This window comes from Zeus faber, assembly GCF_960531495.2.
Source record: "Zeus faber genome assembly, chromosome: 12".
Taxonomy (NCBI): Eukaryota; Metazoa; Chordata; class Actinopteri; order Zeiformes; family Zeidae; genus Zeus; species Zeus faber.
The window spans coordinates 6394956-6539134 of NC_137196.1; the positions used below are offsets into that span (position 1 = coordinate 6394956).

The following is a 144179-nucleotide window of genomic DNA, read 5'->3' on the forward strand; positions in this document are numbered from 1 at the left end:
GTCACTTGAGGTGGTGGGGATATTATTTTAATCTGAGTGTGCTGTTTATTTTTATTTTTTGACGTGCATCTAGCACGTCCAAAAATAAAAATAAACAGCATGCAATTTTTGATGTGCATCTATATGAACAGTTTCCTGACCATAACTAGCCATGCTCGTCACTATGGCTTCCTTTCCCTTCGGACCCCGCCACCAACAATGGATATAGAATATAGAGAAGCACCTGCATAATGGAAATGCATTGGATTGCTGTTTCTTAAAAGTTGACAGATAAAAAAAATATATTTTAAACATACTCGACTATCAAAAATAATCTGACGGGATTACTGCTTTAAGTATTGATGTTATTCAATTGTGATTTTCCCGAAAGTGGGTTTTTTGAAAAAACACGACACCGTACTGATATGTTACTGACTCTTTGTGGATATGCATTTTGACATATTCAAGTGCATTGGCTTCGGAAGTGTAACACATGAACAGTTCACAATGCTTCCCCCAGAAACTATTGTGCAGCACTTAGAGGGTTAATCCGCTCTGTCGAGCCTGGGCCAGAAATAAACATTTTGTCAACAAATCCCCACATTTCAAGTGTTCCCTAATGATGAGGTGCTGACCTGTGGAGCGCCTTGTTAGTATTTCTGTCGGATTAATCGGAGTGGTTTTATTTTATTTTCGCAAGCGGGCGCCCAGGCCTGGGGCAGCTGGCGGGAGGAGGGAGGGAGGGAGGGAGGGGGGGAGGGAGGGAGGGAGGGAGGGAGGGAGGGAGGGGGGCGGGGCCGACACAGGCCACGTGCGGCCAGTAGGCGGGGCCACGCGCGGAGGTGTTTGAGAAGGTGATGTCGTAAAGCGGGCCGCATGTGTCGTAAAGCAGGTGCAGCCGCGGGAGGGAGGGTGAGAGGAGTAGAGTGGAAAGTGAAGGGAGGGGTACGGATGGGGGGGGGGGGCAGGGAGGAGGTGACTCTCCGCAGTTCCGACCCAGCGAGAGGATCATGGCGGATGGCCCCAGGTGTAAGCGCAGAAAGCAGGCCAACCCGCGGAGGAACAGCGGTAAGTGAAAGTAGCCGGGCGTGGAACCGACCCCCGGGTTTGGACGGAACTTGCCAGGTTGTTTATTTAATCAACTCCCGCCCGCCCCGCCCCGACTTTCGGGGGGGATCCGCCAGCTTGTTTTGGGGAGTTTGAGCGCCGGGAAGTAGCGGTCTCAGTCCCAGTGCGGTGTACCGTTATACCTGGTGCGGCTCCTCGCCCTCCGCCTAGCGGTGCGACGCGGACCGTTATCCGCCCCGTCCGCTCCCCTCGCACGGTGGGAGCGCCTTGTTTCTTTTTTGTTTACACACTTCTCCATTTATTTTCTTCTTCTTCTTCTTCTTCTTCTTCTTCTTTTTCTTCTTCTTTTTCGTACACGTTGGGGCTGCAACGCTCCGAGGATGAGGACATCCACGTTTACGTATTTCTTTTTTATTTACGCTGGGCGGACTGGGCGGTGGTTGGGACAGGACTTCTAACTTCACTTTCGCACTTGCGCGTTTGACGGTAAAACACAATATAAACTTCAGCTTCCTTTCTTTCTTTTAGTAGTTGTTGGGGTTGGTTGGCCGTTTTGCTGCCCTGGTGATGTGCAGCGTGACTGAGGTTTTATTTCAGTGTCCGCTTCCATTCAGACCCCGCTGCACAGCACTGCCACATGTTGTTTACTTGGTGAGTTAAGACCGGCTATGGTGTATATTGTGTTTATTTTTTGGGGAAAGTCAGTGAAATGACGGACTTTGGTCGACTTGATTAACTTGTTATCGTGGTTTATTGTCGTAGTCTTTACTATTATTATTTTTTTGTATAGTGGTTTACGGGGGATAAATTACACCTGTGTGAGGTCTAACATCGTGGGCAGTGCAAGTATTACATTGCAAAGAAATGGGCTGTTGCTGCCGCGTCCTAGACTATATAAGGAAAGGGGTGTAAAGTAAGTAGTGGGCAGAGATTAGAACACAGTCAAAATATGATTGGAATTCAAGTCTTTCAGATGCCGAGCGTGGCTTTGTTTTTGTTTTGAAGTAGATTTGATTTGACTTTTAATTTGGGGGCTGGGGGTGATAAACGGATGCCTAAGTCTTAAATGAGACACAATTTTTTTCAGAGCTGCACCCGTTCAGCTTGTTCTGGGTGGTGTGTTATTTAGTTCATCCCGAAAAAAAGAGTTAATTCGACTGCTCGGTCTACTCAAATTGCGTTTATTGTGACCCACGGGGGGGGGGGGGGGGTTATTCCAGCGATCAGAGAATTTAGCTGCGAATATAATTAATATATAATAACAGGAACTTGTTGTCTAACTTTAAATGACCAACGCGACGAAGCGACCCCCATCAAACGTCATTTTTTTTTTTTTTACCTGTACTATGACCACGTTGCGAGCAGTAGCCAATCAAAACGATCGGTGCACACCGTGACGCGCGCACATTGTGAGACGAGAGGGGCTCGAGAGCACCTTTTTTTTTCTCTTCTTTTCCTCCTCCCGCTGACGTCACAACGGTGACACGGTGAGGCTCGAGCCACCATGATGTTTACCTGAACGCGGATAACGGGACGAGACGAATGGCCTAGAAATAACACCTGTCGACCGTTACGGAACCAAAGACATCTGCTCCGCTTCGATACATATATATATATATATATAAATATATATATATATAGATATATAGATATATTTATATATATAAAAGCAGGCGAAGAGAGGAACCTCGTTGGGAGTCGAGGAAAACGACTCCAAAAGAAAAAAGCGACGCCGCAGCAAATGTCAACTTGTGCAGGTAAAAGGGGGCGAAGGGGGGAGAGCAAACGAATCAGCATTTTCTACTTGTCTCGCTCGTTTTCTGGGGGTTTTTTTTCATATTCTCGCGGGATTTTAATTGATCAACTCGTAATTTGAGCCACTCGCGTGTTAATCCAGTTTTGACCGGAGTGCTGCTGTAGTGGAAAGTGCACAGCCGAGCGCGATGTGCTGTATTAAGTGGGAATAAGCGGTGCTTAAGGTGGTTGGTGGCCGTGAGTTCGATTAGTTTTATTATTTCTGGACTATCGTTGCGCGGGTTTTAAGCCTCCCCCCCCCCTTATTTTCTTATCCCTTTAGCGGGGCTTTCTGCGCTGTGTGATAACCGGAATGGCGGCGAGTACCGTTACTGCAGTGAAGGCGGGGTTGCTGCGTGTGTGTGTGAGTGTGTTTTATATGGAGTAGAGACGCCCAGGTACGCAAGGTGGTGCAACACCTATAAAGGTGTATTAAACGACGTTGTTATGGTACCGTTTTTTTTTTTTTGTTATTTGGGTAGAAACGCGTCTCATTCAATCTTGTTTCAAATATATATATATATATACACACACTTTCGTGGCGGTTGAAGGTGGTTAGGTGCTATGAAAGATGGCCATGCAAGGTGCGGTGTAGGATCCGCGTCCGTCGCGGTGTGTTGTGCACACACCCATCACCATCATTTCACCTACAGCTCCTCAGCGTTCCCTTTTCTTTTCTAATTCGTTCTCTTCGTTCTTTCGTTTGTGAAAACTTTGGTCTGAAACGTGTTATGCAAATTAAGCGTTTTACATTACATAACCGCCATAATAACAATAATCATACTACTACCAATAATGATGATGAAAAATAATACAATCTTTGTGATGTGGAAAAAAAACATTAATTAATATGTCTGTTGTGTCAATTATATGTATATCTTTTGTGTAGTTTTAGAAGGATGCATTAATAAGATTTGGGTTTGATCATATTTTGGTCCCATTTCGCGGTGGGTTAATTAATTAATGTCTTAATTTATTGATTGATGGATGTATTGATAAATTCATTAGCCTGTTATGAAATGATATTGGCATCATTGTTATAATCAAATGAGAATATGAGGATACATACGCCTACACAAATAAAACTCATCAGAAACATGATATGACATGTCAACATTATGACATCATAGAAGATAGAATACTTACACATCCTTTGGAACCCAACTACACACACAGGACCTCGAGTGGAATGTTAATAACGATGGAATTGGTACATAAACTCCTTGATCAAGATATGGTGCGATAGTTATTTTGTCTTTTCACCGGCCCCCAATCTTTCACAGCGGTACTTTGACCGTGGTCCACTTGTGATGTGAGGCCCGGCGCTTAATACCTTGGTACAGAATGTTTCTGCTTTATCGTGAAGAACCAGCATAACTGCTGACAGTGACGGAGCTGATTTCCCCCTTCGGGCTGCAGCTTGTGAACACGCCAGCCAGCGCTGAGGAACTGGGATGTAGCATCCCACTGCACGCTTACACAATGGCACCCAGACAAGGCAAACATGCTAATGCTAGTTCGAGTGCTAATCCTTGTCTCCCTTGACTGTAACCTAAACTCCCCTCCAGCTGTAGCTCTGGGGCAGCATACAGTGAGCGCATCAGCACGATATCATCGGTGAGGCAAATGTTGCCTGCGCTCTGTTAGCAACGTTATGGACAGGTGTCAGTGCGACCGCCGCCCAACCCAGCTGTAATCTGCAAGGTGTTATTCCTCAGTACTTACGCCACTTGGGAGACGCCTTTGTCACCCAATGCGCTTTCCTTTCACTTTAAAGTGCCTGTGTGTGTGTGTGTGTGTGTGTGTGTGTGTGTGTGTGTGTGCGTGCGTGTGTGTGTGTGTGCGTGTGCGTGTGCGTGGGTGTGCGTGAGTCCGTGTCTGCACTCACAGCCGAGGCTGTAATCTAACACTGCAATTTAGGGACTAGAGGAATGCGGCCTGGTCTTAACATACCTTGACAGGATAAACACAGCAGCCTTCCCAGCCGCCAGGCCAGGGTCAGCCCTGCAGTCTGGATTTTTATATAGAAGTGCTTCTCGGTGGGGCAGATTTCCCATTTCGGCGTTTAAGTTCTGGGTCCCAGTCGTGATACTAGCTCAGGTTACAGTGCTAAACAGGCTGTGGGCCTTTGTTCAATTGTCATACGAAAAACACAATGTCACACGAGACTGTAGTTACGCTCTTTCATGTTGCTGGTTTACTGTGTGTGTTACAATGTTATGTTGCATATTGACACAATATTTTGTCTTGAAGTGTTTTATAGAGCAGTGAAACCCCAGGCCTGCTTAACTCGGGAGTCACCTCTATGTAGACACGACAGGTGTTCAAGAAAAGCTGCTGCTAGATGACACTGCAGCAGAGCCTGGTGGTATAGTTAAGCTTGTTCCTGTGGTATATGTCAGTGGTCTATGTTTAACAACTGGTACAAGAAAACTTGTAGACTGTTGCCTTAGTGGTGGCCTATCTTTTCAACAACCAAGAAACTCTTATTGTTGATAGTTGGGCAATGTGAGCTTGCTGTGCAGGCTCCTATATAGCGAGCACATTTACATTCATGCGAATAATCCAGTCAGGAATGGTTTCAGGCAATGCTCTGATTATACAAATGATCATGTAAAGAGCACAGGGCGATATATGTAATCAGAGTAAGGTCATAATGGCTTTATGAGAAACCCGGTTAGATTGGGCTTGAATTTCTGCCTAGTATTTTGATTTATTTAGCCACGTTAGCACTTTGTTGGATTAGTTATGTATTTTGTTTTCTAGAAGGGCTTGCTCACGTTGGTGAATCGAAAGCAACACAGCACAAGGTTAAAGCAGAATGGTAATGCCAAAATCTTCCCTCAAAAAGATCATGTTGGCGTCTCTTGCTTTAGGACAAAGCAAGTCCAGGAAGGCCCTTGTGTCCTGCAATCGCAAAATATGTATCAACGCTGAAATAGTGGAGAGAGCTCTCAGTGAGTCAACAGTTTCATCAAATATTGCCAGTAGTTGTGGCATCACCTGAACTCGCTCGCCATGCACGCACGCACGCACGCACACACACACACACACACACACACATTGTATTAAATCCCAGTGTGATTAGTGTGACTTTAAAAAGCAATGGGAAAATTGAGAGATACACGCTTTGGAGAAATGTTAAGTTGGTTAATGATGAGATCACCATTGCTGACTGATGTTGAGAATTGACAGTTGAATTGGAGGGGTCCGTGGAAGTCATTTTACATGCTGATGTGTTCACGCAGCGTTTTATGTGACCAGCTTGAGGATAGTGAACCCTCAGCACCCCGAGTGACAGCTGTACAGCGGCAGCAGTGTTGGAAAACAAAAGATTCACCGGTGCTCACACAATGCTGTGTGTGATAATTAACCCACAACCGGTAGCCATGCAGGTTACCTTTTTTTTGTCTTAAAGAGCCTGGGGCAGTATCTATATCTGCGTGCGTGCGTGTGTGTGTGCTGCTCCCTTTTGCACAAATGAGCCTGAGCAATGACAAAGCACTACTACAGGATGTCTTTAGCGAGTTAGCATAATAAGCTCCTCCCTTCACCCAGCGCAGAAAGGAGGGGGAGGTGCATTGGGATTTTGGGATGCCCGGTCTGTGACTAATTGGGTAGTTAGTGTGTGTGTGTGTGTGTGTGTGTGTGTGTGTGTGTGTGTGTGTGTGTGTGTGTGTGTGTGTGTGTGTGTGTGTGTGTGTGAGAGAGAGAGAGAGAGAGGGAGGGAGGGAGGGAGGGAGGGCGTGTGTATTGGAGGCATGTAGGTAGGAAACTGCTTCTCTCCTCTGGGCTTTGCATAACAGCACAGGCCTGCTTCCTTTGGATTTACATGTATGAATTGGCCTGAGAGGCAGAGTGTCGATTTAGGTTACATTTTGAAGACAGCCAGAGAGCAGAAGCTTGACAGATCGGACACTGAACATTAGGACAGATGACTTAACACAACCAATTTGGAAAATACCCATCCTTAACATCCCAGCACAGACAACAAACTGCTTTCAGTCATGAAAACACGGAGTAACGAATTGAGCAAAACATTCTGAAATCTGATTTGACATTCATTCCATACTCAGATGCACCGCTTGAATTGTTAACAACGCAGGGTGTTAAATGATGCTATGTCTTCCACTTAAATGTACACTTAAGTGTACATTGTTTCTTCTGTCCTCTAATAGTCTGTCACAATTATTACATAACCACCTGATGGCAATTATTTGAGCTGATCACAATCTTTATGTAAAATCCTTACATTCCATGTTCATTTAAAATTAAGGGGAACTTGAAACCAATGTTAGAAATGGGGCCATCAGTTGAATTGAGGAGAATTAACCGTCTACCTGAACTTTTAGCTTCCAATCTTCAATGCCAATAAATGGCTCTTCTGCAATAGGCAGGGATGTATTATTCCACTATTATATTATTTTTTGTTAATCGCAAAAACCAACCGAGAAAAAAAACTCCACGAGCCTCGAAACAGATATGTTAACATGTGACTGTAGAACCTTCCGTAGAACTATCGGGCTTGAGAGAATGAGAGCTGGTTTCTAAAATTGGAAATGTGGTAATGCCATCCCCTAGCAGCGGTAATAAAGAATATACATGAAGACAAACTGCAACTGGAATTTGAGTTACACCACCGATCATGGAAAGAGATTAACTTGTACCCCAAGAACGACGGCACTATGCTACTGTCGACTCAGCGGTTATAAGCGCTGAACTCCAGCTATCCCAGCTCTCTTCTCCCGCCTCGCAGGGTCTCCCCATTCAGCCCCCTCTGCACTCAGGTGTCGGAGAGGCTGCCCCCCGAACAAGGACATTTCGTCACGCTGTGCCTTAAGACAGCCCACAGAGAAATATCCCAGCTACACTAAACCACTTACTGGGTCGCCATCCCACTTGACAGTATGTGCTCGTGGGACTGCGAGTGTGTGCAGGCCTGTGTGTAGTGAAAATAAATGGTCCTGTTCAAAGACCTGTGTGTGTGTGTGTGTGTGTGTGTGTGTGTGTTCAAGTTCAAGTTCAAGTTCCAAGTTCAAGAGATTATTTGTCACATACATACACATACGTACATATATGCAGTGAAATGTCATGACACCCGGTGATTACGCACAAGCTCTATAAGCTTGAAAAATACTCTGTGTGTGTGTGTGTGTGTGTGTGTGTGTGTGTGTGTGTGTGTGTGTGTGTGTGTGTGTGTGTGTGTGTGTGTGTGTGTGTGTGTGTGTGTGTGTGTGTGTGTGTGTGTGTGTGTGTGTGTGTGTGTGTGTGTGTGTGTGTGTGTGTGTGCGTGCGCTGGAGAGATGTCACCTTTTGGTTCTTTCACACCCGATGGGTGGGAAACTCCTCTCTCTCCCTCTTTCAGAGGAGGCTGAATTTGCATAGGAAGCAAGCCTCCATTCTTTTTTTTTTTTATGATTCTATTATTCTAGTCCTGCAGGCTTAGCAGAACACATAGGCGCTCCTCATCAGGTCGGCAATTAAAGATTCAGTGGGTTTTGCCATGTCGACATGGCTGGTTGGAATTTGTTTTGGTGGGCAAAACAAGACAGAGAGACATGGGTAAAACCGAAGATTGACGACAGGACAAGAACGCAAAAGACAGGAGACGAACCAGAAAGATTGGTTGTTTGGAAGCCTGGAGCCAAAACTCCAAACAATATTGTAATATTTTATATTGTTTTTAAATAATCAGCATTTCGGCAGCATTTAAATCAAAACATTTTCAGCCCATTTTAAAAGAAAAGATTCAGTAACCCTGAATCAAAACCTTTTTGTTGTGGCACGAGGGCAATTTTTCTGACCAGCAGGTTTAACTAAAAGAAAAATTAACCCGGTCAAACAAAGGTTAAATGTCATTTAAATTTTCAAACCTGGCTCAACAAAAGGAGAAGAGAAGGAAGAGGGGGATAAAGAAAGCGAGCGAGAGGACCTCCCGTGAGCCTCGTTCCTGTAGGTATAAATCATTTTGCGCGGGACAGGCAGGTGAGGAGGGGCTTTGGCGCGGCTAAAGACGCCCCAGGGACCTCAGCGGATATACCCGAAACGCAACAGAATGGGGAGTCAGCTTAGGACCAGAGAAGGGCGGCCTGCGGTTCACCTCACTATCCTAACTGCAAAAATAGGAAATCCAGAGATTGTTATTTATTTTATTTTTTAAGAAGATAAGATCTTAACCCAGTGGCAGACAATTTTGCTTGCCTCGAGCATTTTTTTTTTTTAAACAAGTCGTCGTCGTCGTCGTCGTCGTCGTCGTCGTCGTCGTCGTCGCGATACAGTGGAATTGGAGTGGTGGATTTTATAAGACGCCTAACTAGGGTGTCAAATCAGGGGTCCCTCTCTCTCGCTCTCTCTATCTGTGTCTCTCCCCCTCTCTTATTCGGTTATACAAGGTCACACTAGCAAGGGAAATAGTCAGTAATAGACATCTTAGTTTCCATATTGCCTCAATAGAGTACTCATTAAAGTATTTTAGATGCAAGCAGCAATATTCTGGCAACATGGTGAATAAAGTAAGAGATAGAGGGTGTTATTAAATTACAGGTGATGGCTGCAAATTGGGTCCTCTAGGGGTTGTGTGTGTGTGTGTGTGTGTGTGTGTTGGTGTGTGTGTGTGTGTGTGCGTGTGTGTGTGTGTGTGTGTTTGTGTGTGTTTGTGTGTGTGTGGTGTGTGTGTTTGTGTTTGTGTGTGTGTGTGTCCCCTTTTACCTGCGTACTAATGACTGCTTGTGCTCCCTTGATGAAACTGTTAGGTTAAAAGCGTAGGGCCGATGTGCCCTCCCCCGAGAACTGTGCTTTAGGTCCTGGTTAGCAGGGATGGCAGGGATGCCGTAATGGGAGGTTGGGAGGTTGGGAGGTTGGGAGGGTGAGCATAGCTGTGGTCCTAAGAGTTGTATTAACTCATATGTCTAATGTAATACAGAAAAAAAATATTTTTTGAACTTGGCCAACATACTGTTGGAGTATCCCATAGCTACGGTTGTTAGTGCTGTCAAGGCTTTAAACAGTGTAGATTGAATACAGAAATTAATTTGTGTACCTTTCAAAATTCTCTGATAGGCGGGTGGAATCCATCTCAAGTTCTATAGAAGAGAGAAGGATTGCAACGTTGCCGTTGTTGCGCATGTCAACAAAGCTGATTGGCTAAGGAATGGCTAACAGGAAGCTACAGTAATTTGAAGCTAAATAGAGAGCGATTGGCTTAAAACGCTGCAAAATCGGATTCATTGCAAGCTCCTTCCTGTGAACAGATACAGTGGCAGAAAATGTATCCCAGAATGCAATTATCTAGCAGTAACCTGTTACAGTTGGACAGTTGGGTCCAACAGTGTCTGTCACACTGCTAAGGAGACATTATTCAAATGTGTTTTCAGGATATTGATTTTGTTTTTAATGGGTTATTCATGTCAATTAAGTCCACATTTGTTGCTTATGGGTTTTCAAGTCTGAATGAAATCAACGCTTAAGTCCCACACGCTGCTGCTCTTTTCATTGTGTGAGGGTGTTAACGTCTTAATAAGTGATATACTGTCATATACAGATATTCTTGTCTTAGTAACTGTAGCAACAGAGAATACATACACACACAAGAAAAATGCGTTATTATAGTCAAATACGATATATAGAATTTGTTGTGGTCAGATTGTCAGGGAGACACTTTGACGCAGTCCATATATAGGCTATATTAATTATACATGTACGCAAGTACACACAGTAGCACACAAACATCCAGACACACAAACCATGAAAAAAACGTATTCCAGGCTTGAGTATGGAAACACACTGCTAGAATGCTGCCTCTTCTCTTGAGGTGTAGACACACGGACATGGAGGCCTTCATAACCCATCCTGCTGTGGAAACACTTGACCTCCTTTCTGAGGAGGGGTGCACGTTGAGAGATTAGCCGACTGTTAGTCACAAATATGCTACCTTCTCTGTCTCAGTTGGAGCGAGAAAGACAGCAAGGCTCTAACCTGCTATTAGCCAAGGAGAAGCTACCTTATCTGTCCGGGGAGGATGATAACACATTGGGTAGCCTGCTATTAGTGCCAAATACGCTAGCTTTGCAGTTTGAGCTCATAGAAAAGACATCTATACCGTTTTTTCTCGACATTCGAGCTGATTTGGTGGTCTTTCTGAAGGATATAAATGTAAAAATGTGTTGAATGTGTTTATTTTATTTTACTTTCTGTCAAGCACACATGGACACAGAATCTCCAGCCTGAGAAGCGCGTTCCCGCTTATCCACTTCGGAGTTGTGGCGATCAGAGCACTTTGAAACAGCGACTGTAATGTCTGTTAGGAAATGTGGCGCACAATGTGACCAGCCCGCTGCTCTCTGGTCTATCTATATCAAACTGTTTGATGTTTGCAAAGTCATCCAACAATACCCCTTTTCCACTGCACCACAAACCCGATAACACTCGCAAACATCCAGCATTTTTCACCAGTGGGAAAGAAAAAAACTTGGGTCTCAGTCCCGGGTCAAATGACCCGGCAATAGACCCGGGTTTTAATCGGCTCTATCTCCTATCAGCCCTGGTGTGAACAGGACACCCGGGTCGACCCGTTAATTTTGGCCCGTAAATAGACTAAATACGCATAAATAGAGAGGAATATCCATGTATCATTCCATGATTTCATATCCCATTTAGAATCCAAAATGGGAAGTTATTGACATTTTCCTGCATGGGGGACCGTGAAATGTTGTGAGTGTGGGGATCACACAGAGAAATATCCCAGCTACACTAAACCACTTAATGGGCCTCCATCCCACTTGACAGTGTGTGCGCTCGTGCGATTGCGAGTGTGTGCAGGCCTGTGTGTAGTGAAAATAAATGGCCCCGTTCAAAGACCTGCGTGTGTGTCCGTGTGTAACCCGCTGCTGAAGGACTGGTGCACGCCCGCGCACGGATGGATGCGCATGCTGCCGGTGCTCCATGCTGCTTCTACTGCAGTGTTGGGTCGTTCATGAACGATCCGATTCTTTTGAACAGCTCAAAATACTTTTTTTCGAGTTTCACAGTTTTATGTCGTTGTCGATGTTTAAGTTGCCGTCTCCTCTACTGTTTTGTTCCGAATCACACTGGAACCATGACACGCTGTGTGTTTCGTGACGTTGAACGTGACGCACCAGAAAAAAACTGCATTTCTCCTGGCAATGGGAAAGGTGGGAAAAAAAAAGAACTTGGGTCAACCCGCTAATTTAGGTGTGAAAACAGTCTGCGTGTAAGGGTGTGAAAGGGTGCATTAGAAGGTGCTGGTCTCTGATTTGGTGTGAGTTTGGAATGCAAAAGTGCTTGAAGCACATTTTCCTCTTTGGAACCATAAGCAATTAAAGGACTCCCCTACATTGACCACTGTGTAGTCGATTAGATAGAGGTGCATCTCGACTCACTGGTCTAATATGGAAAAGCTCTCAGGTCTTCACAGCTGTAAAGGGGCCTTGCAACTCAGCCATCAACTGTTATGCTTTCTTATTTCAATATTGCATAGCTAGTTTTCTAAGATTGTTTCTTATTGCCTGTTATATTTATATATACTGTATAGCGATCCCTTGATTGCCTTACATCTCTTCGATAGAAGTATAAAACTTTGATCAGGGGCCTTTGATTCACAAGGTAGAACACTTAATGACATTAGGAGGAAACCTAATAGTGCGAGCAGCCACCAGACCAGGGTGTGTTTTGTCTAGAATGACAGTTGCTTTACTTGCACTAGCTGGTCGAACACAGACTGAACCTTCTCGGCTGTTTCTGCAGTAGGTGTATCCAGGTGAATGTCAGAGAAGGGTCAGGCCTACATGTGACACATCAGCGCTAGCCTTTATACAAAAACAGCCTACTGTATATATTATACAATGAAGTCTAGATTAACCTGTTTATTAAACCGAACTCCCGGTTTTTCCAATCAAGGCCTTGTGTTCTACTTTGGTCTCATGCTCCTTATTGTTGGCCTGGGTGGGGCATTGGAGCCTTATCACCTTTAGCGAGCAAGCTGAAAGAGAGAGAGAGAGAAAGACATAGAGAAAGTTGGTTATCACTGGCTCTGGCCTGGTCTGTGGATAGGGAAACACTGGCATCCCTTTATAGCATGTTCCTCTTTGCCTGCAACCAAAACCTGGTTTTCAGTATTTGTGTCGCTCCTTACCTAGAGTTCCACATTGCTGTGTAAACACAGGATACATTCACAGTGTACCTCACAAAGGCATATACGTCTTTGTGAGGTCATTCAGTGCACTTGTACGTCATAAATAAATCAACGCCAGTCAAAGTTGGAAGAAGCTCGCGCACGTTTACCTCAAGTCGTTATGTCGACTTGAGGTAAACCTTTGTAGATATTTTTACGGGAACTTTTTCCCGGTTTAATTTAAAACCCCGTGTGGGTTAACTGGGAAATGCATTCGCTGTTGTCTTTTTGGTCCGATTTTCATCAATAGCCTAAATGGAGCGATATAAATAGATATTTTTCTGGCCCCACCCGCTTTTGGGTTTGAAAAAAATCGCCATATTTCTGACATCTCAAGGTTGGCAAGTGTGCCTACACCCAACTTTCTCTCCCTCCTTTCCTACTATTGACAATTTTAAAGAAAACTACATTTGTCACCTTTTTTTGCGCTTTGCAGAGCAACAGTACACAAATCCATGAAATAACACCACCACCCTGCATGCATGTGAGCGTGTGTGTGTGTGTGTGTGTGTGTGTGCGTGCACATCTGTGCGTCCGTGTGTGTGTGTGTGTGTGTGTGTGTGTGTGTGAGCAGGTTTGTTGGGTCTCCAAACACTTAGAGAACGTCACATAACTACCGGTTGGCTCAGAAAGAGCAGGCCTGACTGTAGAAAGGTTACACTTCCCTGTTTTTTGTCTGGGTAAAAGAGCACTTGATGAATTGATGCGTTTTACTTGCCTGGACAGTATCTGCATCTATTTTCTTGATTTCTAAAGCGGAACAAGGTCCTTCCTTTCACTGTGATGCTTGTCACTAAGCAGGCACATACCTGTGATTTGGAACACTCACACAAACACAAATGAGGGATGTGCAGATACCATTTTGTTAAAACGGAGTAAGATAACTGAGTTCCCCTGTTATCTGGTGTAACGATTTTCTGCTACAATAATGTTGAGGTTACTGCTTTCGAAGACCCTGCATGTTTTATCCAGCGCTTCGTTTAAAAGAAAATCAGATAACACAAATATTGAAGGATAGTCAACTTTGTTGGTGTTCACAAAAATCACAGCATTGCAGCAACTTGAAACACATTAAACGCATCTTACCAGACACAGGTGCTTTCTCTGGTCCAGCTAAAGAGCTTAATGAAGCCAGTCATTCTCACTGTGGAAAATTTGTCGCCATCAGGTTCACAGTTTCAAAAATGGGCTGGACCTGTTAAGAAAGCTTTTCCTTGTCCGCATCTTTTTTCGTACGTATTCAGATCTCTCCAAACGGATCAGAATGTTGGCACAGTTGCGCTTTTCTCTCATGCCCACATTTACCGTAGGTCTGTCTGGTCAGTGTCCAAAAAGTACTTGAAAGGCTTGAAATGCTTGTGTCTCTTTTTGGTACAGTTCAACGACCTGTCCGTCAGCTGTCTTGATATTTCATCCAGACCCACTGACATTTTCATTTGAACGGTGTTACAAAGGCCCTCAGTCGGTCCGACACACATACACTGCAGTAGATACAGAAAGACATGCCGCACCACAACATACACACCGCAACACACTGCCAGAGCACCCATACATCTTGGGAGTGAGCTTTGCACGCTAGGCAGGCTTAGGATTATGTTTATTGTCTGCACTGCCTGCATAGAATCATAATTTAAAAAAAAATTATGACTTGAATTGCTTTTTGATGTTTTCCCTAATCGCACCTGTACAGGAAAACTAGGCTAGCATCTCATTATTCTCTCAACAGCGCATTGTTTTACAGGGGTGGTGGGGGGGGTTTGACACAATTTTCTGTCATTTATTCATCGCTTATTTTAGTTTTTCTCACAAGCTAGTGCTCTTCAAACAAAGCCTCGAACCAAGCAATGTTGAGTCCGGCGTTTAATCTAACGGTCGCTAGCATATGGAGAGCAAACCCCCCGCCCCCACTCACCCAAGTGGTTCAGCTCCAAGCCAAAATGTGCCCAACCAGCTTGCTGGTGCCTAGGCGAGGTGGGTCTCCCCGGCGTGGCTCCCGTCCCCACCGATAGTCATTTTCAGAGCCGGGACAAGCCAGCCGCCTCTGCTTCCAGCAGGCACCAGACCGCTTTCGGCCCCAGCCAGGGACAAAACTCCACTGGAATGGATGGCATGCCAAAAAATAAATGCACACGGCATGGCCCCCTGCGCCACAGCTAGGCCCAGCTCTCTGACATACTGTATAGACTGAAGCGCGTTACCATTATTAAGGCAAGGGTTCAGTTTGATTTTTAATGTGGGTGCTGTCAGATTAGGCTGGCCAGTGGCAACTGTAGCTTAATCAGAGGAATGTCATATTGTTAACTGGGGTAATAGTACATTTCCCAGGGGATAATGTTGGACATTTCATTCATTGACTATTTTATTTACAACTTGGCTCTCTCGGCAGCTTAACTTACATGTTACATCCACAATGCATAGGTGTATTGTCTGTAGGTTACATTTCCTATGTCTGTTATGGCATGTTGCTTGTTGCTGCTAACCTGTTGCCGACACGGAGGCAAAATCTACCGTTTGGGATCTTGTTTGAATTGTGGTGCTTGCTCACGCCCTCGCCCTCAGGCCCCCACGTTTAGTGTCAGTTGTGGCCCTCCGGTGTATGGCATTCGGCCCTAACGCTCTCGGCAAGTACACCTAGCCTGGCATAATGTAATATTACCTAGCAGTGGCGATACACACTCGCCACTTGAGTCTAGTTCGCACTCCTGAAGCACTCTACACTGCCCAGATTCTTTGTGATCCTCACTCACAAAGATGCAATATACATGTTGTATTTTGCAGCCCCCGGATTGCACAATGCTCAGCGCTTCAAATGTTTACCGGCTCTTTCCTCAACTGCTGAGAGTCTACGATCTGCTGGCCTGTTTCCTGTGGAGTTTTTTGACTAGGGTGTGAGTGTGATGTGAATACTGAGCATGTAGGAAGAGGACATTAGTGTTAAGGAACCGTTTGTGTGTGAGTGTGTGTGTGTGCGTGTGTTTGACGGTGACATGGCCAGCGCTGGAACACCTGGCGAGGCGTATTTCAGGGGCATCAGATTATTCCTGATATACCGGAAGCGTTTGTTCCTGTTGAAACATCAAGAAGAGCAGATTTCTGCAGGCAGGGAATGGAAAGACTTGCGAAATAAGTGAGCCTGTGCTTCCATTTGAGCCGTGACTTCAGGCCTTTTGTTTTTTGGATTTGTTTTGCTATTTTGAGTTAAAAAAAGGCATTATCTTCGCAAGGCCCTCGGAGGGCACGGCAGGCCGCATGTCGGCGTAGAGGTGGAAAGGAAAGGGAGCGATTTCGGGAGAATCGCTCTTTCCATTTCCATTTTGGGCTATTTAAGACAAGATAAGATAAGATAAGATAAATATATTTTATTAATCCCCAAAGGGAAATTCCAGTGTTGCAGCAGCAATCACATACATGACAAAAACATGTTGTTTTTGAATCAATTACTATATATATACACACACACACACACACACACACACACACACATATATATATATACATACACTGTATATATATACACACACCCACACACACACACATACACACATATACATTTATACAGATACACATATGCATATGTGTATATACATATAAAAGAACTTCTGTACTGTATAAAAATAAATAAAATTGAATTTAACTTAATAAAAGGTAAAGCTTAAAAGTGGAAGTAAAATGTGAAGTAAAAATGTGCCTTGTGCATTGCCATTCTGAGTTTCCTCTCCTGGCACAGAGGGGAGTCATTGTAGGTGTCTATTGCGGTGGGCAGGAAGGACCTCCTGTAACGGTCCTTGTTGCAGCGGAGCTGAAGGAGCCTCTGGCTGAAGACGCTCTGTGGTCTGACCAGTAGGTTGTGTAGGGGGTGTGCAGTGTTGTCCATTATGCTGAGCAGCTTATGCAACATCCTTCTCTCCACGACCAGCTCTAGGGGCTCCGGAGCAGCCCCCATCACAAAGCCAGCCTTCTTTATCAGTTTGTTTAGTTTCTTGGAGGCGCTGGTTCTGATGCTGACTGCAAATAAAATTGCATTAGACACAACAGACTGGTAGAAGATACGTAACATCTTGCTGCACACATTGAAGGACCTGAGCTTCCTCAAGGAGTAGAGTCTGCTCTGTCCCTTCCTGTGGACAGCCTCAGTGTTGCATTTACAGTCCAGTCTGCTGTCCAGGTAAACGCCCAGGTACCTGTAAGCCTCCACTACGTCCACCTCTTCTCCCAGGATGGAAATAGTGTTCGGCTTAGTCCTGGTCCTCCTGAAATCCACAACCGTCTCCTTCATCCTGGTCGCATTCGAGAGGAGGTGGTTGTTTTCACACCATGCCTCAAAGCGGTCCACCAATTTCCCTCAGGCCTTCAAACAGCTCTTGTAACCCTTGATGCGTCACATCTCCCTTTTTAATAATTGATATTGTTATTTATGTTTAATGCCTTTATTTAAGATTTATTTTTATCTCGGGCATTTTCCACAACGTAGTCATGTTGCAAATACTTAAAACTTCTTTAAACGGGTCTCGTAAATACCGATGGACTCGGAAAAAGCTGGGCCGACTGTAGAATGTTTGTACCTTTTTGTGGTAAAAGCATTTGTGAAATACATTTCACTTGCCTGGAGTTTACTTGAGTTTTTTTTTATTCTTTGTCTTTATTTTTATCCCAAGGTCCCTTTTTCATGGTTACGTCTACCACCTTGCACACACACACAGACGACAACAGGGCCGCAGGTACAGCTCAAGGGCACAAGGAGAGCCCCACAATAGCATGGCGTCCATACACCCAACAAATGCCAAATTCCCTTCATTTCATTTTTATCAGTATTTTTCTTTTCTTCAACAAGCAGCGTTCTGGAGTTGAATGTTCTAAGTGAGTTTAAAGGGAATTGTGCTGCTATTCGACTAGTAGTGAACCAGGTTGAAGAAAATAAGGTGGGTTGAAAGATATTTGGATTCTCAAATAGACAATTAGACTCCAACATGGCATCTTTGCGAAAATATTTCCCCAATTTCCATTGTATTGTGTATAAGCAACGCCAGCGTATTTTAAACACGATTGCCAAGCCCTACATTTCCCCACGAACTACGCATTTTCCCTTCCATTCTCCTTCACCACTTAGTCATTTCAGTTGAACATCGGGAAACACGAAGACCCTAAACTGCAGTAGCTCAGCCACTTAGTTAGGATGGCACTGCGCTGCATGTCTGCCTGTTGTTTGTTTGTTTGTTTGTTTATTTTCTGTCAGAGAGGGTTCTGTGGGTGTTCGCAGTGTGTAAAGTCACGTCGGCAGTTCTCACTAGAGTCTGGGAGTGTGGATAATGAGACCATTAGGGGGGATAGTGTGCGCCAGATGTGCACTATGACACACACACACACACACACACACACACACGTCCACAACAGCTATATGTGTGTGTGTGTGTACATTTTTAGGCCTCAACATTCACATTGACATTCAGTCCCGTGAATCGTTCAATGTCGCTCAATGTAGCTCAATTAGCGGTATGAAAGACGCTTTGCGTGAAATCTCCAAGATAGAAACAAGCAATTTTAGAAGATTGCAGAATCACTTAATGAGCGGCACAAAGTGAATTTACACCAATCAGTCTTGATGTGGACGGCTAATTTTGTAGCAGACACGTGACGCAGCAGGACAGGACCTCACAATGCAGTGAGGAAAGTGAGGACATTCCACGTGAATGGACTGTTCGTGGACCACATATAATCAGGGCTCGGTATAAAAGTGTATCCACAGGTGTACCATTTTTCATACAACACCGTCAGTAAAAGGTCAAATAATGATTTGATACAAACTTATTCTGTCTAGCTTCCAACAAAAAGAAAGACATCTGACATGACCTATTCACTCTTAAGTATGGTATGGAAATTTGAAATCACCACCAACACCAGATACTCGATAGTACCAATACCATAAAAGTATCAGTTTGATACCCAGCCATAGAAACAGCATCATAAACATAATATGTGACGTATGCATTAGCTGCGAACCATTGGTTTAAAGTCAGAAGGCTCTCAGCCTCCTCTTCCTCTTCTTCATCTTCTTCTTCCTTGCACATAGTTAATATTTGACAGAAGTCATGACCCAGTGCAGACATAACAGCCTAGGTAGCTGAGATGATTCCAGCACCGAGGGATAATGGGCGGCGGATCGGTCATGAAATGAGGTCAGGTGTGGCAGGTGCAGCGAAACAAGCAGCTTCAGTCACTCTCGGAAGCTGACCTGGGGTTGTCACGGCAACCCCCATTCCCGGCGTTTACATGACATGGAAGCCATGCGGTAGGTGCACCATCCCCGACCAGTGTATGTACAAAGTGACACTTAGTTAGCATATGTGGTGTGGGGATGGTGTGGTTTGAGCAGCCACACCTGACCTGGGTCTAGGTAATTAGGGCCCCGGATCAGAGTGGCTGCGCACCTGTTGGTTGGTCTAACGAGCAACAGGTAGATCCCATCCCCACACATACTCAGGAGAGGAGCCCCTGTCACCACACATCTCCATCTGCTCCTGGGCTTATTCCAACTGGTCCACTTTCTCCAATAAACTGGTGTTTCTACACCCTGTCGTCTGTGTCTCTGTGCCGGAGGTCCCTGACAACGCCACTTGGGTGGTGTGTGGTTGGCAAAACTGCCACAGCATGATATAATACCTTTGTGTGGGCTGCCTAGCTTTCCTTTAACACAGCCAAAGCTTAAACTTGAACAGAGCAGCTAACCTAAAACAATGTTGCATAATGGCCTTAGCTAAGCTAGCTGCTCCAACCTCTCCTGCTCTTGTTCCTTGTTTCCACAGCTCATGTGTCAACTTTCTCTGTGGCCCCTCCGTGCTTTGCTGCTCCTGGTTCCTGGTCAGTGGTCACTGCTGGGCCGCCGCTAACCTTTACGACCTCTTTAGCACTGATTAGCACGCCGTGTCTCCTCGCTAGGCTGCACTCTCTGCGACTGGTACCACACCAAACGGCTGCCATCTGCAGACGTGGTTACTACTGTTAACAATAACTGAAACTAAAATGAAAAAAACAAAAAGTTTGTTAATTATAACAACAACTAAACTCAAATCTTTTTCTCTGAACTTTCTCTGATCTCTAAACTGGAACTCAAATGAGGTAATCCAAAACGAACTTAAATGTGAATAAATCATGCAAAAAGTTGTTGTTTTAATAATTCTCCGCTGTCAGTGTTCATAGAGTAGATGCATTGCTACGAGCATCAGAAGTCTCAATTAAACCGTCCCTTTTTGTTCCATAGAGTCCACTGGCTGTTTTAACCTTATGTAAGAGAGGTATGTCGTTTGTTTCCTTGTTTGTTTGTTTTTGTTAGTTTGTTTGTTTGTTTATTTTTAAAATGAGGACTAAAAAGTAGGGCTGAATGATTTGGGAAGATAATCAAATTGCGATTTTTTTAGACCAATATTGCGATTGCGATTTTTTTTCAAGTTCTTTATCTTTTGTATTATTGACTAAACACAGACAGTAAATCATTCTATAGTATGACCAACACAACGTTAGATACAGTCAACATATAAACTGCTCTTTCCTGGAGGCCAGGCCTACGTGTTATGATGAAGTGAGATGAATATTGATGCATTCGTTGAATTTGATTTAATTGAATAACATGTCTTTATTTAACTATTGAATTGTAAAAAGAAAAACCTTCAAGCACAGTAGAATATTGACTCATTGATATAACTCCAAGCCTTGTAATTGTTCGAATCTGATATGCAGTGTTTCAGCAGAAATGTATTATTTTTTATAAAAATATTGCGTGCAAGGGACTCATCTTTATGCTCATTAAATAAAAAAAACAGATGCAAAAGCTAACCGAAAAATAAGCAGGATAAATAAAACGAAAAGGAAATTGAACTGAAACAAACCAAAAGTATAATGAATTCTTGAAATATTATAGAAAGTAAAGCCAAGCCCACTCATCGAACATCGGCAAATGACTGGAAGCACACAATCATTGGGGTTCTTAACTGAGAGTAGGTCTTATTGAGTGTGGCCCATCATTGGCGCTCTAATAACAGTCTAATGGCACGTTCCATTTGAACCAGGAAGTTGGAAATTTCAACTGGAACGTCCCCTCGGATTTCCGACTCGGAAAGTCTGAAGAACCTCGTCAACCCCGACCTCGAAATCCAAGACGGCTGCTCCGTGCATAAACAAGATTCAAGATTCAAGATTCTAAATTAGTGAAAGCTGTAGTAACGGCTGTGATATTAACGGTATTTTTTTTTTTTTTTATTAAATCTATTCGGACGTGAAAATGAACAGTACATGTTCGTGGACCCCCAGAGGAGCACTCCATTCCCCGGTCCCGTATTTGTTCTGTAGTTGTCTGTATTCCAAGAGAGCAAGCAAAGCAGAGACGGCGTCCGTCTTGGTTTTCTGACTTGTTGTACTGGAACTCGGTCAACTCAGGTGTTATTCGCAGCTCCGACTTCCGAAGTAAATGGAACGCACCACGAGAGCTTAAACTCCAATAGTGAATGTACCCATTGAATACTAGATGTAATCTACATTAGAGTAGAAGAGTAATTAAGAAAAAAAGTTTTGTTTTATTCTGGTTTTATTCTGAGTCTGGCTAAGCCTGGTGAGCATCAAGTGAAGACCACTTTATGCTCAAGTAATTATATTGTAAATTAGCTTTGTATCATTACATCACATCATTTAAAAGATGCTTTGAAGTATCAAACCACTGCTGTATACAACAGTCACAGCTAAACGTTCGCGAGCATTAGTAGAGTTGTTGTTAGGGGTACAACGGATCACAAAACTAAACGGTTGGGATCGTGTCATGGTTTTGAGTCAAGGATCGGATCATGTTTAAATAAAATCATAAAATATTCAATAATCATTTGTTAAATTACAATGTAATATGAGGCACGCATGATATGTTGTTCCTTTAAACATGGTAGTGAATGAAAAAATATGATTAGCTCAACCCCCAGTAACTCTTTTAAGTCTTTAATTCTTAAGCATTTAAGTTGAGAATTTAATTCCAATACGTAACCAGTATCACGTTTAATTTCTCACATTTATAACAAACTAAATTTCACGAAAATCAGTTCAGAATGAAGTGAGTTAGAGTCGATTTTGTAGAAAAAGTCTGCATCTCTCAATACACATTGTATGTGTTTACTAGCAGCTCTTGACCGCTCCAATATGGCGGCCAAACTGACACATAGCGGCTACATTTGCTTCACGATTTGTCGTATAGTAGCCACAACATAGCACGACGTACCGTAAATCAATACTAGCGCTTCAGAGTAAAACACAGAACGCATCTGTCTTGTCTGTCTTCTTTTCACCGCAACTCTGCATCGAGATGACGGGAATTATTTCTTTAAAAAGTAAGCGGCAGTAAAACTGTATTTCACTATGACGGTTACATTTTGCAATTGATCCGTGGTTCACATGCGAGCCGAACCGCGAGGGGCCACCCATACGGATCACGGATCAACTACGTTACGTTACACCAATAGTAGTCGTTGTTTTTCTCCTCTCTTCTCTTCTCTATTTTGTTTTCTATTTGTCTTTGTGCCACCTCTCCCTACTTTGTGTTCTTGACTCAAATTGTCGATCACAATGATATAAAGTCATTGAAAATACCTGTAAATTATGGATGTTATGCCCGTCGATGCATGGATATCTACAAAATCGTCACTTTTCAAGGACATTTAGGCCTATCGACATCTTTTCAAGGCGATGACTAAGCCTTCTTACCTAAACCTGACTTAGGGCTTCATCTCAATCGAGCTATGTGCTTCTGTATATTCCTGTTACAGTGTCCCGGCCACTCTTGTGTTTCCTGTCTTTCTCCTGTCAAGAAAAAGCTGTGACCTGCCACATTTGTTGGCCACAAACCAGGTTTTGCCTGCCCTCCAGCCTTATTAGCCAAAAGCCTGGAACTTTGGTTCGAGGACGCCGGCTGAGAGAAGCTTTTATTTTAAAAGAGAGAAGGTTCACCTCAGCCTCGACAATATGCTGACGCTGTTTAGTCTAAACATTGCCGTCTATAGTTGGACTATTAGGACGTACCTGTGTTGGTTTGTTATAGCTGTGTGTATGTGTGTGTTGTAGCCAGTGAAAGTCCAGGAATATCCAGAGACTCAGCCCTGTGACAGTGTAGTGAGTCAGCAAGCCACAACGTCTAGTCTCCATCCAAACAAACAGTCTCAGAGACCTGTGACTGCACAGTGTTTTATACCATAGCTTCTCCACCATGGCTGCCTTGGGGCCTTGCTCTGCCCAGTTGTGCTACTCACAGGCTTGAAACTTGTTTTGTCACATCATTGAGAAGACTTTTGTCTGAAGGGACTTACAAAAAGTGAACTTGTCATAAATAGCCTTTAATCAGAATAGGGGACATTAGTAGAGTCTCTGTGTTAGAAGGGTTGAAGTGGAGAGCTCAGTGCATGTAGGGTTGCGACTTCTGAGTCCTGGTGGCGATGGTGGCATGAGAAATGTGCTTGAAATTTGAATGAATATCTGTAAAAGTACGGTGTGAATTGAAAGTTGATGGAAAGTTCTGGAAAAGGCACTTCAATCATGTCTCATCAAGGCTGGTACCTTTGCGTTTAAAGGAAGTACTACTCAATTGACTCAAACCAAACGTGACCAGCACAAAGACCCGAACAAGGTCTTATCTCTTTCCTTGGTAAAATTGAGTAGCTTTGGATGATGTATCTTCTGAGGTAGTCATTTTCTCACATCAATGCAAATTCACTAACACTTTGGAAACCTTGGCGGTGATGAGAAATTTGCCAAAAGTTATTTTTGACACGTCCCACCTATATCAGTGTGTTAGTGTGTTGTACTCGCGTGATGCGGAGTAAAGTATTAAACTAAGAGGCAAAGTGGGCAAAAAACAGAAGCGAGTGTAAAAAAACATGGGGGAACGTGACAATAACTCATTGGATGGATTATTAACAACATTTGCCCGTCTGCTACCGCAACGCGGAAAAATAAGGGGAGGTGTTGCCGATCGTATTATTATCGTAATCCCTGCTGGGTACATGTGTGCGTATTGAACCGTAGGGCGCTTACCGTACGGAATGTTACTGGGTACACGTGTGCGTATTGAACCGTAGGGCGCTTACCGTACGGTTTGACAACATTCCATCTTAATGTTGGGGGGTTGGTGATGACATCATGGCTAGTCGACTAATCGACTGGAAGTAAAGTAATTCAATACTAGTAACGACTCGTACTGATTTGGAATTATCACAAAGTTGACCGTACCAAAGCATACATAAATTCGGCAGATTGATCAGAAGATCACATTCATGCGCATGCAACTATTATATGTCGTATTTTCCTGACACTGACACTGAAGACATAATGAATAGATACTTTGCTATCAGACTTTGCTATCGAATGCCAAAGGCACCAGGATGCAGTGAGTGAGTTTTATCAGCTGCTTGTAAGATTCCTCCACTTTGGGATCCTGCCAGGACTGCGCTTGCAGCAATCAATTTGTGCTCCTAATGAAATCATGCAGTCACATGCAAATGATGTGCAGGTTATACAGACCACAGCCTCAGTCATGGCACGACTGCACACACATTCAATCACTCTTCAGTCACACACTCAGTCAATGTGTGACTGTCGAAATGGAGCGGCTGTATCAAGAAATGGGAAAAAAAGACAACATTGTAAAAAAAGGAAAATGCTACAATGGCAGGTTTTCCTGGCACACCCGTAAGGCGCTCAAACACACGCACACGCACACACACACACACACACACACACACACACACACACACACACACACACACACACACACTACACTTGCATACATTTATTTTTCTCACAGGCCTGGATTAACAGCCAGGCTTCTTAGTTAAATTGAGTAAGTCCCCCCTCCATGAAAGGTCAGGGTCCTGTATAGAAATCTGAGCTCTGGCATCGATTCTCTGCCATGGCCCTCCCCTACCTTCTTCCTTTGCCTGCACCGGAACTTTCCTGGCCCCGCTGGGGCCGACTAGCTTAGGTTAGCTTATCTGTGTATGTGTGTTAGTTTTATCTGGCCGGGGCCGCGTGGCTCACTGCAGGGACTCTGTAGTGAAGGGGGGTTGGCTCTGGGGGCCATTCTTTTGGTCTATACAACATGTGTGTTGAAGTGTGTATGAGTGTTTGTTGACTAGTGGAACAATAGTTTGCAGTAATGTAATTTTGGAAGTGTTGACGATTTGTTTTACGTCAAAATGTGTACTTGGGTGTAAATTTTGGTTGAATGCAGAGTAGGAATTCAGTGTGTGCATGAATGTACCTTAGTTGAGAATGCTTTGTCACTGATGAAGCAGGTATTATCTATTGATCCACCATGGCTTCACCAGCTCTCTTCCTGTTTGGACCAGTCTGCCCATGCTACTGTATACAGGAAGTGCTATATGATTAAGTCTGATGCGTCCAGATGGGCTGCTTATGCTTGTTTTTCATTGATATTTACCCATTTGTTAATATTTGTATTTGTTATGCATATTTATTTCACTGGTAAAATATGCTTAATTTTATTATTAATCATATTTCAGGATGGACCAGGTTTTAACAAATTTTGTTTTGTTGTTTCTTGTTTTTGAAAGTTAAAAATTTCGATTATATATCTACTATCATCTACTGGTATATGGTGAAATAGATATCATAGTATGATATGTTGGTTGTATCACTGAGTCCTAGTATGTGTGTATGTGTTTGTCTTTGTTTGAGTGAGAGTGAAAGTCGTCCATATCTATCTAAGTTTTAAAATTGACCCAATTATAACTAGGCCTTATCTATAAATCCCAAGCACAGCATTTTTTTTGCGTCAATGAAGACATGAACTATTTATAACCAGTGGACATAAGAACACAAAAGAAGTGTGATATGAAAATGGTTTGCCGTGGATAGAAATGTAATTTTAAAAGACTATGGAAGAAATTTTGCAATTTGATTTGGCAACCCTGTCTGTTGCGACCCAGAACACTGTTTTATTGAGGAACATCTTTCTACACTTAAAATACTACAAGCACAACAAATTAAGGACATTCAAGTGCCCCCATGTACCTGAAAGCGTCATTGGTTGTTTTATTTACAATTACAATACAAACACAAAGGTGTGGTGATTGGCCAATAAAACTGATATAACTCTATAACAACACCTGCTCTGGTCACACACACTCTGTGGTCATTTCTACTTTGATTACACCCAATTTTTTGGCCACTTCGCCCCGGCGCATGCAGAGCTAGTGTGATAAGTTGTTATTGTGGAAAAAGTCAAATCGGGGTGTATTGACTGTGGTCGGGTGTTGTGGTCAGGCAGGGAGATGTGTCCATTTTGGGATATGAAGCAAGATATTCTGATATACAGTATCTTAAATGTTGTCTTGTCATGTTGTTAAAGGTTGGACTGTATGACCAAGGGCAAAGGTTCAGTATGCATGTGTGTTGTATAGCTGTAGTTTGTGTATATATTAGTTTGTGTGTGTGTGTGTGTGTGTGTGTGTGTGTGTGTGTGTGTGTGTGTGTGTGTGTGTGTGTGTGTGTGTGTGTGTGTGTGTGTGTGTGTGTGTGTGTGTGTGTGTTTGTGAATACTAGCCAACGTAGTGTGGCGTTACTGTCAGTGTGTGTGATGGTGCAGGTAGTGAATTCTACTGCCTGTAGGGCTTATCGCTAACATCATACCAACACACATACTCACTCATATACACTGTGACTGTGGTTTTGAAGTGAGTGCTCCTGTACTTTCCAGAGTGCCGGGCCTTTCCGCTGTGGGGGCTGGTACTGTTATTGATAGCCCTCTCTTTCCCATTTAGCCAGAAGCACCCTGCAGGTAAGAAGGGCTAATGGAACCGCTCCATTAGGGCTCCAAACTGAACGGTCCAGTGGTAGTCACACTTCCTCCATCAGAGCTCTTTGGTCGAAGCTGCAGCAGCAGAACCAGTGTCCACTGCCATAACTCTATTCCTGATCGGTGTCATAAGCAAACCCTGTCATTTCCTGTTTGATGGTATTATTTCCCCCCAGTACGTAGACACTTGAAAATCCAATGAGTCTCACCATGTTGTGCCATGTAATGGTTTTATTTAGGCTTGGAAAGGCCAAATTCTAATACTTTGGGTCACATTTGTCTTTCTCTCGCTCTCTCTCTCTCTCTCTCTCTGTCTGTCTTTGTGTTTCTTTCTCGGTGGGATGGGTGGATTCTGAGTTAAACAGGAAGTGACTGGCCACCACCTCATTACCCAGATTTCCCCCGTATGTCACTTCCTGTAAGTGTTAGTCCGCCTGGGATTACACTCTTCAGGTGACTCTCATGTTATTTCCACCAGGCATTTGTTAATGTGTGTGTGTGTGTGTGTGTGTGTGTGTGTGTGTGTGTGTGTGTGTGTGTGTGTGTGTGTGTGTGTGTGTGTGTGTGTGTGTGTGTGTGTGTGTGTGTGTGTGTGTTTTTGTGTGTGTGCGTGTGCACGTGTGCACGTGTGAGTGCGCGTGTGTCTGTGTAAGAATTGTCAGACAGGATTAAACCCTGCCAAAGCTGCACTCTGAAGGTCTGCATGGCACACACACAAACGCATACCTCAGAAATAGTGTGTGAGACCACTATGATGCGCCATCTTGTCAGGCAAGACAGCGGTAAGTCACTCTGGCAGGTAGATGTCACCTAGTGGAACACTGGTCTGGTCGGACTGTTGTTTCTAAAACACACACACACACACACACACACACACACACACACACTGATTGAACTCCAACAAACCCAATTCAGATAAGAGATACGGTTGTTAAAAAATGAAGTCGTTTACCAGTTGAATTTGGGGCCGTTTTGTGCCCATTTTAACTGGAACACAAGCAGTCGTCAATAGAATCAAAACCTTTGGTAACATGAAAATGACCACACTCCAGAGACAAATTTCCCTGAGCTTTGAATTACCGTGTAGTTAAAACAGACGACGGTTTAACAGGATTTGAAATTCTAAAGCAGACATTGACACATGTATTCATATACTTAAAAATTCCCTGTGATTATCGTTGCAATAATCCCTCTCTCTGCCCTACGAGAGGGCGCCGGGCTCAAGGCAGCATTTCATGAGAAATAGTTTCCCTTCTCTCTGCCCAGGGACCATGCTGTCTGTTGGGGGAAATATTGGCGTGTTACAGGCCCAAGCCCATTTTCGGAACAGAAACCGAGAGTTTTGCTCGCAACGGAAACAAATAGTTGTAGAGGTGTTGATGAATTGCTTATCTTACAAGCCACAGCTCGTGGTAGGGCAGTATGACACATATGCACAAACTCACATACACACACACACACACTAGATGCATATAGACACATTCATTTTATGCTGCTATTGACGTATCAGCTCATAATAGTAGAAGAACATACGGCCGGGTTGTCAAAAAGAGCCAACAGAACATAAAATTGGGGCAGACATTTCAATAAGCCTCAAACCAACGGATGGAAATGTAGTTAATTCTACACATACTACACACTAGAGCCACCTCCATACGCTGTCATTATGATCTTTTTAGATTTTTATTTGGAGAGTTAACGGTAACAATGTGTGATTCAACACAAGGGTCGAGCCCAGCGAAGCACCAGCAGATTTCCAGACATCTAGCTGAGATCAGAGCCGAGAGCGTCTCCAAGTTACGTAATGCCCCGGTTGTCCTACACGGGGCAGCGTGACTCACTGCTGAGCAACCACACACACACACACACACACACACACACACACACACACACACACACACACACACACACACACACACACACACACGCAAACTGGCAGACTAAGAACAGACCAACTTCTGTATTAGAGATGGTTGAATAGTTGTGCATGACATCCATTGATAAAATGTACGTTCTCATTTTTATATTAAATACATATTACTAGAACACACACTCATAGACACACACTTGGTCAGTGGTCTTCCTCGGTCGTCCCTGTTGTCCCTGGCCTCTCGCTTACAGCACTGGCTACAATGGGAGGGGCAATCCCCCATGCTCTCTCTCGCTCTCTCTCTCTCTCTCGATCTCCTCTCTTCCTGGGTGACATCATCTTGCTCTCCCCCAAAGTGACAGCCACATGGCACTCACGTTTTCATTATTCACCCTGTGGATTTTTTCATAAAGGCACGTTGTGTTCCTGAGTGGACCTGCAGTAAATCTGCATTTTCTGTTTCTGTCTGGCCCGAACCCTAACAGTCTAATGTTTCATATCTATCGTATCTATTGCTAGAAACTCCGCCCCAAAGTGACAATGAACTCATGCAACAGATGGTAGATGTACCTGGTTGAAGGCAGCGTCACACTTCTTCTGTCTAAATCGAGTCGCCGAAAGTGTCACACCTCCTCGGTCATGGTGCATATTGGGCACAACGTACATGTTCACCTTTAAATAGCCCCCCCTCTCTCTTTCTCTCTCCCTCTCTCTCTCTCTCTCTCTCTCCCTCTCTCTTTCTCTCCCTCTCTCCCTCTCTCAGACCGATCTACAGGTCAAGTGTGATCACATCTTATGGCAGGAGAGAGACAGAAGCAGAAAGAGGGACAGACTGTCAGACATATTGGGAGAGAGTTAGTTCAGATAGACAGACAGACAGACAGACAGACAGTTCCGGTGATGTACTCGTTTACTCTCTCCAACGCACAGTAGGGGTAATTGTCTGTTAGGGGCTTGGCACTGTGCCCACACAGCACAGCTGCACTCAGTCAACACACACACACACACACACACACACACACACACACACACACACACAAAGCTGGCTTATAGATAGAAAAGAGGGGAAGCATTCAAGTTTAGTGTCAGACTTCCTTTCTTTCTTTTATTCTTACTTGCTTTCTACCGTCCTCCCAAAGCCGTTATGTCTGTATAAAAGTGAAATAAGCCAATGGAAGCTAAACTCCCTACCACAGCAGAATTAATCGATTAACTGATTTAAACTGTCATCTGGGCTTAGTGCAGTACCATATACTCATACTATATGGTTCCAATATAATGCATTTTGTGATATGATATGATATGATATGATATCCTATTTTAGTACCACATATTTATACTATATGTTTTGTAAACTGTATTCTTGTTTAGTACCACATACAGATAATACATGTTTCCTATCTGCTCGCTTAGCACCACATATAGTATTTATACCATGGTTTGAATTATGAGGGAAATGGGGTGGTCTGAGGCCCCCTAATTAAGACTTGGACCCCCTCCAAAAAAGGTAAAAATAACAGGTCCCCCCCTCACCTGTTATTTTTATCTTTTGGGAGGGGGAGGGGGTCTAAGTCTTCATTTCCAATCATATATATATATCCTTCTGACCTGTAATCGTAAATATTACAATATGTTTCCCATAATCATGCTTGGAAGAATCTTGTAATACGATTTCAGACACCCCTAAAGCAGACCATACCATTACACTGAGCATGGCCCTCCGCAGTGGAGGGCCCGATCCACAGCTTAGATCAGACCGAACGTTTTTCCAAACAAAGGAAATAAAAACGGTGTGCTTTTATTTTAGATTTATTTATTTTCCTCTGTTTTCTAAATGAATGAAACAAAATCAAAAAACACTTTTCTCAGTCACTATCTTAATACAAAAAATACAAAACAGAAATAATCACATATTTAAGATATACAAATATACCAATGCAATACTATGCACAGGATCAATTATTGTTATGGTATATTTAAGTTGTTGTATTGACAATGCACTAATGTTGACTAGCTTATAAGTTGTTATTTTGATGCAATGCACAAACATGAATACCTATTATATTGCACTAACATACAAAAAAAATACTAATGACAAAATGTTATTCTGATTCCTTACATCATCTTGCACTTGTATCTGGTTGAATTTAGAAACAGGAGCACCATGCACTTAAATTTGAGGTTGCTCCAATGGGCGATGTATGCTTTCATGTTAGTCACTTTGAACCACAGCGTCTGCTAAATGAATGAATGTAATGTAAATTTAGCTATAGGTAAAAATGTATGATATATAATAATAATTATTACTAACAGGCTTATAACTTATTAGTAGGCTTATTATTAGTATGTATTGTGCAATAACACCAGGGTTATTGCACAGACATTATTGCACATATGTGGGGTACTTAACTTAATATAAAACATATGGTAGCACGTTTTATGAAAGGGGCCATAGTCATGTGAGAAAACAGGCACCAACGTTGTATGGTCATATATCAATCACATATACTAGGTATATGAATCGTACAGTGTATTTTTGATATGGGGGCCTTAAAGGTCCAGGTAGTGCAGTGGATTGTCACAACCATGTATGCACTTAAGCATGGGCAGCTGTGAGCAGATTAGCAGCCTTTTTTTTGTCCATCTCTCTTTCCCATGTCCTTCCGACACTATGACGCTCCCGCTTCCTTCACCCCCCCCATCTTAGTGCAGAATTTGACCTTTGACCCAGATACCAGGCCAGGCTTGGTCAGCTAGTGAGCACGGATGTGACAGCCCAGGCTAAATTGATTGTGCTCCAGCGCAGGGTTCCCCATTGTTGTTCCTGCCGCTCTCCACTTTGTCAAATTGAGTCGTATTGTGCCTGCCGCGCTGCAGTTGCATTATGCTGGCCTTTCATGTCTTTAAGCTCTCTGACTCAAGAAGCGGCTTCAGGTTGTTTTTTTTTGTTGTTGTTTGTTTTTTCTGATATCAACAAAACCCAAGATTTTCCCAGTCTGTTCAATGCGGGGTTCTCAAAAGAAACCAGCGTGCTGGACGGCAGGTAATGAATTTTGTCCGCGGGGCTATGTCGTTCTGCTTCACTCTGAAGGTTTGTGATAAATAACATTGCAATTCCATAGTAACCACGGATAGTACCCCTGTTCCCTGGCAGATATGAAGTACTTAGCTATAGCCGGGCCATGACGAGATCCTTGTGAACTGTGAAAAGCAAAGCTCTGGCTGCATTTCATATTGATTTGCACAGATTGAAACAGAACCTTCTAATGGCCTTTAGGGAGGTTACATGGTCTGAAGCAGTCGATTTTTACTTAAAGGATAAAAAAGAAAACACATATCTACCAATGCATGTTCACTATGCATTTGTTTGCATAGTGAACATGCATATTACACGCATCATACTCATGAAAATAGTTTGTTTTCGTACCAGGAACTGTAATGTCCTGCCTGGATTTATTTAAACAAATCAAATAAATCCACTACTGAACATAATGGGGGCACGGCGACTTCAAAATCGGTGATCTAACTCAAATTTTATAATTTGTTCTTGCTGAACGTGTCGGTATTCTTGTCCATACTGTTATGTTATAAGCAAGTGGCGGCTCCGAACAAAATGGCATCTGTGCGTGTTATGCGTCCGTGAGTTTGAGAAAAGCTGCCATGCTTTTTCTCCCATCGCCTCCTATCTCGTCACCTTTACCCTCTGTGAGAAGAAAAGCTTCACTTCTCTTCTCTTCTCTTCTCTTCTCTTCTCTTCTCTTCTCTTCTCTTCTCTTCTCTTCTCTTCTCTTCTCTTCTCTTCTCTTCTCTTCTCTTCTCTTCTCTTCTCCTCTTCTCTTCTCTCTCCCTCCCACTCACCCCTTCTCTGGCTTCCCCTCGTTCGCCTACCACCTTCTTCGGTCACCCTCCTGTCTCTCTCTCTCTCTCTCACTCCCTACTCCCCTATCCATGCTGCTCTCCCCTCCCATCTCTCTCTCTCTCTCTCTCTCGCTCCCTACTCCCCCTATCCATGCTGCTCTCCCCTCCCATCTCTCTCTCTCTCTCTCTCTCGCTCCCTACTCCCCCTATCCATGCTGCTCTCCCCTCCCATCTCTCTCTCTCTCTCTCTCGCTCCCTACTCCCCCTATCCATGCTGCTCTCCCCTCCCATCTCTCTCTCTCTCTCTCTCTCGCTCCCTACTCCCCCTATCCATGCTGCTCTCCCCTCCCATCTCTCTCTCTCTCTCTCTCTCTCTCTCTCTCTCTCTCTCTCTCTCGCTCCCTCTCCTTCTCTCTCTCAGTCTCTGTGTCTTTGTGTTTGGGACAAAGACGCCAGGCCTGAATGGGGCGGGGTGGGGGTCTTCAGTTTGACCCCAGAGTGTTTGGTGGGCTGTGGAGCTGAAAGGCCCCCACTGCAGCTTCGTAGAAAAAAACTAACTTGGCACTGACGCTTTAAGGCTGTTAATTTGGCTGCAAATAACTGCAACTATAATTTAGTTCTAAATCTATGATCCACAGCAGACCGTGGGGCGATTGGTTGAATGGGGAAGTTAAAAGGATCGCATTTAAATTGTCATTTAAAGGCCACTTATACAGCAAGTTTCTACTTCCTGCTTTCAACACAAATCTTTTATCCAAGCAAAAAATGGGGGCGTGGTTAGTAATTGAAAATCAGAATTTTGCAACACCATGGCAACCAGTGACACATGAAGCCGATTTTCATCAACATTACTATCTACTGTAGCTGGTGGCATTTTAAATAATGGAGAGCAAAAGTCAACCTAGAGACCACTCAAACAAAAGTTTTGATGTGGTGGATTTTTTTAAAGCTCTGACTTGTTCAGTGGAAGTTAAAAGGCTGGAGTAGACGCTTTGTCGCAAATAGGCAGAAGGAGTGTGAAGTTTTATTTTATGCTAAGTGGGCAGGCTAGCATAGGTGATCATAAAAGAGCATGTAAGAGCTTGGAATGTTTAATGGCTGTAACTTAAATCATTTGTTTGTGGAATGGATGTATTGAGGCGGTGGAAAGTGCGGTGAAACAACATGTGAAGTAAAAAATACTGGCGTTGAATGCCTTTAAGCTTGGGACCTCAAGGGGACCACTTGAGGTCACCGGACCTCTGCTTGGGTACCATTCCATCATGAGTTCTGGTGTGAGGGAAAACAACACCTTCTTGGCCAATTCTTTTCAATCGCAACACTGATGATACGGATAAACAGATCCCCATGCTTTACAAGATTGCTCAGACACTGGGCTAAAAGTGTGCCAATACTTAGAAAAGAAAAGCAACTTAATTTCCAGTCTTTTAGACACAATGAAGCATCTAAACGTGTGCTAATGGAGCAAATTTTGATAATTGATTGGATCCGTGCACACTATGAGCTGATAAAGTTTAAGACTCAAACATGTTATGGGTGGACAATGGTATTGGTGTGTGTTGGTGTGGGTTAATCTAGGGGGACGGCGGCAGCTCCCCAACACATGCCTTGGGTAAAGGGCCGTCATTTTCTTGGCATTTCTCCTGCGGCCTCCAGCCGCTCAGTGCTGCTCCCTGTCTGTCACAACAGTAACTTCTCACCAGACAGCTGCTACAGCGTCAAGTGAATGAGCCCCAAACCCCGAAACCCTGACTTGGATTTGATGACAGTAGACACACACACACACACACACACACACACACACACACACACACACACACACACACAAGCGTTTCTGTTGTCCAGTAATTTCCGGCTTTTGACCGGGAAAAAGTCCGACATATTTAAATCTCTCCGGTCATAATGTCCAGTGAAAATGAAGTACAATTTGAATTAGTGATGGGTAGATCATTTCATTAAAAAAAAAGCCCACAGATCTGTTCATTTCCGACCTCGGCAAGTTTCAACAGGAAGCCAATCAGTTTGGACGATCTAAAGCTGCTCTGAAAGCTTCACCTCTGACCAATCACGTTTGTCGGTATAAAACGAAGCCCCGCCCCCTCCCTCATGGAGAGGTTGCTTGTAAACACAGTAGATAAACATGGAGCGGAGACAGAGCTGCAGCATCTAGAACCCTGAGGAGAAACAGAAAGATGATGCGTCGTTGGGACACATACATCCATAGTTTGGCATTTTTTTGGGATATTTAAGTTCCGACCCAAAGCAGACGGTAAATATTCATTATGAAAAATATGTCGACGGGACGTCCCGACGAAGACGGACAACACCACAAATTGTATTATTTATTTAGAACTACTTGCCATATCCATTTTGTTTTTGATTTGATCAAAATTGTATTTTAGTGAAATGTTAATTAAAGAGGCTGCACTTGTTACTTATTGTTCACAAAAGGAAATTATTTGTATCAAGAAGTAAAATTCGTAATATTTATTTATTTTTAAAATGGTTTGACAGGACTTGTTTTATTTTGAATATTCAATAAAAAATATTATCCATCTCCATGCTTTGATGATGTCATTCTCTATATTGACAGCTTATCAATTGTTTTTAAGCTCAATAAACACAGATAATATTCGACTGGAATTTCTCCCATTTGTCCGCAAAATTGAAAACCTCCAGGACAGGTTGACGGCACCATTTTTTTCTAAAAACTCTGACACACACACACACACACACACACACACACACACACACACACACACACACACACACACACACACACACACACACACACACACACACACACACACACACACACACACACACACATTATACTATGACCTGAGAAAGAACATGAGCAGCAGATGAAAAATGCTATAATGTACAATGCTATACAATAATGCCTAATAATAGTACATAACAATAGTATATCAGTATTACAATTATATCAGTATTAAAATTACTTATTACTTAAAGCCATCTCCAGTATTTTTGTTTTGCATATATTTCCACTGTACCTCTGGACCAAGTTTTCCATTAGTTGATAAGTGTACCAAATATAACTTTTTCCCCATCATTTTTTTTTTACCCCATTTAATGTTAATTTGACAATATCACAATATTTACAAATCATAGCATTTTGCTGGTAAAGTTGTGTTATTATCGTACAGTATTCTCGCCCAATCTTAGGAGCAATTCTAGTATGTACATTTTTTGAAATATTGCAAAACGTTTGTTGTGATGTTTGTGTGTGTTAGTGTTTGAGCACTTCCTCTGTGGTTTAGTACCTGCGCTTGTTTGTGTGTGTGTGTGAGTGTGTGTGTGTGTGGTTGTGTGTGTGTGTGTGTGTGTGTGTGCACACGTACATGCACCTGTCACCTGTGAACAAACAGCCAGTACTTACATCCTCATTAGATGTCTTCAGGGTCTCTATCCGGAGACACAACCCCCCCCTGGGGAGCAGCACTGCTTCTCCTTTATCACTGTACCATGTGCGCTGAAACACAACACATGCCAAAACAGTGTACAAACTCGGGTACTCTAAGAGCGGGACAGATCGGATAAAAAGGTTTTTCGAATATGGGATTACGTTCGTATTTGATCAGAGATCCACCCCCATAAAATTCAACCTTATCCATCACCGGGAGGTAAACTCCTACAGCATGGCGCTGTTGGGCTGGTAGAGGGTTGTCCTCTTAAAGATAATGGAGACGAGAAGTTTGTCAGGGCGACCACCGTGCACCATTTTGTTTTTCATCTTGTTTTCTATCTTTCCTGCGTGGAAATCGACGGCCTCAAAATTAAAGTGCTTGTCTCAGCAGAAAGCTTGCCATTTCTTGTCGAGTGAAATTCACTGGTACGGCCCTTTTATGGCTTTTGGAAGAGAGAGAACCGCTTCACAAGCGCACACTCAAGTGATTTGAGTGGTTAGTTTTTAGTGTTCCCCTGTTTTTTGAATTTGCTACCCGTCTACATGTTTTTCCGACGCCGCTCTCCCCCCGCCAAAGTCTTGTTTGGTAACTCTGGCCTCCCCCTTCCCCTTCGCAGTGACAAACTTCAACAATGGCTTGGAGGCCAGCTCAGACTCGGACGATGAGGACAAACTACACATCGTGGAGGAGGACAGCTTGCAGGAGCCTGACGTTGCCGTTGGCGACAGGACCTCACCCGCCGATGGCCATGACACCACCAGCGCAGTATTAGCCCACAACGGCACCTGGAACGGAGGTAGGACCCACCTGAAGGGATATCTGTGTGCATGCAGGTATGACTGTGTGTGTGTGTGTGTGTGAGTGATGTGTGTAAGGTCGGTTTTCAAGAATTTCACCAACAGTTTGGCTGTCAGTTATGGCACTGATAGGAGGGTTTAACGCTGTCCTTTTCACATTGAAGTACAATTGTGATGCATATAATAATACAATTTCGTTTTCACGTGAGTGAGTCTGTTTTGTGAAATGTGTCCATTGACCGCAATTTATTTCGCACTCGCTGCACTCTGAGTGCCCCCTTGTGGCCATTTTCCAATTTATGCATTTTCCCATTGGAAACCCATGTGAACCCCTGTTGTATCTCGCCCAGAACCCAACCCAGTGTAACATTATGGCACTTTTCTACCACCGTGCCGTGCCGGAACCTGGCAACCTGTTTTTTTTCGCGTTTTCCACTGCCAATTAATCCGTGCCGTGCCAAAGTACCTGTGCTGATTTTAGTTCCTGGTCTGGCCTGGTACCAAGCCTACCAAGCATGTAGTGAGAGCGAGGGATAGAGAAAAAAATGTAGGCAGAAAGGGTGTGCATAGAATCGGACACAGTAACTGATGCAGAGGAAGTAACTACAGACACACAGAGGAGTCACAGGACAAATAAGATAGACTTATACCTCACAGTCGATAGATAGACTCACACAAATACTACCACACACACATACACAAACAAACAAACAATGTAATGATAATAACAATTCTAATACTACCCTGAAATTATTAATTTTATTTGAATAATCACAGTTTTACAATCAAGATTCAAGACGTTTAGTCGTCACATACATATACATACTTTCATGCAAATATGCAGTGAAATGTCAATGCAACGCAATCACTCGTTGTAAAAATTGACAAAAGCTTTTAACCCCAAATTATAAATTCATCCCACGCAGTCACTCCGCGTTTACTTTGGCAGGAGCCAGTTAGACAGGAGGCAGGAAGTTGCTCTGTAACTGGAGACATGGAGCGTGTGACTCTCACCTCTGGAAAAGACCTTACATGGTGTGGCGCTCTCTCTCTCTCTCTCCCTCTCCAATGCCTCCACCGTATATTCCCTCACTCACTCCTTCCCAGAATTTCCACAGGCACGTAACACAGGTGTTGCCACTCGGGGGCCAAAGACAGCAGCCCAAAGCACAGTAAGGCCCCAGTCAAAGTAGCGTTTATGACTGCGATATTTCTCGCCAAATAGCATTTCAAAGCAACCTTGCTGATCAGCTTCTGATCAGCAAAGTCAAGTCGCTTCTGTTGGTCAACTTTGGGGTGCAACGGATCACAAAACTCCAGGTTCGGTTTGGATCATTTTTGGTAAACGAAGAAAAAAGGGGGGACAAACATAGCTTTGCTTTCCATTTACTCTGTAAAACACTTAATGCAAGGAACCTTTGCCCATGGTCTTGAAAACCACAATTCAAGATGTCGAATGTTTAAATCAAATAAAATATATAAAATATTTAATACTCAATTGTCAAATTAAAGTGCAATATGGGGCAGGCATGATACCTTCTTCCTTTAAACATGTCAGTGAATGAAAACATAGGATCAGATCCGCGCCCAGTAACTGAATTAAATTCCAATGAGTAACCAGTATCATGTTTCATTTCTCACATTTATAACAATTAAATTCATGAAAATCGATTCAGAATTAAGCGAGTGTTTGAATTCTGCATCTCTCAATACGTATTGTATTGTACATGTATGTTTATTAGCGGATCGTGACCGCTCCAATATGGCGGACGTGCAGACGCACAGTGGTGACATACACCAGCGGCCAGATTATTAGCACATCTGTCTTGTCTGTCTTCTTTTCACTGCAACTCTGCATTGAGATTTAGGAGTTATTACTTTAAAAAGTAACAGCGGCAGTAAAACTGTATTTCTCTATGATGGTTAAATTTTGCAATTGATCCGCAGTTCACATGCGAGCCGAACGTGGGGGCCAATCTGTACGGATCAACTATGTTCCGTTACACCACCAGTCAACTTTGACATTTCAGAGTGGATTACACGGCAACTTTTTTTTTTATCCTCGTCAGGTTTACCCTCGTTTGTCGAAAGTGAGCCTTCCTATGACCGATTGATTTGTTTTGTTTGCTTGGTCACTTGAGCTTGGTCACTTTTTTAGTGTTATCCACGGTTAATTGACCACAACTAGCTATGCCGATTTTATCAAATTCACCGCGGCTGCCTTTCACTTCTTGTCCATGCCTGATCTTTGTGTTTTTGGTGGGTCCCACCACCAAGTATCAAACATGGAATCTTTTTTTTACAAAATGATCTAACAGATTTTCCATCTTTTCCAGAACTGTGATATTTGGTGGTATGATGATATTTGATGCAGGTAGAGCAACAGTGAGGTGCTGTGATGAGAAGGCAGGCCAAAGTAATACTTATATACTTATGTAATACTCTGATATATACAGATAGAATTTCTTGTAGTGTAGCCTCACTATACCCTTTTCTAGAAACTCCTCCTTGATGGCTCCAGGTTCTTAAATCTCATATGGGGAAGGTTTCGGGAGGCTAGCAGAGCAGTAGAATTGTTCCTGTATCAGCACCCGGACACCGAGCGTACAGTTGTGGCTCTGCTGCACAGATTCAGTGCCGCAGCTCTGATCTGCCCCAAGTCATAAATTCACCCCAGACTCCTTGGAACAGCTCTTGGCAAGCTCTGTGTGTGTGTGCGTGTGCGTGTGCGTGTGTGTGTGTGTGTGTGTGTGTGTGTGTGTGTGTGTGTGTGTGTGTGTGTGTGTGTGTGTGTGTGTGTGTGTGTGTGTGTGTGTGTGTGTGCGTGTGTGTGAGAGAGAGTCTGTATGACATCATGGGAAATCTCATATGTTTAACATGGAGCTCAGCAGGGCTCAACTTCGGGTCCTCTTTGATGACCAAACACACACGCACACACACACTTACGCAGCAGCCTTTTGAGCTGCACCTGTCTCTCTCTTTCGCTCCACAGTCTACAGGAAGAGGCGTGGTTGCTTCTTGGCAGAGATTCCAACTCTGAAAAAAAAACTGAGCACTTCATGGCTGTACACAGTTGTATTTCTCTCTCCTCCTCTTAAGACAATGATATTAGGTACACTATATTAATCCCAGAAATACAAAAAAAAACAACATACAAAATACAAATGTAATAAAATACACATACACATAAAAGTTAACAGGGAGTAGCAATTGTACTGGTGACAATACTAACTCGTAGGGCTGCCCACGACTAAATGTTTTTCTAGTTGACTATTAGTCGTCAGTTCAAGCCATAAGTCGACTAATCGTTGCATGTTTATGATTTTAATTTAATTATTTAAATATATGTATTTTGGGGCATCAGGAAATGTTTTTAGTTCCAGGGCTGAGAGAGAATGTTAAAACTAAAATTTTTAACACTGTTGCTACATTACAGATCAATACGAAACCTAATAACCAGCCTTGAAAATATAAATTTAATTTACAAGCGATGCACGTATGAGGCGAGCCGCCTGTTAATAACACCGGTTAAACATTACACTGATTCAGCTTATTAGGTCCTATTATTATTTTATGAATGTCCACATTTAAATTAAATATTGACATCATTTGCACTGAAATGTGCGAACAGACGGGCGCATTTCCTGGACTTGCGGACTGTCACTCACTGAGCCTTCCCCGTCCCCGGGCCCTCCGTTGGGGCATTTTAAATACGGTTTGGTTATTGAAGAATGTGCTTAACAGTTTCAAAAGGCTCTTACAGTATGATACACTCAATATTTTTTTATGATACAGATACTCCTCACTTAACGACCTACCTGTTTAATGACCGTTCGGACTTAGGACCAGCTCTCTGACCAGTCTGTATTGTACGCTGCGTAAAATTCCACGGCGAGCGCGCTGCGTTTGTGGCGTTTCAGCATCAAGCATCTCATCGCACCTCATTAGTCAGTGTGGTTCCTGCAGTCTGTCAGTATTCACTACACTGGCATTCGCAATAGCCACGCCCCCTCAACGTGAAATAACACGGTCCTTGCTTATCGACCTGGTCCTAGGAACGGAATTCGGTCGTTAAGTGAGGAGTACCTGTATACCCAGTTGTTTTTTCTGACTTTTAGACTAGTCTAAGTTTAAACTTCCATTTAAGCGTCAGGGAAATTAGTCGTTAGGAACATCCCTATTCTGAATTTGTCAGAACAACCAGCAAGGAGACTGAACATTTATTTTTGTTAAAATTTGTTTTGAATTAAAAGCCCTCTAGCGTTTCATACATGGGTCCAGCCATATAGGTTTTAAGGTTAATTTTGAGGCACAGCTTTTTTTATTTCCTGCGACCAACGGACCAATGAAATACTTGGTCGACTAAGATTCTTCTCGTCAACTAACTTTTGGTCGACTATTTGGGGGACAGCCCTACTAACTAGTGAAGCCCAAGGTGGTGGGCAGCCGTTGGGTACACTGATGTAAAGTATGTAACATAGTATCTAACATAGTATATAATATGATATATTATGTTGGAATGATATAATCTATATCTATGTATGGTACTGTGAGATAGTAGTGTAGTTATAATAAAAATGTCATTCTCATAATAATACTAACTAGGGATGGAAATTTTAAGGAATTTCCTTAATCGATAGTTGTTAACCTAAACAAACAATCGTCGATTAATTATTAATTAATTCATTAATAAAAGCTAATGACGTCACTAGGGGATGGCGTCATGGCGCGTGGGGACCTACGTGACAGCGTAGTCTCAGAGATTTTGGAATATTTACATATTTACAATATATACAGGAATATTTACGACTCGTCTTTGCACGAGTTGAATTGAAACACACAGTTTCCTCCTCGCCATCAAGATGCTCCCGTCTCTACGCGCAGCCATGTTTGTTGTTTGTCGTTGTTCCGGAAGCCTCTGTCTACTTTTACTACTACTCTACTAATCCTGCTCCACTGTTTATCTTTTTCTCCCCGTCGTTCTGGTGAGGGACTGCAATGGAGAAAGTGCCAGACTTTTAAAAGCATTGCGCTCTGTGCGCCGGCCAACAAATCAAGTTGATACAATAACAACAAGACCCCAGATTGTTCAGTTAATTGTTTAATTTGAAAACTAATCGATTCACTTCTTATTAGCAATTGATTGATAGTCGATTGCTATAAAGACTGTCAATGCTAAACTCACCAGGGGTCCTCACTGAGGCACTCACATAGGCCCCTCTGCCTTACTGTACTGTATTTAGGATACTGTACTACAAGTTACTGTATCACTGTTCTGGGTAACTGCATCCGTAGTGCTGTTCTGTTCGGTGTTGTTTGCTGTGTCCTACTGTTGTATAATGTTCTGTAAATCTCCATACACACTTGATTCACCTACACTTTAGTTTATTTATCTGTATATACAAATAGCCTATCCCATATACATAACTCTATTCCCTTTACCTATTTTTTGGACCCCTACTCTGTATTACCTTTTTGAGTCTTATTTAATTTTAATTTTATTTTATTTATATTATTTTATTCACTTACTGCATTACTTTTTAGGAATCAGTTTGTTTCAGTTAGTTAGCTAGGCAGGAGGTGACCATCTATGATGTTTGGTTTAGTAACTATTGTGCATAATCTCTGGGTGCGTTGCCAAGGCATTTCACTGCATATATGTATGAAAGTATGTTTATGTATGTGACGAATAAACCTCTTAAATCTTCAATCTTTATTAACTGATAACATCCCTAATACTAACAGTAATACTACTACCCATAACAAGAAAACTTGGTGGTTTCACAAAATCTGCATATTTTGTACAATACAGATACAATCAGAATCAGAATCAGAATCAGAAATACTTTAATAATCCCAGGGGGAAATTACTTAACTTATCATTCCAATGATGTACAATTCACAGAGTGACTTGTTTGTGTGTGTGTGTGTGTGTGTGTGTGTGTGTGTGTGTGTGTGCGTGCGTCTGTGTGTTAGTGTGTGTGTGTGTTAGTGTGTGTAACCTGAGGCTGTTGTGTGCGCTGAAGTGTGTTGCGTTAATTACATGAGGTGTGAAACAGAACAACGGCCGAGTTTTGTGTGTGTGTGTGTGTGTGTGTGTGTGTGTGTGTGTGTGTGTGTGTGTGTGTGTGTGTGTGTGTGTGTGTGTGTGTGTGTGTGTGTGTGTGTGTGTGTGTGTGTGTGTGTGTGTGTGTGTGTGTGTGCGAGACTACGTGCGCATGTGTGTATTACATCCCTGGGGTCGCATTCCTCCAAAGTGTCGTATCAGAATCCAGCACAACACCCTGATTATTCCCTCATAAGGCTCATTAGCGGCACGTTGAACCGTGGCTCTCCCTCTCGCAGCCAAGCAGCTGTCGCAGGTCGACTCCGGAACGCCGCCGGGAAGTTACGTTTTAGCATTTCGGGTTTTATCTCCCAAAAATGCTCCAAGGCCAACTTCTAAAGTGACTTGAATTCATGTTGAGTTTACTGCGGAACTGGGAACGGTAATTAGCATCACAAACGGCGAGCGTTTGTTTTAGCCGGCGTAGCGAGCTGTGGTTAAAAACAACCCATGCAGCGCCACTCTGCAATATTTATGTTTTTAATTATATTCTAATCTAGTCGTTCTCCGTGTGAGATTTAATGGCCTCCCATATTTTTCCACGACAAGAACAGGTAAACACAACCTGTAGCCCGCTGCCTGTTGCACGTATCTCAATCAAGAAGTATACAGTTGATTCATGTGAACTTTATTAGCTTGTATTTAGCTTTAGCTTTAGCCTTAGCCTGCCTGTGTTACTATTCAATTTCATTATTATTACTTATTATTCATTATTATTATATAAATTTTTATTTCATTATTATACTATTATTCTTATTCTTCTTCTTATTATTATTATCATCGTTATTTTGATTCCAACCATCACTTCCCTTTTGTAAGTTTTGTAACATTTTTTTGTGTATGTGTATCGACCAATTTCCTCAAAAGCGGTTTGTAATGCCCCCTTTTCCCACCATCCAACACCAAGTTTACTCCAATCCACTTTCTGGTTCATTTTCCCTGTCTTTCAAACAACAGGTGAGCGGCTTCTTGCCCCATCGTATTCTGAAGTGATTGATGTGGGTTTTTTGTTTTTTTTTGTGTTTTTGTGTTTTTGTTTTTGTGGTTGAAGTTGGCGTAAAACTAGGGAAGGAAACAGCAAAAAGTGACGTCAGTCAGACAGCCGTTGGGTGGCTTTTTTGGATTGCAAGTTATGGCACGTTACAATGTAATAACAATGTAATAGCAATGTAATATCAGTCATAGGTCCCTCTTGTACCTGGATAAAATACTTTTGTCACCCATTACATCTCTATTACTTCGATCTACCACAGTTTGGAACGTGATTGTCACAGGAAACACATGCGCCCTCTGGTGGCGAGATCCTGATGCAGCTTCCACCTTTCCGAAACACAGAACATTTTTATTACCAGTAGGCCATCATGTCGACTCGATGAAGAAATAGGTTTTTTGGCTTTTAAGAATGATAATGAAAACAAGAAAGTGTGTGTGTGTGTGTGTGTGTGTGTGTGTGTGTGTGTGTGTGGGGGGGGGTTTGGACCTGCCAACGAACTGCCAAAAAATGTGTCGGTTTCAATATTTTGCCTGTGTGTACTTGTATGTGTTTCAGTGAAGGGGGAGGGCACGTCGGGAAAGGAGGCAGAGGAAGAGGAGGAGAAGGAGGAGAAGGAGGAGGAGGAGAAGGATGCTCTGGTGGAGGAAATCCTCAAGCAGGGCGACACGGCCATCATCTACCCAGAAGCCCCCGAGGAGGCGCGCGGCACGCCCGAGGGGGGAGGCGCGGACGAAAATGGTAACCCTTTACACTCATCTGTCTGTCTGTCTATCCGTCTGTCTGTCTGTCTGTCTGTCTGTCTGTCTGTCTCTATCTATCTATCTGATATGATATGATATGACTCTGGTCGGACAGGGGGCTGTTCAAACATCTCATCTTTTGCAATACTGTATATACTGCATTTCTGTATAATATGTCATATAATATCAATCGTGTTAATATCATATCATTATAACCATTTTGTCTCCCACCCTGGCACACACAGTATATGAACAGATTTTATTATTCTGTGTATATATATATATATATATATATATATATGAATATAAAATGTTATGTGCAAACATTCACAATTTCCTGTTTTGACAGAGTGAATTGTTGATGCAGAGGTTTATTGTTTATTGTTAATTTTTAGGCTAATTGTATACTGCCAAATCTTTCTATTGTTTTGATACATTTTAAGGTTTGTTGCATATTGCCAATTTTTCTATTTAGATTTTCTTTTTGTTTATCTTTCCATCCATCCATCCATCCATCCATCCATCCACAGACCTGCAAACCTGCATGCATTTTGTGTAGCAACTATGCAATTCTTAGTCATGATACGCAGGTACGAAATGCCAGCTGAAACTTTATTGTGATTTAATGATAATGGTGAGCAATCAATCAATCAATACAAAACAATACCATACATTTATTGGGTATTTAAACGACATCCCTTGAGTTGGACCAGATGCTACAACCTGTGGTCGTGCAAGCCCTCCCTCTCCTCTCTCTCAACATCTGCTGATAGGCAGCGCACCGAGCGGTACTTTATTATCCACTGAGGCGTAACGCTGCATTGTGAGGTAAAATGGGAAGTGGGGGAGTTGTAATAAAGGCCAAAAATGTGACCGTAATGTTAACATATAAAACGTGAGATGCACCGGTCGGCCATTGACCGGAATTGGTCCGTTCACCGGCCGATCAGTGTCAGATAAATCCGATTCTGTGCCGGTAAAATTTACACGCCTTATACTATGCTTATGTGCTGTACTAGTAAAAATGCTCCAATACTCAAACTCGATACCAACGTAATGTAACGTAGATGCGTGGTTGATGCTCATAAAAGAGAGCGAAAGAAGGATAATGTCGGCTGTTTGGAAGTTCTTCAAGGTAAACAAAGAAGATTAGATAAATTATTATTATTATTATTGCCTAATAATATTCTAACATCATACGTAACATAACGTTAATCTGAAATAGGAATCGGCCAAGAAAATTGCAATGGGTGCATCTCTAGATGGTGAACATGATTGGTAACTTCATGAGATTAAGCATTTCAAGGGGTATATCCTGTCTGTCTGTCTGTCTGTCATCTGCACACAGGTTCCTTTCATGATTCCAATGCTCCACAAATTGAAATTCGGGACATTTAGCTGAAAATGTTATTATTATTATTATTATTATTATTATTATTTTATTCGAGTCATGACTCCAACTGTCCGTCACCAGCTGAGACAGAAGGAGCAATAACCTCTCCCGGTTTGCAGGCACGCCAGACACGTTCTCCCAGCTGCACACCTGCCCGTACTGCTCGCGCGGCTACAAGCGCAACGCCTCGCTGAAGGAGCACATCAAGTACAGGCACGAGACCAGCGAGGACAACTTCAGCTGCTCCCAGTGCAGCTACACCTTCACCTACCGCTCGCAGCTGGAGAGACACATGAGCCATCACAAGGGCACGCCGGTCAAGGTACCTTCACAGACACGACACCATGTGATTGGATAATTCAATATGGTTTACAATATGGAATTACATTGTCATGCCGCTGAATTGGATGAATTAAGGGCAGATATTGTTGTATTGTTATATTGTTATCTGTTATATGTTATGGATAATGACCCACTGGTCGCACGTTATCCCGATTATAACATTGATTCATTAAATGCAATTATATATTGAGACAGATTTTCTTTTTATAGGCTGTATAACTAGTATGCCTGGTTTAATATTGGCTCAGCAGCTGCAAAGCTAACCCGCTTCTCTGCTTTTGCTAAAGAGAATAGTCCTCAACAACGTAGCAAACTATTCGCCCCACACAAAAAAACTCCGCCCTACATACTGTACAGTATATGACTAACCTATTTACTGTTATTAATGTGAAATTGGACATGTCTGCATTCACTTCTTCAAGTCTTTCGCTGTAGATTCTGTGTAGCATTGCCGCTAGCTTGTGTTAGCATTGGCATGAAACGAGGGGAAGATTCAAAGATTCTATTTTTTTTAGATTAGGTTAGATAAATAACCCTACCTTCAATCATGTTCTATTAGATTAGATTGAATTGAAAGTCTTTAGGATACACATCCTAATTTGATTGTATTCAATTTGATTATTTATGAAAACACTGGATTCAATTAGATGAGCTAAAATTGAATAATATTACCTATTGCCTCATATCACATTGCATTGAATAAGGATTTGCATTGAATGTGGTGAGTTTAGTTTTAATAATATAGTTAGATTTGATGAGATGATTTATGAAAATACCTGATTGGATCATATTAAATTAGATTAGATTAAATCAATCCACAGTTTTCTTAAAAGTACATATATGGCTGTTTTTTTTCCTGTTTTTTGTGCCTTTAGTTTTGTATGCGTATATATGTTTACAAAATGAGTAAAATACCATTAAAAAAGTTTTACCCAAGAACAAAAACGTTCTTGATATCAACAAAGTACTGAAAGTACTTGCATTGTATTCAGGTTAGAATGGGTTAAATTTCATTTTAAAAAGGTTAAAATTCTTCATTAATATTGACTTGATCATTACAGCGCCATGTGACCCCAGCGGCAGAAGAAACCCGCAAGTTTAAATGTGAGGAGTGTTACAAAGCCTTCAAATACAAACATCATCTGAAGGAGCACCTGCGAATCCACAGCGGTGAGCTACACACAAAAAAACACTCCCACATACACAAACTTGAATGTAACTTTTCGAAAATGTAAGTGCTGCCACTTTTAGAAAAATGACCACTGCAACCTAATTAGCCATGGGTCTTATCTGTAAATAGTGAGCAGAGCAAATTGGTGCATAATTGAGTATTTCTTTCTATAAATATCTTTTCACAGCCATTACAAAATTAAACACTGGTATTGTAGCATGAATATGTAAATATTTGGGTTGTGCTACAACCATGGTTTTATGAATGAAGAACAAGAGTTTTTACTATGCCTTAAGCTGTCTCCAGACAGCTCCACTGAATAAAGCTGAAAGCCCCTTTGAACCAACAAAGTCTCAATTTGGCCCTGACAGGCTGTGATTGGGCCACTAGGGCACCCATCATAAGGCCTGATACCCAGTATATATACTGGGTCACCGCCTGTCATACTTCCTCTGACAAGTTATTCAGCTCTTGAGCGAGCTGGTCATTGAGGCCACTGGTAAGAACTCTCGTTCTTCATTCGTAAAACCAGGGTTGTAGCACAATCCAAACGTTTTACTTCATTTTGAACTCAAGTTCTTACTATAGCATATTAGAACCGATGAGTCCTATGCAAGCCCCCAAAGGCAGAGACATAGACCCCCGGTCAACTGGCAGCTGTGACCTCATACCCCAATTTCAGCATATAAGAACCAATTTATAGGGAGTGGTAGTAAATCACATTACCACCTCCCCCCAGACCCACTGCCAAGCTCGTGGGTGGGAATTTCGTATACAGCTGAGCTTGTATCACCTGACCATAACCACTCTCAACCACATAGCGTAGCACCGTACACAGGCCAACACCTGGCCGCTGTCAAAACAGCCAGTGTCGACCTGGATGCTGTCAAGTCGAGACTGTAGAATCTGGTGAACGTAACAACGTGTAGGAGCCACACCCCTAGTCAAATGCGCTTTAAGACCTTCTGCCGGTTCCTGCCCCACAGAGGTGTCGGTTAATGAGATGACTTCCACTATCAGGTAAGAGAGACGATCTTTGGACAGGGGTTTCCAATTGTCTGAGATCCATAACAGACAAAAAGCTGGCCTGACTGGCATACAGAGCCTGTGCACTCCACATAGACCACATCGTTTCATCGTAACCCTCCGATTATCTGTGGAGAATACCAAGCAGGACTGGTGAACAGGCCAGGTTTTCCACACGTTTTGCCGAGACCAGTGCCAGAAGCAGTGCTGACTTCAACAGCAAAAACTTTAATCCCACCTCCAACAGGGGTTTGAATGGGGATTTTGTTAAAGCATTTAACACCAAACCCAAATCCAATTTCCGAGTCAGCAACCGCACCCACGGGCGTTGCCGGCGCGTTCCCTGCATGAAGCTGGATGCCAAAGTGTGACAGCCCTGGATGCCAAAGTGTGACAGCCCGGTGGCTTGCCATCCACTCCGTTATGACAGGGCGATATTGAGGCCAAGTATACCTTGAGGGTGGACGGTGCCAATTCTTGTACATGAAGGTCTCTAAGGAAACTGAGTCTGACCCCAAGATTACGCAACACACCAGGGCTCCAAGGCTAGCCATTTGGATGTGTATAGTGCCCTCGTTGATGGGGCTCTAGCACTCTGAATTATTTCCACCACCTCCATGGCTAAACCTTCATTGAATAGCCGGTCCTGCTCAGCGGCCAGGCGACCAGCGAGATGGAAGATTTGGGGGGCGAGATGGAAGTGGGGGGCGAGATGGAAGATTTCCCCCCCTGCCTGCCAAGTCTATGTCGACCACCAAGGTGCCACCAGAACCAGTTCCAACCTGTTGTCCCTCGCCCTTTTACAGCACCTGCGGGACAATGACCTGTCTCGTGAAGCGAACAGATCCAACTCAGCTCGGCGAAATCTACGCCAGATCATGTCCATGACCAGCGGATGAATGCGCCAATCCAACACTTGGGCCGTCCCCTTGATAATAAGTCCGCTCCCAGTTTCTGCCTGCCCTGAATGTGATATGCTGACATGGAACAGAAGTGGGAATGGGCCCACAGCAAAATTCTTGTTGCTACCTGATGCATGGCTAGTGAGCGGATGCCCCCCTGACGTAAAGCAATTGTTGCAGTTATGTCGGAACATATCAGGACATGGGTATCCCCCCACCCATGGTGCTAAGAGTAACAGGGCCAACCGGACTGCCTCCAACTCCAACACATTGATGTGCCAGGTTTCTTGGGCCCCCAGCGCCCGCTGACCATCAGGGCCTTGCAAACAGCACCCCAGCTGTACAGCTATACAGCTGTACAGCTGTAATCGTTTTTTATCACCACCCACAGTGTCACCGGACCTAGCCAGACCCCTTTCATGAGGTGACCAGAGGTCATCCAAAACCTCAGGCCATCTCGACACTCCTGCGTCATGGTTAGTAACCGGGAGAGGTTCTTATAATACACACCCGCTGTTTTACAAACCAGTGTTGCAGGGTCTCATCCTGAAGAGACCCAGTGGGACAGCAGCTGAGTCAGCTGCCATCAAGTCCAGCAGGACTATAACCCGACGTGCCCTGGTGACCTTGCACAGGGACAGCCTGCAAGCTGTAGTGGCAACAGCCAACCTCCTTGTCGGAGTCAGTCGTACGCACATCGACTGTGAGTCCAGATCAAGACCGAAATACACAGTGCGCTGGGCTGGAACCAGAGCGCTCAATTTCCAATTCACAAGAAAACCCAGGCTGTGGAGATGGTCGAGCAGCTCCCCCATGTGGGAGTGTGCCGTCTACTTGGACCCCGCTATTATTATGAGATCATCCAGAAATTACAGAACCTTTATTCCCTGCGAGCGCAGAGAGGCAATAGCGGCCTCCAAACGAATAGTGAATATTTTGGGGGCCAAAGAGAGACCAAACGGAAGAATGCAATACTTGTACGCTCTGTCCTGAAAGGCGAACCTCAGATATTTCCTGGCTTTCCACAGTTGGTGTGTGAAAATATCATCTTTCAAATTCACGTAACCAGTCTCCTGTTGGATCCATTTGAACAGGTGACAGACAATGTGTTAAACATTCAAAGAGGGAGCTTTCTCAATGTTTTGTTTAATATTCTCAGATTTAGAATTGGTCTTAGAGAAGAGCTGTCTCCATACACTCACAAGCGGAGAGCCATGCTGTGGTTACTGGTAGCAATAACACCAGGGTGGATTCGTCCACAAAATGAGTCTCCGGCCACATTATCTGGGCAGGGAGGCTCACACCAATGTTTATGTGATTGGTGACATGTCCAGGCTTCGGGGAGGCTTCGGGCTCATATTTTTGTTTTGAGCCATAACGCTCATGTTTCTGAGTGGACAGGGGGCCTGATAAACACACTGGGAAAACACACTGGAGGGAGGGAGGGGAAATAAAGACTGTGTGTGTATTTTGTGTACATTAATCGCATGGCTTTCGCTAGCACGGGAATTGATACAGCGGAATGTCTTTTTCTGGAGGTCGAGCCGACGGTCAGACAGTACGAGTCCCCTCTCCGTAGCGGCTCAGGTCCTCCACACCTTCCTGCCCCCCACCACCTGCGGCTGCCGGGAATGGCGGAAAGGATTCCTATTCCAGTGGGGTGAGGCTGGGACGTCTCCTGGGCTGGAGCCGCTCCGCTTTGGGCCCACGGCATCCTTGGGGGCCGTCTGGATCCCGACTGCTCCCATGATGAGCCGGGTTTCTGCCGGGGCACGCGGTGCGGGGACCGGGTCCTTTGGGCATGAAGCTCTTCAATGCCACCAACTGCTTTTGCTGCCGTTCAAACTTGAGTCCACAATTGGCCCGAAAAGGCCCGACACCTTGACCGGAGCCTGGACTTCTCCTTCTCAGATATCTGAGACAGGTTCAGCCACAGGCGGTGGTGCGTCACCACCAAAAACCCCATCACACGACCTGCATCCTGCACTGCACCCTTGGCCATCGTGAGGTAGAAGTCGGTGACTTTGCACAGTTCCACATAGGTCTCGGGGTGGCATTCCCCTCCAGGTCCCATAGGAGCCTGGCCTGGTAGGCCTGCAACAGGCAGATGTTATTGAGCAGTGCTGCAGGCTGCCCTGTGGCCTTGTAGGACTTCTTCGCCAGATTAGCGGTCAGCCTACATGCCTTGGAGGGCAACTGAGGCTATTCCGCGGTGAGAGAGGGGCACAGGTGGGCAGCTACCGACTCCTCCAGGGGAGGCATCGCCAGGTATCCCAACTCCGACTCAGTGTCCAGGGACGACCACTGGCTGAACGCCTGGATGGGGGAGGTCTTCTGGGGAGGGCCCCACAATGACCTTACCTCCTTCGTGAAATCCAGCACTAAGAGGGCACGCGGGCGTGGGGTTCGATTCCCAGCCTCTGTAAAATACGCCCCGGACAGCATGGAGGGAGTTGCGGGTTCAGGGTCTTCCCATGGGATCCCCAGGTTCGCTACAGCTCACTCCAGGAGGCACAGCAGCTCCTGGTGGAAGGCCCCCTAGGACGGTCTGTGAGTCGCTCCTTGTGCCTCCTCACCTGGCTCTTTTCCTTCTCCTTCCCCCTCAACCTCCACCTCAGACATCACTGGGCTGCGTGGAAGTCCCCCAACTCCCGGTGCACGGCCATCTGCTCCTGATCCCCTTGGCACGGATCCTAAAGGAGATCAAGAGAGGCGGGGGAGTGCAGCCTTGAAACAAGGCCCGAGGATGGGAGAGCCAATTCCTCCTCTTCGCCCTCCACCAAGATGCTCATAGGCCTTTCAGCAGTACTGGGGCGACTGGCGAGGGGACTGAAGATGTCGGCCCGATGGCGGATGATCTCCAGCGGTAGACTTGAGCAGTTGAGGCAGAAAACGACAGCACCGCCTCCACATGTGTGTGGCCGAGACAGCGGACGCACAGTGGGTGAGAATCCCTGCGGGTCATGTGCGCACTGCAGCCCGCACATGTCTTCAAGTCCGCAGCTGACATAATAATTCCTTAATTTTCTTAATGTTTCAAAAAGATTGCTTCCAACAGTGGAGAGCTGATTTAGCAAAGAGGACGTATGACAGGCGGTGACCGAGTATATATACTGGGGGGCGGGCCATATGATGGGTGTCAGAGTGGCCCAATCACAGCCTGTCAGGGCCAAGTTGAGACTTGGTTGGTTTAAAGGGGCTTTCAGCTTTATTCAGTGGAGCTGTCTGGAGCCAGCTTAAGGCATAGTAAGAACTCAAGTTTGAAATGAAGTAAAACCAACAGTGGCCTGAAGCTTAACTGTGGGTGGAAATTATAATTCTATCCACAGTTAACCTTCCACAGACCTCAAAAAGGGACGGTTCCTCCAAGGCTTCTTAGAACTTTCTGCGAGGCGAAAATGCCTTCTGTGACCAATTATAGTGTTCTGGGTTTTGTGAAACGCAGAACAAGTTACAGTTTTCCAAGTTTCCTTTAAATGCAGTATTGGCTTTAATTTGTCTTATCTGCGTGTAGCAAACGCTATGCAGTCCAGAAGGGCTACAAGTGACTGGATGCAAATGACTTCCAAGAGACAAAGCTTGGACTTATAGTATAACTTGGAATGATGATGTCACAAAGCACCCGCTCCTGAAACGAATCAAATCGTGTCCACGTTCTTCTACTTCCGGTAAAAAAAAAAAAAAAAGGTTTTTCACAAATTTCTGCTCCAAATGTACATCGATATTGATCAAACTCAAACTCAAAACACTTCTGAAACATCCGGTTCTAACAAGACCTCAACCATTCCTGTGCTTACTGCGGTAGCTGTGTCCCAGACACTTTTAGCCGGAAAGTATTATATTATATTTATGATAAAATAATAATTATAATAAACATAAACACATCACAACATAAACACATCCACAACATAAAAAACACAATCTGCGTTGCCAGGCGAAATTCCTATCTCTGAGTCTTGTGTGATTAACTGTATAAGTGCCTATGCGCTGTATTCACGCAATTGCTTTTATCTATTTCACACCATCTTTAACAACTTGTGTTATGTTTGTAAGCAGTGGTTTAAGGTTTGTAATTTCGATGTTTTGCTGCCAGGGTGGCTGGTTGGAGTTTCACTGATTCATCATTGTGCCCGTTTGTGTAGGTGAGAGGCCTTACCAGTGCTCCAACTGTAAGAAGCGGTTCTCCCACTCAGGCTCCTACAGCTCACACATCAGCAGCAAGAAGTGCGTGGGCGTGCGGACCCCCGACAGCACCCCCCGGCCAGCGATCAAGCCCGCCCCATCGGCTTCCCAGCCTGCCCACGTGACCATCGTCCCCACCCGGGTCATCCTCAAGGAGAAAAGTGAGAGCAAGCCTCTCCAAGAGCAGCTCCCTGTCACCCAGATCAAGTCGGAACCTGTGGAATACGAATGCAAGCCCGTCACTGCTTCTGCGCCAGCTCCCCCGCCGACTGCTGGCACCAACAGCACTGTGAACACAGCAGGACTGCCGCAGGTGACCGTGGCCCCAGCGACCACCCTTCCTCAAGGGGTAGCCATGGTGGTGCCCACTGTTGGCCTGATGTCGCCCATCAGCATCAACCTGGGCGACCTGCAGAGCGTCCTGAAGGTGGCCATGGATGGCAACGTCCTCAGGCAAGTGCTGGGCACAGCCAACGGGGTTGTGATGCAGGGGAAGCAAGGGATTGTGGTCCAGCAGCCCCAACAGCAGATAATCAGCCTGCCGGCCTTTGTAGACCACGATGGGACCACAAAGATCATCATCAACTACAGCATCAACCCTGCCAACAGCAACAACATTAACAATATTACCACTACTACTGCTGCAGTCCAGCCAGTCTCGCTGCTCCTCAAAAGAGATGTTGTTCCTCCCGCTGTCCCGTCCACTGAGAACACCGCACCCACCAAAACAGTCCAACCTCCAGTGACAGATGTGGAGAATATCCCTGCCGACCTCTCCATCGTCAAGACGGAGCCAAATTGCGAGCACATTTCATTAATGGAGGCGGAGCCAGCTGTGCCGTCCAACTCAGACCAGATGGCCCGAACTGCCGGCGCTGACACTGACAAGGCGCAGAAAGCCATGAGCACGAGTACATGTTTACTCTGCGATGACTGCCCCGAAGACATGGAAGCGCTTCATCTCCTGCAGCACCGCAAGGCAGCCAACGGTGAAGCAGTGGACTCCGCTGCCCTAGACCCCTCGTTTGCCACGCTGCTAAAGGATGCTGGGATCACCCTGGAGGAGTCGCCAGTGGACGACCTTGTCTCCCTCCTCAATACATATTTTGCCTCCAATGCCCACCCCGGCGAGGAGGAGCTTGCAAAGATCTCTGAATCCGTCAGCATTCCCCCCTCCGTGGTCAGAAAGTGGTTTGACAAGATGAACTGTGCGAATGTCCCTGTCAAACGGGAGACAGAAAACGCTAGCTCAGAGGTGGCCTCAGTCGAGGAAGGTTCCTCACCGGCCCTGCAATCTTGGGAAATTTCTTCTGAATCGGAATCACTTGGCACTTCCCATGGCCTTTTGGCACCGAAACACCTGACCGCTACTGGCGACCCTGTTGTGGTGAAAACTGAGCCGGAAGATCCAGAGGAACAGGAGGCGCAGGCGGAGCCATTGGACCTCTCCCTTCCCAAGCAGAGCCTTGATGGGTCTGAGACCTCGAGGACAGGCACTTCTCCTTCCCCGCCGGCCAAACAGCAAGAGCAGCCTCTCAACCTGAGCTGCCTGCGGAAGGAGCAGCTCCAGGTCGGCACCACCTTCGTGGCCTCGCCGCAGACCACAGGCCCCATCAGTATCGTCACAGCAGCTCAGCTGCCCACCCTGGTGGCCATTGCCAGCCAGGGAGCAGTGGGCTGCCTCAGTGCCATAAACACCACCACCAAGCGCACCATCCTCATCCCCCAGCTCACCTACACCTACACCACTACTGCTGGCAGCACCACCGGAGCCAAGACCGTGGTGCTCAACGGGCACAAGGTTGGTAGGAATGTTTATGTCATTTATTTATTTCAATCATTCAACATCTGATGATTGAACAACATCTAAGGCCAGTCCACTAATGCAATGATTAATGGATCCACTTTCGGAAGTTTAGATGTTGCAAAGTCTTTGCATGGAGTTAAACCTTGGTGAACTTGGTGAACAAAACAATGACACTTACCAATATAAAGCAGCTTTGGCCATGTTGACCTTTGTGGGGGTAGTCCAATGGAGCGTAGAAAATATGCTACAAGTACGCATTTCATTCTTGCTCAAGTCACCCCATTTTATACAATTCTGTATAATTCATTCTCTACAATTCTGCAAAGGCTAGCCTTATAGTCTAAAGCAGCAAACTGTGGTTCATGGTTGTCCATGTGGGTATTGCAGGTGGTCGTGGGGAAAAAAAAGAGAAAATAAAATTAGACAATAATGGAAAATAATATAATAAAATTGTCGTGTGTCGTCACTGCCCAGGGCCAGGGAATGAGAGGGGGAAGGCAGTCGGTGGCAGAACCAGCGCCGTTCTGGCGTGTATTTTATGAAATAAACAAAACAGCGGCACATGGGCCAAAAGGAGGGAACTAAAAAGCTTGTGGGCAAACTAGGGAGAAGTCCAGTGCTTCCATCATATGGGCCAGGTTGCCGTGCGTCTCCGCCACACAGGCAGCAAAACCCTTAGTGCAGGGAAAAACAGCGGTTATATTACTTCCTGGTTTGGCATCGCACAAATCAGGGAAGCTCCTCCCTTGATTCGCCTGATCCCCAGCAGCTGTGCGGCCCAGGGATGGGATCCTGCACTGCCTGTCTGCGGCTTGACCATGCACCCTTGGTTCCGCTACAAAAATATAATTGAAATAAGAATAAAATAGTAATATCGCTGTGTAATGTAGTGTTATGGCTTGTTATTCTTTAAAATTACACTGATCATTACGGCTAAATAGTAATTTTGTGTGTGTCACCTCCGTGGCTACACAAAATTAGGTAAATAGTGGAGCTTGTGGATGACGTCAGTTATAACCGGTGCTCTGACGTTCTCTGCAGGTGAAACAAAAATGGATAATGGCTTGCGTGGGGTCATATTAAGTGAAAAGTGACACATATTCCAAACAAGAGTGAGTCTGAGTCATCTACAAGCCAGGCCGTGCACAAACCAAGCAAGAAAACAAAGGTAAAGAGGAAGTACAGTGAGAAACACTTAGAAGTGGGATTTACATACACAGGCAGGTCTCCCCATCGACCCGATTTGTATTAATTTATTTCTACGTTTTGCATATGAGGTAGTCCGGGAAAGCTCCTGATAACAAACTATTGGTCCGCGCTAGGAATAAGTTTGTGGTCTGATTGAATAGACAAAAACAAAGGAACACTCCTCAAAACCCTGGTTAAATGCTTGGGCTTCCATCCAGATCTACTACGGAATGGGGGATGGCCCATGTGAGGTTTACTGGTATCGACGTCCGAGGGTTTGGAGTGTCTCTCAGAGCCCTGGGGGAGCTAATCCTGCTGAGGAGATCATGTTGTGTTGTCTGACAGCCCAACTGAATGCTCCTCACAAACCGGCTTTCACCCCTTCACATACTGACCTCACACATGTGACTCCACATAACTAGATATTCCTGGCCTCTCCATGCCGCCATCGTCGTCCCCCCTCTCACACACACACGCACACAGACACACACACATTTCCCCCCTTTGTCTGTCATTTTATCTGCTTACCAAATTCAGGAAGGGTCTTTATTGTTGTTGAGCATTTGCACACAGGTTTGTAGAGTGCATGTGGTGTTTTGATTCCTCATGGCCACAGACAGTCCCATCTGGAAGCTGCTCGGTAAAATCCTACCTCTGTAGTGTCTTACTGTAGGCCACTAAAGCTCTGGTGTTGGACTTCCGGTAAAGTCCAACTAAATCCAACACGTCCAAAATGGTGTACTATTTTAGATACCACTGTCTACTGTATTTATATGAGTGAAAAGAACGAAGGATTCTCAGACTACATCCTCATGTACTGTAGCTGCAATACTTAATTACGACGTTGGATTGAAATTTGTACCGGCGCTTTGCCCTCACAATGCATTATGGGATATGCTTGCCAATTATATTTCACTGGATATAGTATGTGATCCTGGTACTTCTTGCATACTATTTGATGCATTTTGACACACTAAACCCTAATTTGGTGTAAATAAATAATATACTGTAGTCTAAATAATATTTATGCTATTTCGGGAAATTAATCACTGTTCAGCTTCTGCATGGCCTATTTCTCGCCTCAATTTCTGTCAGAAACAGATTTTGTTGGATTGTTTAGGAGAAATAATAGGTTGTATATTCAAACAATCTGCCATTGCTATGCGCGGTCCCACCGGAACCTGCTCAATCGGAGTTGGATATGTAAATAAGGGGGTACGCTCACGAGCAGCAGGTTGTGGGAGATAAGAGATAGCTACAGCCTAGCGTCAGCCAAAGCAAGCGTTTTTGTCGCTGCATGTTCGAATGTTCAGTTTCCTGTCCCGTCGTCGACCTGGAGCTCCGCAGGACCCTCATACTGTAGATCACCTCCATCGCCTCCTGTGTGACTTCACTTCACTTAAAGAGTCGGATAGCAGAATACATTTTATTTATTTTTCTCAAAGCTAGCTGCATAATCTAGGCCTGTCCGTTGATCTCCAACAAAGACGAATATATTTTTTGGTTGATTTGTCGTCTGTCTTATTATTCATCCCCAGCAGGAGAAGAAGCAGGACGGCGGCTCAGACGGCACGTCAGCGGCGGAGGAGCAGAACGACTCTGACTCGGCCTCGCCGCCCAAGAAGTTCAGGCTGGAGAACGGCGTGTACCCATGCGACCTGTGCTCCAAGGTCTTCCAGAAGGGCAGCTCCCTGCTCAGGCATAAATATGAACACACAGGTATGCCACACGGCGGGAGACCGAATTCAAAGAATGGTTCCAAATAGTATTTGAGCATTCGAACGACATCGTTCTACTGGAGTGCGTGCCAAAACCCTGCGCTTGTGCTTAATCATTTTTGGAATGAAAGATAAAAAGGTTTTTATACCTGAAGACAATAATCTTAATGATTATTTCAGTCGAAACTTTAGGTTCAAAGCGTTTTATCCTAAACCTTATTCTTCGATGGTTGGCAGTCAACCCGAGTATCTTTTATATTGACCTGAAGATTCTGATGCCAATCACTGGGGTTTACACTCGGCTTGGGCAATGGTGCAAAATTCCAATCGGCAAGATTGCTGGGGGGCAGCAATCGGTGATATAAGATTTTATCAGGGGCGTGCGGTGGGGTTCGAGCACGTATAGAACGTAATGTAATGTGGCAAATGCGCTCTCCCTGTATCAGAAGTGCAGGATTAATTATTTACAAGTAAAGTATTTACGCGAAAAAACATCAGTTTTTTACTAAATTAAGTCCCACAGCAACGGAAAGCAACGGGGATACGTGAGTCCCGACAATGGGGACGCACAGGTTTTTTGGAACAGTACAGAGTAAGGACTTGGACAGTCCCTTAACTCAGTTTTGTTTAAACATTTCTTTCATACATGTAGTGAACAAACAAAAATAAATAGATCTAAAATTAAAAGACAGGCATGGGAGCTGGTGCGTAACTCTGTTTGATGGAGAGAAAAAAAAATTCTTTGAATTAGGTTTATGGTTTTCATTTTCCATACAAGTAAACTAGAAACTAGAAACTAAGGAAACAAACTAAGGAAACAAAATAACTCAAAATCTTCCTCTATAAGATTATAATATATATTGCTACATTATAATCACAAGATTTGCATATTGAGCAGCAGGGGGTGGGGGGTGTCAAGCACCTGCCCCGTGGACCCCACGGTGCCCTTTTTATCAGACATGCATTTTTTTATTTTTTTATTTTTTATTATTGAGTATCGAGGTAGCGTATTGTCTGGGCAAGATATATTCATGAGGAATTCCATTTGCCCAGAGCGGCAAAATGCCTAGAACCGGAGCTGGGGGTCAATGTGCCTTTTCTTTTTTTTTGAGCACCTGCCCCTCCGAATCAGAATCAGAATCACAATCACAATCAGAATCAGAATTGTCTTTATTGCCAAGTAAGTTTACACGAACAAGGAATTTGTCTTGGTGTTCGGTGCATACATGAAACATAAACGTAAAACAATAAGTAAAATATTGGTGAAATATATAAGCATATGAAAGCTAAGGATGTTTTTTTTTGTTTTTTGTTTTTTATAAAGCTGTACAGTTTGTGCAAGAATGTGCAAATGTTCAGTTTAAAGTGTGACAGTATGTGCAATGTTCACGGGTAAAGTCCAGAGAATGAGGAATGTGCGTTAATGTAACGCCTTGACATACTCAAACGCATTGACATACTCAATGTTAATGTCTTACAGAGACTCAAAGTCTCTGTAGGACTGTAGAGGGGAGGTGAGACCCGATCCCTCCTTCCCCCTCCCTTCCTTTCTCTCCTCCAGTTTCAGAACACGCTAAACTGCACTTACACTGTTTCAATGCTCGGATTTGTCTGGTGGATAAAAATAAAAAATAAATAACGTCTGTCAATGTCAATCACGATCGATGGAGTCAATCGCCGATGACGGAGCTGATCACCGATAGACGATTTAATTGTAAATCGGCCCAAGGTTTACTCCCAATAATAAAAAATGTATAGTTTTGGTAAGAAATCCCTGACTCTAAATCAGAAAAGCTATTGGACATTCATGTAGTCTGGTGTGGTGATGTGACGCTGTGTGCTACATTGCTTCTGCCATGTATCTTGCGAACACAGTACAGTGGTACCTTGAGTTACGAGCTCACTAACATACGAGTTTTCTGAGCATACGAGCCGTCCATCTGTAGATTTTTTGTATTGATTCGCGAGCAAAAATTTGAGTTACGAGGAGCGAGCTTCAGGTGCCGCCGCTAGTTGGCATGGCAAGCGAATGCGGCCAGCATCCCACGTCTCACTCCTTCACTTCATGTGGTAACATGAGCGTGGAAGCATCGCTTTTGTGTTTTGTGCTTGCGATTTGTGCTTTTTGTGCAGTTATTTTGCCAATTTTTTTTTTTTTCTTCGAACAATGGGTCCAAAAAAAGTAAGTGCTGAGAAGAAGAAGCAGATGATGTCCATTGACTTAAAGCTCAAAATAACAGAAAAACATGAGCGAGGTGTGCGTGTGATGGAATTGGCGAGGCAGTACGAGCGTAGTACTTCTACCATATGTACCATACTGAAGCAGAAGGAGACGATAAAGGGTATTACGCCAGCCAAGGGCGTTGAAATGATGTCTAAGCTGCGGACCGCTGTCCATGAAAAGATGTAGAATCTGCTGTTGGTGTGGTTGACGGAGAAGCAGCTCGCAGGAGATAGCGTGACGGGAGGTTATCATCTGCGAGAAGGTGATCTACACATTCTCTTTTATTGTGTTTTATTATGTTTTTATACAGTATTTGTTATTTATAAATACATTTTTCTTATTTAAAAACATGTAACAAAAAAAAATTGGGTTGTTTTTTTGGGGGCTGGAATGTATTAATGGCATTTAAATTCATTTCAATGGGGAAAATTGATTTGCTATACAAGCAGATTGACTTACGAGCTCTGTCACGGAACGAATTAAACTCATAAGTCAAAGTACCACTGTATATAATTTTTGTGTTAACTTCAGGCATTACATGTTAAATTTGACACACACCCATACATATACAGTATATCTGTGTATGTGTGTATGATGACTATAGCAAGAATTCTTCCCTAAGCTCTGTGATTTGGACGTGATGTAAGGCAGCTCTGTAAGCTATTAGCTGTGCACTTAACCAGTGTACACAGGTGGCTGTTGGTCCAGGCATTACATCACCCACCGTTCATACACACACATAAACACACACGCACACACACCTATGGCCCTCTACAGTCTTTGTGGTAAGGTCTTGGGTCTTTCTGCTTGTACACACACATTTCATTCAATCCCCCTCCTCCGTGTTCTCCGTGCTACGGCCACACCTCAGATGCCTAATAGCTTGGCACTGGACTCCCATAGTCCAAATGGCTTTTTAAAAAATACCCTGCTGGGTGGGGGCTGAAGTGGTTGCCGTGGGACTAGCACACTTGAGATTGGCATTTTACCCCAACTACCGCAGCTTTTCTCTCCTGTCGGGGGGGGAGGGGTTGATTTAATTCACTTGGCATCCCAGGTCTCGATGAAAACCAGGGGCTTGACAATGAGCAACATTTTCCACTGGCTCTCCAGGCCGGTACCTCTGAATGGACTGGCCATGAGCCTTGAGATCATTTGTTATTGCTATATTATTTGAACATCAACTTATTTGTATCCCCGTATGCATTCAATTATAGTTAGAAATATTGTAAACAAAGTACTTAGAAGCAAAGTAAAATATAGCCCAAAATAATTCTGGATGTCAAGCCGGTGCTTATGTCGAGCCCTGAAAACCAGCATTACTTTAGATTCGTGAGGATGTGATTGAGTGCTCAACTCAAACTGCAACACTAGACAGTGCAGTTGCATCAACTGTTTTAAAATGTTTAGGAGACAAAGTAATACATATGCAAATGATCACTCTTCAGTGACTTGACTAGTTCATGCCTGTATGATGTACAGTGTATACGAAAAATAGTCCGCAGCAAGGTAGCTTCACTGATATAGCAAATGATTTGCCCGACATAAGGCTAACCTATTTAATGAGGCGTAGCTTGCGGAGTTAGTTCCATCAGACAACTCAAGAGCATCACACGCTCGCATGCCCTTATGGGCCGGCCTATAGGGTTCAAGCAACCTATCCCCCTATCTGCGTTGCTGTGTTCCCTCCACCTCCCCTGCATCCACCTGTTGGGTTCTTATGTCCAATGGGGGGATTTGATCTCATCACTCCCATATTTCTAGCTCACTAAGTACTGCATGCCTATGTTTGCTGTTCAGGTCACCGGGAGTGATGAGCAAATGGAGCCCAGACTACCAAACTCAAAACAATGCAAAATAAATGAAAATCGTCTAAAATGAAATCTAAGAGTTGTCTGTGAGAGCTGTTAACGTTAAATTGGACATTTACATTAATACATTCATTGCATTCATCTCTTCCGTTTCTATATAGCGTCACAAGAGGGCGTCAGTAGCTAGTGTTAGAATTAGCATGAAACAAATCCATTTGACAGATCAGCGGTCGTTATTGAGAAATAACTGACCGCCCCTATTGACCAATCAGAATAGAGTTTCCAGTCTTGAGATCGGGGCATTATATTAGTTAGAATTGGTTTGAGTGAATATTCCGTGCAGTAACCCCCCTCCCCTGGTGTGCTGTTCCTTGCAGGGAAGCGTCCCCACGAGTGCAGCATCTGCAGCAAGGCCTTCAAGCATAAGCACCACCTGATCGAACACTCCCGGCTGCACTCAGGTGAGAAGCCATACCAGTGCGACAAGTGCGGCAAGCGCTTCTCGCACTCGGGCTCGTACTCGCAGCACATGAACCACCGCTACTCCTACTGCAAGAAGGACGGGGCGGAGCGGGGGCCACGGGGGGCCCCACCGGGGTCCGGGCAGGCCGGGGCGGGCGTGGTGGCAACGGAGGGCGACCCCACCACCTCCTCGCCCTCCCAGCCTGACTCGGAGGAGGAGGAGGAGGAGGAGGAGGAGGAGGAGGAGGAGGAGGAGGAAGATGAGGGGGAGGACGAAGATGACGAGGCCATGTGCGTGGAGGACGTGCGGGTGGTGCAGGTGGACGACGACGGGGGGTGCGAGCTCTACGATGAAGGAGAAGAAGAAAGAGAGGCGGAGGAGCAGGATGACAGAGAGATGGTGGTGACGATGGACGGCACGGGGGAGGAACACGAAGCCAGGGGGGAGGAGGAGGAGGAGGAGGAGGTGAAGGAGGAGGTGAAGGAGGCTGAAGTGGCGCTGGGACAGAGGGGAGCAGGGGAAGAGAAAGAGGCGGAGGAAGAGGCGATGGGGGAGGAAGCCGATTTGGACGCGAGCGTCAGGGAGAAGCCTGGCGGTGCAACGGCTGAAGCGGCCGTTTGAAGGACGACCAAACAAAAGGAAAAAAGACTGGAAAGGGGCGGAGCTTAGCGGAGGTCACTCAGAGGTGTCAAAGGATCGAGAGGAAATCCCGTCTCGCCATTGGTTGGAGAGAAAACAACAACAAACCACACCGCCGTTGCCATACGACTCGGTCCACTTACTGTGTTATAAAACAAAACAAACCCAGGTGTGCCTGAACTTGAAGAAAAAAACAAAACAAAACAAAACAAAAAAAAACAGACTTTTTTTATTTCTTTCTTTCGAACGACCAGTGTTAAAACAAAAGAGATGTTTATGGAGGTAAATGATTTTTACCAACAGAAACTCACCATGGATTTGTGAGGAGTTGAAGTGTTTGTTTTTTTCTTTTGTTTTGTTTTTGATTTGTTTTTGTTTGTTTTTAGCCGTTTCATTCTAAGTTACTGACATCCCGGGTTGTGTGCTCCTTTTAAGTTTGCGTACGTTTTGTGTTTTAGGTTTAGTTTTAGGTTTAGTTGTTTTTTTCAGTGTTACTAATCGTCAGAGAGGAAGGAAAATAAACACAAACCTTTTAACGTGTGAAAGATAGGAAACGATTTCTATACCTTTTTATTGCCAATGAAGTTTGCTATATCAGTATTTTGAGTTCTACGAACAAAACAAAATAAGAAAAATCTGCACTACAGTATTCCTGGTTTACCTACGGATACAACATGCCTCATGCATCGTCTGCCCTTCAGTGTTATGAACATACACTAGCTAGCAAGACCTCATTGTGTTTGCCTGCGTTGATGGATTATGCGACCTAGCATAACGTGTTTTTTTACGTTCAACTGTTAGCCTTAAGAGAAAAACAGTATTATTTTTGTTTTTATTTTTTTGGGAGGCGCCATAACCAAATTTCTCCAATCAGGTAAGGTAGAGTCACACCCTTAAAAGCCAGCATTGGGCGCATCACTCGTGCGCCCCGCCCAGAGTCAAACCCCAATGGGCGGAGTCTTGAGACGTAGGCTCCACCCCACGTGGCTTTGCCGAGGTTACAAAAAACAATTTTCCCGATTTTATTTCGTTTTTGTTGAGGGGGGGGTTTAGGTTTGGGTTTTTGGTTCGAGTGGTCCGGTGTTGCCCGCTGATGTATGAACTCAGACGCGAAGGAAGGAGCCCCACCCGCCCCAACGCCTCCAGCCTTATGCAAAGACCTGCGTGCTGTTTAAAGTGCCATTGAACAGTGTTAGGATTCAAAGATGTAGCCAGTGGCACGTCCCTCCGTGACACAACAGCCATATTGACTAAGGTTTGTCGACTTGCCGAGACGTGTATTTGCCAGGAGTAGCAGGGTCCATGTTAAAGGATATTTGAACATATATATACATATATATAACTAAAAATATACTGTATATAAATTCAAAAGCTATATATGTATCAATTCAAACGATATATAGTTGGAATTGATATACAGTATTTATGGTTTGAATCGATACAATTATATATATATGACCATATTTACCTAACTATATATATATATATATATATATATATATATATATATGTATATATATATATATATATATATATACATACATATCAATTCAAACTATATATAGGGCCGTTTGAATATATATATACATATATATATATATATATATATAAATTCCAACTAGTATACAGTAGTATGAATTTATATGTATTTGAATCCTAAATGAAATACCAAACAAGTAAATCAAGTCTAATAAGCTGCATTTGTAGACCCATTTCGTTCTCCAATATAAAAAAACATTGCCGAATATCTGAATGCGGATATGGATCGGTCCGGTAGTTTGAAGACAAATCCAGATGAACGTGCATCTTGACGTGAGGTTGGAAGTATTGAACCCGTTACTGGTTGACTTTTCTTCTTGGGTTTCGCACCCAAAAAGAAGGCAAAGTCGACGATAATGGCAAGTTTTTGTGCACTTCAGGTTACAAACTTTAGTGAATGTGGTCCCTTTTTATTGACGTGTCGTGTTTTACCAAACAGTGTTCTTAATATCGCTTTTGAAATGTTTATTTTTATGCGTCCTGTATTGTTTTAGTTTTTGTATTGTTTTTTATTTTGTTTGTGTCCATGGCAGTATTAGAGCCCTTCTCACTGATACAAGTACTTGTTTAGTTTTTAGAGGACTTTTTTATATTTATGTGTCTATTTTTTCTTTTTTGTTCTTTTACGGTTATTTATTACACATTGTAGTGTACAATACTGTAGTTTGAATTGATACAATAATATATTTTAGTATGAAAAATAATCTGAAGGCAAACAAAAAAAAGACAAAAAAATAATCCCAAAGTGTGGGTTTGCGGGGAGGGGGGGGGGGGGGGGTTGAAGTTTGATTTTAACATTTAAACGGAAAATCCGACAAACACGTATTATACATGACTTCTGTTTTAAGCTAAAAAGAAAAACAACAAATCAAAAGGATGGTTGTGGGATGAAAGTGTTACATGTGCATCCGCTCCTCGCGTCGTCTACGAAGCTACTGAACTCTGGAAGCTCTATGATTCCCCCCAAGCATGAGTCCTCGTCGTGATATGAAAAAAGGCCGTTGTTGTGAAGACGCTACCTGTGGTTCCTCTTGTTTCTGACATTTTTTTTTTACACTTTTGTTGTTTTTATTATTTTGTTTTTCCAGGTGTTTTGCCAAGATGTTTCACTCTGTCCCGTAAAAAAAAGAACAAAAAAAAAAAACAACCCAGCCATCTCGCGTTTTTTTCTTACTTACCGGTTCCCGTGCCAACTTTGTTTCCATTGTTCGCTGGGGTTTTTCGGTCAATGGCTACAGTTGTTTTCCCCTTGGAAAAACAACAACAAAGCCCGTTGTACGCTCACCGTTATATTGTATTGTTTTTTATTTTAGGTTTGTGCCATTTTTATTTTTTTTAATCACTCCCCATCACAATAAAATATAAGAAAACAAGCGAGCATTTTTCAATCCATGACTACGCAATGACCTTTATCGCCCTCACATTTATTTATATTTATCCTTGTACATGTATTGTTGTATTTGTGTGTCTTCAGTGGAAAAGATGCTCATTAGATCGGTTCATGAACGTAGTATTAGTTTGTACTGGAAATTCATAGTTGCTAATTTTCTTTTGAAAGTGCTTTGAAAAAGCCTATTTCTATTGTCATATATCATGCAAAAATCTTTAAGAAGATATGACTATAGATTATAGTTGTTTAAATTCTTTATAATTTTTTTTATCCCTTTTGCTGGTAAATAATCCAGTAATAAATATATGTATTATTGGATTATGAGCTAAATTAATACAAAATAATATATTTATCATATATATCTCAATAAAATTCCTGAGTGGAAAAATGTTATATATAGTGGAAAATTATCAGCAAAATTACTTTCAAAAAAAAGGAATGAAAGAAAAAATTACATATATTTGTGTCTGCATTATTTATCAGCAAATTAAAAGAAATAAAATGTATATATTATTTCGTATTTAAATCATGTCTGACGTCACTACTCTGATCAGACATTCATTTGTCTGTGTGACGCGGCGGGATGCGCCCCCTGCTGGACGTGTAAATCTCGTCCCCCATAAATGACAATACACCAACGTTGTCCATTAACGGGAGGACACGGTGAGTTCTACTGAACAATAAGTAAATACAGCTCCAAGTGAGTTATGAACGTCAAATGAAAAATAAACACAAATGGGAACATGATAGGAATGAATGAAGTAATATATATACTGTTAAGTCCTAATTGCAGGACAGCAGACATAGAATGGGACACTTGTGTTTTTCGATTGGGACTTCGTCATGATTTATTCCTTATTTTCACCGTCTTATATCACAAAGGTCTTTCTTTCGAAATCAGAGATTAGAATTTTTTCGTATATAAACTGTACACAAAAGCAAGGCACTATACATGAAAATCCATTTTGTTCTTCCTCTGCTCCCCTGCAGACGCTCCAGATGAGCATTTACATCGCCTTCATCTTCAACACATAAAATTTGCTCGTTTGTTGTTTTTTTTTTTTTTTTAAACATGGATTTACAAAGGTACGACGAACACACGAGCAAACCTACGGATCGAAAATACACAAACTACACACACGCACACATTTCCGTTTGGGCCTCTACTCACAATCGCACATTAACTTACACGGATGACTATTAACTGGAGTCTTAACCGCACGCATACGTAAAAACATACACAAGGAATCAACAAAGCAGAAGTCTATTTTTGGTTTTTGACCCTTGATTTAAAAACCTCTCGTCGTTTCCGTTTCCTGTTTCATTCATGATTTGGGGGTCTGGTCCCCAAAATCCAAATCTCTCCACTTTTATTTTGAAATGGCACATTTCCAAAGTAAAAGTGCGGAAAATTACTCCTTTTCACCGCTGCTTCAAAAAATAATAATACCAAGATCCTTAGACGAAGAATCTCCAGACGTAAAGTAGGACAAGAATCTTTCTTTTCTTTCTTCTTCTCCTCAACTCCGTCTCGACCTCTCCATTCTCCATCCCTTCCGTCCACTTCGCGTACAGTCTGTATGAGCAGCTTCTTCAAAACAGTCCTTTGGCCTTTTTCAGGTTCACTTGCTTCCACCCTGGCAAACTTTCGTATTCCTCTCTCGTCATGTCCAGTGCTTTCTATAAAGAGGGCGAAGACAATCAGAATATATCATCAAGAGATCTTTTTATTCCAAAATACTGGGTATTTGAACAACTTCAGCCTAGGAAAAGGACCCCAGAGGGACAAAGAGACGTCAGACCTCGTTGCACAATTTAATTCCACCGAACCTTAGACATTGAAACTGGAGCACATCCACAGTATTTAACTACCTGTTTTTGGAACAGATACTCGTTTTTTAATTTTTTTTTTATTTTTTATGTTTTGTTTTTTTAAACTACAGCAATTAACGTTCTGATTCGCAGAACAAAAAAGGGGGGCTTTCTCTTTGTTCCGTGGGGTCACCCCCTTACTCTTCCCAACTGTCTGTCGGTTGCCAGTTGTGCTCCATTTCCAGGAAAACCGAAGTGAGTTATCAGCGAGAGTGGACCGCCAGAGAAAACGTGACTAGAAAGGAAGGGTTGGGAAGGTGTGTGTGCATGTGTAAAGACAAGTAGTGCAGCCCAAAAGTGTCCAGTATAAATTTGAAAGGGGTAAAATGGGTGTTCCCACCTCAAGACAACTGACCAGTTAAGGGAAATACAGGACGGAGCTTAAAAAGAGGGGAATTCATCATCGAGGGGCTGCAAAAGTGGCTGAGTGTAATCATGATCATCTGAATATTTATGGATATTGCATTGGGAATACGTTGGATAAAAAAATGACCCCTCCATGATCACGACTTGAAGTGGCCGTAACCTTGCAACCCTGCGAGATGAATTTACCTCCGCTTGTATTACTCTGCCAATGTGGAAAAGAAAGTGAGAAGTTGAAGAATAGTCTCCACGGTGAAAGGATAGTGACGTGCTGTGTTTTTTTCTTTTTTAGGCATCACATCACGCCACTGACCGTCCTTACCTGAATCCACCAACCCCACCCTCTCACACGCACACAAACTACACCTTGGTCTGCGGGGTGAGAAGTTAGATGGAGTTAGGGTACCAATGTCCATCAAACGCTTTAATAGGCAAGATGATCGGGCTGTTCGGATGAATTTAGATTATTTGTTAGTCCCGTTTTGTTAAAGGATGGGTTCGCTATATTTTTCAACCCCCATTTTTAAAAAGGACCTTACCCTAAGATTTTTCCTAAAGGCTTCAACGTTTGCTCCATTGAACTACACTGAAGCACAGTGAGAAGTTGCAACAGAGTGGTAAGTTTCTCAGTAGTAAATTGAAAATAAAATCACGGGTTGAAAAATGGAACGAAAATATCCTTTAACATTTAACACAGTAGATACCCAGTGTCCTTTAAAATGTTCTCCTTAAGTCCTACAAAAAAAAAAAAAAAAAAGTTCACATTTCCTTTCTGTTTCACGAAAGACAAACGTGATTGATTTCAAGTCAAGGTTGCATCAGTAAGAGTTCGCTGCTTCAAACCAGCGTGGGAGTCGGGACGGTATTGAATATAATGGAGTAGCAGAAACTCCTAGTAGCAGAATCTTACTGTAATAACTGGATTGTTTATATCAGGATTTCAAATACAGGTTGGAAAGTCAGCACATTGTTGTTGTTGTACTTCCCGTTTTGTCCAATAGGTGGCCATATTTCACCAAGAATGGCAACTTTTACTACTACAACCTTTGATGCATGTATCAGTTCAGAATGACATCTTGTTTTTACAGACAGACAGACAGACAGACAGACAGACAGACAGATCTCCTGTACTTTAGCCATTTACAATACAGCAGATCCATTTTCTCCCCTCTAATGAGGGTGATAGTGATAAACCCTGGAACTTCCCGTACTGTAGGGTCACATCTGAAAGTTTCATCTTGAATTGATGAATCTAATATCTAAGTTCAACCGCGGCTACAAGCGTCTGTGTGTGAAAATGTCAAGTAGATTTTCTAGGACGATTGCTGCGCCCGCCCACCTCAAAGTCCTGGTCGGAGAGGTAGAGCTCCAGGCGCAGGGGGTCCACGCCCTCGGGAAGGGGCCGGGCCAGCAGCCGGGTCAGGGGGTGGGTGTTCTGGCAGAGCCGGGCCAACACGTCCTCCACCAGGATGATCTGGCTGCACACCTCGGCCTCCTGGGAGACGAGAAACAAGCTCAAAATGAAACCGCAGGATCGGCCGATTTGGCAGGGCCAAGGAGACTTGTGGAACACATGCACAGATGAACTCTAGCGGAAATTAGGTTTTTTTTGAACAAAATTGTATTGCAGCATTCCCTGCACTGCGCTGGCAGACTCTGACCACGTCTTGGTCCACCTGATCCCCGCATACAGGCAGAAAGTCAAACTGTCTAAACCTGTTGCAAGGAGAACCAACAAGTGGCGCAGCAAAGCAGCGGAGGATGTCTGGATGAATACACAGATGCCGTGATGTCGTACATCAACTCCTGTGAGGACAGCTGTGTACCTACATACACCGGGGTGAGTTATAACACTGACAAGCCCTGGTCCACAGCCAAACTCAGATGGCTTTGTTTGAAAAAAGAGGAGCATTTCCAAGCAGCAGACACTTTTGTCCAAACCGACTTACAATTATTGATGCACTGATGGAAGCAGCCACCGGGAACAATTAGGGGTTAAGTGTCTTGCTCAAAGCCTGCTCACAGGAAGAGGGATGGAACAAGCTACGGATCACTAGATGCCCCCCTCTACCTCCTGAGCTACTGCTCCTACTTGTTAAGCAGCATGGGCTGACGTAATGGTGACACGCAGAATCTCGAACATGTAGCTCACACGGTGCAAATGTGCATTTTTAGCCACAACTGGCACATACAGTATATGGTAAATTGGATGATGATGTCACAAAGCGTCTTACTCTTACTCTTAGCGCAATACATCACACCCAGTGTGAGTTTCTCAGTATCTCCAGTTGAATAAATGGAAAAACCTTTCCATATTTTAAATGCTTTCTCTTTTATATGACCTCTTTAGTGAATACGATTTTTCCCCAATATTGTATAAAAAAGGAGCACATTAATGGATAGCAATGAAGCAGCAAATAGGCACATTTCCTTCCCTTTCCTGTTGTATTGTTGGAATTGTTGACTGTAGCTCATAAGATTTTCAAACGATGAAAGGCCACAAGTCGAAAATGGCCAAAACTTAGCAAAAACATGCATTAAATTATCAATTATAATTAGGTTGTTGGGTGTTTCAGCTCAAGGCTTTATCTCCAAATCGCTGGAGATGCAGCCACAGACAGAAGTCCAAAAATGTCTAACGTACTAAATATTTTCTCTCACGTCGCGACAAATGAGGTTTTTTTCGTATCAAATGAGTTTTCTCTGGCCGACCCGCTCTGTGATCTCGGCGATGTCCTCGCGGTGCTCCCAGCTGGGGAACATGTTTGTGAAGGTCAGCGGCTCCAGCCCGGCGTGGATCAGGTACGACTTGATGGGCTTCTTGTCGCTCTTCTCTGAAAGAGAGAGAGCGCGAAACACTGAAAGTAAAGTAGACTTTGTGGAAGTTATGAGAAAAATAAAATCATGTACGGCTGACCATTAAATTAAATATGTGGAAGTATGTGTCCTTCCACTGTGGGTTATTCTTGTTATTAGGACAATGCTTAACGTCAAAATCTATTCTCTGTTCTCCCGCAAACTTAAAACACCTACAATTTCCTGTATTTTTTGGCCTCTTGTGTCTATTAAAAAGGTATTTTCAAAAAATTGATATTTTTCAAACTACCTTTTGCACAAGACTGAAATACCTTCCAAAAATGAACCAGATAGTTGCTCTTTAAGTCAACCCAGACACCTGTGAAAGATTCCACTGCTCCTCCTCCACCAAAAACTCTCAATTGTATTTAATTCATAATTTCTTTCATTTCATTGTTTGAAATTGAATTGAATTGTTTCATTGTTCATTTAATTTCATTGTTTCATCTCATTCTTTATTATTATTATTATTTTTTTGCTAAAAACCCTTAAAAATTTCTTCAAAAATCAGTCATGTCACATTTTATTATATACATAAAGTATATATATATATATATATATATATATATATATATATATATATACACACACTTTATATCAATTAAAACTTAAAAATAGAAAAAACATAACCATGGCAATTCGATCCCCAAGGATCATCTGATTGACATAAAATTGAAAACACACATTCCTAACCCCTAATCCTAATCCTAAAAAACCTGAAACCTGTGCCAATAAAAGCTGTCATTTAAAATCAACATTCAAATGAATAACAAATACGTTTTCTGTCAACCAAAAAAAACAACCAAAAACGATTTGACGTGTTTTTGAACACTGTGAACGATGCTCATCTCCCGATTGTGCCCATCATTTATTTTATCCTCATCGTCCCGCGCCCCCTTTTAGTCTTCCTCTTACCCCTGCAGTACTGCAGCACTGTCTCCATGGCGCACTTCCTGTCTGAGTCCCAGCGGATCCTCGCCGAGCCAGGGGCCTCGCTCTCCTGGGGCCACCAGCCCTGCCACAGGTAGACCTCGTGGAAGTTATCCACCAGGAAGAGCGCTGGGGGAACGACAGACAGACAGACATAGATGGATAAGCAATGAAAAATACAATTGGCTATTACAATATTCTACTGATGGACAGTAAGTATCAACCCAGAATTAACAGACGCACTTAAATAATCCCAGAAATCAATAATAAACTAGAATAAATGGCATTACATATACACTAACCTCGCTTTTTGATGCTCATAGTCACAAAAATTATTTATTGAACCGTGTCCCGGCACAATCTTTTTTATTTTTATTTTTTTATTTCAGATTTTTTTAAGGTTCTTTTTTGGCATTTTTCATGCTTTATTTGATAGTGGTAATGTGGGAAGAAAGGGGACAGAGAGAGAGGATGACATGCAGCAAAGGGCCACGTACCGGAATCGAACCGGGCCGCTGCGGTAAGTACTCAGACCGGTGAGCTACCGGGGCGCCACGCAATCTTATTTCTTGCTACACAAAACGAAATGTAAACCAATTAATTTGAATGGGGAGATTTTCTGCTTTTTGAAGGGGGAACAGATACGTACACGCAACTAACAAGACAAAAGTATGCCACCGCGGGCAGGTGAGTGTTGGGGGCTAAACACTTCCATGGTAACAGCGAGCTCCACCAATCAGAGACGTTGCTGTTACACTGTAGAATAGCTGCCAGAACTGCCTAATGGTCACCAATATATATCATTCAAACTCAAATTAACCACCACAATTAAATAAACCTCACAATAACAGAAAGAATAATTCGGAACTATACAATGAACCTAACTAAAATTTTAAAGAAATTAAACCTACCAATAAACAATCAACAATAATATCTAGCAATATACAATAAAAACTAACGCTAAACAATGAACAGTGAATATAAATGTGATATTCTATTGCAAATTTTCAGTGTCCTCTACTGATTGGGACTCAATGGTACGTAGATAACATTCTTCCCAGATGTATTATTATTACCATTATTATTATCATTATTATTATTATTATTATTATTATTAAACCGCACTGTCACAAAGACATCGTGGTTGAAGTTTCATCCAAATTGATCAACATACGGAGCCGATATTAGTAAAAAAAAACGAACAAATTTAGATTGATATAACAGAGACACGCCAGTACATCTGATGCCCAAATATGTCCAACCCTGCTAAAAGTACCTGGAACACATACACACCTCATAAGCTACGAACACAGTTGAGGTGTCGTTAAAACCGTTATGTCACAAGGATCTCGTGGTTTAATATGTCACCCAAATATTATTATTTGGATGACATTGACTTACATATGAGCACATATTACCCTTAACCGAGCAAATTCGACCCAAAATATTCACTTGGTCTTGGTTCACTGCACATCACAAATCTCGTTCTAAAATGAACGAGATGAAATGAAATGAAAGAGGTAAGACCCTTGATGACGTCATCATATTGGACCGTGCCCAGTGTGCGGCGTGCACTCGATCACTCTATAGTGTTTCCAAGTTACCAAACTATTTATGTGATTTATGATTTATGTGCATATTTATATAGCTTCTTACCGATCTGTTCAATAGATTTTTTTAATCCGTGGTCCACATAAGTTTGCCGGATTAATGAAAAATATAATAAAAAGTAGTTGCTGAAAATGTAATCCAAGGAAAAACTAAACAAATTTATTTGTGCCCCGACATTTGGACGGTTGTTTTAAAGACAGGAGGGTTGCGCTGTGTAGACCGCATAGTGTTTGCTCCACGAGATGAGCAACCAGGAGAGGACAGACAGGGGGGAGCCCATGCTGCGTTCATGTAAACTGGGAAAATTGTGCTGGGTTTCAGAGAACCGAGGAATCTTTAAAGCGCACCCAACACGATTAAACTGGACCCCGTGTATTACTGCCTGCAGTTGTATTTTTAGGGGTCCACGAACACGGTTTACCTTTTGTTTGAACCGCGTTGTCACAAACACCTCATGGTTGAAGTTTCATCCAAATCGATCCACATACAGAGAAGATATTTGCAAAAAATCGACCATATTTTGAGCAATTTTAACACAGACGGGCCAGCACCTCTGAAGCCAAAATACTGTATGTCCAACCCAGCTAAAAGTATCTGGAAGACATACTTTCTCATAAGGGACGAACATGGTTGAGGTGTCGTTTAAACCGTTGCGTCACAAGGATCTCATGGTAATTGTCGGTTTCTGACCGGGAAAATCTGTTGAAGTCAGACATATTTTATTTTTATTTACTCTCTGGTCATAATGTCCAGTGAAAATGGTTTCCTCCAAGTACAATTTGAATTAGTGATGGGTAGATCATTTCATTAAAAAAAAAGCCCACAGATCTGTTCATTTCCGACCTCGGCAAGTTTCAACAGGAAGCCAATCAGTTTGGACGATCTAAAGCTGCTCTGAAAGCTTCACCTCTGACCAATCACGTTTGTCGGTATAAAACGAAGCCCCGCCCCCTCCCTCATGGAGAGGTTGCTTGTAAACACAGTAGATAAACATGGAGCGGAGACAGAGCTGCAGCATCTAGAACCCTGAGGAGAAACAGAAAGATGATGCGTCGTTGGGACACAAACATCCATAGTTTGGCATTTTTTTGGATATTTAAGTTCTGATCCAAAACCGCTCGCATGGCTTTTCATATCACTGCTATGCGGATGATACTCAGCTCTATCTGTCCTTCCCGCCCGACGACCCCACTGTCTCGACGCAGATCTCGGATTGTCTCGCTGACATATCCACATGGATGAAGGATTATCATCTGCAACTAAACCTGGCGAAAACGGAACTGCTGGTCTTCCCGGCCAAACAAGGTATTTATCACAACATTGATATTAAAATCGACTCTCTATCTCTTGTTCCTACCAAGGCTGCAAGGAATCTAGGTGTCATTATTGATGACCAAATGACATTCTCGGACCATGTTGCCGCCGTCTCCCGGTCCTGCCGCTTCGCACTACTCAACATCCGAAAAGTCAGGCCGTACCTGACCCAATATGCCACTCAACTGCTGGTACAAACCTTGGTGATGTCCCGTCTCGACTACTGCAACGCTCTCTTAACAGGCTTGCCGGCCTGTGCGGTGAAGCCACAGCAGATGATACAGAATGTGGCGGCGCGACTGGTGTTCAACCAGCCAAAGAGGGCACATGTCACTCCGCTGCTCATCGAGCTCCACTGGTTACCTGTAGCCGCCCGCATCAAGTTCAAGTCTCTGATGCTGGCCTACAGAGTGATTGCTGGGAATGCTCCCGCCTACTTAAATGCTCTTGTAAGAGCACATGTTGCCCCCCGGATGCTGCGCTCGTCAAATGAGCGTCGCCTGGCTCTGCCGGCCATACAGCCACGGCAATCCAGGCTATTCTCATTTGTAGTTCCACGTTGGTGGAACGAGCTGCCAAAAATGACCAGAGCAGGGACCTCCCTCTCTGTCTTTAAGAAGCACTTGAAGACCCAGCTCTTCAGTGAGTACCTCCTGTCCTAACCTACAATTACTTAGTACTACTTAGCAGTATTTATTGTTACACTAATGTCTCTGTCGCAATGTAGCTTGAATGTTATTCTCCCATGTAAGTCGCGTTGGATAAAAGCGTCTGTTTAATGACTAAATGTAAATGTAAAACAGACGGTAAATATTCATTGTGTTGATGGGACACCACAAACTTTATTTATTTAGACCTACTTGCCACATTTATTTTGTTTTTGATTTGGTCAAAATTTAATTTTAGTGAAATGTTAATTAAAGCGGCTGCACTTACTTACTTACTTAGTTACTTATTGTTCATGAATGGAAATTGTTTGAAAACAAGTTGTAACAGTCATCATTTTTACTCATTGATTTAAAAATGGTGTTTATTGACGGGACTTATTTTATTTTGAATATTTCACCAAAAATATTATCAATCTTCATGCCTTGATGATGTCATTCTCTATATAGACTGCTTATCAATTGTTTTTAAGCTCAATAAACAGATAATATTTGACGGGAATCTCTCACATTTGTCCAGGAAACTGAAATCTTCCAGGAGAAGTTGACCGGCACCAATTTTTTCTAACAGAAACTCTGCTGCAGCTGTATTTATTATTACAGGTACTCCTCACTCCTCACTCCTTGTCGATATGCGAGGCCCCGTGTTATTTCAGGGTGAAGGGGGCGTGGCCATTGTGAACGCTAGCGTAGTGAATACTGACAGACTGCGGGAAAGAGACTGAGAATAGTGATGAGATGACATGTATACAGTGTATATAGTATATATAGTATATACAGTGTATATTTTATAAACAGTGTATGTAGTGTATAAAGTATATACAGTCTATATAGTATATATTGTTTATATAGTATATATAGTGTATATAGTGAATATAGTATATACAGTGTATATAGTGTATATAGTATATATAGTGTATATAGTGTATATAGTGTATACAGTATATATATAGTGTATATAGTTTATATAGTGTATATAGTATATATAGTGTCTATAGTGTATATAGTATATATAGTGTATATAGTATACATAGTGTATACAATGTATATAGTGTATATATAGTATATAAACGGTGATGCACGATGAGATGCGTGATGCTGAGACGCTGTGGTATTGTACAATACAGACTGGTCAGAGAGCTGGTCGTAAGTCCCAACGGTCGTTAGACAAGTAGGTAGTTAAGTGAGGAGTACCTGTATTATTATTTTGTAGCTAGTATCTCACCGGGCTGTGCCGTGTGGTACAGGTCCTCTTGCAGGAAGGGCAGAGCGCCGACCATGTCAGGAGCTTGGGACAGGTGGAAAAGCTCGCTCGCCAAAAAGTCCCCCGAGGAGCTGCTCAGCTGGAAGAGCCGCGGGGTGAAGTTGAATTTCCCCGGGTCTGAAGAAAAAGAAAAAAAATAATTATATATATTTTATATATATATATATATATATATATATATATATATATATATATATATATATATATATATTTATATATCTTATATCATAAGTAACCCTAACCCTAACTTTACCCAATAGATTATATAAAATGACATTAAAACTATAAAAAAAAAAAAATTCAATTTAATCTCACTCATCTTCCTTTTATTCCAATTCAAATCAAATGCATCATTTAAAGTTTTACAATTACAAAATGCATAGAAACGAAAAGTTCACTCTTTTTCAGAATTGTGAAGTAGGTTGCTACGCTACCTTGCAGCATGCAGTCGTAGGCCTTCCTATCCTTCCTGCCCAGCGCCTCCCAGAAACCCGGAGGCTCTGCCCCCTCGTTGCACTCGTGGATGGTCACCTTGCTGCTGCTGTGGAGACCGGCCTCCAGAGGGCACCTGGGGCGGGGCCGTGAGGGACACAGGGGTCACATACGTTTGACCTTAATCCCACAGACTTCATCATTGGTGGACTGTGGCCCCAGCACTGCCCTCTCGTGGCAGCGGGGACAACGGCACTTTAACGTCGTAAAAATAGCTTATTTTTTTTTGGTAAGTATTGAGAACTGCTTTTGTTTGAGTTGGGTTGCTGGTCAATTTGTGGTGCATATCTGATTGTTTACTGTTTTATTGAATACGAAAACATTATTTATCATATTTACACATACACATAAGCGAGTGGTTGGAAGCACTTTACAACACTTTTTGTCCCCGTCCTTTGTGTCTTACATTAAGGGCGACGTTATCTTTTTCCACTCCCTTCATTCTCTTCCTTGGGTCGTTAAACATTGTGAAATCAAATCCTTTACAAATCCCCTATGTTCTGTACGGGTGGAAATCTTTCAATTCTGCTTATTGGTCAAATGGAACCGATAACTTTGGAAAGCCATTTTACTCTTCAATGACTTTCAGGCTCTCAGCGGACTTTCACGATACGTTCAGCACTTTGCTTGTTCTTCTTAGTTAGTGCTCAGAAACATCAACAAATCAGCAGATCCGCAAGTTTCTCACCACGTCCCATGTTGGGCAATGGTTTGATTCCCGATTCAAACACAAAATTGAATCAAATCAAATCAGAAGAAAGGCGCCTTTGTGAAACTCTCTCCCACTCACTGTTCCTTGATCTTGAGCCCGGCGGTGTTGCCCACAGAGCGTGCGTGCGGCTGGGCCTTGCAGCCGTGCCACAGGTAAATGACGGCCTTGGTGATGTTGAGCAGAAGCATGGAGGCCCGCGAGCGCAGGCTACTGCAGTGGCACGCCACCTCCAGCAGGTGGCCCTCCTCCGGCATCTCGCCGCGCACGCAGTACAGACGCCACTCACCTGGTAGAATGAAGAACAAAATATAAATGAAAAATGAAGACAGGATAGACTTAGATAGACACAGAAACATAGATCGATAGCTGCTGGTCGCTCAACGGCAGAAGATAAATACATCTAAAATAAAAACACACTGCTTTTATTTGGTTTGTTTGGAGAAAAGGGGGAGAGGGTCAGCCATGCACTGAGTTCTTAAAGGGAGCGAGTCAACTTAACACTGTACAAAGTGTGAGGAGCGAGCATTGTGTGGCCCCCCTAGCGGTTGTGGCCCGAAACAACCACATAGTGTTTATGCCAGCGGTCGGCCCTGAACACAGCGCATGCATTGTAGAAGGAAACAATAAGATGTAGTTCAGTGCAGTACAATTTACTTATATGATATAAGTAAATAACTCATATTATATAATTTATGTATATAATATAAGTACATTGGGATGTAAATATGGTAAAACACAGGGATTCTCAACCTTTTTCATATCAAGGATCCTCAATTTGATATTTATTAGGCCACAGATTTTTCGTCTGGGAATCTGAAAATATGTTTAAGGTTCAAGTTCAAGTTCAAGAGATTATTTGTCATATACAGATACATACGGTCATACATATATGCATATGACTTATTCCAAAATCCCATACATGCCTATCCTATAGTCTGGGAGATAACAGTGAAACTATGATGAAAACAGTCATCATTGAACATTCTTGTAAATGTAATAATGGTAATGAATAATCTTGCTGGGGACCCCCCAGGAACATCTCAAAGGAACCCCGGGCGTCCCTGGACCACACATTGGGAACCACTGTTCTACTATGTGTTAGGGAACGTCGAATGTTCACTGTGACACCGAGAATATAATGAGAAAGTATGGATTTGCTAAATATTTCAAGGACAATTCTCGTGGGATAATTCGGAAGTTCTCAGTTATACTGGGGAGTAAAATAATTGCACAATGACGATTTCCTTCCTCTTACTCTGAATGTTCTCCTCCTCCTCCTCTCTCTTCCCGGCGTGGACGATCATCCCGCCGTTGAAGCACTGTAGGAAACACGGAGGCTCCTTCCCCTGCTGCACCTGGACCTGTTGAGGGAAGCGCATTTCATTCAATCGGGCACAAAAGTAAATGATATTTGGCCTGAAACCAGAATATCTAAAGAAAATGACACCTTTTCATATACATGAATACACTAACCAGGAGACTTCTAACACACAAAACACATCCAACAAGTGTTTAAATTAATATGAATAATATTGAAGTGATAATCCTTAAAATCGTCTGTTGGGTGGGATTATTTTTAAAATAATATCCAGGTTTAACCTCGTCTTGGCTCTAAGATGGTGGCTTTTTGTGAATGTTCATCCATATGCACAGTTTACTACCACAACAGTGGTTTATCAAGTTCAACATGGCTGACTTTCCACTCTTGCTCGTGCATTTTTTTTGCATTTTTACCAGGAAAGGGGGACGCCGCCACCAGATTGGAGAGGAGCACGTGCATAACGGAAATACATTAAATGGCTTCTTATCCAGTGCCAGCTAAAAAGTATCAAATATGGGATTTTTGGTTTTACTAAATAATCTTACCGGTACCACTTTAATGGAAATGTATATAATAAAAGTAAATACAGTATACAAACATCTTTGAACTGATTATATGCCCAAGCCCTTTGTATGGTAAGCTGAGACAGTCTCCAGCTTCCTGTGACCCCAAACAGCTATGAATGAAAACAAATGAATGAATGAATGAATGAAGGAAGGAAGGAAGGAAGGAAGGAAGCAGGGGGGTGGGGGCTAACCAACCTGCGCCCCCCTCTCCTCGTCCAGCTCCACGGTCATCAGCGCCGACGTTCCTTTCTCGCTGACCGTGGAGTGGCGGCCCTGCCAGAAGAAGTAGCAGCACTTCTCCTTGCCAGGCCCCGTGCTCCTGGCCTCGGGGTTCTGCCTACGACCCACTGCAGCAGACACACAGGGTATATTTACTACTTGGGTTTTTTTGGGATGGGGGGCAAATTTCAGGCTAGAGTAGAATTTTAAATGTTTCAAAAGGCGTTCATTTTAGACCTAAACACCCAATCGTTGACTACAACGACAAGCTCATTTAATTAATTACTCAGCAGTAGAATGATATGGCTAATAACAATAATGGTAACAATTTCATACATATTTAGTCATAATACCACATCATTTTTCCATATTGTCAATATCAAAGTATTAAAAAATATATTATTTTGTTAACATGGCTCTCTCTAGTGGCGATTGTCGGTAGCGTACATGCTGGTGTTCCCTGCGCCGCCTGCGTAACCCACCTGTGGCGCTGACCATGTACTTCCACTTTACCACGTAGGCGTCGCCCTCATGGAACTGGCCGATGCTCTGGCGTGGCAGGCGGCTGTAGTCGAACTCCAGGATGTGCCAGACGTCCACGGCCACCGTGCTGATCTTCAGAGTCCTCATGTGGTCCTCGCTCTCAACGGGGCCGTGCCCCCGGCCCACATCAGTGCCGTCAAGCACCGTGCTGATGGACGACTGCAGGACGGGCAGCATCAGGGTGGCGTCGTAGGGGCGGCACTCCCGCCCCAGGGCCTCCTGAAAAACACAAATAAATTATGAGAGAAATCAGAGAAATTATGATCTAAACTTAAAGCCTACTTCACACGAATATATAACACATCCGACAGTTGGATCCTCCTCCCTCTGTGGCTGTCGGATGAACCTTGTCTGGGTTTTGAATCACAAATTATGTCAGGGAAACAGGAGAGGTTTTTGTTTACCAGATCAGCAAGTATTTTGCCAAGATAAACGTGAACCATTTTCCATGAATGAGGGTTTAAAACTTCCTTTATATAATGTTTGCAAAGTAGAAAAATAAATAAATACACACGACCAATTCACTTATATAAAAGAGATTTATTTATAAGCTTGATAAGAATGTAATTATTTTTTTAAATACATGACTTATTTACTTTGTTTTAATCCTAATTACATTAAAAACTTGACTGACCTAACTTCCGTTAGTAATGCCGGACCGAAAGTTGTCTCATCCATAGGAATGAATTGATTTCATGAATCAGGATTTCGAAGGAAATCCTGACCGACCACGGCACTACCTTTATGTCACGTACACTTCAGGAACTTTACAAGTTACTGAGCGTCCGCTCAATTGGGACCAGCGATCATCCCCAGACTGATGGTCTGGTGGAGCGATTTAATCAAATGCTGAAAAGCATGATTTGAAAGTTTGTTCACGAAGATAGCCCCAATTGGGACAAGTGGTAGGACCCCCTGTTGTTTGCGGTGCAGGAGGTTGCCCAGGCCTCCACAGGATTTTCTCCCTTTGAACTCCTCTTTGGCAGGAGACCCCAGGGCATAGACCTAATTAAAGAAAAGTGGGAGGAAGGTCCTAGCACCAGTAAGAATGAAATACAGTATGTTATGGACCTGATAGCAACGTTACATGTGCTGATTTGACCGTTATCACGGGAGAATTTACTCCGGGCTCAGGAATGAATGAACATCAGCGCCACTTATACGACCGGGGGGGCTCTGTTCAGACAATTCGCACCGGCAGGCAGGGTGTTAGTGTTGCTCCCTACGTCCAGCTCTAAATTGCTCGCGAAGTGGCAAGGGACTTTTGTGGTCACACGGCAGGTTGGCGAGGTCAATTATGAGGTTGAACGGTCTAACAGACAGGTTACGACACAGATTTATCACCTGAACCTCTTAAAAGAATGGAGGAATGGAGGGAGGGGGCGTCCGTGGCTCTGGTCACGCCGGTCATTAAGCGGGGTTAGGATAGGTTCAAAAAGTGTCCGATCGTACCGCGGCCCTGTTAAGTGACAATATCTCTCCGTCCCAGAGAGCGGACGTAGCTGCACTTCAGCATTGCTTCTCTGATGATTTCTCCTCCCTGCCAGGCCTCACGCCCCTCATACCCTCATACACCACCATGCGGAGACGACCTGGGTGGTGAAGGTGTGCTCTCGGCCGTATGGCCTACCCGAACATAAATGCAAGATCGTGCAGGCGGAATTAGAGGCCATGCCTGACATGGGAGTGATAGAGGAGTCCACGAGTGACTGGTCTCACCCATGAATGCGGTGTCAAAGTTGGACGTCTACCCGCTGCCCTGGGTCGATGAACTTCTCGACCAGTTAGGTACAGCTCATTTTTTCACGACACTGGATTTAACCAAGGGCTTCTGGCAGATTCCCTTGTCTCAGGAGTCCAAGGAAAAATCGTCGTCTCCACTCCGTTGTTGTACCACTTTCGCACATTTCCGTTCGGGTTGTTCGGTGACCTAGCGACCTTTCAGAGACTCATGGACCGTGTGCTGTGTCCACATGTATTATACGCCGCAGCCTACCTAGACGATGTAATCATTCAAAGCAACAACTGGGAGGGGCAAATGCGGCATGTGGGCGCAGTGCTTGAGTCTCTGACATGGGCGGGGCTCACCACCAACCCAAAGAAGTGTGCTGTGGGACGGAGGGATGTATGGTAGCTGGGGTACCACTTGGGTGAAGGCCTGTTCCGACCCCAGCTTGATAAAACCGCTCCGATCACAAACAATTGTGGGAAGCCAGTGCTGTTTAACCTTAACTTCTCTCTCCCTTACTGCCTCGGAAAGAGAGCTGGGCTCAGTCTTGTCCAGGAGGTGGAAAGGACCGAGTGGCCGGTGCTGTATCTCAGCCGCAAACTCTCAGAGCGGGAGTCGAGGTGCAGCACAGTGGAGAAGGAGTGTCTGGCGATCAGTGACGTGCTTTCACCCTCTGTTCGGACCACACCCCGCAGCAGTGGCTCCACCCGACGAAGGACACAAACACCCGGTGGTACCTGGTTCTCCAGCCCTCTAACTTCTGAGTGGTCCATAGGCCAGCGACACAGATGGTCGTGGCTGACTTTCTCCTCCCAGGGAGTCAGATGTCGGTCGGACAGCTCCCCAGCCTAAGTCTGGTGGTGGGGGTATGTGGCAGACCAAGGGGCGTAGTCAAGCCGCGGCTGCAGACGGCAGCATGGCTCCCTTTCCCTCGGCCGCCTAGCTGCCTCGAGTCGGCCCAATCAGGCCCAATCAGCGCCGACTCGAGGAGCAGGGAGCTTTCCTAATGTTTGTCTGTCTTTCAGAGGGGATTGGCGTACAGGTCTCAAGAGCCGACAAGGCGCCAGAGCCCAACGCCATTCCTCTTGCGCCCAAACTCATTATTCTTTATTATTTATACTTGTGGCCAGCGAGGTTTTTGTTCAACTTTATGATAAAATAACTCTCGCCATGTTGGCAAACCACGGCCAGAAAAACTCTGTCTCCCTCCCAAAAACCCCTACGTGTGGGCAGAGACGCCCACAATGATATAAAAATTCTGTCCCCCTGCCCCCCAGTATTTTCTTACATGTATTTTTCCCTGATGTGTTCGGTACCTTCTGCTCCGGCACCGGTTCGATGCTGCTCTTGGGCGACAGCGTCTTTGCTTCAGTCCAGTCCAGGAACTTTTCCTTGAACAGGACAGTCTCATTGTGCTCCGTCAGTCGGCCGAATATGGCCCAGTCCGGGCGGCCCTGGCCCTTCCTATGGAGGGAGGGAGGGAGGGGGCATAGGGAGTCAAGCCCGGTTTCATGTGTCGATTTGTTGTTGATTAAATGCAGTGTTTCCCAACCTTTTTGTCTTCCACGGCACACTTGTTACAATTAAATAATCCCCCGGCCCATCACTCTCCTGTTAACCACTAAAAACGCCAGAAACATGTATAAATGTGCTTATTACAATGGCCTAGTAGTGACTAGTAGTGATGCAAGACTCGCAAGCGATTTGTTCGTGGTGAACAGATCCTTTAAATTACTTGGGAGTCTGGAGTCACTCACAAACCATGAGTCGACTCACAAACTGAAAATAATACTGAGTATTCAATTTGGCATTTGGCATAAGATTCAAGAGGTTTATTCATCACATACATATACATACTTTCATATATATGCAGTGAAATGTCTTAATTCATATTAAATGTAAATAATGTATAAAATTAAAATTCCATTCACAACTCAGAGTCAAACGGACTCTTCTGACTCTCATCGTTTGGGAAGTATCTCCGTCCTTCCACCCAAATGAACAAAGAATCAGAAAATGGAACGACTACACAGAGTGAAGAGTCAAGAACCGAATCTCAAAAAAGAGTCGAACCTTTTGTCACTACAGATAGTCTTCACTGTCAGAGTGAAACTTCTGTCTGGAACTGATGAATTAGATGAATTAGTGCCCCCTTGCCATTTAGATCTTGCAACACAAGAGCTAGTTTCCATTCTTCAAAGTGATTCACGGCACACCCGGTGAGCGCTCATGGCGCACCATGTTTTAAGGGACTTGACAATACTGTAGTTGAGCATACTGTATGTTTCTATCTATAGGAACAGAAATATATATATTTTTTTCAATATTATATTTATATTATATCATAGCTCCACCTGGGAATGAGCGTGTTGCAGCCTCCGGGATCCAGGGGGTTAACGTCGCAGCAGGTGTAGTCAAAGTTTCCGTTCCAGAGGTGCTTGGCCAGCTGGAAGGCCACCTTCCTCTGGGCCAGCGTCACCTCCTTGCCGTGCCACACGTACACCTCGCTGCCAAAGTCATAAACCAACACCTAATGTGGAGATGGAGAAAAGCAGCAGCCATTTTAATCGTCTTTTTTTTTTTACTTTTAGTTATTGTCATCTTGAATCACGGTAATGGGATTTGTGATTTTTTGGGGGTATATGTCATATATATATATATATATATATATATATTAGTTACTAGCAGTTACTTGCATTAACGGTGAGAATGGAGTATTCCACAGGGCCATGTTATTACATGCAACTATGGAGTACGTACAAGGTTACAAGGACTTAGATTGAAGTAGTACTTGTTTGGTAGGAGTATTTTTATTACAAATGCAGGACCCCAGCACACATGATTCTATTCTTGGGTCCATTTGGTGTCATTTTAACCTCCGGTGTACCTCCTTGGGCTGCAGCAGCGACGTGCGCGGGACTTTGCCCCACTCCTCGTCATCGGGCACTAGCTTGTCGTCCAACAACCGGAAGATGCAGTTGGTCTCCAGGATTGCGTTCTCAAACTGCTCATCCTCCTCCGGGGTACCTGCCGCTGGTGGGGGTCAAATAAAATACAAAAACATATCAAAGCACGCCCTAATCAGACATATGGAGGCCTGATTGAGGCATGATTTCTTTAGCACAGGGTAAAAAAAAATGACATTTCCGTTGATTCAATTAAATTATTAAATAAATGAAATTAAAATGAACTTAACTATAACTGGAATAATGTTTAGTCTTTGTTGGCTATATTAAGCAATTGTTTAATCATTTTCTTCAGCAAGGTAACTCTTGCAGGTGAATTCTTATGTGGTTAACATAATATTATTTTGCTATATTATATAATATATCGATAAATAACGATTTTATTTCGGAAGCAAAGACACAGGCCATGTTATAATTTTTTTTTCTTAACTTAATAAAAAAAAAACATTTATTATTACTTATGATAATAATACTTGTGATCGTACTTATGATTCAACCGGGAGGTTGATTTTCAACCTGTTGAATCATAAGTACGAACAATTAGCCAATGTGTTGAAAGAATCTTATATAGAAATAAATCAGCCACAACATTAAAACCACTGACAGCTGAGGTGAAAAACATTGATCATCTGGTTACAATGGCACCTGTGAAGCTGTGGGGCGGCAAGTGAACAGTCAGTTCTTGAAAATGGACAAGCGTAAAGATCTGAACGACTTTGACAAGGGCCAAATTGTGATGGCAAGACGACTGGGTCAGAGCGTCTCCAAAACGCCAGGTCTTGTGGGGTGTTTCAGGTATGCAGTGGTTAGTTCCTACCAAAAGTGGTCCAAGAAAGGACAACTGGGGAACCAGTGACAGGGTCATGGACTCATGTGCTCATTGATGCACGTGGGCAGCGAAGGCTAACCCGCCTGGTCTGATCCCACAGAAGAGCTACTGAAGCACAAATTGATTAAAAAGTTAATGCTGCTATGATAGAAAGGTGTTAGAACACACAGTGCATCCACCGCTGAAAGCGCTTACAAATGGGCATGTGAGCGAACTGGACCACAGAGCAATGGAAGCGATGGATGGTGGCCTGGTCTGATGAATCACGTTTTCTTCTACATCATTTGGATGGACCACAGGACACCTTCAGAGTCCATGCCTCGACAGTTCAAAGCTGTTTTGTCGGCACCAGGGCGAGCTACACAATATTAGTCAGGTGGTTTTAATGTTTTTCATTTGTTATATTGTCAACTTTTGAATAGCATTTTTGAGGTAGCATAAATTGGATGAAAGTATGAAACTCAAGGAATGAAACTCATATTTAGTGATCGATTTAGTCATATCTCTCTAAAAACTGCTGGCTTCAACTAGTGTGTCTGGGTAGTGTGTTGTTTGCACCACAGTAGGTACTTCCAAAATGTAGGTACTTCCAACATGTATTTCACACAGTTTCACACTTTACTTAAAGTGCTCCTACCTTGGCCAAACTGGTCGTTTTCAGGCTGAAAACGCCTTCAAATGTTCTGAAAACAATCTGGGTTGGAACTAGCTGTGTAGTGTGAGGGTGAAACTTGGCACCTCCCTCGATGTTCTGAGGGGAAGGGGTCGGTTCTTACGTTGGTAGGGGGCCTGTCCCCCCAGGACGGCCCAGAACTCCTGGGCGTCGGGACCCTGGGGGTTCACCCTCTCCTCGATGGTCTGGACCTGGCTGGCCCGGCAGCCCAGGTCTCTCTTAGTCTGGATATAGGTGGCCAGGTCCACCGCCTGGAAGGGAACAGGAAGCGGTTCAGTTGATATAGAATGGTGATTTTCAACCTGCGAGTTGTGAGTGAGCCCCCTATTGGAACTTGTGTGTACTGCAAGTGGGTCAGAAAAGGTTTTAGTGAGTAATGTTATTCTACATACATGGCTGAGCTTCTGAACATCAGGAATTATGGGTAATCGACTCGCCTTGGCTTTCTCGATCACGTTGGAGAATTCGCCGATCCAAACGAAGCAGTGGTCAGGGGTCACCAACAGGAAGCAGTCTCCGCTGTTCAGCGACGACACTCTTGGCTCCACTAGCCTGGTCTGGACATGTCGTCGGCCTGCGGGAAACACACAACAGCGACTTGTGTATTCGAGGATTAGCAGTAATCTTTTACTTTTACTCTTTTACTCTTTTACTAAATAGATATAGGCCTGCTAAATCCCTATCTTTCCATGGGACGTGCAAGAACCTCACTATAGAACCAGTGATTTTTACTGTAATTGCACTAATAGTTGTGCAACAAAAATGTAAGAGTGGAACTTGTATTTCGCTATCTGCAGCTCAAGGCAGTGCAGCGATGGGAGCCCTCAAACTTATCAGTGAGATGAATCCCTTCCAGAAAGCCCATATAGAAAAATATGGCAAAATGGTGATATCTTTCTATTCATTTATTTGCCAAACATTGGTGGACACATCCTACCCCACCTTTGTTCTGCAAAATGTTACTGCTTTTTTAAAGTGTGACTACTATATATATATATATATATATATATATATATATATATATACAGTATATATATATACGCTACTCACAAAAAGTTAGGGATATTCGGCTTTCGGGTGAAATTTCAGGATAAACCTAAAATGCACTATAACCTTTACAGGTGAACTTAATTTGACTTTCTCTAAACTTTTAAATGCATATGTCCAACTGTTCAATGTTTCAGTACTTTTTGCACAACTTGCTGTTCTCTAACAAGGAGCTGAACGGCAAAATTCACAACAGGTGTTTGATCCATGATTCGACCAAAACATTTCCTGGTTCAATTAGAATTGGTATTTAAACAGTCCTCTCAAAATCCTCCTCAAAATGTGAACAGCATGATGAGCACTGTTCACATTTTGACATCATGAGACCAAGACGACACCTAACAATTCATCAACACTACCTCGCCGTTGTGAGGCTTCAAACAGGATGTTCTCAGAGGGAAGTGGCCACTGAGCTTAGTGTCACAGAGTGTCATCAGCAGGTTGCAACAGAGATACAGAGAGACTGGAGGAGTCAAAGAAAGGCATAGAAGTGGACGTCCTTTGGCCACATCCCACACTGATGAGCGCTTCATTGTGAACAGTGCCCTGTGGAACCAGATGATGAATGCCACTCAACTCCAGGCACATTTAAGGGAGGTGAGAGGCACCCAAGTGTCACGTCAAACCATTCAAAACCGTTTACATCAGCGTGGTCTGCGTGCTAGACGAGCTGCAAGGGTACCTGACCACACCACCAGGCACAGGCATCATCGTCTTGCACGGGCCAGGGAGCATTTACGCTGGACGAGGGACCAGTGGCCTCAGTGCTGTTCTGGTGAAAGTCGATTCACGTTGAGCAGAAATGATGGCCGCCAAAGATGTTGGAGACGTCAAGGAGAGCGCTATGCATCAGCCACTGTTGTCACCAGACGAGCCTTTGGTGGTGGTGGTGTTACAGTGTGGGCAGGTGTGTCTAGTCAATACAGAACTGCCCTACACTTCGTGAATGGTACAGTGACAAGCCCATACTACCTGAATAACATCATTAATCCAGTCATTGTGCCCCTGCATGAACAACACAGGCGTAATTTCATCTTCATGGATGACAATGCTCCAGCTCATCGAGGTCGCATCATTAGGGAACGGCTGCTGGAGACTGGGGCACCTCAAATGGAGTGGCCTGCACTTTCTCCAGACCTGAATCCGATAGAAAACCTATGGGATCAGCTGAGTCGCCTCGTAGAGGCTTGTCACTCTGTACCCCAGAACCTCAATGACCTGAGGGCCGCCCCTCAAGAAGAGTGGGGTGCCAGGCCTCAGCAGACAATAAGTCGACTTGTGAACAGCATGAGACGTCGTTGTCAAGCTGTAATTGATGCTCAAGGGCACATGACAAGTTATTGAGACATTGACATTTTTTGCTGTGGTAAACCCACCACTGTTGTTGGCTTTTGTTTCAATAAATTGTTTGAGATGAGGAAATCACCATTGCATGTTTCTACTTAAATTGCCCTACTTTCATGATATTATATCACTGTAGCGTGAACCTTTTACATTTTCCATAAATTTTACCCGAAAGTCAAATATCCCTAACTTTTTGTGAGTAGTGTATATAGATAGATAGATAGATAGAAATCCATGTCCATCTTTTTTCACAGGACCTGCAAGGACATATTTACCATAATTGCACTAACGGAAATGCAAAAAAATTCCAAATAAAACAAAAGTCTCACCTTTGATCTGCATGAGCATCAGGGTCTTGTAGGGCACGGCGCTGTTGTTGGACATTTGCTCTGAGATGTTGACGCTTCGCAGGCTGACGCTGGTGAAGTTCTCCTTGGACGCCAGGCCAGCCAGGGCCGCTTCGGAGTACTCCGAGCTCTTACTGACTGGAAACACAGACCACACTTTATCAGAACACATGTATAATAGTTAGGGATCGGTTTAGTTAGTGGTCAGCGAGATGCTTGGTGAGGTCAGTTCAAGTAATAACAGGGATAAAAAGTTAACACCACAAAAGTCATCATGTGTTGCCTTAGCTTGGAATGATGGTGGTTTTATTCTTTACTACAGTTTATTTAGTCTTTTGGTATTTTACTCTTAATACTGTTAAGTTGCTACCCCAAATAGAATCCACACAGTGATATTATCTAAGATCTTAGATAGACAAATATCTCAAAAGGCCTCCTTCGGGTCAGTTTCACGTTCTGCTCTCCACTTCAAATGATCTCCAAACAGAAAACAGGCGTGTGGTTGGTTAAGTCAACACCATGTATTAGCAACACCATGGCAATCAGTGATAAACAAAGCAGATTCTCACCAACACTACGCAAAGGTCTACAATGGAAAGGTGTACGACATTTCCAAGCAGCTTTTAACAAGAACATGACATTTTCAAATGTTGGTGCTAAAATGAGCACCACCCGCCCCCGGCGTACTCTTCTCCGCCGTCATCCTCTTGCTTTCCAGCTGAGCCACGTTGAGCCTCTGCTCTGTGTACTCGTGTCGGATGTCCTCCCGGGCGGCCAGCATCCTCAGAGGGTTCCTGGACGCCTGAACATTCCTGGACGGGCGCACTGACCTTTTGTGCTGCACCATGGCCGAGGTGAGCCTAAGCGGGAGAGAGCAAAGCATCATGGGAAACGTGGTTACCATCCAGAAATTGGAGTTTATTCCAGTGCTTGCTTTAAGTGGTAGTGGAAGCAATTCGTTATCCCCATAGGCAGTTTGTCAAACAGTTAGTTAAACAACTTAAAAACAGTCCAAGTGTTTATGAATATAAAAACAACAACAAATATACTGTGTATATATAGTTTTACTTATATACAGTATTACTTTATTGCATTTCCCAAAGATGTGACGTATTTGATGAGCCATTGATCAAATGATTGCTTATTTTTAAGTCCTATTTTCTAAGTGCATATAGACATATGCGTTCATGTCTATATGCATATTTACATTATGTTGAATAAACACCAATTGTTGCTCTGTGGAAATGGAGGATTTAATAAAACAATATAAAATTTAAAATGTTTACATTTAAAATAAAACACTTTATACTGCATACTGTAAGGCGATATACTGCATAATTTCGAGTAAAATACATTGCACAGTGCCATCCTATCCTCTATTTGATATTATTTATAAATAATAAATCAGAACATTGACAATTAGTGAGCTCTAAGAACCACACAGAGCTTGTTCATAATTTGTGAGGCAGAACCAAAACTTCATGTAAAATCCTCTTCGATAAAAAACTGTTGTGTAATAATCATAGAACGTCCCTGTTTTCCCTTAGATGCAAAGAATGTCATGCAGTTTTTTCCCGCTCACTTGGGACCCTGCTGGCCGAAGATGGCGTCAAAGTCCTCGTCGATCTCGATCCTGGTGGGCATGCGCGGGAAGTCGGCCCCGCGCCGGTAGAACTTGGAGAAGATCTCGTCGTCGAGCTTCATCACCTCCTTCACTGCCCGCTCGGTGACCGTCAGAGTCGTCTCCTGCAGACTGGCCACTGGACCACAGCAAACAGGGCAAGGTGGGGGGCAGTGGATATGAAGCTCAGGATTATTTTTGTTATTGTTGTCATTATTTTTTGATATTTTTGTAATTATAGTCATATTACAGCAATGCACAGACGCCAATGTATTGAATAATACAAACACACAGGGTCTTCAAGATCAGTGACCTTATTGTGATAGAAATTGTCAGTATTTGTATTGTGAGTACTCAGTACTCTATCCTATGATAAGTATGATAGCTTTATTAATATATCACATTTACAGATTTTATTCATATATCATATATTAATATATCATACCAGTGCCCATATGAAGCGCTCTGTTGAGAGTTAGCTTTGTGTACTTTCCATTGCTGTTATTTTTAATCTTTTGTATCATTCTGCTTTGAGGATAAAATAAATAAAATAAAATAAAATAAAATTAAATAATATAAAATAAAATAATATAATATAATATCATATAAAATAATATGAGGTGTTTCAATTGTTATTTAGATAGCCTTTTATAATTTCCCATGTATTATTTTTACAATTATATTCATATACATTATATTATATTTATATATATTATACCATAGAAACTGATACACTGACACAAGAAACTATTCTCACACCAATAACATTATAATGGTCTAATACATCCAGCACACCAGTGGTTATTTAGAAGCGTCAAAGGTATCCAATAATATAATTAAGAAAGAGAGAGAGAGAGAGAGAGAGAAAGAGAAAGAGAGAGATTTGAAATAAATTGTGAATAACAGGACAGGACAAGAGACTCTCGCACCTTTGCTGTTCAGACGTCCCAAGAAACTCTCCAGCTTGTCAAGCTTCTTGTCTGACTCCATGTCTGGCTGGGCCTCAATTTCTAATGGAACCAGCAGAATTGTCTTTGTGGTTATGTGAGGCTTTAGAATCATTAGAATGTACAGTACTGTATGTCAAACTAAACTTGATAAAAAAAAACATCACAGGAACATGCCGACATGATTTGACCGTGTGCTATGGTTTGAATTTTGTATGTGATAATGAATGACTTCATCATTGGGCAGAATTTGCGGTGATGAGCTGGTTTTATCAGAGAGTGTGATAGCTGGTCTCACCCTCCTGGTGCTTGCCGCCAGCTTGGGTGCTGTTCTTCAGCTTGGCTGAGACCGGAGACAGGATGGGACTGATGACTGAGGAGGAGGCGGCCAGACCTGCAACGGCAGAGCAGGAAAAAATATTATTTGGAATGCTATGATATAGCGTCTCTGTAATCTCTATGTGGTCATAAATCGGATATTGATGACAGAATTTCATGTAAACCCTGAGAGTTGGCTAATACTTTGATTAAAAGTAAAAATACCATATTTTATTTTTTAAACTCACTGATTGCCCCATTTAAGTTTGCCATTAAAGGACTGAAAATACCCTCTATCCTGTGAAAACCATTTTTATAGCCTTTCACTACGGGGAACAACATTTTTCAGAGTTTCCTTTGAATGCAGCATCAGCTGACATAATGACGCAGTGTGCGAGTTTTCCGAGTTCCGGTGAGATGCAGACTTACTACCACAAGACGATTATTACTCAATCCTAAAAATAAGAAGGTGGCTGTCTACTGCTTGTAGTCCACAGAGTTCACCTCACCTGTCTCTGTAGAAGGAAATCACTCCGTGTGGAAGTTCTCAATAACAGGGTTCCATTCAAACTAAACAAATTAAACACTGCATGTCCCTCAGTGACATGTCATCAACTTTTAAACTTTTGGGAGTAAAATCGACACGCTTCAGACCCATTGCTCTGGAACTGCAAGCGAACTCCATGTGTGAGGACACAAACATGGAATATGTTTTGGACTGTTTTCAACTCCTGGAGTTTGTATCTTAAGACTGGCTCGAATGCCACAAAGTAAGGAGGAACACGGCACTGTGTTGGAGGCAAACAGAATGCGTTTATATTTACTAAAAGGGCAAAAGAGATAAAATATCAAACGAAGAGCCCTGCCGCCATCAAGCAGGTAAGACGATAAACACACCCGCACACACACACAAACACACACACACACACACACACACACACACACACAAACAAACACATATTTACACATGCGCTTTTTGCAACCACTACAGAGCGATGGAGACTACACCGCGCGCTGCACATGCAGCACGCCCACCGTGGTTTTGTACGCAGCACACAATACCAACTGGTCGGAGAGCTGGTCGTAAGTCCAAGCAGTCGTTAAACAGGTAGGTTGTTAAATGAAGAGTACCTGTATAGCAAATTGGATGATGTCACAAAGCGTCTTACTCCACAAACTCATCTCACTTCCGACCGGAAGTTTTAGAACCTTGGCATGTGGGTGATGCATGAACGCTCGGCTACCTCTGGTCAAATTTAATCAGTTTTTCACGAATTCCTGCTTCGAGATAGCCGAGACGTCCCAGTTCTCGCGAGACCTCAACCGTGCGTTCCAGACACTTTAAGCCCAAAAAATGCCAAAGAGAAAGTAAAAATGATTGTTGAACATAATAATAATTGTCCCCTATCCTGATGAAACCACCTCTGGCGAGTGCATAAGCACATACATATGTGGGTGCATGAACGCGCAGTACACTTAAGGGACCCCGTATACCAGGGGTGTCAAACTCCATTGCACAGGGGGCCAAAACTCGAAGCACACTTTAGGTTGCGGGCCGAACAGGATAAACATTTATTAAACACACTAAAACTAAATGTTTTTTGAACATAAATATGAATAAAAACAGACAGGAATATTATTCGAGAATAAATAAACTTGAACTTTAAATAAATATATTTTGCTCTCCATAAAAATATATCCTGTCAAAATTATAAATATGAACATGCTGCAAAAAACCCTGAAAAAATAAATAAAAATTGTGCTTTTAAGTAAATGTTAAAATAACAATAAATCAAAACATCCAAATTTGCTCTTATGCCATTTTATAAAAAATAAACGTTAAATATCTCGAAAGATTTTGCTCTCCATAAAAATATCTCCAGTCAGAATTATACAAATTCAAAATATGAACATGCTGCAAAAAAAACCCTGTAAATATAAATAAAATGTGTGCTTTCCAGCAAAAGTTAAAATAACAACAAATCAAAACATTCAGTTTTCTTTGCTCTTATGCCATTTTGTCAGAGCTGGATGCTTGGCATCTTTTTTTGGCAACAAGTTCGTTTAGGTTTGGTGTGAGGTGCTGTGTTGTGGAGATTCTCAGGATGGACTGCAAGTGTTCATCAGTGAGACGACTCCTGTGTGCTGTTTTGTTATTCTTCATCACTGAGAACAGCTTCTCACACAGATATGTGTTACCAAACATGCACAAGGTTCGAGCCGCATGTAGACGGAGCTGGGGCATTGCTTCAGGAATGGAGCAAATAAACTGTGTGGACCTGCAGTGTCGTATTTTGCCTTTAGTGTCCCATTACACTGCAGCTCAATCAGCTCCATCTGGATGTGTACAGGTGCAGTTTCCATGTCCCCGGCAAATGGGTTGCGAAGCAGCTTGAAATTCTTTTTTTGTGCTTCAAAGTCACCAAAGCACCGTGCGAACTCAGTGCGCAGTGCGCTCAGTGTATCAGCAAAATGCGCATTTGGGAACACCGTTGCGTCGACTTGCTTCAACAATACTTGGCAACAGGGTAAGTGCGGCAAGTTGCACTGGTGCATTTGTGTCTCCCATAAGAGCAGCTTCACTTGAAATGCCTTCACCGCGTCATACATGTCAGTGATCATGTGGTCACGTCCCTGGAGCTGAAGGTTTAAGACATTGAGATGACGAGATGAGCTGTTATGTCAGCCAGAAACGCCAACTCACATTTCCACTTTTCATCCCGCAAAACTGTGGAGTCTTTTCCTTTACTGTCCATGAACTGACAGATTTCATTGCTGAGCTCAAAAACTCTATTGAGAACTTTTCCCCGACTCAGCCAACGCATCTCTGTATGATAAGGAATGTCGGCAAACTCTGAATTTTTTCCCGCAGAAAAGATTGAAATTGTCAGTGATTTAAACCTTTTGCTCGGATAAAGTTCACGGTTTGCGTTACAGTACTCGTTACATGCTCCATTTTTAGGACTTTACCACACAGCTTTTCCTGGTGTATGATGCAGTGATATGCTGTTAACTCACCAGTACAGTTCTCCTCCTGCATCTTTACTTGCATCCTTCCCACTAGTCCACTTTTTTCCCCGCACATCGCCCGTGCGCCATCTGTTGTAAGTCCAATAAGTTTGTCCCAAGGCAGTTGCATGTCGGTTACACTTTGACATACGTTTTCAAAAATATATTTTCCTGTCGTTGTCCCGTGCATCGATTAAATGTCCAATATTTCCTCTGTTACGCGCAAATTGGAGTCCACTCCACGGATGAACATGGCTTGCTGTGCTGTGTCCGTCATGTCAGTACTTTCATCCAAAGCAAGAGAGTATGCAATAAAGTCTTTGCTTCTTTCACTCAACTGTGTTCAGTTGGCCATCTCCCAAACCCGATCACCAACCATATTTCTACTCAGGCTTACATATGTCAACATCTGCTTTTTGTCTGGACACAAGACGTCACACACCTTCATCATGCAGCTCTTCAGAAACTCTCCCTCGGTAAATGGCCGGCCTGATTTGGCTATCTCCTCTGCCACAATAAAACTTGCTTTCACAGCAGCTTCACTTTGTGATATTGCTCTGGTGAAAAATGTCTGCTGAAATGTCAGATTCTTCTTTAACTCTCCCACTTTCTGTATCTTCTGCTCTGCATTCAGGTTTTTCAGCTTATCCTGATGTTTCGTCTCGAAGTGCCGCCTTAGATTAAATTCCTTAATTACAGCCACATTTGCTCCACAATTAAGACACACGGGTTTACCAGCAATGTCAGTAAACATATACTCAGCCTCCCATCTGTTTTGAAAGGCTCTGTTTTCAGAATCAACTTTTCTCTTCGCCATTCTGAGGGGCTAGCTTCGCAATAACTTTGCAATAGGATTGTATACAACAACAGAAGCTTGACTTGATTGACGCGGGAATGTTCCCACGTAGCCTAGCATTCGGCAAGGCGGTTGAAGCGCTGCATTGTGGGATCTGAAGTTTGTGTGTTATCAGAGCTTCATATCGGCAGGCATTTTTAATAGCTCTATATAAAATGATCTCACGAGCCGGATATAATTGTAAGCCGGGCTGGATGTGGCCCGCGGGCCTTGAGTTTGACACATATGCTGGATACTGTATATATATCTACACGTTGGAAAGTTTGAGTTACAATATTTTGCAAGAGCTAGTATATAGTAAAAACAATTAGAGGCTGACTCATTTAGGCTCACATTGAAGAGCCTGTTCTTTAACTATAGTACTGTATTGTCACAAGACCAGGAGATATTCCAACTTCATTAAACCTTGTGTGGAGATAAGGAGAATCTCCACTCGGAGATTCATGTGAATCTCCGTGATGGAGATTCACATGACTGCTTGGCAGTGATAGCTGTTGTGGCTTTTCCCTGCTGAGATCTTGCTATTGAGCTCTTGAAAAGTTCAACTACAACGATTTAAACTAATGAGTACAACTTTTAGGTTTTTGTTTTGTCTGTCTGTCAGTCATCTGGTTTTTGTATAAAACAGTGTTTGTTTATTATGTACCACCAGTTATGTTTGTGTTTCTATGTGTTGTAAACTGTCTTTTGTTTAATTTAGATTGCATGAATATGTACGGGCCAATGTGATAAGGTGCAGTGTAGCTGATTAATGAGATATACAGAACATCCGTTGAATGTTTTCTTGTCATAACCCTCCCATTCTGATCTCCCTATTTGTGTTGTTTACATGAATGTACGTGACCCCATCTCTATAGGAAATGTTGGAGCCAACGCAGCCAACAAAGCCGTCGTACCTGATATTGCTCTTGTTAATAATGGTTGTGTCCTCCATAGATGAGGACACAGGATTCCTCACTAACCTTGTTTTTCCTCTACTCACAGGGATCCTGCCTTGAACTATTGTTGTGGCAAGGCAAAGTTTGTAGTGGCAGAGGCACTTGGTAGTGTATGATCCACATGGGGAGCCGTATCTCCCCCACTAGTCTTTAATTGATTTGCTTGTTTGACATATGGTAAGAACCATTTATCAAAAAGGAGGGATAGTTAGAGAATTAAGTAAACATTATGATTTTGACAATTCCATTCCAAGTCCTCCTTTTAAACACCTCATGATGGATTTATCAAGTTGACACCTTGTCATGGTTAAAATATTGTTTTGTGATAACTGACATGTTTTTCTTAATGGAACCCCAGTGAAGGTAAGCTCGACTGAGTTTCATTCCTGCCATTAGTAATGATGGGGATGCAAGGACAATCACATGGTGTGCTGTACTGTCCCTGCATAAAGTGCTGACCGGGAGACCAAATCATCAGACATGAACTGAGATCACGATCCTAACGGAGGAAAAGAATGGTCATGTCTGTGTGATCATCTTCCTCATTACCATCGCCATCGTCCTGTTGATCACCCAACCCTGGACCACGGTTCCACAGCGGGACTTAAAAAACAGCCACTCCCCCACCCCACCCTTACCCACACCAGATCCAGAAGAGGGGCCCCAAGTAAGAAATAACATTCTGTCACTAACGTAGTCCACCCATGGTTAAATGTTGACTCCACGAGACATTCATTAGAACAAATATACAGAACATCTATATTTGGTGCCCCATTTTTATTTGACTACCGGCTTGTATTTGATTAAATAAAGTTAACAATCTGTGTATCCCTGCGTCAGCAGGGAGGGGGGGGTCTCCATTCGATTGTCATTACACATTTACGCCACTGCTCTACACCTGCCTGTTTTACGAATTATCTGTTTTAAAGGGGACCTATTATGCTTTTCTTTATTTTCTGTCATATATATAATGTTACAATGTTGGATGTTCATATTAGACATGGCCAAAGTGTCAAATAATGAGGTAAACTGATGACCCCGCCCGTCGGGGCACCGGACAATTTTTCTTATTTTCAAATGCCAATGACAGCTATCTGATTGCGCAGGCACCGCGCAATTATTTATTTTTGTCCATGCAGTAACCACCAGCTCTCTGTAGACAGTAATAAATTCACTCTAACTGCATGTGGCTATTAGAGCCAGTGTTTGAGAATTGGATGTTTTTTGCAATTAGGGTTATTTGCATAGAAAGGGCCCAATTTTTCACCAAATGTATATATAATGCCTAATGTTAACACATGCAAATAGCACCGGCGCACCGAGACACTATTTGTAAAGAGACTGACTGCAACAGCGCAGTAGCAGGGTGGTAGTCAGTCCGCAGGACAATCAGTTTCACAGCTATTCAGGATGGTAAAGTTCTGTGTTTGTGGAGGTTGCACAAACTCTAGCTTTAACAATAATAAAAAAAAATAATAATAATAATAATAATAATAAGCAGTGCCTGCACATGAGAAGCAGGGTGGAAGGGGGCAAGGCTGAAAGTCTCCCTGGTACAGAAGTGCAGGATTTATTATTTAGACAATAACAGATTTTACAAAATAATCATTCCATTATCCCACCACCCACAGTAAATTCACTAAATTCACTTCTTGAATACATCATATTCCCCTTTGACGGACCTTTCTTGACCATGCGCGCAGCGACCGTGTACTGGCTGGAGTCGTTGGCCACCCCCTTGCCCTTGGTCTTCCAAGCGTCCTCGCGCGTGGAGATCATCTGTTTCCTCTCCTCGATGGTCATCTGGGCCTCGATCTCCTCACCCATCCTCTGGAGACGGGAGGCCGAGGACAGGGGGTGCAAATCAGGAAAAACAAATTCATAGAGAAGGCAGGGAGGTCTTGCTATTCCAGTCAAACATTATTCATCGGTCAGACACCAATTCAAGATCAGACAAAAGCCAAAACATGCATAAACAGCACAGAAGGCAAAGCCTGAACTGCAATGGACGGACATTTTTTGGTATTTAAAAATAATGTGATTGTTTTGTTAGTATTTGAATTGTAATGCTCCATATTATCTTAAAGCATAGATAAAGCACTGAACAGTATGTTAAGTAAAACTTCCCAACAAGGCAAGATGACTACATCATCGTACACACACACACACACACACACACACACACACACACACACACACAGTGGACAATGAAGAGATGATGCTTTTTGAGATTGTGTACTTGCATGCAGGAGAGGAGAGGCTGCACATTGAACTTGTGTGTGTGTGTGTGTGTGTGTGTGTGTGTGTGTGTGTGTGTGTGTGTGTGTGTGTGTGTGTGTGTGTGTGTGTGTGTGTGTGTGTGTGTGTGTGTGTGTGTGTGTGTGTGTGTGTGTGTGTGTATGTGTGTGGTGTGTGTGTGTGTGTGTGATTCTGCAGGAGAGGGGAGGGTTGAGTCTAAGGGGTGGGGGGGGGGGGGGGTCATCGTACACACACATTCAGACACGCACACACACTCACTATAATTGAGTGAGACAACTCTCCCAAAGAGGCATTACTCAGTGACAGCGCCAAACCGAGCATACATAAATGGACTTCCACAGCTCATCGAAGCATAATAAGGCCCAGCGCTGCCCTCGCTGTCTGAGGCGAGGAGCTCAGAGCTGTGCGGTTTAACCAAACTCAAACATGTAACTCGAAGAGACACGACTCCGCTCTGTTGGTGTCAGAACTTGTTATTGATCCACGGGGGGCATCACTCTGAGTGAAGTCCCACACTCTCAAGTCCATTATGGGAGGTTGTGTAACTAACTTTTGTGCCTTGCCGACTTTCAAGTAACGTGTCAACCGAGAGACCTTGCTCGACCAACGGACCGTGGGATGTGTCATGCGCTATTCCGGTGATTCAATGTTCACGAGAGGCTAGGATAAGTGCTTCTAGAAGACAGCCGCCTTTAACAGCACTAGACAATGCCGCAACATCGACCTTATATATGTACAATGATTCCTCTATCCTTCTTTACGTGCACTCCTGTTTATGTATGGCAGAGTGTCATCGACGTACACCCTGTCGGGGGATTTATCGTCTACATCTCGGGTTAGTCTTCGATCTGATGAACCCTTCACATGGAAGAAGTTAAGGAGAGGCAGAGCTAGTGGCTGTGATTGAGCCAGAGAGGGAGAGAGAGAGAGGGAGAGAGTCCAGTCCATCGTGCTACACCGTGCTCAGGCGCGTGGCCTTACCTGACCAGCACGGTCGACATACTGGCACTTTTGGCCGAGGGAGATGGGAGGGGAATAGGTGGACGAGAAGACAGGCTCCTAGTAGAGGCAGAAGGGTGAAGGAGAGGGTGAAAGTGGGCGGAAAAAGAAAGTGATAAGATGGATAAAGAGGTCGTGAGCATGCAGATAAAAGAGCTGGATGCAAAGGATGGGCAGCAACACAACATGCAATTGCACTGCATCACCATGACAAAAGATGTGAGATGCTGAGGTGTGTTTCCTCTACAGGAGGAATTCTACAGGAGCTAGGCTAGTTGCTTCCCTCTGCAGCCCGTCACGTTCTTAGTACTGGGCACACACGGATTGACCTTCTCGTCTGTATCTGGGTAAAAAGGATTTCCCCAAAAAGTATCCCACTGAGCTTAAATTGTTGATGGACTAGTTTTGTTTGGCCTCATGGCTTCAGCAGGTTTCCACTTGAGCTCCAGAAAAAGCTGTTGAGCTTTATACAAACGGATTACTTTACCTGTATCATGAACTTAAATAGCACTTGCAGGTCTAAATGTAGTGTGGCAAAAAGTAAGATATTGGCTTGGAAACTTGAAGTGGAATAAAAATATCCACTCAAGTTCCCTAAAATAGCATTACTCAAGTAAACTCAAAGCATCTATATAATGTAGTTAAGTACAGGACATTAGGAAACAGGAAATAACCATGGTGTAGCTCCCCACATGGTAAGAAGACCTAGCCACCCATGAAGGCACTAGATCTCTGTCTTTCTAGTCTCCTTTTCTATCCAGGTTTCTTTCTGGGAGTTTTCTCTTTGAACAATGAATTGTAAGATGTATCCCTGGACGGCCAGTAAACACGCGTGCACGCATACTGTACAAACAGACACATGCACGTGCTCTTTTAATGTAATGCACGTGTCCTTCACGTCTTTGTGAACAAGTGCAGGTACCATTTCAAGCATTTGTGACATTGTCAACGGAGGACGCATTGGACGTCAGCACAAGTGCAAAGAAAGCTGAGGGAGATTTTTGGGGGGGGTTGACCCCAACACACATTTACACACACACACACCAGGCTGCAATTTTGAAAGCATAGGCCCAGAACAAAGCTGATTGGATGAGGGTTTTGGGTTTTGCAAGGGGTTGGCTGGACTGTCAGCGGTTGGCAGTGGGGATGGTGGGCAGGGTGGGGCTTACCCACAACTGCTCAGACACAGACACGGGCAGGTATTCCTGAATGACCGCCACCCCTTCCTCCTACAAGAGGATTGGAGACAGGGAAGGTACAGTACAGTGGAGAAGGGGAGCTGGAGGCTGAGGATGACCCCTGGGTGGAGGGGGCATCTCATTCCCAATGGATTTATAGGAGAAAAAATACCATGAAGGTCTGAGCAGGGACAGCCCGCTTCAGCTATACAGTATAGCAGTACAATACCAACCAATATGGCAATAATTAAAGTTTTCACGGTGGCTAGTATCAGAATGTTATTTGATGAGGTTTAATGCAAGTTCCTGAAACAATATTTTTGGAAGAATTCTAATGTTGTTTAAAGCTGTTGTCCATATACAATACTTTAAAAAGTACTGTTATCAATACTACTGATCACTGCTATATTTGAGAATTTCTGTGGTAGATTGAATAACAAATATAACTCCATGATTGCACATATTGCACCTTCATTGTAAATGACACTTGTACATTCAAGTCACTGTACAATATGTGGAACACCCCCTATTGAACACTTATTTCCCCAATGCACACTGTGTACATAATTATTCCCCATCGGATACTGTACATATATATACATAAATGACATTATATATACATACATTTGCTTATATATTACATTAGATATATGCACTTGTATGACTGCATGCAACACATTAAGAATCCTAAATGGTGAAACTTGTGTGTTGAGTATATTTCCTGTGTATTTAATGGTGTGTCTATGCATATAAAGTTATTGTTATCTATACTGTCTCTATACTGACCAGTGAGACCATGACACGCTCATGCCCCGGGAATTCATTTGACTAGGATGATTGAGGCAAAAGGCATGTTGGCATGTGCTCTCTTGCCATTTTCTCCCTAATACAGTAAAACAATCTTTCAATGTGATTACACATACTCCCAAGGGTTAAAGGGAAACTCTTCCTGTCAAGTGTGCAGATTTGATGGGATCTAGAGGAGAGGATGGGCTGGGATGGTGGAGGGGGGATTTGGGATTTCTCCCAAATGCAGCCAAGCCATGTGATTCCTCAGAGACACTGGCCTATATGCTGTCTGTATGCAATGACCTACTGGAGGTAACCCCCGAAATTTTTACACTACTTGGCTCCCACAACAGATGGGCGAAGTTAGTTTCTAGTGGTATGGTCTGCTGCACCGTGAACCCAATATTTTATGCGCACAGTTTATCACACGATGAACCCCTAAGTAGCCGTTGGTTTTTGTCAATGTATCAGGGTTTCAAGTTTCAATTAGAGACTGAAATCGATGTCTATGAGCTGATATCCTCAGCAAATCACAAAAAAGTGGCTGTTTGAATGTTTGTCTTAAACCCATTTGGGATCATCAATATCTCACATCCATAGGCACTTGATAAATTGTCATTTTGTCACTTTCTTCAACTCAATAAATCCCACTTGTAGACAAATAAGTCTTTTTTTTAAACAAATGACGCTGTCTTGCTTCACGACAACACCCATTTAGTCAACTTATCGACCCATCGTGTGCAATAATAAGCATACATGGTAACGTATATAATAGGATCTTTCTAACTGTTATCGTTGTCTACAATTCATACCTTCCACATTCATTAAGTCAGACTTGGAAAACTAACATCCTATCCGGTCATTTTGTGCCGGACAGGACTTATTTGTAGATAATTGTGTCACCGCATTAGTGAGTGGCAGCTGACCTTTTTCTTGTAGGTCTGCTCTGTCTCCCACCGCTGAGCCGGCTGCTCAGCGGCGGCGGCCACCTTCCCAACTTCTTGCTTCTTGTTGATGCGGTTCCTCCAGTCCTCCTCACCGCTCTTCTTCAGCAGTACCAGTCTAATTAAGGCAAAGACAAAACCCGGCATAAACCTTTCAAATCTCACAAACTAAGGAAACAAACAGCTAAAGTGAGAATATAATGCACCACGCACCACTCAAATAACAATAACAAACAATATAGATCCAAAATTAAGCATGTGCTCCACCTGTGTTTGCCGTGCAACAATATCTCTGTCCATTTAATAGAGGTCATGAGAGGAGGGGGAAATGTTGTTAAGGTCTCGGAAGGCACCGAGAGGAACACTGATAACGGATGGCTTAACGGTGGAGGAAAAGTATGTCATCATCTGTGCTATTTGAGCCTGGACAGGGTGAAGAAATTAGGGCATTAGGAGGAGGGTAATCTCCACTACTAGATTAAAGCTCACTGGATTCCTCTGGTCCACACAGATCTCCATGGGGGCCTGGAGGAGAACGTAGTATGGCTAAAAATAAACAACCACCGAAAGGTAAAATGGAGGTGGAAACCTATATTCTATAAGGAAGGCCACACAGAGCTCCATTCTTGGACTTGAGCTGTGGCCTGATTCATTCAAAAATGTTCTGGAAACTGGTGAGGTATAATATTTGACCTTGCCAGAAAGCTGAAATAAAGGTTTTACTTTGAAAGTCAGATCTACGATTTGCATATGGGATTTAGGGTACAACGTCAGCTCAACTCAAACAAAAAAAAATGACCTGAGACAAAAATCTTGAAACCACCACGCACCTTTCTTTGATGGACATCTGCTTGGCAGACATGACGTCAGAGAGATGATCCCCAGAATCGGTGGGGGATAGCAGGTCACTGGTGTGGACGCTGTGCCTGCTGACGTCTCCTGTATGGTCCAGAGGCAGGGACTGGGACTTGACCAGCGCCTGGGGAAAGGACTGGGGCTTGGGCAGGGTCTGAGGAGCCACCAGGGACTTCTTAAGAGGCTGTTTGTCCGACTGGGGCGCCACCTGCGGATGAGGCTTGGTGAACGGTTGGACAAAGCTTTGCGGTTTTGGTTGTGTTTGCGGGGGCTGGGCCAGCAATTTGGGGTGGGTCGGCGAATGCCCCAAGGGTTGAGAGTATGGTTGTGGTTTGTGTTGGGTCAGCGAAGGCTGCTGCGCGGAGGGCTGTGGTATACTCTGGGAGCTGGAAATGTGAGACACGCTCCTGGATGATGCAGCTGTGCTGGAAGTTTTGTACGACACTGTGTGATCTGGTAGATCTGAAAGGAAAACGTACAAACATGTATTACACTCACCACCACACGGAAATAATTGCATGCATGCCCAGTACATCTTAAAGGGAAACCTTACCTAAGCCTGGACCTAAACCTTGCTTTTTGGGAGTTTACCCAAGTGATTTGGTCTACTCCTAAATCAGAATCTTTCAAATGATCGAGTATTGAGAGACTACCCTTCGCCGACTGCTGCACACTAGGGCAATTGTGGTCACTGAAAGTGCCCCATTGTACTAGATATTGCGAGCTGCTTAGCAGGTTCTGATGCATCAATCATTTGGGTCCACTCCCAAAATCGAAAAAATACGGTGTAGGTGAAATCAAATTATAAAAACAGTTACGCTTGTTTACTATAAATGTACGCCACATCAGCATATGGAGAAGAGAGGGTTTCATCTGAATAAATCCTGTGTTACTGAAACACATCGTGCACTCACTCACACGGACATAATATTGCTTGCTGTGAAACAATTGCGGGACCAGAGCCAGCGCCTTCAGGCACCCAGTGTAAAGAGTAATGAGCCTTTTCTATAGAATACCACACTAGAGTATCTAGAGCATGGTGTCCCTCCATGCTGCAGGACAGGGCTCCCATATTGTGTCCGCCGTGTCCTTTACCTCTCTCGTACAGGGGACCGTGGCCCCCCTCACTGGCACTGTGACATCGGCCGGAGCGCCGTGCACACGGCCGCACCACGACATGACCGTTTGCGTCTTCTCGTTGTGTGACAAGCTGCCTGGCAAGGGGGGTTCCCGTTTTGCAGACAAAGGACATGCATGGAAACAACATGCTAATTAGATGCATGCGGCCCCACACGTCTCTCTTCCCTCCCTCCCTTCCTCGCTCCCTCACACTCTCTGTGTGGTTTAAGCAAATCACACAACCCCAGCTGAGACAAGCGCCGGCGGAAGGCAGCCATGCGAGGAAACATGCTGCATGAAGCAATGAGGATAATGACAGTAGCTTGGTTTTCCACACATTGCTTTCTCTGTCACTCCACCCCCAATTTCTCTCTCTCTATCCCTTCCTATTTCCTCTCTGCACTGCCCTCTCGCCACCCCTCCCCTCCCCTCCTCCTCTCATCTTTCCCACCCACCTGAGACCAGACCTCGACCCCTGTCTCCGGTCCTGACGGCGTGCTGGGGCTCTGGGATGGACAAGCTGTGAGCGACAGCAGTGGCGTCTTCTCCGCCCCTTTCTTCTCCTCGTCCTTGTCCTCCTCCTCCTCCTCCTCCTCCTCCTTTTCTCTCTTTCGTCTCCGGGGAGACTCCCCGGTCCGTGGCACACCGGCCGCGCGTCTGCTCCGCCTCGGCTCTCTGCGGGCGGGGGTCGGAGCTGGGCTGGCCGCAGGACAGGGGCCGGGGCTGAGGCTGGGACTCGGGGGCTTTGAGCTGGTGGTACAGCTGCCTGCCGTCCCGTTCCCTGTCGGGGGAAAGCGATTGTCTCGGCTCGCTGTCTTCTCTGGCTCCTCCCTGCTGTCCCCCCCAAACCTCCTCCACCCCTCTCTCCTCCGGCTTCTCGCTCCTCCACTGGTCACGGGCAGAGGGAGGAGGAGGAGGCACAGGGCCCCCTCCATCTCCCCCGCCCCTCTGGCTGTCAGCTGGGCACTCGGAGAGGAGGGGAGGCGGTGAGGAGGAGGAGGCGGGCTCCCCCAACTCAGGGGGGCTGGGGTCCCCGCTCTGGGTCATGGAGAAGTACCTCAGCGCCCTCTCCTGGCGCTCGCTGCCTGCTGGAGGCTGGGGCTGGTGATGATGGGGTTGGGGGTGTGCAGGAGTGTAGGGCAGGGCTGTGGACTTCCCCGGGGGTAGACCCTCGTCGCTCCTGCCGGGCGCCGCGGTTACCGCTGCGACCGAGGCGACGGCGGCCACAGAGCGGACCAGGGCGGCGGACAGGGGCTCCAGTTGAACTCTGCCTCCATTTTGCAGCTGTGGGAACAGAGGTTGGTGGTTAGGATGGGTAGAATATGGAGAGGAGAGATGATGTTGGACGAAACAGTTGAAAGAAGAAAGGAAGGAAGAAATGAAAGGATTGATCACAGCTAGAGGGATGTTGGAGGAATTAGAGGGTGAGATGGAACTTTCATGAAGGGATGGCAAAGGGTCAAATGGGATAGATGGATGGATGGATGGATGGATGGATGGATGGATGGATGGATGGATGGGTGGGTGCATGGTTTTGATGAGAAAACAAGGGGCCGAGCAGATAATACAAAACAAAAATAGCCATTTTTGAAATCCTGCTAACGAAGCCACATTCACAAAACACCCAGAATGGCTTTGGCAAGGAAGTCCGGCAGTCAATAACCATTCATATTTTGTTAATTATTTTGTTTCTGTTTACTGATCATGACAGTTGAGATGATTTGTTGTTATATTATTTTGAGGTTTTCCAGTTCTTCTCCTACGCACCTGTCCCTCTATATAGGTGTGCGGAAAATCTGTCTCTTTCCCGTCTCTAACAAATCAAGGTGAAATGCCTGTGAGAATTACATTTTTAACTAATATTGTAACATAAGCAGTTTTGAATACAACCTGGTCCCATGAATAATAATTAAAAAATAATTATTATTTAGGGTTAACAAATAAAGCTGAGTGAAGTTTTTTGCAAGTATTCATGAAATATAAAGGATATGGACCTTGATTCCCCATGAACTCAATGCCACTTCTCGTCACCCAGCTGCGATTTGAGGTTCTGTCTTAACCCTTTTTCATTCATTATATGGACACTCGATATCAAAGCCAAGCACACACTCATACTTTTCACTTCAAGCTAAGCCAATAAATCACATACAGCACTAAACCATAGAATATCCTATGCTATGAACAAGCATCGCATAAGAGTAGCTCACCTCTAGGTCCAAATGGCCATAATTAAGATTTAAGGCATTGAAGATATTGCTGAAATAACATTTTTAAACAGCTATTGTGTTACATTATCTTTTTGACACGTACAGCCACGGACTCTATTGTATTACTCTAAGTATCACAGATACTTAAAGTAATATTACATGCTAAGCAAGCTCGTACAAGCAGCAACTGCCAAGTCTATGCACTGGTCAGTAGGCGCCAGCATGGGCATTAAATGCTCTTAAACCGCTACCGATGCAACCGATCGGAAGCTCTCTTCAGGCAAGTGATCTTACATGTTCTCCCTGATTGGCCTCTATGTTTCCATTTGATACCGGAGAGGTATCCATTGGCTCTGCTTCCTGTATGGACAACAGTGGATTAACTACAACCTTCTATGCCAGCCTCACCATTGAGGTAAAGGGTCAGTGTCAATATGCATCATTATGACTTCTTGCACAATTGAGAGTAATTGATGAATCATGAATCGACTATTCAGTGCATTTAGGAATCTTAAAGACATATGTATAACAACGTACTTACAGTATATAGCACATTGGTGCCACTAGCTAGTAGCCTAGTGTTGGTGAGAATCTGCTTTATCATTGGTGTTTCAAAATGTGCCATTTTGAAAAAGTGTTATGGAGAAAACAGGAATTGTGAATGACTTGAGGTGGCCTTTCAGTAGTCTTTAAGTAAGTAGAGAGCATACTGAACAAACATATTTAGGTGTGTTTTGGTACCAATCTAAAAGTCTATGGGGCAATAAGGAGGGATACAAGAGTCTGAACTGAACAACATTTTGAACATGGCAGGATTCAATTACAATGAATACTCCACTAACATTTATTAATATAATTATTAATTAATATAAACATTTACACTCATTGTTGACTTTTGTATTGCTTCACTATATAAAAACCCCGCAGAGCACAAGAAAGTTGTACCTGGTCCACCTCTCCCTGAGTGATGGGTTGGGTCTGGAAGCGGGTGTTGGCCCTGCGCTGGCGGGTGTCCCCCCGGGTCCCTGCCCCCTCGGGGGCCTGGCCAGTGGATTGTGACAGGCGATTAAATAGGGCCATCTTCTCGGCCAAGCTCAGGGCGGACAGGTCGGGTTCGTCCGTGAACAGCTCCTGGCCATCCCCTCCGAGGCCCAACACCAGAACCGTCTGCAGGGGCTCTTTGGGTTCCTGGTTCTCCTTCTCCCGCTCTTGGTCTTGGACCTCTGGGTCTGGCTTGGAGGAGGCCTGGATGCTGAGGAGGTTAGAGGGGCAGAAGGCGAAGGGGTTAGTGCATAAATAAACATAAAACACTACTATACTCCATTATAGAAATGGTCCGTCCAACGGTCCATTCACATATCAGCCAGGTTATTAGAGCTCTTGCCAGTTCTAAGGGGTCCAATTTGAATGACAGCAGAACAGACAATAAGGCGGGAGGCTCAAACCAAGCAAACCTCTGACCTTCCCATGACATTCATGTAGGAGAAAGAGGAAGGTTGGAGAGGGAAGGTGTGGAAACCGAGCCAGTGGGGCACGCTCAACACGGGTTTCTTTTCCTCTATAAGGCGCATCGGCTTTTCCAACCGAGGATAAACATGCGCAGGGGGTTAAAAGAAATAGCGAGAGGTAACATGAGACGCAACGCAGCAATACAGCACAGCAGCCAGGAGAGGGCAACAGAGGAGAATGGCTGTCTGACACGTTCAACTTGTAGCTCCACACATATGGTTTCTAGGGTAAAGGTTTTTGCTTTGTGTCTTCAAGCATGAAGCATGATTACAAAAGTGGTAGAAAATGATGGCTGTGCAAGTGTGCAACAGTCGAATTTGTTAGTGGCCAGAGTGTGGGGTCACTTCAGATTAAGCACACAAGATATTCAATCCAACTCTGATCTCACACACATGCTGCAGACACACCACACAAACAATATTTGCTGTGTTTCCCCTACTATAGCCATTAATCTTGAATGCTTACCCACTAATCCCTGTTTACTGAGAGATTTTAAAGAAAAGCCATATGCAGCAGAAAAGTTCACTTAACTGTAGTACAGAATTACAGGTTTTGCAAGGGAATAAACCTTTGCATCCAAAATGTAGACACATAATTCAGTGTTTGTTAAACCCTAAAAATAGATTTACATAGTTTAGTTTAAATAGTTTAAAGTCCCCAAGAGATGAAAGGAGTGGGACGAGACTGCTGGTATTATAATTTGATGAATACCTCGGGCTTTTTTTTAAAACCCATTTTAATGACCACAGTGAATGAATGTAGAAAAGGAAACTGAACTGCCCAGAACGGCAACATTTAACTAGATTGTTATGGCGATAAAAATGTATTCCACTTATTTCTGGGGGGAAAACTGATAGAGCACAAATAGACAAAATGAACTTGAAAAAAGCGCAAGGAGACACTGGCACATAGATACATATAGACTAATTGACACTCACTCACTCACTCACTCACTCAGTCCAGGCCCACAGTACCTGCAGCTAATCATGCTGGTGTTGATTAGAGTGGGGCTGGGGACACGGGCTATGGCAATGTGGCCCAAGGCCACAGGATGTGACGTCATGGCGGGGTCACTTCAGAGTGAAGGAAAGAGGAAACAGGTAGGAGGAAGGGGGGAGGGGGTATGGGGAGATCCCATAAAGAATACAGAATTACAGACAGCATGAATGTGAGGAAAAAGATGATTAGAATGGAATGATGGAGAGAGGTACAGGGAAGGAGGGGAGAGGAGAGGAGAAGGGTGGAGGAGGGCAAAGGAGAAGAAAGGAGGGGGGAGGTGCAGAGGGGAGAGGAGAGGATAGAGGAGATGAGGCTAGTCGTGAGGAGCAGAGAGGATAGAGGAAAAGACAGGGGAAGAGAGGGGGCAATATTGATGAAGGCCGCGAGTTCAATGAAAGGTTAGGAGAGCCCTCTTTCTATTCTCTCCCACTGTAATGCCTGACATAAAGGAAGGCGATGACATAATTTGAGAAGCTTAAATAACCCCAGAACAATATCCTAAACACCTACGTTGTCACGATTACTTGCACTTCCTTGTTGGTAACTGGCTGAGTGTGCGAGCGGTCCTGGACCCTCCGGAGTCGTCTTTCCACCGCCGCGTTGCGCGAGGGGGGTTTGGGAACGCCTCCCTCTGATGTCCTCTCCAGCTCCTTCAAAACAAATCAATAAATAAATAAATGTTTGTCGTTTTGGGTCTTAGCGATAGTGAAGTGCGTAAAAAGTGGCACATCCTACCCTGAAGAGGGATCTCTTGGCAGCCACACTCATCTTGGCTCTCTCGTCGACCTTTTCTTCGTCCATCGCTACAAGATAGAGGAATAATAGTATTGTAAAAGTAACAGAGAAAATACAGTAACCGTATGACCGCCAGTGAAAAGTAGCCATGTAAATCACAACGGTAGAGACAGTACTTGCCTTCGGCGTCCTGTAACTGTGTCGGACTCAAACGAGGCCTGGGGAGAGACGCATGCAAATGTTAATATCCAGTGTCTGTATCTGGCCAAGAGCGTAGCTTTCAGAAACACTGTCATCCCAAGAAAATGATCTACCTTCATTTTGATAAATGCTGCATATTGGATGGAATGTTCTATAAATTTTAGATTTCTGTTATCAAAACATTCCATATGTAATCATCGCCAAAGTCCACTCTGTTCTAGACGGTCTGGGAACAGTGCCACTGTTCATACACTACATCAAATACTAATGAATGCAGGTGTAGCCATAACCAAATCTTCCGCTCTCATGTAAGGCATGTTAATCATACTTTGCTAAAAGAGTTTCTATATATTCCAAAACAAATTCCCAATAATAATAATAGGTTGGTGCAATGATGCACTCCGATAGTGAAGGCCTCCTGTACCTATCAGACTCCAGCCGCTCTGCTGATGTAATGGGCTGAGTCCTAAACCGCTCCGACATGCGGCTGTCCCCCGGGATGATGTAACGACGAGGCCTCCTGGCACCCCTGTCACGATCGCCGCCATTAGCTGGATCTACTTCCGCTGCTGATACATCTACTTTAGTGGACTCCCTTTAGGGACGGCGTGTCCATTTGGAAAGATTGACAAAGACCACACACACAAGAAAAAATCGAGGGAGGGAAAACTATGATGACGGATAGGTTTTCACATGGTTTCAGTGACTTATTAAAAGTTTCCTGCCAACCACACACAAATCAGATGAGGTAGCTTACGTGTAGGTTACTTGTAGGTTTATACTGCCACACAAGCTGAGCAGAATACACCTGCACGACAGCCCCATTATCAATCGGTTTCAGCCACTTACAACATGCACCAGCGACCCGCTGCCAAAAAAAAGAGCTTGAACACCAAACTTCTTAAAGTCCTTGCTCAAGCTACATAAGGTTGATAAACCACAAACTCCAGAATATCAGTAGCATAGGAACTCAGTATAGCTACAGAAGTTCGAATATGTGCGATGTATTCCACTAAATGAAATTTTCACATCACTAGGTATATTTTGTTATATGGGGCCACAGCACACAGCTTGCAGGGTTAGACAAGGTGGTTGGCAATGCAAGACAGCACCCATGCCGCTTGACCTACAGCTCAGGCTTGCGGTTGGCGTTCTCCAGATAGGAGTGTCGAAGTTGTGCGACAGACACCCTGGTGTCCAGGGCGCCCACCTCCCCATTAGCGAGCCCGCCGTCCCTGGTGTGATGCCCAGTCGAATCGGCCTCTCTGCCGGCAGCTGCCCTCTCCATGCTCCGGTACTTGGCGGAGCGCTGGCTTACGCCTATATCCGACATGGAGCGGGTTCTTATTTTAGGCTTGGGACCTCCACTTGACTCTGTAGTCCTGTGTCTGGCATGGGGGAGAGATGAGCCCTTCTGGAGGTAGATGGCCGAGTCCGACCTTTGGTTCTCTTGGGCCTCTTCTTGATGCTGCTGCTGCGGCTGCTGGTGATGTGTCTGAGCCTCGTGGCCATGCTGCAGTTGAGTCTTTTGTGCCCTTTGCAAGTCTGGCCGAAGTCTTTGAGGTTCTTGTCTATGTGACTCATGCTCCTGCTGTCTTTGACACTCTTGTCTCTGAGGCTCTTGCTGATGTCTCAAGAGCTCATAATGATCTTGCTTTTTAGGCTCCTGTGGTTGTATTTGGGCCTGCTGATAAACCACCTGGTGCACAGGCTCGGGATCCGGCTGCTGCCTGGACGGGTGATGCGGCGAGGAGTCAGAGTGCTCCATAGCCCTGTATCCTCTCTCCTCCCGACTGTCGTGGCTGGACCAGTGGTGCTCCCCCCCCTTTTCTCTTGCCCTCTCCCTCATCCTCTCCCTCCCTGTCTCTGTTGGTCTCTCCTTGTCCCAGTACTTGTTGGGTCGACTTACCCTTTGCACGCCAGGACCGTGAGTCTCCCACTCTGCATTTTCCTGCCAGCTCCGCTGAGGGTCTTCCGCACTCTTCTCCCTCCGACGGATCTCGGAAGGCAGCACTGCCTTCCGGCTCTTGAGGAGGCCTTCTGTGTGGGCCTCTTCCTTCAGGGACTGTCTAGCCTCCAGCCTGGCCTCTCTGTTGACAATGTAGATCTGGTCAGCGCTCACTCTCCTCCTTGGCTGTACCTCTGGAGGTCCGGATAGCTTGTTGGTGTTGGTAGAGGGATGCACAGCCAGGTAGGGTTGTGGGTCCATGGCATGCTGGGGCTGGGGCATTGAGGGGTAGTAAGCCATTTGACTATGTGCCACTTTGTGCCTTGGGCTTGGCTGAGGCTGAGGAACAGACCTTTGGTAGTTGGGGTCTGAGTGCTGCTCCATGTACTGTGGGCTTCCCCCCAGACCACGCTGTGTGTTGGCTTGTTGTCTGTCAGGACTCGACTCGGCTTGCCTTTGGATGGATTCGTCCCTTGATAGTCTTTCTCTCACTCTGATTCTTAAAAGGGAGGATAGATGGACATTGTGTTTTAGTGCTAATTAAGGAGTGTCAATACTCTCCAAATGAGATGGAAGATTGTTTAATTATCAATCAAGAACCCACATTGGCGGAAAGGGAATATAAATTACGAGCGAAGATCCATCTTTCTCAAATACAACTACTTTCGCAAAACAGAATGGTACCAAAATCAATGATACAAGTAGGCCAATTAGCCAGAAAGGATATAGCCAAACCACCCATGTGCTTCAGTAATTATTAATTTCAACATGAGAATGTGACATGAAATGAGAATATCACACAACCAAATAGGCTAACTCCTACACTACAATGTGAGCAAGGTCAAGCAACAGCATGAACAAGATGTAACTTTGGCCTTGAGTTTGATCGACACACACTGTGTCCATGCCAAAAAAGTAAGCTAACTATTTTAATCTATGACCTTTTTCACCCTAAGGAGGTCAAGGTTGCATTAATCTCATTGCATTTGAGATGGCATGAAGGGTTTAAATGGTACATGAGAACACACCGTACTATTGTGGCTCAACACCCTTTACCCAGGCGTTGATCGTGCCAAACAGCCATTCGTGTAAAGGTACATTATCTATATTTCAGCACCGTGAAAATGCTATTAGGATGCACAAGTAGCCCACATTGGTGATTAAAAAATAATATAAGATACTACTTATGTAAGGTATTTTTTATCTTAAGCTCCTAATGAAAGCAGCTTTGCTAGTTATGGCAGATGGCAGCACCAAAAACACTTTGGTGCTTTGTGCTTTTGATAAAGTGGGCAAAACAGTGTTTTCGAAAGATATTCATAAATGCATATAACCAATGAAATGGTAGAATTATTTAACTAAATCTCTTATCTGTGTCTCAGTTCATCTGTTCTGTCTATAAATCTCAGTGGGTTGACAGAGATCATAAGGTACAATATATCACAGGTACAGTAAGGTGGCAATTTATGGAATCCGCGTTTCTGTCCACTCAAAAAATACACCCTTCCTAAGCCTTTTTGTCTCCAGCTAATCCAACATTTTCGCATCACATAGGGTTTATCTCTTTAATCATCAATCTCCCCTCAAAAGCCCAATTCCCAATAGCTTTTCACATTACAATATCAACAGTGACGAGACAGACCTACATGTAATTCCTACAGCCAACTTCAGTCAGTCGATGTGATTTCAGAGGAGTTAATAAGTTCTGAGGCTGGTGGGCAAATTAGCAGACGAATGCTGGCACAGCCGGGTGATGTCTGACTGGGTGAGGACATGGGGTTGAATAAGGGTCTCACCCCCATCACCTCCCGTTCAGTCACACCGGTCACCTGCTGATGAAACCCTGAATATAGCCTGACACACCAGCATAAAACCTCACAACCCAAACAAAATAATGTACACACTCTTACAGCGTTCCACATTGTATTTACAGTGTTCATCTTCGCCATGAAATGTCACATTAAAGAAGAGTAGATTGATTGTTTTCCACTTCCATCACTGGTTGAAGTACCCATGCTATCTAGTGGCTGGACCATGCTGTATATAATCATTCTGTCCATTTCTATGATTCTGACCTTATTTGCATTGTAAGTTAAGTTCCAAAGCAAACTGACTTGGTGGATGCTGGCCCAACCTACCGTTAAACTGGGAGTAGCAAGGGCTAAGTGGGGTAATCATATCCCACCCTGTTAGCTAGTCTCTCTCACCATAGTCAGCCTCCATCGCTGCCCCTAATTAACTCCCCAGAGCACCGTCCTCCGTGAAACTAGATCCAAGAGAGTGTGACTGTGAGTTCCAGACCTTTAGAGTCTAGAATATTCCCTCCGCACTCAGTGCATTAAATCTACTGTAGTGGGACACTTGGTAGGCAATTTTGACCTTGCTCATGCATAAGAATGTAAAGCTTCTGTGTTTCTATCGTTTATGGTAATTCATGCCATAAATGTTAATGGAGTGTTTGGTCTAACTTGCACTGACAGGGATGAAATAGCTTTAGGAGATTTCCTATTGCCTTAGTTTAACAATTTAATTTAGACCGTAGACATCAGGCATGTCAGACACGCCCTCCTTATAAAGGAGGCTGGTGCTTCAAGCTGGTACGTCATTGTTAATACACTGTTAGTTTATTAGCAATAGATGACCCCTTGACTTCTTCAGGGGGGAATGTGTTAAAACAGCAATCGAGATGCTATGGCAGATCTTGGCCGCCATTCTATTAAAAACTGTTCTACAGTTTGGCTAAGATGGCGGCTGCATTATGGCAGCTGCATTTAAACTTGAAAAGTATAAATAACAGCACATATGCACCAGTGTTCCGGATTAATGAACCAGGACCACGGCCTGAACTCACCCCTGTCTGTTGAGGATACTTTGGGCCTGCTGCTCGATGAACAGGTCACCTGGGGAGATGCCATAGCGCATGGAAGGCAGCGAGGCGCGGCGGGCAGTGCGTGGGGAGCTGGGAACCTCTGCCAGGGTGTAGTCCTTAGCAGAGGCAGGGTTTGGCTCCTGAGGGGCGGGGACCTGGTGGTGGTGGTGGTGCTGATGCTGGGACTGATGCTGCTCGTGGGTTCTCGTTCTGGAACCGACCGGAAGGTCCTGAGCTCCGCCCCCCCGGTGGTAGTTCTCCATGTTCATCACCCTCTCCCGCTCGGAGAACTTCCTGGTCCTTTCCTGTGCAGGGAGAGGGGCGTGGCTTTGGTGGGAGGGGCTAGAGGTGGGGGCAGGAGCGGGATCTGGGTGAGTCCGCATGTAAACTCTGCCCATTCCCGCGCTGTATGGCACTCTAGGCTCCCGCCCCTCATCCCCAACTTCTATCTGTCGCTCGCCATCTCGCCTGGCAGGAGGAGCTTGCCGGTCGGACATGTCTGGCTCGCGGCGAGAACGGTAGCGCGGAGTATAGTCCATGTCGACCTCCTGATCCAGAAGGATGCCGTAGCGCTCGGAGAGCTGACGGCGGCGCTCGGCCTTGTAGCGGGCGATGCGTTCGGCCTTGGAGCTGAGACTGGAGGGGTCTGCGGGGCTCGAGGTTGTCGTGGAGGAGCTGGTTAGGAGGACTGGCTCGACACGAACCAGTGTCGGGGCAGGCCGGCCTCCACTGTCACTACTTCTGACCCGGGATGATCTGTCCGGAGAAGTCACCTGCATCTGGGGGATCTCTATCTCCTCCCGGCTGTAGCGTCTCACTGAAAATGAGGGTGGGAGTATAGATATTTAGCGTCATGCCCACATGCAGAGTGACAGAAACATTTCAACATGCTTTAACAAAATGCATCATGTTTAAAGATTAACCAAACCTGAAAGTGCCATCTCCGATTGGACACAGGCATTGTAATTGCTACATCTTATTGGCTCAAATATGTGCCGAGCGATGTCACCTGCCATCGTTTGTATGTTAAGTTATATCACTTGGCATCAATTTGAGTCAATTGCTGATTGCACATGTGGTCTCTTTTTTTTCCCCTTACACTGTTCCTTTCAAGCAAGCCACTCAAGCAAGCCATCCAAAACATATGTAGACATTAACTGTTGGGTGAAGATTATCACAGGAGCATTGAGGTCAAGGTAATTAATTTTAGAAGTGACAAGTTTTGTTTTATCTCTGTCCCTGCTGTAGTTTTTTCAGGAGCTAAAGACAACTACACCCTATTGTAGGCAGTGCCTGACGAAAAGATTATTCATTACTATAGCACATTTGGCAATTACTAACTGAACAGTTTTCATCAATGCATATTAAGGGGTTAAATTTATCGTGGTTATCAAACTTGCTCAACATACAAATTAAGATCCTTTTTCATCTGGCGACCATCTTCATTGGCATTGGGAGAAAAAAAAAATAAAATTCCACCTGCCACACGCCACCCGAGTGACGTTTTCAAGGCCCTCCAGCACAGAGACACAGACAATGGGGTTGAAAACACACCAGTATATTGTCGCTATTGGGCTAGGTGGAACAAGCCTGGAGCAGATGGACAACATGTCATCGCAAGGGCTCCTCTTTTGTGTATGTTTGGGGATGGCGTTTTTACCGGTTGCTTGTCAATTACTCTAACAAGCAACAAGCATACAGCCACTCTGATCCTGGGCCCAATCACCTAGACCCAAAACAGGTGAGGCTTCTCAAACCACACCACCCCCACACCACAGAGTCATATGTGGGTTTTTTTACATTATATATAACTAATATATTTTTGCAGAGTATCCCCTACAGTACTCCTTGGGGTGCAAGCATGCCATGAAAAACACAGGAGTATTGCAAATTAAAAGAACATGTTGGATGAACTACTTTCTCAAGGAAAATACTTAATTGTGTCCTTGGGTCATTGAGGAGAGGTACAATATAATAACATAATGGGGGTAAGTAGAGTGCAGTGTCACTCAGGTTTTCACATAGCAGAGGGCCATGCTTACCCATCACACATGGCTCACAAGGGTCTGACGCACGGGTGTAGCGTGGCGGATCCTCCTCCAGCATCCTGTTGGCCACGAGACCGCCAGGCACCAGTGCGGGTGGACCGTCGCTGTCAATCCCCTCCAGGCGCCGGGCTATCCTCTCCTTCCTGCCAAGGTCAAAGGTCAACAAAGACAAGGTCACTATACAACATAGGAAAGTGTAAATACTTACACAGGAAGTAAATGGAATTGACTGACGTGAGTGCAGTACCTGTTCATTTCCAAATCACTCGCAACAACGTTCTCAAATTGTTTCTTTAATTCTGAAACTGGTTATTTGGGGAGGGGGGAAAAGGGTGTTTTAGTGAGACAGAACTATGAGAAAGCCACAAGTTAAATGATTTACTCAATTTATTCTCACCCTTGGGTAAGACAGCCAAAAGATTGGCATCGATGTCTGAAACACTCTTGACCAAGGCGGCCCTATCAACCACGAAGAAGTCACTCTGAAAGCTGAAAAAGGACAAAAAGCCACAACACAGGCGCATTAAAATAAAATAAATTCAAATCAAAGTTTATTTGTCACTGGACTGGTCAGGGGCCTGCTGGCCCGCTCTGCACCTGTGGCTGGTCACTGTGGGTTGGGTGCCTTCTGATACTGGGGGGGGGGGGGGGGGGGTGCTGGGGCACAGTCTGGTCCAGGGTGGGGGTTGTGTTGTTCTGGTTGTGCTTCACCTATCTCTCCCAGAGCCGGAAATCTGGGTTGTTGCTATATGGCTAGGGATGTGGCGGGCTGCTGCAATCTTGCCCGTCAGGCTGCTGCATAGGCGTGCTTTGTAGATGTCCTACAATTTTATTACCACTCATACTGGCTTAGAACACACACCCACACAAATCTTACTCCAAAAAACAACACCACCAGACCAGGGTCTGCGGGTCAGGAGGGGTGCGAGTGACTCGGGTCCAATATGCTTGGATGGTTCGCACCCCCTACACCCCACAATTTTAGTTGCATACACAAACAGCACACATTGAGCACTGGGGTTTCCAGAGTGGATGGGCGCTGATGGGTCGTAGTCGGGGTGTGGTTGGCTGGGAGGACCGGGTGAATTTCCATCAACTTAATAAATCACGTTTTGTCAAATACATGTTGTTGCCTGATGTTTCTTTGTTCATGTTTTGTCAAGTACATATTGTTGTTTGTCTCTTTGTTTATTTGTCTCACATGTGGTGATTCTCCCTCCCCCTCTTGGAGTAGTCATGATGAGTAGCTCTTTATAGATGAAAACATCGTAAGATCGTTCCCCAAAGAGGGGGATTGGTGGCGGACTTGTATCATAACAAAGCTGTGCTCTTGTTACAGTATCTACAGGTCGTCCATAGGACAGAGTTATTGGAGCAGTTCTTGATGATTAATAAAGAGTGGCATCGCAGGTTGAGAATTTAACTCCACTTGCAGATTAACTATGTCTTGGATGCAATGGCATACAAATACTCTGTGTTGTATGCCCAGCATGCTGACAGCACAAGGAAAAAAAATAATTTAAAAAATTAAAGTTTATTTGTCTCTTACTCAATCATACAAGTACAATGTGCAGTGAAATGCTATGCTTAATAAGTAGAATAAAGAAAAAAGAAGAAAAAAAAAAATCTATATATACAGAATATATACAAGAACAATGCGATACAGATGAATTGTACAGTTGGGTTAAACCTATAAGAGTTGAATGAGCTGTCCAAAGATATACACAGATGAATTGTACAGTTTAGTTTAACAGATAAGTATAAGCATGATCTAGAAGGAAAAAAAAAAAATCATATATATGTGTGTATATATATATGTATATATATCTATATATATACTGTTTATATATATATATATATATATATATATATATATATATATATATATATATAGATATATATATATATAGAGAGAGAGAGAGAGAGAGAGAGAGTTAGAGAGAGAGAGAAAGAGAGAGAGATCTGTGTATTTACAGAATGTAGGTATGTATATTCTAAATTAGTAGACTGTTATAAATATAAGGTAAGGTGCTTAAGTCCCAGGTGTGTGAATAGTGAGGTTATTGTTTTATGAGGTGGGAGGGCATCCTCTTGGGCCTAGGCAATCATTCAGTATCCAGGCCTGAGGTCAGAAACTCCTCATGAGCCTCTCTGAGTTGGTCTTATGGATGTGGTACCTGACTATAGTAGAAGGAAGAGGCCATAACTGGGGGCTGGGAGCCCTCATGACTCTCCTGGCCTTGGTCCAGCACCGCCTGGTATAGATGTCTTGGAGGTATGGAAGTGCACCGCCTGTGATATGTTCTGCTGACCCTACAGTACCACTCTCTCCAGGGCCTTTTTGTCCTGCTTGGTGCTGATGTATAGAAATTACGAAGTACCTGGGGAGACTCTGAGATTTCCTCAGACATCTGAAGTGATACAGTCTCTGTCGTGACTTCCTCACCACAGTATCTGTGTTTGTTGTCCAGTCAAGTACTTAGTGATCTGATCTGACACCAAGATACTTGAAGTTGTCCACCCTTCGATGTTTAGAGCAGTGTTTCTCAAATGGCGGTACTCATACCACTAGGGGTCCTGCAGGGGAAACTCTGGAACTGAAAAATATATATATTTTTTTTTAACTATTTGTTATATATGTTTAAAAAAGCACATACGACGCGCATGAAGTACATTATTTATGTTCATTTTCTTTTCTTCCAATGCCAGTGAAGGGGGTACTCAGCTGAAAAATTATCTTAGAGGGGGTACACTACTAAAAAAAGTTTGAGAACCACTGGTTCAGAGGGCTGTAGATCCTCTCCTCTGTCCTCCCATAATCCACTGGCATCTCCTTCATCTTATTGACATTTAGAGGGAGGTTGTTGTCCTGACACCACAGTCAGGCACCCCACCTCCTCCAGGGTGGCCTTCTTATCGCTGTTGGAGATCAGGCCTGCCACAGGTGTGTCGTCAGCAAACTTGACAATGGAGTTGGAATCAGGAAGTACAGCTGGGGGCTCAAAACACAGCCCTGGGGTGCTCCTGTATTGAGGGTTAGGGAAGATGAGGTGTGGCTGCCCACTCTAACCACCTGAGGTCTGCCAATCAGGAAGTCCGGTGCCAGTCGGTCAGCGCATGACTTGAGGACACGCCCTGCGATACCGTCTGGTACTTCAGCCTTCCTGTTGTTCACTCGCTTGAACATCCTTCTGATATCGTGCTCAGAAAAAGTAAATGCTCTCTCTCCACTGCCACCCACCTCTGCCTCAGATGGGATGGTTTGTTGGCTGCTGCTAGCCTCTAAGCACATAAAAAGTGTTGCGCTCATTTGCAAGAGACACATCAGTACTCATTAAGAAGGGGGGTCCCTTTATAATCAGTCACTGATCTTTGTTGCCACATGCTTCTCGGATCACACTGTTGGAAATGTGATTCCACAATCCCCCTGCATTTCCGGTTTGCCTCCCTCACTGCTTTGCTTAAATTGTATTAGGCTACATTCTATTGTTAATTGCAGGCTGGAACCCTATTGCTTTTGCTCAGATTGTTATTATTAATTTTCTTGCATTTTCCGTGTCTGGAACACGAGAACCGCAGTATGCACAGACATGGTTGAGGTCTCATTGGAACCAGGACATTTCAGAGGTCTCTTGGTGCAAGTTGTATCCACATCGATTTATATATGTAGCAGGAATTTTTTTTAAACCATTGCAAATTTACCGGAAGTTGAAGAATTTTGGCGTTTATTTGACGTCATCAACCGATGTTTTATAAGTTCAAGCCCAAGCTTTGCCTCTGGGTGCTCCCAGTGGGGTTCGCTCGTAAATAGAACGTAATGTAATGATGTCTCCCCATTCCAGAAGTGCAGGATTTATTATTTGCAAGTAAAGTATTCACACAATAACATCCAGTTTTTACAAAATTAAGTCCCATAGCAACAGAAAGCAACGGGGAGACGTGCGTCCCAACAGTGGGGATGCACAGGTTTTTTGGAACAGAATGTAGTAAGGACTTGGACAGTCCCTTAACTCAGTTGTGTTTAAAAATGTATGAGCACCTGCCCCATGTACAGCAAGGTGCCCTTCTCATCAGGCGCGCCAGTGGTTTGTCTGGGCAAGATATATTCATGGGGAACTTTTCATGAACCTGGAACCTTGCACACCTGCAATGTGCACACAGTGGTCCCGCTGTGCTGCTCCGTTTGCCCAGAGCGGCAAAATGCCTAGAACCGGAGCTGGGGCTGGAGCTTCTTTTCTTTGAGCACCTGCCCCTCAAAGTCTCTGTACGGGACTGTAAAATGGAAGTGAGACACGATCACCAGTGGTTACTTGACAACTCGGAGCGGAGAAGGGGAGAACCTCCGCCCCCTCTCTATCTCTCCCCCCCCTCCACCTCTCCTCCTTAACCGCAATGGCTTAAACCCCAGGCCGTCGTGCTTTGCATTTGCCTACCTTAAAGATTCCGTCGGAAACGTCGCCGAGCTGCACAGTCTGGAAGGAGCTTTAGTTCCAAATCCTGCAGGGACCAAATGAGATTGAATCAACAGCATTAAGGGAAAAACAAAGCGAACTCGGCTTAAATGCATGAACAGCAACTCTGACACAGGGCACAGGGGCAACACCTACAGCGTGACAGAACCCAACACCCATGTAAAGAACTTCATCATGTCATCAGGTCGAAAATGTCAAATGTACTTTTTACTGATTCACCAACCGCTACATCGCTACATACTTGACTTGAGCTTGTGTTGCCCTGTGGTGCAATTCTGTCAAGTGTCACTATATAAAAATAGACTTGATAGAAGTAGCTTAGTTAAATCACTATTTGAATTTGTACTTTATTAACCATACTCAGGCTGTTAATTTGAGAACTTTTACTGATACTGGAGTTAATATCTTTTAAACATAACAGTACTTTCTCTTATCATTTCAAATTTCTGAACTGTAGCCTCCTCTGCCCATTGCGCTGCTGTAGAATGAAGTTTGGTGATATCTCCAATCGTAGTTTAGCGATATCTCCAAATTCTCTAGATAACATATGAGATTGTTGATGTTGTCAGAGCAGCACTGATCCTTTGAGTCAGTGGTGGAAGACGTGTTATTACAAGTTTATAATTCATCGATAATTAATAATGCCACTTTTTGGAGTAGGGATTACCAGGTTCGGCCATACTGTTCACACAGTTCTAACCTCCTGGTTGACTGTAGAATATCTCTCTCTCTCTCTCTCTCTCTCTGGCTCTCTCTCTCTCTCTCTCTCTCTCTCTCTCTCTCTGGCTCTCTCTCTCTCTCTCTCTCGCTCTCTCTCTCTCTGGCTCTCTCTCTCGCTCTCTCTCTCTCTTACGCTCTCTCTCTCTGGTGCCGCAGCAGTAACAACCTGTTGTATCGTGTCACTGTTTCTCCAAAACAGCTCCTGGTTAACTGAGCTTCATGCAGACAGACTAGGATGTGAAAGCATGGAGGTTTTAGTCATTACGCCAGGTGTGAAAATGGAGTATGCATTGGCAGACGCTATAGGGATGAGGAGCTGCGTTTGTACGCGTGTGTATCTGCGTGGGGGTATAGTTTTGCTATGTGTGGTGGTATGTGTTAAGTTGACCATGTTTGTATGTGTGTTGTGTGCGTGTAATCTTAGGGCTGCAAGATGTGCATAAAAATAAACGCAAGCCTGTGTGTGTGTGTGTGTGTGTGTGTGTCTGTGTGTGTATGTGTGTGTGTGTGTGTGTGTGTGTGTGTGTGTGTGTGTGTGTGTGTGTGTGTGTGTGTGTGTGGATATTTGTGTCTGTAAAACATGACGGCAAGGCCTTCCATGAATATTCACACATAAATATTTCCCCATGTATGCATTTGTGAGTTCGCAATAGCTTGCTTGCCTACGTGCATGGTTGCATGTATTCGCAAGTGTGTGTCCGCCCGCCTCTTTACAGCCTGGTTGTAAATATATCGGCCAGAGTTTCTTAGGTTGTTAACAAATCAACCTGTGTGCGGTACGGAGAAGGCAGAGTTCTGGCCACGCCAGAGTGCAGCTTATAGGTGTTGGCTCTCCCACAGTGATCATGCTGCGGAGAGGGATTTTCTATAAATACACAAGAGAGAGAGAAAGAGAGCACGACTTTGTGAGAGATCCACTGCGCTCAACAGCCCTTCTGTCATACGCCATCAAAGAGGAGAAACACTGGATGTGTCGCTGAGGGCACAAAGGCAAACCTCGGTCCATGTCACAATCAGTTATGTAATTAATGGATTGGTTTGGGATTTATCCAACCCCAGTTTCCGAATAAAGTGTTGTCTTGTGTAAACTATTGTAACATGTAATATTGAGACGGTTTGGGACGGCTGTTACTTTAAAAAGGCTTATAGCAAGCAAAATTGGATGGTTTGGCTTGTGGAAAGTTGTGCTGTTGGGTGTGTGTAATGGCAAATACACCGCATTCCAAATCATTATGCAAATTTGATTTAAGTGTCATAAACATTACATTTTTTGTTTTTCAATTAAACTCATGGATGGTATTGTGTCTCAGGGCTCTTTGGATCACTGAAATCAATCTCAGACACCTGCGATAATTAGTTTGCCAGGTGAGCCCAATTAAAGGAAAACTACTGAAGAAGGACGTTCCACATCATTAAGCAGGCCACAGGTTTCAAGCAATATGGGAAAGAAAAACGATCTCTGTGCTGCAGAAAAGCCTCAAATAGTGCAATGCCTCGGACAAGGTATGAAAACATTAGATATTTCACGAAAATGTAAGCGTGATCATCGTACTGTGAAGAGATTTGTGGTGCAGATAAAGGCATAATGAGGAAGGTTTCTGCCAAACTAATTCATGGGATAAAGAGAGCAGCTGCTAAAATGCCGTTACAAAGCAGCAAACAGGTATTTGAAGCTGCTGGTGCCTCTGGAGTCCCGTGAACCTCAAGGTGTAGGATCCTCCAGAGGTTTGCAGTTGTGCATAAACCTACTATTGGGCCACCCCTAACCAATGCTCACAAGCAGAAACGGTGGATGGAGTAGTGGTGGGAGGTAGTTTGCATCAAAACAGCAGCTCTGGGAGGCTATTCTAACATCCTGCAAAGAAACTCAAGCAGAAACTCCAAAAACTCACAAGTTCAATGGATGCAAGAATTGTGAAGGTGATATCAAAGAAGGGTCCTTTGTTAACATGTAACTTGGCCTGTTAAGATGTTTTTGATTTCAGTAAATATGACCTCCTAATGCTACAAATTCAACAAATGACCATTTTCAGTTCTTTACAAGCTATAAAATGTTTTGAAACTCTGTTGTGCATAATAATTAGGAACAGTGCATTTTGAGTTTTTTATTTTTGAAAAAAATACTGTTATCATTGGGAGGTTTGTTCAATAACATTCAAATTATTCCCTAACTGTTGATGACTTGAAAATGATATTGTCATTTGCATCGACTATTTAGGAAAATCAGAGAAAAATATCATTTGCATAATAATTTGAAACGTGGTGTAAATGCCACAATTCTAACTCTTTAAATAATACAACTGTTGGCAAAAATGGTCTGCGATGCTGTAGCTCGCAATTTCCATTAACAGTAATACTGGACGGGAAATGGACTGGAGAGGTCGAAGATTCAGCAACAAGCGTTTTAGCAGTGCATTCCGAACGTCGGCGAAGACTAGGTCATTGTTCCCAACCAATGGGAAAAGGTATTTAGATAAAACTGGCAGAGCTGAACTTTAACTCCACCTGTATTGAAAGAACAAGCGGCTAATTTAACCGTACAGCAATCGGAAGGGGTGACGTTTATAAATTTCAAATTTGGTTACGACAAGTTTTTCACACAACTAGTCTATTCCTTGAAGCCCCCAGGAAAAGCAAATTGCGAGATTGAAGCATCTACCAGAATAAACACCTGCCACAAAAAAGCGAATAAACATAAACCCACAACGGCTGGTCAGTGGTTTAAGTGTTTAAGCCAAGTCACCTCAACGGCGACATCCCAGTCCCTTACCTTGCTGCACATCGTTTATCTGGTAGCTAGAGATCCATGGATTCCGGAACATGTTTAGTGAGGACCGGGGTAGAACGACAGGTATAACGGTATGATAGATGGAAGTTGTAGCACTTGTCAAGTTCAGAGGTATCGGGGGCTGAGAGTGCACGCGCACGCACACACACACACACACACACACACACACACACACACACGCACACGCACACACCGCAAGAGATCCCCAACTGGACTGAAAGGCCCACCCGCAGAAGGACGAGCCGCGTTCTCACCTGTCTACCAGTCAAACACGCACACACACACACACACACACACACAGACACACACACAGAGAGCTTGACTGGACTTCCCCATCATCCAGCCAGCAGTGAAACCTACACACACTTCACTGCTATGAGTGTGTAAGTGTGCGTGTGTGTGCGAGTGTGTTTGCGTGCACATGAGAGTTGCGTCGGAACCACGGGTAAAGAGAGAGAGACAGAGAGCGTGGAGAGAGAGAGACAGAGATTGAGGGAGAGAGAGAGAGAGAGAGAGCACAGCAGGGCGTTAAAGCTACTCAGAGGCCCTAATCAGATTACAAGCAGAAATTAGCCTTGATGATAAAAACTCTGGAACAGGATTGGATGACGCCGCCTGAACGGAGGGGTGGGGGTGGGGTGGGTCAGATGGCAGCCTGCCATTAAAACAACACACATGCACACACACACACACACACACACACACACACACACACACACACACACACACACACACACACACACACACACACACACACACACACGCACTCCTTTCTTAGCCAGGTCCAAATTGCTTTGCTGGTTCGAATTATAAACTAGCATGCCCACAAAACTTAACACCGCACTAATGATCTCACACTGAGCTAGCAATCAATCTTTTCCCTTTTCTTGTATTCCATGAGTTCTAAAATGTGGACGCTGTATAATGTAAGCAGTAAATATGCATATCTTGTTCTAACAATATGTCTTGGCACCACTTCCGATCGAGTTGTCACTCTCTTCAATAATAATTCACCGTATATAAAATATAATTTAGTGTTAAGTTGTCTCCTTTTTGTTTGCACAAACACAGTGTGGTGTGGGGGTGGTGTGGTTTAAGCAGCCACACCTGTCTTGGCTCTACAGTAGGTAATTGGGCCCGGGATCAAGGAGGCTGTGCGCCAGTTGCTCATTATAGAAATCAACTAGCAACAGGTAACTTCAATCCAATCCCAAGTTCCAATCCCCACACACACACGAGAGGAGCCCTTGTTGTTGTTGAGCACATGTTGTCCATCTCCTCCGGGCTTGTTCAGTTTGCTAACTCGCCTGTGTCTCTGTGTCAGAGGGCCCTGAAAACCCCACTCGGATGGCGTGTGGCAGACGGAATTTCTACAAACAGCCTGCGAAACGAAACCAGTTTCTGATATAAAGGTGCCGTGTGCAGAATTTAGTGGCATCCAGCGGTGAGGTTGCAGATCGCGACCAACTGAATACACCTCCCCATGGCGGTGGTACATGGCTGCCTCTGTGGAAGAGACGGCCGCAAAACTCGTGAAAAACGTGAAAGGCCCTCTCTAGAGACTGTTTGGTTTGTCCTTTCCGGGCTACTGTAGAAACATGGTGGCGCAACATGGCGGCTTCCGTGAAGCGTACCCGTGCCCATGTAGATAAAAATGGCTCATTCTAAGGTGAAGAAAAGACAACGATTAAAATAATAATGATAAATTAATTAAAACATACTTATGAATATTATATTCCATTTCTGCCAAGTCCGTTCTGTAGAGACTACACACTGCACCTTAAACTGGCTTCTGTCGTGGTGCAACGTTACCACCACTAAATTGCATTCCGGGAGCTGCTTTCACCAAATCGAGATTTTGTGGAGTTTTAAGCCAACTGTCTTCCATTTAGCTTCTAAGCAGCTTCCTGTTCTCAGCCAATCAGCTTCCTCTTTGCCCATAAAGTGTAGATTGGCGATGCAACATGCTTTGCTAATCATCCCGAATTGGAAAGAAACATGAAAATGAACATTTCTTTATTCATTCCGAGATTTTCAAAGTCATAATCATAGCAGTCTCACAACATAAACAAGACAGTTCTGGAGAAATTGCAAAAAGCCTGCAGGCCTGTGTTGCCGTTTGTGTGTGTACGTAAGTGCTACTGTAGAAAACATTATTATTATTATTTTTTTTTCATGGCTTCTTCCAATCCACCCTATTGGTACAATCCTGCTCTCATCAGGTTTCCACATTCTACCCTCAGACTCAACTACAAGTATCCCACCCAGATCCCAAGTCTCTCTGTTTCCCGTCTGAATTCCTTTTCCATTTGTTCCCTTTCCCTCCAGTGTCCTCCACATCCGACTATGACGTGTCACACTGGCTCTTCTTCCCAGCGGCACTCACCCTGTCCTGTTAGAGGTTTACCTTGGATTGTATTGCTTTCCCATAATATGTTTTCCATGTATCTCCACGACTGGGTCTCTCTGCTGGGTCTCTCACTCTATTGAGGGTTGGGACAGCACAAAGACTGGATTTCTTTGCAGCACTCTATTTGTTAACGGCTTAAAAACTGTATGCTACAATCCTTTCACCTCAAGACATTTGTATCTGTGTTTGTTCTCTTCCTTCTCCACCTTCTTATTTCCCTCCTTCTCAGCCACACCTCAACTTCCTCTGCTTCTCTCTCTCAGACAAACACAGTCTGCATCTACAGTATATATGAGATGAAAATGGTGATATGACTTTCAATTTGAATATGGAGGAATCTTGTTCTGTTAGTCGCAAACAAACTGCATGGAAGCGTTACCAAGATGGCTTCTCTTTGTTAAACTTTCTGTAATGTCAACCACTGTTTTCTTTTTATTATTATATTGTTTAAAATGTCTATCTTTTATTTACATTACAATAGTGGTTATATTACTTATTACAATATGTAAAATGTAATATGTAAGTCCGAACTTCATCTTTCAGAAGTCATTTGCATGCAGCTACTTGCGCCTTGTGGACTGCATAGCGTTTGTTACACGTAGATAGACAACTTGAGCCGATGCTGCATTTAAAGGAAACTCGGAAAACTGTACCTCGCGCTGCGTTTTACAAAATTCCGAAAACTACAATCGGTCACTGAAGGTAATTTCGCAACGCGGGAAGTTCTAAGATCCCTTTCTTTTGTGTCCGCACTACATGATCCACGAACGATGACTGGGAAATTGTGATTGGAGAAAAACACATGTAAAATAAGAGACTTTATTTAGACACTATCTATTTCCAAAACATTAAATCTCCATAAAAAAAAAAACAGCTCACCGCACAGTGGACATGGCGGACCTGGGGCGACCCTCGATCACGACAGGTGATCTCAGTGAGACCCAGCCAAGTCGCATCGCCAGTCAGTAATGAAGGAGTGGACAGAACGGATATCCTTAGAGGTTAGTCACACTCATGATAAAGAAAAGACCAAACAAATCTGTGAAAACCTTGAAAAGATATATGAAACAGCAAGTGAAAAAAACTCTGCAGCATTCAATGTTAACTCGAAAATCAAAAAAAAACTATTTAAAAACACTTTCACATAACCCAGAAACCTGTAATACATACTTAACACGACTAAACTGGACCCTGTGTATTTGCTCCCTGCAGCTACATTTATTATTATTATTGTTTGTTGTTTTTGTTGTTCAAATTGTTATTAGGAGTATTGTTTTTGTTCAGATTATTATTTTTATTCTCCTAGCCATCCTAGCCAGGCTCTCCAGATATGCTGTGGTCCAGGCTTGATGAACATCGCACCATATTTGTAGGAGGAAACAATTTTCTGAGGAAAGGAACCGGAAGCGGCGAAGCGGGGGGGGGTCAGGGGTGGTGGAGAGGGGCGCTTCATCATCTTCATCATCCAATTTGGTATATACTGTATGTGCAGGGTGTGTCTCTTGGAGGGCCCTTGCATGGGGTGCGGTGCGCACTGCGTTCCGGAGGTCTGCACAAATGTTGCGTGTTTACAAAAGTTGTGTGCTCTTGCCCACACTATCAAAAGTTAAGGAAGTGCTCTAAGTTTGTATCCGGTCGAGACAAGAGACAGCAGGAGGTGATGCTGTGTTTCAGGGGAACTTGGGAAAACTGACGACTCCCAAGTCTGTTATCTTGGTAAAACCTTTCATCATTAGTCAACTTTGTAGTTGACAGATAGATAGATAAATAGACATACAGACGGACGGACGGACGCACAGACAGACAGATAGATAGATAGATAATTAGAAAGACTGACACCCTCTGACACACAATCACATACACTCTCTTTAGTTGTTGTTCCTGCTCGCACACTAACCATCTCTTTCACTTTTTAGCAAACCCCCCCCAACCCAACCTGGGCCAGGCTGCTCTCTCTGTCTCTGCCTGTAGAAACCCCCTAATAAGGCAAGGTGTGCTGTGAGTGGCTGGCAGTCAGAGAGGTCACCCCGTCAGCCGGCAGGGATGTGTTTACCCGGGTGGAGGCTCCACGTGCGTTCCATCACCAGCATTCTTTTTTTTTACCGCACTTGTTTTTTTCTGCCTCTGTTTTCTCTCTCTTTCCCTTGTGTACCTCCGTCCACGTATCGCCATCCCTGCCTCTCCTACCCCTACCCCTATCTGTCTGTCCGTCGTTCTTATCTCTCTCTATCTCAGTGCTCATCGCGTGTCTAGCCCCGTGTTTCCCTCTCCACCCTTCTCTGCTTCATTTGTCATCCCACGCTCCCGTTTCTCTCTCTCGCTCTCTCTCTCTCTCTCTCTCTCCCTCTCTCTCTCGTCTCTCACTCTCTCTCTCTCTCGTCTCTCCCTTTCACTCTCCCCTTTTCACCTCCTTTTGCATCATCCATCTTCCCGGCAGCCTGTGACACAGTGACAAACATGATATTCTAACCGCGCCATCCCGCCCCCCTCAACACCCCCCTCCCCCTTTAAAGTCAACCCTCCACTCTCCTGCAGAATCACACACACACACACACACACACACACACACACACACACACACACACACACAACTTTAAGTAGCCTCTCCTCTCCTGCATGCAAGTACACAATCTCAAAAAGCATCATCTCTTCATCGTCCATTGTGTGTGTGTGTGTGTGTGTGTGTGTGTGTGTGTGTGTGTGTGTGTGTGTGTGTGTGTGTGTGTGTGTGTGTGTGTGTGTGTGTGTGTGTGTGTGTGTGTGTGTTTGTGTGTGTGTGTGTGTGTGTGTGTGTCGCATATATGTTGGACTACAATAACCCCAGCCCACATTCTACCCTCAAGGCCAGCGAAGTAAACACACTGTGGGCTGACACACTGCGGACCCAACAGATGAGCTGACGACAGCGTGGGAACCCCCATTTAGGTTACACACATATTTTTCTTTTTTTTTACGTATCATTATGATTTGTGTAAGTGTAAGTGTGTATTACTGGAAAGTACCAGTGCATTGTTACTGTACTTAACACGATTTTCTAAGTATCTTACTTAAGTATATTCAGGTTCAAACCTTTCGATTTTAACTCTAATACATTTTAAAGCAAGCAAATATATAGTTCCAGTGAATTGGATCTTGGGGAGGCTGTTTGTTGAGACTGTAATATTAGAGGAGCCCGGGAGCAAAACATGCCCCATCTCAAATAATTCACGGAACGGATCGATCAAATGGCTGATTTAGGATGGCTCATCAATGATTCCTTACGTCCAAATTCTTGTCAAATACTATGACCAGTAACAAATATTTTTTACAGCTTGTTGATACTTGAATTTAAAATGTTACTAGTGTAAATAAAAAAGAGAAAAAGGCAAAAGTCCCTAATGAATATGCACTAGCACTCAATGAATAGTGACTAGACAAATTGAAATAGATACTAGTCACAATCTGAATAAATCCTAGTCGGAGGCTAATATCTGAAAGACGGAGCCCCATAAGATCCAATTACATAATTGTCCAAATTGTTACCTGTAACATTTGGAATAGCTACAAGTATCTAATAAATAAGTATTTGTACCTAATACATTGTGATTAGTAAATCTAAAATAGTTACTAGTAACTGTTGGAATTGAAACTAGTAACTAAAACACAAGTACTAGTAACTTTTTAAAGGTGAATAGTTCATCCTATGGATTAAATGTTAAATCGGCTATAATTTGGCTATAATTCTGTTAGCCAGTGACTTATCAGAATCAACATCAGTATTGTCTTTATTGCCAAATAAGTTTACATGTACAAGGAATTTGTCTTGGTGTTCGGTGCATACAGGAAACAAATGTTTAATAGAACAATAGGAAAACAAGAACAACAGGAAAACAGAGTCTATCTGGCAGTTTTCCTTGAGCGTGAGATGGAATATCGCAACAAACAGTTAGACTGAGAGAAGTTGAGCTTCAGTGTAGAGAAAGACAGTGTGGCTGTCTGGCGTTGACACAGGCCCGCAGTTGCAGTCTGTCAAACTAAGACCATGGTGTTGACCCACGGTTGCTCACCCACAGAGTTGATGACCCACACAAGTCATCAACTCTGCCTCGGTAACGTCTCTCCTCATGGTGAGTACCTGTCAACTTGATATTCGACCAGCCTCTTTGGGACAAAACCCCTTTTGCATCGCTGTGAATTGGTAAGATTGGTAGTTCAGTGGGGAGGTTCATGGATGGATCCACCAAATGAGTCCGGGTCAAAAACAATGATTCAGTTGAAACTAATGGCGGAGAAAATCATTACACCAGACAGTGAGAATTTTGGCAAATTTACTACTCACAGTACATACTAGGTACCACATGCTACATGCTAACGAGAGAAGACAAGGAGACAATTCCAAAGGGAGAATGAATGGTATTTTAGGAGTGTGGAGAATTTGCATCACTTCACACTTGGCAAATGATGCAAAATGGACTGTCAGCTCTTTCAACCCAGACTTCCATTAGACGTGGCCTGGTCGGTGGATTTGTATTTGGGGCAGCGTGGAGCAGGAGGTAGAGCAGGTCGTGCAGTAATCCTGGTTCGATCCCTGGCAGCGCTCCGAAGTGTTCTTGAGCAAGACACTGAACCCCTAACTGCTCTCGATGAGAAGGTGTGCGCCTTGCACGGTTGCCGCCGCCATTGATGGCTGAATGTGAGGTACTGTATATACTGTAAAGCACAGTGGTCAAAAGGTTAGAAAAGCACTATAAATTCATATGGTCCATTTAGCAGTCCCTCCAGGAAGTTGCGGTTTTTTCGATCAAACTACCACAAATTCATACAGTCATCCATATCATTTGTGGGAGCTTTAACCAATACAAGAATCCAATAGAAAATGACGTTATCGTAGAAACGGCACCAAGAAGTGGAACGCAGACAAAATGGTCAATTGGTGTGTTATTTATTTAAAAAGGCTCTTTTTCTTTCTCTGTGACTTGAAATCTTCCAACACTCCTTCAAAACCATGAAAAGGTCACAAACTGTATTGCAATTTTTGGGTCATTTTGGGTCACAATTATCACAAAATAACTTTGAGAACTTTATGAATCAGTGGTGATATTACACTTGACATAGGCTAAAGAAAGTGCTACCACATGACTATAGTAATGATGGCCGACTAATTTGTCCAACGGTGTGCACAAAAAACATACGGCATAGCATGAATCTTGGTTCAAACTACCAGTCTTTTCCTTAGGTATGCATGGGTTCTACATGACATTTTAAGCTGTGTGCAACCCAAACCTCAAAATCTAACTAGAAGTAGAAACAGCAGCAGGGACTTAAGGAAATGTCTTGGACCTGTTCTGTAAGCTTACCCCTGCCATGACTTTATTAGGAGAGTGTAGCAGTCCACCCAAACCGGACTCCTCTCCTTTCTCTATTTAGGTAAGACTGCACAGTGTGTACACAGACATAGACACGAGCACATTTGCATAGAAATGCACAAATTCTAACATGTTCAAGTACGTAGACACACACACGCACACAAATACATTATAACACACGTAAACATCCATGCATACATGCCCTTTAAAAAAAAAGGTTCAGGCTGATCTTAGGGTCAATTCCCTTTGGCTGAAAACCGCTTCTTCATTAAACATCTCCTTTGGCATTCCCCCCTCTCTCTGGATCCAGAGAGAACTGCATTCCTCTCCTCTGTTTTGCATCAATTTCCCGGCCATCACACACCGCCTCCACCTCAACACCCTTCGGAGAAACACCGCCCGCTGTGCTCTTATATGGCAATTTCCGAGAAAGGACAACCCCGATCTTGCAGCAAAAGGCAGATTGAAGTGAGAGAGAGAGAGAAAGTGAGAGAGAGAGAGAGAGAGAGAGAGAGAGAGGAGGGGGAAGAGATAGAAAGACATGGGGGAGAGTGTGAGTAAAACAGTGGAGGACTGAAAAGAGCGAGGGATGCTGGTAAACTGATAATACAGTCAATGGATGCCCAGAAAGTTCCCGGTGTATCGTTGGCCTGAAAGCAGAGCCAGATGGAAGGAGGACGAGAGATAGAGGGAGAGAGGGGTTGAAGGGGAAAAGATGGAGAGAGAGGATTTCGTGGCAGGTGTAGTTTCTTTAGTGCTTAGATTACTGAAAGACAACCACACCAGTGTGATTCCCATGCGGTGTTTGGAAGGATGATGATGAAGCTCTTACTCTATTCTTAGAGTAATATCACATTAATACTGGAATATCAAAGATATACGTTAAAGCCGGAACTAACAATTAGTGATGCAAGACTCACAAATGATTCTTTTGTAATAAAATAAATGTTTTAAATGACTCAGGAGTCAGTCGTTCGTTAAAAATGTTATAGTACCATGTCCGATATTATTTTCCGCTGGATTAATGATTAGTTTGGGTCTATGTGTGCTTATCTGACCAAGCATTGCCAGCCTCCATTAAAAATGTTCTGGGAAAAATATGTTATGGGACCAGGAATAAAAAGGACTCAAGTTGCAATCCAAAATATTACATATTCTGTTATCAGCGCCAACAAATGAAATTATATAAGGCAGAAAATCAGTTTTCAGCGACCTTTGAGCAAATATATTTTCAACTATTTTACTTCGATAGAATAGCTCATTCTGGGGAGTTCTTTAAGTGAAATAGATGGAGGGGAAAGTGGAAACACTGTAGAATTGCAGCCCCAGTTATTAGCCAGTGTAACCTTATCCGTGTCACATGGAACCCAAACAGCAGTCAACACATTCTTAAGTGGAAGCTTGGCTCGTCCCTAGTGCGGCAGCCGCCCGAGGCTGACAGGGGGCTTGTGCAGGAGCCAGGGGGCAGACGGATCTGAACCGCGGACGAGCAGGGACATTTAAAGCTGTAAAGCAAAAATAAATCTGTGCTCTGAGTTTGTCACACCACAGAAAAATTTGTTATGAACCACCCAGCCAAATGTGAATGGTTAAAAAAGTCGCCAAGTATATAAAATTTGTTTTCAAATCGGGGAAAAATAAAAAAGGCAGTTCCCTCTGTTCTGAGACACAGGGGGGGCGTGTCCGCTGAAGACGCCGAAACCTCGCCCGGTCGCGCTTATCGCATTAAACGTCAATATTGGAGTAAGTAAACTGCATGTTTAAATGTTCTGCTGAACGCAGTCCTATGTGTCGAATTGCTCGCCTCAAAGCGCCGCTGTCTGGCTGCAGGACTCCCGGATCTCCGGTGCCCCCTGCTGGCTCCTCCACAGGCCAGGTCGGGGCTCCGTGGCCTGCTAGCATACAGCTAATGCTAATGTAACCAATGCCCGCTGGGTCAAACCAACACAACGGTTCTTCATTGTTCCGGGCACATAGATGGCAATTAATGTTGTGTGAAATGGTTTAACGGTCTAACTCCACAATTCAGTACTATATCGTTCACAGTCTTTTCACATGTTTTCAGCCATTACTTTCTAACATGTATACTATGTTTTTTGTTTTCCTGGGTGGTTGAGGGTCTAGTTGGTGGCAGACAACATACTCAACAGCTGGGTGAGGAAAAGGTTGTGGGGACGACAGTGTGTGCACCGGCAGGAGAAAATTTTACAAAATTATAGTCCAGAACGTTGCCATGAATCATGTTTGGGGAGCAAAAGCACCCACTGACGGCAACCCCACCCCAGTATGATATTAAGCACGAAAATCCTGTATCCAGATGAAGAGCTCAACCCTGATTAAAATGTATTATTACACAATGCTGAATACGCGATGGTGATTGGTCAGTAGTGGCAATCAGTGGTCAGTAATTTCTGAATAATGACCTGACCTGTTGAAAATGACCTGTCTGTTATAATGACAGAAGTGGTCGCCACGGGCAACCACTTCTCCCTGCCTGCATTCACATCCCCTGCATCACTCCGCCTACATGCTAATGCTAACACTAGCTAGAGGCGACATCTTGTGATGCTACGTAGAAACTTCAGTGGAAGACTTGGAGAGATCTTCACATTAATAACAGTAAATTGGTTATTCATATTTGGGACAAAAGTCTAAATGTGTTTTCCTTTAGGTGACATTACCTGCCGCGCAAACCTGAAGGGCGATTTGATATAAACGGAGAAAAAGCACCATACGTTCAGATTACGTGTTCCCCTCATCCATGTGAAAATCATATAGAGGCTGATGGAACATAAAATCCCCACAAAAAGTTTAAATGTTTCTGAAAAAGTTCTCCAACGGGGGCCCTGAGTTTGTGAGGTCTCGCGTTTTGGAAAGGTTCACGCGCGACGCACACTGACATCCCAAGAGGAGGTTATTTCCATCACTTAAATCACCGCAAAAGGGCAAAGGGCAAGAGGGCAGCATGGGGCTGACGGCCGCACACCGTGAACACCAAGAGGAGCAGCTTCCAGTCGTCACGAGAGGAGAAAGACAGGAGGAGGGAAAAAAAGATGCGTCGGTTAGCCTGTCATCCATTTGTGCTGCGAGGTTGAAGACTGGAGAGGCTGACCGTGAGAGGGCAGGTAGCTTTTGACACCTTGGTTCCTAATGAAGACTAGAGCCCACCCTCCAGGAAGAGAATCCATAATTCATCTCCCAACACATCCTTTAAACCATGGGGTTCTCAACTTTGCTTTTGGCCCACGACTATGGTATGGACTATGGGGGATGGTAGCTCAGATGGTAGAGCTGGTGGTCTAGTGATCTAAAGGTTGCTGGTTGGATCCCAGGCTCCTCCTGCTAGCATGCTGTAGTGTCCTTGAGCAAGACACTTAACCCCTAATTGCTCCTGATGGCTGCGTCCGTCGGTGTTTGAACAATTGTAAGTCGCTTTGGATAAAAGCGTCTGCTAAATGACTAAATGTGACTAGGGTGGCCATCCGTCCGGTTTTAGGTCGGACAGTCCATTTTTTTAGATACCGCGTCCGTCTACCCACACAGCCTTGAGCCAGACGCTCATTTATCCTTCTTTGAAGATCATCCCTATTTTTATTCTACTTTATCTAATGGTATAAATAAATATCATGCACAAATAAATAATTTAAAAAATATACAAAAAATCGGCTTTGTGTAAGTATACATTCCCTTAGGACTTGTGGTCTAACGAATTATTGACTGAAAGCAGTGTCAAAGAAATATCTGGTATTTCATTGGTTAAATAAATGAATCGATCTAAAATTGTGTGTGTGTGTATGTGTGTGTGCGTCCTCTGAAGGAGTGACCGGGGTGCAATTCGCGCCCCCGTCTCCCTCTCCATGCATAATGGAGACACTGGAGAGGGAGCGATCGCCTGTCCCTTTCCTGTAAATTAAGAAAATAAAACATTGTGTTTTCACTTCAGATGTATTTTTATTTTGTGGGGATGGTAGCTCAGGCGGTGGAGCTGGTGGTCTTGTGATCTAAAGGTTGCTGGTTGGATCCCAGGCTCCTCCTGCTAGCATGCTGTAGTGTCCTTGAGCAAGACACTTAACCCCTAATTGCTCCTGATGGCTGCGTCCGTCGGTGTTTGAACAATTGTAAGTCGCTTTGGATAAAAGCGTCTGCTAAATGAATGAATGTAAATGTAAATGTTATTTTACTCAATTTCCTCATGGGGGACACTTGCTCAGCCCCCACCCGCAAGTTCATTTCCATAGTGTAAGATTGCATTGCATTTAGCAGACGCTTTTATCCAAAGCGACTTACAATTATGCTCTTACTCAGACACTCTTAAGAGAGTGTCTGCCATAGGTCAGGACCCCCCATATTTTCAAGCCATATTTCAGCAGTACGGTTGGCTCTCAAAACACACACATCTGTCTGTATGTATGTCTGTCTGTCTGTCTGTCTGTCTGTCTGCGTGTGTGTGTGCGTGTTTGTGTGTGTGCTGGCATTGTAGCCGTGAGAGTCTAGTAGCTAAAGCACGGAAGCACGGGGCCCAGTAAACCTGTCGGCTTGCTTTGACGCAGATGGCAGGTGGCAGTGGCACCCAACTGCTCTAACACACACACACACACACACACACACACACACACACACACACGCACACACAGACACTAAACTGGACATGTGGTCTTACAACAACACTTTTGCCAAACCCCTAGCAGCTATGTTTATATGCATGTGTGCGTGTGTATGTACATACCAAAAAGGTTACTTGAGACAGACCTACAGCATGAGGAGGGAGAATAGAGCTAGGAAATTAACACTGCTACGCGAACAATATGAGATATGAGTGCAAAATTGGGGCTTCCCAGACTTTAGACGTCCGGGTAGCTTTGATGGCAAGGCATCCTATGTGAGGTCTAGTGACTTACAGTTCTAAGTACGGTTGGAGAACCCCCCCCTTTTTTTTTTTAATTGTGTCTGCATTGCACTAGGAACTTTACAAAAGTTGGAACTAACTTTTAAATCAGGCCTTGTAGATCTAATATGAGTGAAGATTCAGCAACTGGATTGCTTATTACTCACCTCAAATTTGTTCAGAAACAGATTTTGGTGGACTGGTAAAGTGAAAGTTTTCAGATTAAATACAATATGGAACTCGAAACTTGTGCTGAAACCCAACTCAGAGTTCCTGCTGGCGGTACGAATGCACCGTGTAGCGATTAGGTAGAGCGGCAAAATGGCTAGAGCCGGGCTGGGTGCATGTGCACACAGGGAGGGGAGGCTCCAAAAAATACATTTGCCACCACCATCATGTCACGCCACTGGCTCCCCAGTTCCCAGTTCCCTTCAGGAAGTCCCCAGAATTCCCCGGAAAGCACCTGTTATCTTATTGTGTAGTTTTGCAAGGGGCGGGGCACAATTAAAAAGGAGTTACCGTCAAGATAATGCTCAATTTGTACTCAGGCAGGCAGCACAAACAAGACACACACAATCAAATAAAAAGTCCCATTATAAGCCAGACCTGTAAGATTGATAAAAAATCTCGTAAGCTTTATGCCTCGATGGGAGTCTCCAATGGCTTTGTCGATAGGCCAAATGTTGTGTCTCCCTGAATTGGGGTTTTGATTGATTTTTAAGACTATGACATTGTCCAGCAGGTGACCCGCAGGGGGGCTGCCATTGTCACCAGGCATCGCCCACTCACACAGTTTGTCCAACAGATGTTCTGTCACCTCACACACACATCACACACACACCCCAATACAGTGGAGGAAGTACTTACTTGGAGAAAGAGAGAGGAGTCCGGCTCCGACACTCAGCAGGCGTCGTACTACGGTGACCCCTGACCGGTGGTGTCCATTTATCCGGGAAGAAGAATAAAGAGGCCCAAGGAGGGGATGAGACGGGAGGGAGGGAAGCTGCAGGTGGCCCCAGATGGTTCAAAACTCAGAAATGAGAAATCCCAAAAGCGGTGCAATGCCACCAAGGCACCTCCAGAGACCTCAGCAAGCAGCTGACAAATATAGTCGGGTGATTTCCCGGCTGGCGACGAACCCTCTGCAGGAATGGGAGGACACGGGAGAGTGACGGCGGGGGGGGGGGCAGAGAGCGAGAGAGTGAGAGAGAATTGGGGAATTAAGGGATAAAATACAGTGCAGGGGGGAGTTTTATGGCCTTAAACGATAAACTAGTTTGGGGAAATGCCACTGAAGAAAACAATCCCTGAGATGGGCTCGGCTCTAAACCCCCCCCCCCCCCCCCCCACAGGTCTTCTAAAAAACTTCCAGTCTGGAAACAAGAGGATGGTCCGGACGAAGAGAGCAAAAGGGGAGGGGGGGCAAACACCTCGTCCCACAGCGACCATGTATGGCCTGAAGAGAGCACCCAGGATAGTAGTGGAGGAGTGGGAGGAGGGAGGGGGGGGGCTGAGCGAGAGGTTGGGGTCCTTCCATAAATAGCCAGCGGAGCGAGGCGAGGGTTACAACAATCCACCCTGAGAGCCCCGGGACCTGCAGGCCCTAAGGACCTGAAATCGCCGGTTCAAACACATTAGTTCAGGGGTCGTAAACCTTTTTAAGCCCAAGGACTCCTTGGTGGGTATAGAAACAGAGCAGGGACCCCCTCAATCTTTTTTAAATAACAATTTGTCTTGGGTTTGAAGCCTGGCCTACTGCCTTATTAACCTATTTATATACTCAGTTATGATGTGTGATTTATTTTTGTTAGTTTCCTACCTGCATTCAATTAAAAATGTAGACATTTTATTCACATTTTTTTTTTCAACCTGTGCTGTCAACAGGCTTGGCATACAACACAGGGTATTTGTATTGCATCCAAAAGAGAGTTAATTTGGAGTCTGTCTGGTGGACGACCTGTAGGATGACAAGAGCACAACTTTTTTTGTTGCACAGAACCACCACCAATCCCCTTCTTTGGTGAAAGATCTTACCATGTTTTGGTCTATAAACAACTAATCTTCACTACTTCTCCAAGAGGGGGAGGGAGAATCCCCACGGATGAGACGGATTAACATAGCTACAAACAACAATATGAACTTGATAAAACATAGAAACATCAGACGACAACATGTATTTGACAAAACATGATTAATCAAATAGAAGAAAATTGGAACAGCAATTACGGCACGTGGCCTCTTCCTGTGGTAGCTATGACAGTAAAGGAGAGAAAGGGAGAAGGATGTAATCGGGGTGTGCTCCGGGGGCGTGTTCAAGGCAGATGCAAAGTGTTCCCATGACGCAAAGTCTTTTGTTTCGTTCCATTAGGAAACAGAGCGGCACAGTGGAGCGCAGACCACGCGCGCATCGGGGCGAATGTGATCTGCGCTCCACTGTGCATGTTCCTGATGAATATGCATATTTTGCGGAGACAATCTGCGACCTCGATGCCCATTCAAAAAAAAAAAAAAGATGCGCCTGATAAAGAAAGGGCACCATGGGGCAAGGAGGCAGGCGGGCATCCTCCCACCGTTTTGTATAACAAATTTTTCATCATTAGTTTGAAGTTGCTTTTGGAGTGCGTTTTGAAAACCACCACAGACTGCCCCGTTCAAGGCATTGCTACCTTGTGATGCCGTGACAGTATAGCTGCAGTCCACAATACACAGGGTCCAGTTTAGTCGTGTTAGGTACAATTTTCCAAGTAATGCTGTGATCAGCCTTTAAGTGCTTTACAGTTAATGTTTTTGAAATAAATTGAGTTTAAATAGACATGTTTTCTTTAAATGAAGTATCACATTTTTCAAGTTTTTTTCCACATGATCATTTATCATGCTCATGTGCTCGACCAATCACCGTCGACTTACATCTGGACCCATCACCGTGCACTTAGATCACTGAGTGTTCCTCTGCTGTCATTCAGTTTCAATGTCCCTCAAGAACGGTGTTTTCACAACTACGATCATTCCTGGATCATGCAGTGCGGACAGAAGAAAGGGTTGGTTCCTCCAAAGGTTCTTAGAACATCCTGCCTTGCGAAAAAAACGCCTTCTGTGACCAATGATAGTTTTCAGGGTCTTGTGAGACGCAGCACAAGTTACAGTTTTCAGAGTTTCCTTTAAACGCAGAATCGGCTCAAGTTGTCTGTCTTCACGTAGCGAGTGGCTTCGATGCAAATAAGTTCTGGGAGACCAGGCTTGGACTTCTATAACTTCGGATGATGATGTCACAAAGGGCTCTCCTGAAACTAATCAAATTGCCTCAACGTTTTTCTATTTTCAGTAAAATTACGACAGATTTTCCACTAATTTCTGCTCCAAATGTGATCTTGACCAAACTCAAACGTTAAGACATCTGAAGTGTCCCGGGTTCCAACGAGGCCTCAACCATGTCTCTGAAGTACTGCCGTCATCATGTTTCAGATACTATTAGCCGAAAAACGCAGAGGAGATTAAAAAAAAAAAAAAAAGTCCAAGCAATAAGGCGAGAGACGGTGCGTGACTGGTCTGTGTGGAAAGAATACAGTGAAATCCACCCTTTTCTTGTTTTCACAAATGGAACAAAGGATTCAGTATATATATATAATTTTTAATTTCATTTAATATTTATATATATTTTTAATCTAGACCCATGGTCTTAAATGGCCTTTGTGTCGATAAAACTGCAAAATCCACATTTCCCCTGTTTTCACAAAAAGAACATAAAGTTACTCAAAAAATCTGAGATTTTTGAAGGTTACTCAAAAATCTGTGCTCTTTGAACGTAACTCAGTAATCCGAAGGTTTTGAACGTTGCTCAAAAATCGGAGGTTTTTGAACGCACCATGACGTCAGAAGCCGTGAATGGGCTCGTTCCCGCTTTGGAGACGCAGCTGCTGTTAATGGTTCTAAAATACATCTTTTAATTTTTTACAAAAACATTCTTTATATAAAGAAATATATACAATAAAAACCCTGCAGGGACTTGGATCGAAACCGAGGCCGTGGATTTGTTTTGACTTTATTTGAGGACTTTTGGATACTTTGCCGAGTCTTGTTTTTAAAGCCATGGGGATTTCGAGGCAGTAGGGGTCCATTTCAGGTACTGCTACCAGTGACTACACATACTTCCAGGATATAAATACAACGTTAAAGCAACGGAATGGCTGAGCTGGCGTCCGTCTTATCAACAGCGGTGTAAATAATAGCCAGTGTGTTTTTACGTCAGTCGCTCAACGATTTCGACGGCGTGGGAGAGCGGCGTTTCTGATTATCCGGGTGTGGCGCCATCTGGCGGATCCAGCCAGCTAATGCAGGGTCTGTCATCCCAGATTTGATTTTGAATCATTCTTTCAACTGAAATGATTTGCTTCATTCTGATGCTCAATGCCTTGAACAACATTTCAGCAAATTTACAACCAACTGGATATCCCAGGAGGCCTGCCGAGAAGTGTTGCCAGTTGTTGCATTATATTGCAGCATAATATAATATAAAGCAATTTCGTATAACGGACTAAAGGTGTATTATTATAATTACAGGTTGAGGTACAGGTTTGCCAGCACACTGTGGCGTCGGTATGGGCGGTAACATTCCGCGCGATCTGGCAACCTGGCCAGCTGTTGGGTTTGTTATTGTTAATTACTTTGTTCATTTCCAACATTATTTAGAAAAGTTCCACTCGGATCATCAATTTTGGGGAGGAGGTGCTGTCACATTAACACCTGTCGTTTCATGTCATTTATTTATTTCAGTTTTTCTTTGGACCCAGGTCACTCATTGCAAAACGGTCTTACCTCATGCCCCAGGATAGTAAACAGTCGTCCGGGAGCGGCGGGAGTGCGTCGCCTTCCGTCAGCCATTGGAAGACGCACCGCCTTGTTTCTCGAGCGTCGTCGCTCAGCTGTGCTCGAACGCACGCCAGGCCGGGCCATTACTCTGGCCCGCTGTCACTCGCCGGTCAGCGAGTTGTGTGTTGTGACGGCCCCTGAAGTTAATCCCCGTAACACTCAACATATGCTACGGGCGGACGCTAAGACGCAACTTGTGAGCGCTGCAGAATTACTCGGGTGGA

The 144179-nt window shown here is 43.9% G+C and overlaps 2 protein-coding genes across 8 annotated transcripts; one reads left to right on the forward strand and one right to left on the reverse strand.

The window, feature by feature from the left end:
- Nucleotides 1–987: 987 nt before the first annotated feature.
- On the forward strand, nucleotides 988–67493 carry zeb1a (zinc finger E-box binding homeobox 1a; the record flags this gene model as incomplete). Its single annotated transcript, XM_080011232.1, has 9 exons — nucleotides 988–1047; nucleotides 36643–36822; nucleotides 44512–44661; nucleotides 46176–46378; nucleotides 47460–47568; nucleotides 53640–55480; nucleotides 58213–58393; nucleotides 62805–63292; nucleotides 67449–67493. Exons 1-9 carry the CDS (start codon nucleotides 990–992, stop codon nucleotides 67491–67493), a joined length of 3255 nt encoding a protein of 1084 aa, XP_079867358.1. The 5' UTR covers nucleotides 988–989.
- svilb (supervillin b) lies at nucleotides 67294–118935 on the reverse strand. 7 transcript variants are annotated; one of them, XM_080011342.1, is made up of 39 exons: nucleotides 118867–118935; nucleotides 118717–118774; nucleotides 118464–118612; nucleotides 116404–117238; nucleotides 112735–114051; nucleotides 112029–112199; nucleotides 111584–111621; nucleotides 111404–111471; nucleotides 111179–111318; nucleotides 110644–110742; nucleotides 109106–109412; nucleotides 108455–108520; nucleotides 106409–107237; nucleotides 104810–105296; nucleotides 103962–104097; nucleotides 102238–102297; nucleotides 101051–101128; nucleotides 99493–99640; nucleotides 92988–93083; nucleotides 92672–92752; nucleotides 91704–91881; nucleotides 90809–90981; nucleotides 90104–90259; nucleotides 87821–87957; nucleotides 87487–87634; nucleotides 85803–85948; nucleotides 85270–85445; nucleotides 84232–84379; nucleotides 81126–81405; nucleotides 80620–80771; nucleotides 79793–79898; nucleotides 78616–78823; nucleotides 77768–77901; nucleotides 77295–77450; nucleotides 72465–72608; nucleotides 71406–71527; nucleotides 70033–70188; nucleotides 69016–69065; nucleotides 68049–68138 (listed from the first exon to the last, which is right to left on the reverse strand). In XM_080011342.1, exons 2-38 carry the CDS (start codon nucleotides 118722–118724, stop codon nucleotides 69054–69056), a joined length of 7845 nt encoding a protein of 2614 aa, XP_079867468.1. In that variant the 5' UTR covers nucleotides 118725–118774; nucleotides 118867–118935; the 3' UTR covers nucleotides 68049–68138; nucleotides 69016–69053. The 7 variants fall into 7 exon arrangements, with proteins under 7 accessions (XP_079867466.1, XP_079867470.1, XP_079867469.1 ...); XM_080011340.1 differs by lacking the exon at nucleotides 69016–69065 and having other exon boundaries at nucleotides 67294–68138; XM_080011344.1 differs by lacking the exons at nucleotides 69016–69065; nucleotides 112735–114051 and having other exon boundaries at nucleotides 67294–68138.
- Between the last annotated feature and the right edge of the window lie 25244 nt (nucleotides 118936–144179).

Coding starts and splice junctions, on each gene's coding strand:
- svilb (XM_080011340.1), bottom strand. Junction 105,297..106,408: donor GGGTCGAGGTCTGGTCTCAG/GTGGGTGGGAAA, acceptor TTTTCCTTTCAG/ATCTACCAGATCACACAGTG. Junction 87,635..87,820: donor ACGTGATCGAGAAAGCCAAG/GCGAGTCGATTA, acceptor GTTCCCTTCCAG/GCGGTGGACCTGGCCACCTA.